We start from the raw sequence: 144,179 nt of genomic DNA on the forward strand, positions 1-144,179 counted from the left end.
ATCAAGCAGTAGCTTTCACTTAATTGCTATTCATGTTACACCAAGATTTTTCATTTTCATCTTTTTTTCTTCAGATAAAGACAGCTTATCTCGCTTTTCCAAATAGACACTTTTAGGCAGGTGGAAGACAGGTAAATGATAGACAAACAGGAATGGAGACAAATGTATGGATGACATACATTTAGATAATAGTTGTTACTATAAGAGGAAAACAATTAGATACATTAACATCTCATTTATTTTCCTTTTATCCCCAATTTTCAATTTTTCTTCTGTTTTACATGTACAAACCTGCTTAAGAATTCACTTTAATTTCAACTCTGCCTTGCAATTTGGCAAACTAATCATTTCTTCACCACACAGAGATGCCGTGCTCTTTTACTATTAGTCAACAAACTTGAAGATAAGGGATTGGGTAGAATTATTTTGGGAGATGACCCACCCATCTGTGGGAAATTTACTATCCTCTAGCACATCAGTCAGACACCTCTTTAGTGAGTCTGCTCACTTTGAGCACTGGAAGGAGATGATCTATCATCTTTAAAATGACTTCCCCCATCCCATAGCATAATTAATGGACCAAATTAAGGAAACTGTTGTGCCATGGACGTTAGAATTCCATTTATTAGATTATTTTTGTCTCTAAACAGCTACATTTCTATATATTTAATAACTAGGTTGTGCTCTCATGAGGCACAAAAGCTTATTCGTAATGTTTTTAGTTGCAAGTGAGAATCTTTGTAAGACCTTTGATTCTCTTTTTCTGAAGACTAGAAGTGGGCCACTCAAAGTGTACTACTCAGCCTGAGTAAAGCTGTTGGACTATGCTACTAAATGAGCTCAATATTAATACAATACTTTTTGAGCAGGGCGAGGCAACTGATGGTGTGTGCACAGGGGGGTATGGATTGAGGGGGAGTTAGGCAGTGAGGGTGAGTACACTCATAAATTTTATCCTCAGTAAACTAATAAGCTAAAATAATTAAAATCTTCCTTAAAATAAACCACTAAACACTCTAGCACTAGTCAGAGCTTAACACCCAGTCTAACTATGAAAGTAAAAGATCAGATGGATGGAATGGAGGAACACCCCTCCTTAGATGAGACCAACCCTCTATCTGAAATGGAAGAAGCTGCGAATTCCTCATGCAGTGAGGTTGTTGCTCCAGGGCCTGGATTTATAGTAGGGAGACAGACATGGAAAAACTGCCATTACAACGGCTTCAGTCATTAGATAGAGACCTGGGAAGATGGAAACTGTGAGACCCACCCAGTGACTTGCATGCTGGATGAGAAGGTAGCAGGTATCATTTAGATGAGCTTCTTGTGAGAGATTGGAAAGAGCTTGCAACCATAGTACATATTGGTTCCAGTGACGTAAGGAGATGTAGAAGAAAGGTCCTGGAGGCTAAATTTAGGCTACTGGAAGAAGGCTTAGGTCTAGCACCTCTGTTTAGCCATCTCTGAAATTCTTCCTATTCCATTCTCAGGTCCAGCCTGGCAGGGGGAACTTCAGAGTCCGAGGATATGTCTACACAGCTAAAAAGTTACTCCTCTTCTTTGCTCCCCTTCAGGTTAAAATAACAGTGAAGACACAGCAGCTCATCTTTAACTTGGGTTAGCAGCTTAAGTTCAAACCCAGGCTCCCCTATAAGCTTTAATGTGCGCTAAAAGCCAAGTTGCCATGTCATCGCTGCTATTTAACCTGAGTTAAGAATGTACTTTTTTGGTGCTATGTAGACATTACATCTTCTCAATCACACCTTGGAGTTAAGAGGAGGGGGTTAAACTTAGACACTAGGGAATATTTTGAGGAAAGAAGCACCCATGTCAAAGAGATGGGCTCCACCTCAATCAAGGGGGAACCAGACTGCTGTCATTTTAACTCGTAACGTTTGGGGGGGGAATGCTTAAATTAGGGGCTGTGAGGAAGGCCAACTAAAATTGAGGAGCACACAAGTTGGACAGAGATCGGCTAGGAATACAAAGGTATTCTGAATCCAGTAAAGAGGAGACACAAAATACAACTAACTGAACTAGAGCAGGGAAAAGGGAAAATCAGAGGAAATTTCAGTTAAATTAAGAAGGTATTGTATTAAGGAGTTAAATCATAATAGGTACATGCTCAAAAATAAAAAATGTAGATGATTATATACAAATGGGGGAAGATTATAAAAGCAAAAATAGGTGAACTAGAGTGCCTGTAAATGGAAGAGGACCTTGATATATAATAGACATTAGTGAAACATGGTAGCATGACATATCCATGGGATACTATAATACCTGGCTATAGCAGGGGTCAGCAACCTTTCAGAAGTGCTGTGCCGAGTCTTCATTTATTCACTCTAATTTAAGGTTTCGTGTGCCAGTAAAATATTTTAACACGTTTAGAAGGTCTCTTTCTATAAATCTATAATATATAACTAAACTATTCTATGTAAAGTAAATAAGGTTTAAAAATGTTTAAGCAGCTTCATTTAAAATTAAATTAAAATGCAGAGCCCCCCAGACCAGTAGCCAGGACCCAGGCAGTGTGAGTGCCACTGAAAATAGGTTGCCTACCTGTGAACTACAGGATAGACAAATTAAATTGAAGGGGTTGCAGGAGTAGAACCATATCTAACAGATTCCAAAGAATCCAGTGAGAGAAACTGAGTAAAGAGGACCACACAGTTGAATCTCAAGGGATACAAATCCCAAGTAGGAAGAATTCAAATATGGCAGTGGGGTTATACTTCTGGCCTCTGAATCAAGTAAAGGATATTGAATGTTGAGATAGATCAAAGAGAGAGGAAAATTTAGCAAATTATGATAAGGGGGGATTTCAACTAGCCACATATTAAGTGGTTAAATGGCACAGAGTTAGAGTAGCAATTTCTTGACATTTTAAGTGTTCGCTTCTTGGGACGGCTAGTTCTAGAGCACACAAGAGGAGGGGCTGTTCTCAGCTTAGTTTTATGTAATATGTAGGAGTTAATTCAAGAAGTAACAGTAGCTGCATCGTAATGACCATGATATTATTAGGTTCAACATCCTAGGAAGTAGAAATGTATTGAAAACTAACTCTGTGACGCTAAACTTTAAAAAGAGAGATTTAAATAAAATGAAGTGAGACAAAAAGACTCTAAAGTCAAGGAAGTAAACGTTTATATATGACATGGATGTTACTTAGTAATAATACTAGTGTCAAAAAGCATGTGTGCTTCTGAACAATAAGGCAACCTGGCTGGCCAGATGTAAACCTGTATGGCTAAATGGCTAAGTCCAAGGGTTATCTGAACCAAACAGAAATCCTTCCAAATTTGGAAATCTAACTCCAATGAGTTAATTAAGAAGCATACATGAACGTAGGCAATATGTAAGAAAGAAATTAGGTAGGCAAAAATGGAATTTGAAGAGCAAATATATAAACAATTTCTTGGGTTTTTTGTTTGGGGTTTTATACTTTAAGTAGATGAGGAATAAGGAAGCTTCAAAGAATCAGTGAGTCTGCTAGATCATCAAAAATTAAAAGTAAGCAGATAAAGAGGATAAAGACATAGCTGAAAAGGGAAATGATTTCTTTGTGTCAGTCTTCCCTACAGAGGATGTTGGGGAAATATTGACTTTGCACCTGCTCTTTTCTGGTAATGAAGATGAGGTGCTATCAGGGACTAGGGTGTCAGAAGAGGTGCTAGAAAAAGTGATAAATTAAAAAGCAATACACCCTCCCTCACCCAGGTGGTACAAATCCAAGAGTTTTGATGGAGCTCAAAAATCAAGTGGCTGAGTTGCTAGCAAAAATATTCAATCTTCCATTACCAGCAGCTATGATAGTAGAGGTGAATGGTATCAAATGTGATATTTATAGTTTTAAAAGGCTTTAGATATGATCCAGGTAATTATGAACAGTAAGCACATTACAACTGTACTGGTAAATTAGTCAACGTTTAAAAAAATAGAATAATAAAACACTCAGAAATCTGATTTCCATAGGGTCTAAACAGCAGATTCTGCACTGGAAAGTCATGTTTCACCAATCTCTTAGAATTCTTTAGAACCAGCGTTATTTAGGTTTTCAAAAAGCCTATAACAAGGTCCCTCAACAAAGGCTACTAAAGAAACTAAGTGATCAGAGGATGAGAGGCAAAATATTTTCAAAAATTGGTGAAGAGACTGGAAAAAAAGAGTAGGAATAAATAGCTTTTCTGCTGCAAAAGATTAATAATGGTGTGTTTCACAGTGCTGTACTAGGACTGATGCTGTTTGATATATTTATTAATGATCTAAAAATGGGGTGAGCATTGAGGCGGCAAATTTTACAGATGACAGAAAATGTAGGTTAGTCAAATCCAGAGATGATTGTGGGGAACTTAAGAGGGACCTGACCAAGCTATATGAATAAGCAAGGCAATAGCAGGTGAAATTCAGTGTTGATAAAGGCAAAGTAAGGAAAAAAATCAACTAATCATAGACCTTAGAAAGTTCTAAATTAACTCTATCAGTTCACAGAAAGGGACATGGTACCACTGTAGATGGCTCAATAAAGACTTCTGCTCAGTGTGCAGTTACAATCAAAAAGACAAAATGTTAGGAACATGTGAGAAATGAACAGGGCCGGCTCTAGCCATTTTGCCGCCCCAAGCACGGTGGCACGCCGCAGGGGGAACTCTACCGCTCACCAGTACAGCAGATCCAGTGGACCTCCTGCAGGTGTGTCTGCGGATGCTCCACCGGAGCCGCTGGACTAGCGGACCCTCCGCAGGGATGCCTGCAGGAGGTCCACCAGAGCCGCCTGCCACCCTCCTGGCAACCGGCAGAGTGCCCCCCGCAGCATGCCGCCCCAAGCTGGGGCTGGAGCCGGCCCTGGGAATGAGAATGCAGAATAATACAGAAAATATTGTCTCATAAATCAATCGTTTACCCTCATATGGATTACTATATGCAGTATTGCTCACTCCATCTCAAAAAGGATATTGCAGAATTAGGGTGGGGATCAGAGAAGAGAGATAAGAAAAAAATCATATAAATAAAGATTAAAAAGAATGGGATTACTTTAAAAAGGTGACAACTATGAGGGGCCGTGAAGAAAATATACAAAAAGGTAAAAAGGCTCAGAGCTTCTGTTCTCTCTGTTTCACAATACAAGAAGCAGGGGACGTTTAAGTTAAAAGGTGGTAAAATGGATAAAAGGAAATACTTTCACACAACACATAATTAGACGGTGGAGCTCATTGAGGCCCAAAACTGCAAGATTCACTGCCCAAAAAATTAATAAATGCAGAGTTTAGGTTGACTAGAACTCACTTGTATCCTTCAGAACATCAAATACACCTGTCCCTGTCCCTGAACCTCAGGAAACCAGGAAATAGAGTTAAGGTTCACGCTAACCCGCAAGACAGTTAACTCTGTCCTCTTCAAGTGATGCTCAAACAAGTCAATAACACACATACTAGCATGCTACATAACACTTCAGGAACAGAGCATGTGAGTACTGTAGGACACAGTGTAACACCTTCCGTTTGCTAAGACAAAACTTTGGTTTAGATCATACATAGCAAATAGGAGCTACTTCCACACAAACCACTACAGACTTGCAAAATGTTACAGCCCCTTCACTCTTGGCTTAAGGACTCTTTCTGAGCCATTGTCTTCAGTTACTGCTCTCCAAGTTTCAAAGGCCACTGTCATGTACGACACCAGACTGCTGACAAGCCCCTAGGCAAGGACAGATATTTATACCTATCTAACATACAATTCATGGAACTCAGGGATGGAATGAGGCATACTTTTGATCCTCAAGGTACACACGCACCTCTGCCCATATCACAGTGACAGCTCTGCAAACCTGCACTGACTAAGCCCTCTGCCATTCAATATCTGTACCTAGTAGGCTGAGTGGCAGTTGGAGTGCATGCAGATACATGTTGGAATGCAAATCTGTGGAACACAACACAAATAATGGCACCATCACTTAGCTGTTCTTCATGTCTACTTATTATTGCATCCCCCTTACTGAACCACTGACAGTGGCTATGTCTCTTTCTGTGCAAAGCTAGCAGAAGTTCAGGCTGCATTCAATCAGTAACCATAAAGTCTAGAACTACAATTTATCTTTAAAAGAAAGCTTAGATTTAGAAGTGAGGTATAGGTAGGTGACCAGAAAAGTGTGAAAAATCAGGACGGGGTGGGAGGTAATAGAAGCCTATACAAGAAAAAGACCCCAAAATTGGGACATCTGGTCACCCTAGGTATAAGCGAGGTGTGGATTCTGTGGCAAAACTTGGGGCAAAATCTTAAAAGAAACCCTTATTATAGATCCTAAAGTTCTTCGTACAAATTTGTAAGCATGAAAACTGTGTAACAGAGGTTTAGATCAAAATATTAACTATCGTGTCTATGAAGTTTTGTGCATGTGAAGAAACAGGCAAGATTTATTTAAAGATGCTGACTTCTTGCTTCTCCCAAAATGGAAATGGGCGGGGTGGGGTGGAGGAGTTAGGAGGTGTGTGTCAACCTCTCTGGAGAGAAAAAAACCCCAGAACCAGACCATATTCATTTAATGCCTAAATAGGCACCTAAATCCATAACTTTAGGCACTGGATTTTTTAAAAATTTTGCTCCTTGTGCTTTACTCTCAGACTTAAAGTAAGTCTCTAGCAGAACCAAAAAGATCCCAGATCTCCTAATACCTAGGCTCATGTCCTAACCACTGGTCCCCCCATTACCTCTCTCACTTCACATACTCTGCTCACTTCATCAAATCATAGGGCTTTTCATCTTCAGATGAGTCAGCTATATAAACTGCATGTTGACAGACATCGTGTGCAGGTCAGTGTAACATATCCATACAAGGGTGCAAAGGAGAGATTGTATCAGGAAAAGCAAACAAAGAAGAGTGCAAGGTAAAATGGGGTCTTGTAGCTTTTTACATCCTCCTATGGGTTTTTTTCTGTTGCAAACCTGCCTTATCCTCCATCTCACTGACTGTGCACCTTACATTCCCCCCTTCTTATGCTCCCACCAACTTAGACTGACTTCGTGACATATACGGTGGTGCAATTTATGTGTCAGTCATGAATTTGGACCAGGGATTATAAGGGCATTTTTAGAAAACAATGGGAATGTCCATATTTCACATCAGACATTAGCATTCTCTAGTTGTATGAACACCTTTCCTCTGATATGATCACTTTAGATTAGTTGGCACGGTTACCACTGATCACAGCTGTATTCAGCACGCTGCTGAACGTGATAATGAATGATGTCTTCTTTCCATCACTTCACACAGGTATGTAATTTATTCCTCCAGTAAACACTATTATAATGTAAAATTTATAATACAGTATCTCTCAGTGCTATAGTCAGCCTGATTTGAGAGAACCAGAATCTGTCTTGTAGCAGAACAAACAAAACCCTGCATTATCAACAATTTTGCTTGCTTGGCAAAATGGTGCAGCTGTCTTTGCTTTGCTTACCGTATGCATATTTCAAGCAGGAACACAACCCACTCTATTATAAGGGCCCTAAATTCCCTCACCTCTTCTGTAAAAATTCCCACCATAATACAGAAATGAAAGGAAACAGACATTGCTAGGTCACATATTAGGCACTTTAAAGCTAAGCGTTAGATTTTTTTGATTAAACATCCATACAGCTCAGATTCTAAGGTCAGCATAATGAATGATCCCAGATATCACCAGTCAATCATGGCTTTGTGTCACTTCATGTTTAAGCTGACAGTACAAAAAGTGTGTGTGTGTGTGTGTGTGTGAGAGAGAGAGAGAGAGAGAGAGAGAGAGGTGGGTTTTTCAAGAGCTTTTAGATGATATTCCAAATAACTTCTAATCATTTAAAAGACTTTTAAAGAACAGGCTCCTTTCCCAATAATTGACAGCCAAGACAATATCAAGGGGGAAGGTGAGATGGAGAGGGGCGGAGGTGTAGATTGCTCTATATAAAAGGCTTTAAATTATGTTGTCAAAAACTATAGAAACACTTTTTCAAAAGCCTTGAAAGATTAGACTCCTCCAGTCCCAGACTCCTGGCTTTTGTTTATATTTTTTTGCACAACGAGCTTAAAAGTTGATGTCATGATATATACAGTAATTGGTTGGCACTTGTTGCAATTCTCAACCAGTTTGGTATGAGAAATGCAGAAATATGGCTGAAAACATTGGCTCCAATTTTACATAGAGCTACTGGAGCGCCTGTTAACCCTTTCAGTACTGAAGCAGGGGATTCTGGCACATGATGACGTATATAACATTGGTGGACATGCAGGTGAATTAACCAGTGATGTTGTGGCTGATCTGGTTAGGTCCTGTGATGGTGTCACTGGTGTAAATATGTGAGCAGAGTTGGCATCGAGGTTTGTTGCATGGATTGATTCCTGAGTTAGAGTTACTATGGTGCAGTGTGTAGTTGCTGGTGAGAATATGCTTAAGGTTGGCGGGCTGTCTGTGGCCACGGACTGGCCTGCCCCCAAGGCCTGTGAAAGTGTGGAATCATTGTCCAGGATGGGTTGTAGATCACTGATGATACGTTGGAGATACCCACATGATACCCGCATGAGGAAATAAAGAAACAAATCAACAGAGCCAGACGTGTACCTAGAAGCCTCCTGCTGCAAGACAAGCCCAAGAAAGAAATCAACAGGACTCCACTGGCCATCACATACAGTCCTCAGCTAAAACTTGTCACATCATCACCGGTTCATTCACCTGCATGTCCACCAATGTAATATACACCATCATGTGCCAGCAATGTCCCTCTGCTATGTACATCAGCCAAACTGGACAATCCCTACGTACAAGGATAAATGGACACAAGTCAGATATTAGGAATGGCAATATACAAAAACCTGTAGGAGAACACTTCAATCTCCCTGGCCCCACAATAGCAGATTTAAAGGTAGCCATCCTGCAGCAAAAAAACTTCAGGGTCAGACTTCAAAGAGAAACTGCTGAGCTTCAGTTCATTTGCAAATTTGAAACCATCAGCTCAGGATTAAACAAAGACTGTGAATGGCTAATCAATTACAAAAGCAGTTTATCCTCCCTTGGTGTTCACACCTTAACTGCTAGAAGAGGGCCTCATCCTCCCTGATTGAACTAACCTTGTTATCTCTAGACTAATTCTTGCCTGCATATTTATATCTGTCTCTGGAAATTTCCACTGCATGCGTCTAACGAAGTGGGTATTCACCCACGAAAGCTTATGCTCCAATACGTCTGTTAGCCTATAAGGTGCCACAGGACTCGGTCACTTTTTACAGATCCAGACAAACACAGCTACCTCTCTGATACTCAGTACTGAAATGATCCATACAAAAATGATGATGCTTGTGATTTGTAGAATAGCCCCTGTTATGTCTCTCTCCTGACCCCCGTGCACTACTGTCCTGTTTTCTCATGTACAGTGTACACATTCTGGAAAATGATCTGCATGCTGAAATGGTTAAATTCTCACAGAGGAGAATAACCCATTGCCATGAAGCCTGCAACCAACAGTGCATTCTGACTTTCTATCCCCGCAAACAATTACATGCTATATGTGCCACAGAAGCAGAACTGCCTGAGCTTTGCCAGATTATTGTTTTATATCCATGACCAAGTTAGTCCTAAAGTATGCCAGGATTCCAGTGGTCCTTCATTATAATTCAGTCAAGCAGTAGTTAAACTGCACTTAGGGTGGTTTATAATGGGATTCAGATCTTTGCTTTCTGGGTCACCAGTTCAAATCCAGGCTAAACCTAGTGACTGAAAGTTATCATCCAATAATTGTTTGATGGTCTGTGTGAATGAGTTGGTGGTCTCAATTTAATTCAACCTCTTCCAAATCAACATAACAAAATGAGCTATACACGCATAAGGTTATCATAAGAAAGTTATACATAAAAGTATGCAGTAAACCACACTCTCATTTCCAAAACTAAACATAAAGCTGCTTACACAGGTGTCTACTAATCCTGAAATTACCTCCAGCCTTTAAAAATAGTTCATGAGGTTATTAGCTTCTCTCTACTTGTCTCTTCAAGTTGGGTTTTCTTCCTGGAGATCTTCCTGTTTTGATCTCCATCTATAGTGGAAAATAAATGTCCCAGCTGTGACTTGATGGTTATCTTTGATACTTCTGCCTTAATCTCAGGGTTCTGTAGATCTTCAATAGGAGACATTATTCTATAACAGCATTCCGGTCCACTGGCATTATTTCTTAATAGATAGATACCTGCGGAGTGAAGCAATAGTTATACATCATTTAACACTAATGTACTTCAGCATAAATTTAAGATATGGGGACATTTTGCTCTTGAAATATTTTCAGGCATTTCTATTCCAATATATCTCCACATCAGACCCAGCCAAATGTATAGCCATAATTCACTAGAGGAACTTCTTGCTGAGGTCATCATACACCGTGAAGCTGGGACAGCTTGAGCCTTTACAAATGGAAGAAGCATCTGAAATTTGAAATATAACCTTGGTACCTGCTTGGTATCTCAAGCGTGGCACTATTTATTATCAGCATTCATTCATAAAATGACTGGTGAACAATAAAGCATTCAGTAAATCTTTCTGTCTGTCTGCCCAGCCATCTGTCCCTTGCTGCCCAATGAGAGAACAAAACTGAAAGCCGCAGTAGCTTGTGTGCTCTCAAGACTTATTTCATACTGTGTTTCTTACTAGAGGAAAACCCACAATCCCTTCCACAGATAGGCCTCTGAGAGAGATTTGTTCATTTATTAATTGTCTTGCTGTATCAGCTTCTGCTGTGCGACTTTCTGTGACAGGTATCATACCCCTTGGTGCTTGATAGCATCTGTCTGTTGGAAAAAGCTGATTAAGAAGGAAATATAAGTGCTTGCTCTTGTTCTAAAGCAGGCCTGCACAGCATGCAGCCCACAGAGCCTCACTGTGCGGCCCATGGGGATATTCTAAATCCCCCGCACATGGCGCTCTGCGGGCAGCCCAGAGCGCTTTGAATCTCAGCTGCAGCAGGCAGAGCCCTTTAAATCTCAGCCGCGGCCGGGAGTCAAAGGGCTCTGGGCTGCCGGCAGCCGGGGGGAGCCCTGAGCCCTTTAAATCCCAGCCGCGGCCGGGAGTCAGAGAGCTCTGGGCTGCCAGCAGCCGCGGGGAGCCCAGAGCCCTTTAAATCCCAGCCGCTGCCAGGAGTCCTATTGGGTTTCTGGGAACTGGGCTGGCGGAAGCCCACCCAATGCTAAAGGATCCCCCCTCCAGCTTAAGGGGAGGATCTACAAGACCTCAGAACCCCACTGATTCCGGGGGACAACTAATAAAAGAACAGGGACAGGAGTGCGGTCAGAGGGTCATAAGAAGGACACCGAGCAGAGAACACCATAAGAAGGCCTGACAGGGACACCGAGCAGAGAACCCCGGACAGCACCCACTGCTTCTCGAAGGCATCAAGGGAGCCAGTGGACACCGCCCAGAGGAACTCCGTCAGCATATGTGAATGGACTAAGGATTGGAAACAAGCCCCACAGTCACAGGATTCCCCATCAGCCAACCTCCTCTCCCTGGTTGTGTAGATGGCCATTTTTGCCAGGGCAAGGAGGAGGTTGACCAGGAGGTCCTGCGACTTTGTGGGGCCACGGATAGGGAGTGCATAAAGAAGGAGGTGAGGGGAAAAGTGCAGCCAGAAATGTAACAGGATATTGGTGAGGAGCTGGTATAGGGGCTGCAACCTGGCGCATTCTAAGTAAACGTGCGCCAGGGTTTCCCTCATGCTGCAGAAGGGGCAAATGTCTGGGACGGGGTAAACCGCGCCAAATACATGCCCGTGCTCACGGACCCATGAAGGAGCCGCCAAATGATATCCCCGGCGGGCCTTGGGACCAGAGTAGAGTAGAGTATAGGCTGGCCCACTGGGGCTCCTCACCCTCCAGAGGTGGCAGGAGGTCCCGCCACTTTGTGTCGGGCGGGACACGAGGGTGAGGAAGTGAAGGATGTGGAGCACAAACTTGTAGAGATGTTTCCTTGGCGCGATTTGGAAGCGGAACGGCTGCAGATCGTGCAGCCGGCTTGCAGAGAAGGGGCAAGAGGGCCGGTCAGGTCCACAGGGCAGAGACCTGATGAAAAGGTCCAGAGGGCTCGACGTGGAGGGTGGGCGTGGCGTGCCCTCTCGCAGGACCCGGTCGAGGTAGGTCTGAGTAGCGGGCAGCAAAGCGGCCTCCACCTCCTGTAGTATGTGCCAGGGATGCAGCAGGGAGTCAGAGGGTTCTGGGTTGCCCGCAAAGATTCCCAGCCACGGTTGGGACTTAAAGGGCTCATGGGTCCCCGCGGCTTCGGGCACTCTAGAGCCCTTTGAATCCTGGCCGCGGCTCCGGTGGCAGGGTCAGCTGGGATTTAAAGGGATCAGGGTTCCCCATGGCTACGGGCAGCCCAGAGCCCTTTGAATCCTGGCCTGTGGCCGCTGATTGCCCCCTCCCCGGACCTCTGCCCCAATTAGCCCCCAGGACCCGCACCCCCTATCTAAGCACTGCTGGTCCTTGTCCCTTGATACCCCTCTCCCAGGACCCCACTCCCTATCTAAATGCCGCTGCTCCTTGTCCCCCGACTGCCTCCTCCTGAGACCCCTGCCCTTAACTGCCCCTTGGGACCCCAGCCCCTATCTAAGCCTCCCTTCTCCTTGTCCAGAACTGCCCCCTCCTGAGACCCCCCCAACTTCCCCCCAGGACCCCACCCCCTACCTGTCCCCTGATAAACCCCTGGGACTCCTATGCCTATCCAACTGCTGCCTGTTCCCTGACTGCCCCCCCAAACCTTCGCCCCATTCAACCCCCCCTGCTCCCTGTCCCTTGACTGCCTCCTGGAACCCCCTACTTCTTCTCCAACCCTCAGCCCCCTTACTGTGCCACTCAGACCAGCGTGTCTGGCTCCATGCAGCTCCAGACACGTTGCTGCCATGCTCCCCTGTGGAGTCCACAGCTCCCCCCCCGCCAGCATGTGCCTTCCAGATTTGAACACCTCAAAATTCAGGAGTGCTCAAGCTCAGTTTGAGCAGCTGTTATTTCATTTCTCCCAAATCAAATATACTGATCCACTGTAACTGGGCTGGGGCAGCAGCGGGGTGGAGGGAGGGCACTGGCGGGGAGGAAAGGGGGAAGTCCAGCACTGGGAAGGCAGGGGGTGTGGGTGGGTGGGGGTAGAACCCAGAACTGGGGCAGCAGGGAGGTATGGGGGGAGCCCAGGGCTGGTACGGGGGGCAGCCAAATTTTTTTTTGCTTGGGGCAGCAAAAAACTAGAGTCGGCCCTGCCGGGTTCCCCCGGCCGCTGGAGCCCTAGGCCCTTTAATTTGCCCCTGAGGTTCCCAGCCACCTCTTCAGCTGGGAGCCCCTGGTTGATTTAAAATAAAGTATCACCTCCCCACCCTCAACCTTCCTTTTTGGCCCACAGCTGTTTTGGTGGGACGGTGCTGGGGAAGGAGGGTTTGTTTCTGCAGGGCTTCGCGGCCCTGGGGCGGGGTGTTTCCGTTGGGCGGGGAGGTTTCGACCCACAATTGTTTTCTTTGGAGTAATGTGCCGCTTTACGAGTTGTGCAGGCCTGTCCTATGGCAATATACCTAATACCAACAACAACAAAAAAAGACTGAATTTCGTGGTTTTGCTTAGCATTCTTGCAAATAGAACTCTTGACATAGAAACATAGGCACTATCAGAAACCCAAGTCTGCCTCTAGACTTTAGCCATGTGAAGGGCAGCAAGAGCTAGGAATGTGCATATCCCTTTAAAGGAGATGGACAGCAAGAGTCCTTATCTAAGAGATCCCTCCCCAACATATATATGTTCTATCAGCAGTTCCTACAGCTGTCAGTGGGTCACCAATGTCCATGTCAGAAGAAATCTCCCCTATAATTCACTGGGATTGAAATGCTGAACCTCTGCACAGGGCACAATTCCACCCTTAGTGAACTTGATTGAAGAATAGATTTCCATGAATTCACATTCCACGCTAGTTTTGCAATGTTTTCAAATGTGAATCCCACTTCCACCAATGTTGTTTGGAGGGATTTTTGGCACGTTACCTAAACAGCACAATTCAAGTTTCCAAGGTTACTCCATATTATGTCAGAGATCACATCAGCCTCCAGCCAGACCCAGGACTGCAATAGGCAGAAAAGGGGCATAACATCATTCACATGGATTTATAAATTAACAGAACCCTCAGTTTTAAAACCTCCCTTACAGTAACTAACACAGTTACATCTTTATAATCCCAGGTATCAAGCTGTCTGGAGTGACTCAAGAGCATGTGTCATGAGCAACCTTGGGGCAGACAGTTAAGAAGTAGGGCATAAACCCCAAACTAGTTATGAGTTCTATACTGAAATTTCACCAACCAAGCAACAAATGTGAACTCCTCAAGCACTATAACAGCCGAGTCAGGGAGTCACAGACAGTCCACTTGGGTACTCCAATCTATCTTGCCACCTAGGTAAAGTTGCCTTTGTGATAGATGATCCCTGACACAAGAATCACAATATTCAGGTTACTCCCAGTACCAAAGGACCAGTCACTTACCTCAGGTCAACTGCACCTTAGATCTCTCACCAAAGACAATGCTTGCAACTAATCCTATAATAAATTATCTAAAGATTATTAACTAAGAAAATGAAATGAGTTATTTAAAAGGTTAAAGCTGGTAAATATACACACACGCACACGAGGTACAGTCTTTGGTTCCAAAAGGTGGTAGAAGCTCCCATAATAACCCAAGCTAATCACTGGAAATCTTTTGCATATGCTTAGTAATCCTTGTACCTCAGAGTCCAAGCAGCATAAAATACAGTTTCTTCTTCTCAGGGATTTTTGTTCCCTTTCCCTAGAGTTCAAACTGGGATGAGTCCACATCCGCTGCTCCCCCCCCCCACAAAGAGGAGACTCACATGTTTTTGATGTTCACAATGGCTCATTTTTGTTTCAGTGGGTTTTCTTGTGGACGGGACCTAACACCTTCTGTAGGAAACTAGTATTTCACCCTTGGTAAGCTTCTCTCCTGGCTGTGTGGTGAGTTACCACAGTTACTGAGGTTTATACATTATAACCTTCTAACGTGGGGTACAGATGTAATTTAGTATAAGTGAAATTACTACATGCAGCATCCTACAAACATTTCATAAAGTCTAAACACTAAACATATTCTTATAAACTTACCATCTGTTTTAACAGTGCTAAAACACAAGTGAGTTTCCAGTTAAGTATTGGTCAGTATTCAGTTGAGGCCTAGGGGCACTGGCATGACCTGGCACTTGGTCTGCCAGCATCCCACCAGGCAACACAGAGGCTTTTTGCAGTTGAGGCTACAGGAATAAACATTATGCAATAATTTTCTTAGGTATAGCTTGATCATAAATTATCTGTATATGGATGAAGGAGTGTGGGGGTCTCCTTTTCATGTTGTCCAAACCCAGAAGGTGGTGATTCTGTTTAAACAGTTAACCCTTCTGGCTCCACATTTCAAAAGGAATCTTTCAAGTGATTTAATGTGGCACTATTATTTCTGATGGATGACCTCATTTATTTCAGAACTAATGGGTGAGAGTTAGCTCAAATTTTTCCATCTTCGGTGACAAGAAAATAACTTACAATTGGTATATTTAAGAAATAAATTGAAAACAAAAAAAAATGGAATGATGCACCAAAGGATAAATCATGAACAGGATTTATAGTATAGAGAAATAATGTTCTTGCAAAATATATATATATCTCTCACTTGGTTGCAATGACTAATATAGTCTAAGTGCTGTTCTGAGAGTAGCTACTGCCTTTTTACCTGTGCTAGAGCATCTCCAGTCACAACCTGAACCTATATTCTATTGTAAGTGCTGCAGTGATTAAAACCCCATTGTCCATAAAGTTAAACAGCAGGAGACGCTGTTTCTAAGTAAGTTAAGAGGTTAGCTGTTTGACAATACTTTATAATAGATAATAGGTACAAATTATTATTCCTTTGGTACTTATAGTCTATTGTAAGAGTTACTGTGAAGATGAATTCCTTCAGTAACATTATGCATATGATTATAGTATCACATTAGCAGCACTATGGTTATGATCAAGAAGACACTTCCGTTATAATCCCTTATTTGTGGGGGGGGAGGAAACAGAAAAACAAACAATGATATCCTTTCAGTTCAAAATTACCAAGTCCCCCCCCATCTAAAGGCAACTCTTAGAAGTTTTCATATTGTTCACTGTGCTTATGTTTAAGATGCCTAAGCATGCAAACAATTTTTTTTTTACACCTAAGTATCAGAATTCATTATCTTTGCACTTGGGTAACTCAAAATGGGCTTTTAAAGCTTGATTCCTGGACTTCTGGGAAGTCACAAAGTGACTTTAAAGTTGTCCTACCAAGGTAGCTGAGGATTCCCTTGGCTTGGGGGAAATCACTGGATGAGAAAAAGCTGATGTAGCTGTCTGCCAGGCAGTTCTAATTTGTGACAAGAGTCAGATCAGCCGCCAACCACCCCTGGACTACAGGAAGGAGAAAAGGACGATCAGTTCACCTTTGCTTCTGATCCCCAAGGAGCACTGAGCTCAGCCCAGGAACATCTGAAAATTTAGTCCTCAGACTTACCCAGGAACAAGTTATCCATCAGGACTAACCATAACAGGCACCTGGGGCAAAATGTATCTGGTATGCAGTACACACTGAAGACACATCACAATAAAGTGCTTGCATTTTAAGAATGCCGCTGAATTCTACTGCAACAGAGCTATTGTTAGCTAGTCAAATCAGGCAACTCAGGCAGTTATGTTTCATCCAAAACACGACTCCATTTTGAGGGAACATCTACACTGCTTGCTTCTTTTGGCAATGTGTATGTGATGCTGTACCCCATAATGCTTTATGGGAATATGACAACTGGAATATGTTTTGTGCTGCCTGTGCGATGTAACATGTCTCTGTAAAAGTTATGGTCTACTATATCTATTCATCCTATTTTGTACTTGAGGTTAAGAATATTGGCTGTATACTTGCTTGATTTCTAAGTAAGCTTTGTGAAGCATTTGGTCAGCTTCTTTAGGAAGGAATTTGCAAGGTTAAGTACCTGATCAGGAACACTTGGGGAACAATGCATCTTGGAATGCTCCAATCCACATAAGAAGTCTTCCTGGAGACATACAAGCTACCATGTGGACAATGACTTCTACCTGTAAAGACTGTGAGTCATGCATGGACATGTGGACTTGCCCAGGTGACTCCAGAACTCCATCTTGGAGCTGGACTTTGCATAGGAGTGAGGAGGGGGGTCTCCATCCACAAGAAACCCCTGGGGGACCCCTCCATTTTGTTTTCAGCTGGCTAAAGAAAGAGCATGTCCACCCCCCAGGATACTTGGAAGAAACTGGAACAAAGTGGTGTAAGTGATTGCTGGACTCAGGCTAAAAGGAAATTAGTCTGTAAAAGGGAGCATTCTGGAACTGGTGAGGATCTTATCTGTATTCAGTTTGATTAGACATAGATTTGAGCATTTTATTTTATTTTGCTTGGTGACTAACTTTGTTCTGTCTGTTACTGCTTGGAACCATTTAAATCCTACTTTCTGTATTTAATAAAATCACTTTTTACTTATTAATTAACTCAGTGTGTATTAATACTGGGGGAGCAAACGGACTGTGCATAGCTCTCTATCAGTATTATAGAGGGCAAACAATTTATGAGCTTACCCTGTATAAGCTGTATACAGGGTAAAATGGATTTATTTGAGTTTAGACCCCATTGGGAGTTGGGCATCTGAGTGTTAAAGACAGGAACACTCTTGTTAGCTGCTTTCAGGTAAACCTGCAACTTTGGGGCAAGTAATTCAGACCCTGGGTCTTTGTTGGAGCAGATGGGTGTGTCTGGCTCAGCAAGACAAGGTGCTTGGATCCCGAGCTGGCAGGGAAAGCAGGGGGCAGAAGTAGTCTTGGCATATCAGGTGGCAGCTCCCAGAGGGTTTCTGCGATCCAACCCATCACACATAGCCGTCCCCACCCCTTGGGTATAACAGCAGCATAGCCAGGGAGGCATGGCTTAGGGCAGTGGTCCCCAACCTTTTTGGCTGGCGGGTGCCAGCTGAAGGACCACTGTGGTGGTGGAGCACCCACCCAAATGCTGCCGAATTTTGGTGGCGATGCCTCTTGATGACTTTGCTTGCGGTTGACAAGCGACATCATCGCGAGGCATCCCTACTGAAATTCGGGAGCAACGTCTCTCAATGAGGTCACTTGTTGATGACAAGCGATGTCATCGAGAGGCATCCCTGCCGAAATTCGGGAGCTATGCCTCTTGATGACATCACTTGTTGGCGACAAGCGTTGTCATCGAGAGGCTTCCCCGCCAAAATGCTGCTGTGGCATTTCGGGCGAGTGCTGTCCTGGAGGCCAGGAGGCGGGTGCATTAAGATGCCCCCGTGGATGCCATGGAGCCCACAGGAACCGCATTGGGGACCCCTGGATCGGCGGGCAGCGATGGATCCAGCGGGGGTCTATTTATCGCATCTAGTCTAGACACAATAAATCGATTCCCGAGCACTCTTCACGTAGCTGAAGTTGTATAACTTAGATTGATCCACCCCCAGCAGACTAGGCTTTAGGCAAGTAAAGACACACCTGAAGTGTGCAGATATGTACATGAGTACATACCCCATGTGCTCTCTACTCACCCAAGCAGTGCCTCCCTGCCTACACTGCAGTTTTTAGCACTATAGTGTCCTACTACTGGAGCCTTTCCTCTTCACAGGGTAAGACTCCCCAGCAAGGAAATGCTGTGGCAGGGAGGCAGCAGGGAAAGGCTTCAGCTTTTCCTGCTGCAGACCCTCTGCCAGAGCCTCTTTCTGATGTTGTAGCTATTCTTAGAAGTATGGATGCAGCCTGCTTTTCACTGCAGTATATAAGCTGTGCGCAGCCTACACGAAAGGTGACCAGGTGTCTCAGTTTTATAGGGACAATCCCAATATTTGGGACTGTCTTATATAGTCACCTATTATCCCCTACTCCCGTCCCAGTTTTTCACTCTTGCTATCTGGTCACCCTACCACCATGCTACTGCCAGTAGTGCATAGTACAGACATGGCCTCAGTGTCCCTGAAATTCTGCTTTTTTATGAAATTTCACAGCAATGCTTTTTTGCATCAAATCACATGAGAGCATGAAAAGCCAATTATGTGCAAAATGTCATGCTTATGAGAGTTTGATAAGAAACAGAGAAGGACAGTAAACATCTTGAATGTCTTGTTGATGGAGATAGACTGGGAGAAAGAGGGAACATTATTTACCAATATTAATAATATAATTTATTTATACACACTTACACAGTCATGGAGAAAAAGGGAGGAGACAAGGGGAATGAGACAGAGTGGAGGAAAGGAATGGAAACAGATCGAACTTAGCCTCACACCGGAGTACTCAAATCCATGCTCCACAAAGAAAATAAGTATGCTGGGATAGATGTCAGCAGACTTGGATAATTTCTGACTTAGAGACTGATCAAAAGCCCATTGGATTCAACAATAAGCCTTTCCTTGACTTCAGTGGGCTTTGGCTCAGGCCTTTGATCCTCAGTTAAGATTTTTCCCATTAGTGAGTAGCCAAAATGCTACTAAATGTGATCTATACAGGATGTACATAGACGGTATTTTCACATGAAAGTTTAGCAAAACTATTGGGTCAGAGTAGCAGCAGATCTAGGACAGTGAATCAGAGGTTTCAGAAAATAAAACAAAAATTTCATTGGGAAATTATAGGGATGATATATAAAATTAAACATCTTCCACTGTTTGCTGTATTCTTGTAGCGATGTTGATCCCAGGATATTGGACCAACTTCTGTTGGCCCAATAAAGATATTACCTCACTCACCTTCTTTCTCTAATATAAAATTAAAACAAGAAGAATATGAAGATGGAATGCAATCAAGCAAGGATTATTGTCTAATGTATGGGTTACTACCAATGTTGTTCAGCCACATAACATTTTGAGAGGATAAAATGAGTGGTTTGGGTTTTGTATTCATAGTCTACAACTGTGTTTCCTAAACTTGTTCTGCCGCTTGTGTGGAGAAATCCCTTGGCGGCCAGGCCGGTTTGTTTACCTGCCGCGTCCACAGATTTGGCTGATCGCAGATCCCACTGGGCATGGTTTGCTGCTCCAGGCCAATGGGAGCTGCTGGAAGCAGTGGCCAGAACGTCCCTCAGCCCACGCCATTTCCAGCAGCTCCCATTGGCCTGGAGCAGCAAACTGCTGCCACTGGGAGCCGTGATCGGCCGAACCTGTGGATGCAGCAGGTAAACAAAGCAGCCCAGCCCACCAGGGGCTTTCCCTGCATAAGCGGCGGAACAAGTTTGGGAACCACTGGTTTACAGGAAAATGAAGCATTTTTGCTTACCATGTTTTGCCTTCTCAGCTGTGATTCTCAGTCTGAATAGTAAGTCTCCTTTTATTTTTTAAATAATTATTTGCTCTGCTTATAGGAATAAAACAAACTAGATAAGCCCTAGTTCTTTTCATCCAGCAATCTCAACGTTCTTTACAAATGGAGGTAAGTGAGTATCATCAGCCCCACTTTACATAGTGGCACTTAAGGCACAGAGAAAGGAAGTGATTTGCCCAGCGTCATCCAGCAGACTAATGGCAGAATGGGGCCTAGAATTCAGCTCTCCCAAGTCCTAGTCTAGTATGCTATCCACTAAGTCATACAAGAATACCTAATATCCTTAAGCAGAATTATAATAAAAATATATCCATCTTCTCAGAAGCCTACAAAGTAACACCTTTCTTCACTAAATCTCCTCTATCGTAGTCCACACATGATTTCTGTAATAAACACCCACAGGGTGGCCATGGTACATGACCTTGATTCACGTACACTGAATGGTATGTTTTTAGAAATACAGCATTTACTCTTATATAGTCACCTATTATCCCCTACTCCCATCCCAGTTTTTCACCCTTGCTATCTGGTCACCCTACCACCATGCCACTGCCAGTAGTGCATAGTACAGACATGGCTGTAAAAGTAATAAAAATGTGTTTTATCTACATGTCTTTAGAACAGGCCTGCACAACTCGTAAAGCGGCGAGGGCCACATTACTCCAAAGAAAACAGCTGAGGGTCGAAACCTCCCAGCCTGGCGGAAACACCCCGCCCCAGGGCCGCCCAGCCCTACGGAAACAAACCCTCTTTCCCCAGAGCCACCCCACCAAAACAGCTGTGGGCCAAAAAGGAAGGTTGGGGGTGGGGAGGTGATACTTTATTTTAAATCAACCAGGGACTCCCAGCTGAAGAGGTGGCTGGGAACCCTCAGGAGCAAATTAAAGGGCTGGGGGCTCCAGCAGCTGGGGGAAGCCAACAGGGCTGACTCGAGGTTTTTTGCTGCCCCAAGCAAAAAAAAAATTTGGCTGCCCCCCGTCCCAGCCCTGGGTTCCCCCCTGCACCCCCCTGCTGCCCCAGTCCTGGGCTCTCCCCCCACCCACCCACCCACCCCCTCTGCCGCCCCAGCTTCCCCCTTTCCTCCCCACCAGTGCCCTCCCCCCACCCCGCTGCTGCCCCAGCCCAGTTACAGTGGATCAGTATATTTGATTTGGGAGAAATGAAGTAACAGCTGCCAAAACTGAGCTTGAGCACTCCTGAATTTTGAGGTGTTCAAATCTGGAAGACAGGTGCTGGGGGTGGGGGAGCTGTGGACTCTGTGGAGAAGCATGGCAGCAACGTGTCTGGAGCTGCACGGAGCCAGACACGCTGGTCTGAGTGGCATGGTAAGGGGACTGGGGAGAAGGGGTAGGGGGTTCCAGGGGGCAGTCAAGGGACAGGGAGCGCGGGGGTTGAATGGGGCGAAGGTTCGGGGGGGGGGCAGTCAGGGGACAGGCAGCAGTTGGATAGGCTTGGGAGTCCCAGGGATTTATCAGGGGACAGGTAAGGGGTGAAATCCTGGGGGGGGAAGTTGGGGGGGGTCTCAGGAGGGGGCAGTTGTGGACAAGGAGAAGGGAGGCTTAGATAGGGGCTGGGGTCCCAAGGGGCAGTTAGGGGCAGGGGTCTCAGGAGGGGGCAATTGGGGGACAAGGAGCAGCAGCATTTAGATAGGGGGTGGGTGTCCTGGGGGGCAGTTAGGAGCAGGGGTCCCAGGAGAGAGGTATCAGGGGATAAGGACCAGTGATGCTTAGATGGGGGTGTGGGTCCTGGGGGCCAGTTGGGGCAGGGGTCAGGGAAGGGGGCAATCAGCGGCCGCAGGCCGGGATTCAAAGGGCTCTGGGCTGCCCACAGCCGCGGGGAGCCCTGATCCTTTTAAATCCTAGCTGCGGCTGGGAATCTCTGTGGGCAGCCCAGAGCCCTTTGATTCCCGGCCACAGCTGAGATTTAAAGGGCTCTGGGCTTCCTGCGGCTGCCGGTTCAAAGGGCTCTGGGCTGCCCACAGAGCGCCATGTGCAGGGGATTTAGAATGTTGTGCAGGTCTGCCATAGTATATGAGGCAATCATTCTAGTCAATAAGGCATATAGACACAGCCACTGTATTTTGGACTCTTTGGGTAAAATTTTGAAAAGTGTCTATGTAACATAAGTAATTTAATGACTAAAAATATAGGTAATTCTTTAAAAAAAAATCAAAAAAGAAAAGAAAAGACCCTTTAAGATTAGCTTGGCTGCCAAGTGGAGCTGGCTGAATATTATTTTTCCAATATACTATTCAATTAATGTTTCTATTCATTTAATTTATTATATGGGTATTTTTTTGGTAATATTTATCCAGCTCTGTAGATGGTCAAATTTTAGTGAACAATTTAATCAATGGGTTATGACAATATTAATTGAGGGCCAGATTCTGTTACCCTTACTTGTGTTGAATAGCACTTTATTTCACAAAAAACTCAACGGAAGTCAATGAGGCCACTTGTGGAGTAGGGCATTACTCAATGTGAGCAAAGATATCAATTTGGCCTTGAATAATTTATACCTCTAGTATCAAATAGTGCTGGTGGGCAAACTCTCGTGTTACATTTAGTAGAACGAGTGGCTTTAATGGGTTTTCCAGGCAACTGTTGCAATATAACCCATTTGCAGCCGTACAGGCTTGTGAATGCTTTCCCTCAATTCTGAAGTTCATTTCTTTTTACATTTAATGGTCAGGAAGTCTCTTCAAGAAAGGAAAGCCATGGCAGTCATTTGCATGGCTGTCATGAGGGAGTGACATCCTGCAGAAGATCAGTTTACATTGCCATGTAGTCTGTCTGTCTGAATAGATGTTTTTATCTTAGTTAAGCACCGCGCTGTGCATCCTCTCCGGTATTGCTTCTCCTGATGTATGCAGGGAAGCTGCTAGTAGAATAGAGGGCACAAAGAAATGCACAAATCCAAGATATCCTTTACAGGATAAAACACTGATGCTGAGTCATCTGTTTTCTTGCCACCATTAAACCCTAACATTGTCGTCCAAACAGACAAGGGTTCAGTTGAGAATGAGCCTGAAGCCTGTTCCATTTGGCTCACACCAGTTGAGGACCTACTGCTCAGTGCAGATCACCCCTGGACTACATGGAATTGCCTTAACTGACTCTGCACTGGAGTCGGCTGGTCTAGAGAGGCAATGATCAAGTGGGGCTACATCACTGGCCCCAATACCTGAGACTGCGTCAGAGAGCCTCAAAATATGAAGCCTCTCCTATAATGCCAGCTGTGAGTGTGAGTGTGAATGCTCTTCCAGTGACATGGTGGAATGCAATGATTGGGCAATTTCATGTGCACGGATGTGGTGGGACAAAAAAGAGCACTATACAAACTGTAAACATTATCTTATTACAACTTGTGAAATACACAATGGTAAGCAGATACAATGCCATCCTAACGTATTTGTGTGCAGTGTTGTAGCCATGTTAGTCCTAGGATATAAGAGACAAGATGGGTGAGGCAATATCTTTTATTGGACCAACTTCTGTTGGTGAGAGAGAGACAAGTTTTCAAGCTTACACAGAGCAACCTGAAGAAGTCTGTCATCAACATGTCATCAGCCTAGGCAACAATGTTAAGGTGTGTAAGCTTTGTGGCTTGGTGCATTTTTTTCAAAATAACATCGACTCAAGCAGTTTTATGTTTCTTTAAAGGAGGAGAGGTGAGACATTTTGAATATGGAAAATCAAAATGTTCATTTTTAAATCTTCAGAGTGTTAGGTACCATTTTCATAGGTGCTAGAATTAGGAGTGCTGGGGGTGCTGCCACACGCCCTGGCTTTAAATAGTTTCCATTATATACAAGGTTTACAGTTTGGTTCAATGGCTTTCAGCACCCCTACTATAAAAATAGTTCCAGCACCCTTGCCATTTTCCTTCCTTTCTTTTCTTGTAGCCAGAGCTTCAGAGGTTTATTGAATTTATGAAGATCAAACATTTCCAAATATAATCATTGAAAAAACATTTTATTTTTGGGTTCTTGATTGTTCCTTTTGATCTTGAGAAAATTTTATTTTTATATTCATATGGCTGTTTTTCTTTCTGACAGTTATAAAAAAGGATTTTTTTTTATAGATTAATTAAAATAAATTAGTTTTTCTAGTACAGTTTTATTCCAGATCATCAGCATTATAATTATCGAAAGTTTATCTAGAGAGATTTTACTGATTTGAAAAGTTACATTCGGAACATTCATTTTAACTCTTTACAGTTGTCTAAACATTTATAATTTATTGTTCAACATTTATCTAAAGCAGGCAAATGTATAAAGTATTTAAAAGTGTGAATGTTAATGTTTTTATACCAGTCACTTAAAAACCAAAGTTACTCTGAAATGTAATTTGAATTAGTTTGCTGTGGTTTCTTTGTGGTTTAAATTGATTTACTTGGTTTCATTAAACAGATTCTGCTCTTCATTTCTTAGAGGTTTCCTGTTCTTACTACCACATCCTTACAGGTATTTCTATTGAGGTGGAGGATTTACTTTTGGTTGTATACAAAAGAGAAATGCAGAGACATTATGGAATAGCTAAACAGATTACTGGTGATTTAGCTTTAGATATCACCAAATCATACATAGGACTTTCCAGCGTGGGATCATATCATTGTTCTGTTTAGTGTGCAATAACTGATGCAGAAGAGGGCCTTTTAGTGCTCTTAGCCAATTTTAAAATGCTACTTCTTCCTGATACCCCTATAGTGATCAGCTTATGCCTCGAAGCATGAAAGGTATTATCTGTTACTTTCTAACTCTTAAAGGTGATTGATAATCATGGAATGGTTAAGATTATTCTAACTCAGTGGTGTGCAACCTTTACATCCTGAGGGCCAAATGCCTTACTTTAGAAAGGCTAAGGGGAGACAACCAATTCCTGGGGCAGATTCTCTAGTGTGTTTTGCTCCTTTTGTGCTGCTCAGGTGTGCAAAGGGAGTGCTACTTGCAAATCCCCTGTTGGGGATTCTCCCAGCATAGGTGAGTCCCCAGTAGGTACAGTGATAGAGGCTTCGGGCAGGGTGTGGCATTACATCTCCTATTCTTCATAGTAATATTATTATGAAATGAGTATGGTGGCATAATTATAATGTATTTTGTGCAAGATAAGGCATGTGAGGTATCATTGGAAAGGTTATGATTTACTGAATATAATTATCTTACTTGTATGCATGCATCATTTTTGTATCTGAAGTTACAATATTGTCTATGCATCTATTACAAATGTGTTTACCCTAGCAGAATGCCCACTAGACAGAATGTATTCAGTCTAGATGGCTGGCTGAGAAGGGCCATTAGGGAAAACAATAGGACTTTGAAGATGCTAATCTCCCACCAGAGAGTCTTCCTGGGAAGCCTTCCTGAGGATGTTACAAACAGCTTTTGTCTCGTGTCTGCTATGCCCCTACAGAGGCATGTGACCAAGTCACCTGGTACTGGACTCCACCATAATACTAGTATTTTTCTACTGACTGGGCATGGGAATCAAACTGGAAGACAAAGGGTTCCTGACATATGCTAAAGCTACTTAAGGCAGGGGAGTGACATAATCATGGTTCATTTTTCACTGACTCTCTGCCCAAGATGACTACGGTAAACACCTAAGAAACAAAGAAATGACTGGGGGAGATGGGCTGAACCCAGGCTAGAGAGTTTTCTAGCTTGTGACAGGAGTAGCTGGAGTTTTAAGCTGCAAGCAAATCCCTCAAAAATCTCTGCAAACTGCCTAAAACAACATTTAGGGTGAGAATTTGCTACTAATAACCAATTTCTTTAGTGTGTTAAATGTAGATTGCATTTTGTTTTATTTGCTAGGTAATCTGTTTGCTATCCTTTATAATCACTTAAAATCTGTCTTTTGTAGTTAATAAACTTGTTTTGTTTTGTCTAAAACCTGGGTGCAGAAATCATAATTTGGGGCAGAAAGCTGTGTACCGCTATATTCCTTTCCACATTGAGGGATGGGGCAAATTTTATGAGTTTACATTGTACAGTTCTCTGTGCAGTGCAAGACAGTATAATTTTGGGTTTACCTTCCAGAGGGGGGTGTGCACTTGAGTAACTGGGTAGTTCCTTAGCTGATCCTTCCCATGCAGAGCTGATCTCAGCATCTGTGTGTATAGCTGCAGTTGGGTGTATTCCTACCTGTATGTATACTCGTAAACTACAGTCAGAAGCCTGGGAAAGGGCTTGGCAGGCTTGCCTCAGCAATACAGTGTAAAGGGAGCCCAGGCTGGTGGGTCAGGTGGACTCAGTGGTATCCCAGGTCCAAGTCGCACCCCGGGGGTAACCCATCACAGAGGGAACCAGCTATGTTGACACAGGAGAGGAGGTGTGGCCAGAGCATGCAGCACTGGTTATCCCTTGGTGACCACTATTAGCTTGCACAAGTTAGAATAGCCTCTACATTGGGACAGAGAATCTAATTATTGTTACTCCTGGGAGTGGGATAGGTGAGAATGTGGAGAGTTCCTTTCTTCCTCCAGTGCACCCATGACAGAGACAGACATATCTTGGCTGCAGATGAGGGTGAGCAAGTGCTAGGGGTTATGTAGGTGATTCTGCTTATTTTAAAGGTGTAGCTAGAGTCATTGCTACCTTGGAGGCACTAGGGTGCAATTACATCACAGATGTTCCTCCATTTCCACAGGCTCATATTTGACCTTCAGTTTCTACAGGTGAAAACTGCTTCCAGTTATATCCAGATAATTTCACTGAAATCAATCTAGTTGGGTGGATGTTCCTGAAAGTGAAATTTGGTTCAAGTCTTCTGCTATGAAAAGAGGGAATTATATTATTCTTCACAGAAGCCAACACATGCTGCTGATTCTAAGAAAAACTTTTTATTCAGGTATGCTAAGACACTAAAATTAAAATGAACTGTTTGAGGAGCAGAATAAAGGAGAGAAACAAGATAATTGTGCAAATATGAATCATTCTATTAGTTCCACGTGAGTGGAGAGATTCAGTTTCTGCTCCCTAAGCTGCACTGTAAATGCAACAAGGAGAATGACTTTAGTCTATTGCTAAGGTGACGTGTAATATGTAATGGCAGATATTGAAGTAATCCATATTTCAAACATTCATATGGTATATGTTAGTTTAGGAGAAATCAACCCTTGCCAAAGGTTATGGACTTGCAGTAATAAATACATAGTTTTTCCTGTTTCAGGAACAAGTGAGCCAAGCTTCTGCACACAGCCTGGGTGACCTTAATAATTTTGACTTTGAGGGATCAAATTTTCTGGCCAACTATGTAGTCATTTTCTTAGATTCTTTCCACTACAGTAATTCAAAAGTCTCTCTGTATCCCCTTAGTCATACTGACTGTGAAACTGTGAGGTAAAGTCTGTGGATTTTGGGCCTCTGGACCTGATTCTCCACTTTGTTGTTTTATTATTAATCCACTGTCACTCTATTGACTTCAGTGGACTAAAGAATCAGACCCATTATTTTCACCCCAATGGATAAATTCTGCTGTCACTCACATTTCATTGGGATCAGAGCTGGTCAAAAAAATTTCAGTGGAATAGTTGTCCATCAATATATGCAGTTTCATTGAAATTGAAACATTTGTGAGAACATGTCAATTGTGATAAAGTTTGAAAAAAGCTGAAATAAATCAATCTGACTTTCTCATTTCATTCAGGTAGTGTTGAAACATTTCATTTTGGCTACCATTTTGATTCATTTTGTTTTGACTTTTTTATATTGTAAAATATTTTTCATATCAAATAGTCTTTATATGTTCACAGTATATGGCGCATGCTATATTTAATGTTTTACTGTAACATACAAGTAATACCAAAATGAATCAACATTACCAAAATGACACATTTATACCTTACCAAAATGAAATGTTCCAACATTGATGAAATGAAATGATTCAATATTAACAAGGAAATGTTTTGATGGTCCCAAATCACAGAATTTTTGATTGGTGGAAATATTAAAAATGTTGTCTTTGCTCCAATTCTCCCTGAAATGTCAGAATTTGCAGCAGAATGGAAATTCTGCTAACTAATTAGCTCTAATAAGGAATCATTTATATGAAGTCAGTGGAGTTACACCTAATTTATATGGGTGTAACTGAGAACAAAATTTGGTCCAATAGCCTTACGAAATCTGTGATACAGAATACTATTAAAATAGAAATAAGCCACTAGCTTTTGGTTGCTGAGGCCCATCACCACCACATAATAGGTCAGTCACGACCTCTCAAGGTGCAGCTTTCACTTAAGACAAGTCACCACCTGTCTATTGAGAGCTCTCAAAAGGGTGGATAAGCACCCTCTAAGGCACTGAAAGTTAGGCAAACAACTTTTGTTTGAGACAAATACAGTATCTAACATGATGTCTTTATAAAACAGCTGCTGGCTGATATATACCAACCAACCCCAAGAGGCCTGTTTGCCCAAATCTTTAGGGGAAAGACTTACCCTGCTATTTATCACTTTTAGCATAGTCACTGGCTCAAGACAACAAAATGGCACCACAAAACAAATTTGTTTCTTACAGCAATGCTTGACTGTCTAATGGAAACCTCTGGAATAAGCAGCCTTCAGTTTCTGCAAGGTGTTGATGCCATGTAGAGGAGCTATTGCTGTATCAGAAATCATGCCTATCCCTATTATCCCAGGGAGGCAATTTTGCTATAAAGAAATGATTTTGTTATTTTAAAGCCTTGGCAAACAAACCCATGATAAAGATTCATTTGGAGACATGGTAAGACTCCTGGGTGGGAAATTGTGCTGCTAGTTTACTTTCTTTTGTTTTATAGAAAGGGCCAGGATTTGGCATGAGCAAAAAATCTATAAAGTCATTTGTCAAGCTCAGCTAGCATCAGCATGATGCTCTTGAAAAGAGACCGCTTCACCTCTTACATACTCAAATGGGAAAGAGAGGCTGCTGCTTAAATCTTAAACACTGGGAAAGGCACAATGTGCACAGAGTTGGAGCTTTTGATAGAGAATTTGGAAGCATTTAGAAACAGTAATACAGTGTATGCAAATTATTTGAGCTTTCTAACACTAAGCTACCTCTCCTCTAGAGGTGCTCTACAATGGCTTATTAATTGTTCTCAAGCTTTATTGAAAGAGGTCCCAGGCACTGCCATATAGATGGTCAGTAGATGGCAGCCGGTCACATATACTGATTAGCAGTTCCTTTGGACATGGAACTGTGCCAAGAAAAAAAAAGCTATGTTCTAAAATGCTGTAACAAGCATGAAACAAGTGATGAAATTTTATGTATTTGGTCATGTAAATTGGTGCAACCAGTTATATTATCAGCCTTGCAAATCCTGTGCACCTGAATTTTTTTTTAATTTTTATTATTTTTTTTAGATTCCTACCAGGCAGTTTTAGCCATACATTTTCCCAGCTCTGTAAAGGTCAGCTCCTTCTACTGAAATCATGAGCATCTAGGGATCTACACTTTCCAGGCAATGCTTCAGAAACCAGTGCTAAGGAATGTTTCTTTGTGCAGCATCCAGAATTCTTTCCATGGCCACCTTAAACTTCATGACAAGAGAGAAAGATACTAGAAGAGGGTAGTTAATTAAAAGAAGAAAGCCTCTTCAAGTTGGAAAGATGAATTTATAAAAATTAAGAAACGCAACTTGTGGTAGGGCAGTCACAGCCAAGCCCAACTACATAAATCTGAAAAGCAGTTGGGCTGGAGCATTTAAGGACAACTAAATGAGATGCAGAACTAACAGTGTGCTGCTGAACATAGGTATATTACCTACAGCTTAGGAGAACAAAGTTCCTCTCTTGGATGACACGTATTCTCTTAGCTTTGTGAGGTTAGAGTTCTAACCTGTTTTTGGAAGTCTGTCATGACTTGGAAAGGATATATATCTTCCTAGCCAGAGAAAGGTGTATTCCTGTTTCTTCACACTCTTCTTCCTGATGTACTTTATTTCCTGATCAAAATGTTTTACCAGTTTAGTCCCCTATTGTGGAAAGTTGTGCTTGGAGCCTTTGGACAACAGTAGAATATGTTTGTTAGCCAGTCATGTTTAATTTTTAACACAACATAAATATTTCTTCTAGTGTTCAAGTTAGTATCTTGATTTCTGTCCCTGCTTCATGGTTTGCAGGAGTTTTTGGCTTGCATTTGGTAAAAAAGGTTCTCCCCATTTCCAAACATGTTTGTTGTTGGGAGGGTGACTGCCAGGTGGCTCTCAAATTCTGATGCGCTTCTGACTGATTTTGGTGCCTCCTTATACAATGGCTATGTGCTGTGCACTTAGACTATCCTGGCTACTGGACTAATTGTCATAATATAAGATCTAGAACACAATATTTACATTGCCTAAGATTGATATAGGAAGTTAAATTTGTATCTGGGGGCAAGACCCTGTCTGTCATAGTTAAGCATCCCTAAAAATGGTGATCTGCACTAGAAAAGGAAATGGAGGGAACAGCTTCTTTTACTGAATGAATTTACACTACAAAAGGAAAAACAAAAATGGTGCAGAAATACACTGACAATAGACAGGTTTTATTTATTTGTGAATGCTTCATTTGTATCATAGCAGTTTCCTCCACCCTATGTTAGGCTTATAGCACTAGTTCCTGGTTTGTGTGGTGTTTTTAATATATATAATGTGTGAAAAATCTTGCTCTGCTAGCACTTGGAACTGAGGAGCCACAAATCCATAGTTAGCAGCTCTTCCAGTTCATGAACTAAAAAGTAATACTACTCACAGTAGTAATGCTTGTGCCCTCTCTCCAGGATGGCAACAGGAGACCATTCTATTACCAGGAAGAGGAATTAATAGTAATTCAGAAAGGGGGTATTAGTCTAATAGTCAGAGCAGGACTTTGGGCGCCAGGTTGTTCTAGAGTTGGCTCTGCTACTGACTTCCTGTGTGACCTAGAGCAAGTAACTTAGGTCAACATACTCAAAAATATTCATTAATCCTGGGTATCTATTTTTGGTGCCCAGCTTGAGACACCTAGTGCCTGAATCTCAAACATGCAGAGCAACTGTAACTCCTGTTGACTTAAAGTAGAGTTGCAAGTCCTCAGCACCTCTGCAAATCAGCCCTGGGTGTGTCAAGCTGCGTATCCAAAAACAGATAAATCGGAAATATTGTTGGTTTAACCTTTCTGTGCTTCAGTCTCCTTATCTTATGGTGTGGTTATAATAGTACCTCATTAGATCAGAGAGTGATCATTTGGCTTCATTAATGGACAATAAAATGCTTTAAATTCACAGGTCTATGTAAATGCACAGTATCATTTCTAATAAATACAATGCAGTGGGGCGGACTGCCCCACTCCCTGGGAGGATGGGCTGCGGCAGGCCAGGGAGCCTGCGCAGCCTGGGAGCCAATCAGAAAAGGGCTTATGGGGAGCCAATCAGGGTCCAGATTGGAGGGAACCAATCAGGGCCAGGCTCACCCATATATAAAGGCTGCCCAGAGCAGGAGTGGTCAGTCTGTCCCAGCCCTTTGACAGGGGAAGGTCAGTCTCCAAGGGGGAAGACTAGCACTGTGGACAGCGCAGTGCTGGGCAGGCTTATGGAGGCTAGAAGGCTCTAGCCCATAGCTGCCAGGTAGCAGGCCCTGAAGGGAAGGGCCTACTGAGTGCAAGGGGCTGTAGGGGAAGCGGCCCAGGGAAACAGACAGAGGAGGGGAAAGAAAGAGGACAGCGAGGCTGATGCCAGAGGGTCCCTGGTCTGGGACCCAGAGTAGAGGGTGGGCCTGGGTCCCCTGCTTCCTCCTTGCAGTACACACAGCCATTAGCTGTAGGGAGTGGCCATTATAGACTACGCCTGATCCCTGACAAGAGGGATTAGACTTTGAGGTGTGTGGTTGCATGTGGTGGTTGGAATGTCAGACTGCTGATCATCGATCCTCATAAGGGGGTCCAGATGAGGGACACTGCTGGAGGGCAGTGGCCTTGAAGAGGATTCTGCCGAGCAGGGAGCAACGCGGGTCCAGCAACAGCAGCAGAGGGCAGAACAATGGATGGGACACCACCAGGAGGGGGCGCTCCACTGGAATGAGCTAATTCCCAAAATCACCAGCAGGAGGCGCTGCGGGTGGTGAGTCCCAACCTGTTTACATATGCCTACATTAAAGTTCTTACTAGAAGAGTAAGAAGAAAGAGAAAACATGCAGTGAAGAAATTTCTGGTAAGGGGTGTAGATTTTGAGGGATCCTTAATGCAGACCTCTGCCTAAAACATGAATCTACTACACAGCCTAAGTCATACCTTTGTCCTTACTTTACTTCCCTGTGGTATTTCAATGTGACTGTTTTATAATCAAGAAATTCCCATGGAGGATGAGGTGGGAGAGGTGTGGTGGTGGTGGTAATCTTTTGGAATGCCATGTGTGATTACAGTGTGAAATGATTGTTCTTCTAAATCAGGTGTTTTTGGACTTTTGTACTGGTGATCCCTTTCACATACCAAGCCTGTGAGTGTGACACCCCCCCCCATACGTTAAAAACTCTTTTTAATATGTATTTATCACCATTATAAATGCTGGAGGCAAAACGGGATTTGGGGTGGAGGCTGACAGCTCATGACCCCCCATGTTATAATCTCGTGACTCCCTGAGGGGTCCTGACCCCCAGTTTGAGAACCCCTGTTCTAAGTGATGTTGCAACAACATCTAACAACTGTGAATCACTGCCAAACCTTGAAACATGCTACGACTGTCTCTTTGCTGAATGGTTAATGTGGATCTGCTTTGAAGTGCATTAAATACTAATGATTATACCAGCTATATCACAACCTCTTGAATGTTTCATATGAAGTTAAGATGTGTTTGAATGATGGTAGATAATAGTATCACACTTTAACATTTCCTTGTCTCTCTCTTTTTATATGATGACGGTAAAGGTCAAGGTTCAGAGTATATTTTGTGTGAGTGCATTTATCTAAGGAGTCTAAGTTTTTATATTCTCATTTTACTTATAGAGCTTGATCTCGTTTTATAGTTACTGAAGAGAGCCATGACTTCAGAGTGTTATAAAGCTAAATGATTTAAAGAGTTTGAAAATGGAATCAATATATTGGAGCACACTTTCAGCAGCAGCATTTCATCTGAAGTTCTTAAAGCATTTTTCAAACATTAATTAAACAGAGCATCATATCCCTCTTGTGAGGGAAGCAATTACTAATATACTCATTTTACTGATGGGTAAACTGAGTCACCTTGTTACTCCACTACCTCAGTGAGAAAGGGACTTGCTTGTGCTTAACTGGGTATCGGCTTCCTGCCACCATCAGTCTGTTAGTCAACCAAACAATCTTCTCTGGGCTTTGCCAGCCCTTACTTTGCAGGTTAACAATAGGTGCACCCTAGCTTCTGTCATTACACACCCACAAACAATCAGGTAAACTGTTCCAAAAGGAACAGTGCCCATATCAGCTTGTTTGGTTCAACTGAATGCCAGTTTCAATAAAACATTATAGCTCTGAGGTATATTTATAGTGAAAACAATCACAAGTTTATTATCAAAGGCTAAGATCTAAGAGGACAATGGAAACAGAACCTACACACACCACCTTAAATATCATCTGTACATGTTTCTCACGATTATGAGGATCAGTATGATTTTAGTTTTTATTAGATACCTCACTTGATTCTTTTGGAAAAGTACTCTGAAAGCCATATGGTGGGTGTAGTGAGTTTGTCAGGCCTATCAGGAATTATTGTTTAAGAACAATGATTGTTGGCATTGAGAGACTCTTGGTCATAGATGCATCTGATCTCTTAGATGCACATTTACTCGCCCTCCTCTCTTCATTTGACCTGCACCCCTCATTCGACTTGCCTATTCACCAAAAGGTCATTCACTTGACTTGGTCTTCATCAAGGATTATTCTCTCTCTGATCTCTCCATTGCTGAGTTTCCATTTTTGGACCTTCCCCTGGTCTCCTTCAGCATTGCCCCTCAGCCCACTCCTTCACAATCTACTAGGCTTTCCAAGACTTCCAGTCCATCAGCGTTGCTGACTTGTCTGCTCTCATCCCTCAGTTTCCTGCCATCTTTTCCCTTTCTTCCACGGATCTAGTTGACTTTCCTCCATACTTCAATCTCCTCCACTCTTGACTGTTTTGCCTCTGTCCCATCATAAGGACCACCCTGTCAATCCCCAGCCCTGGGTCAAACCCTACATCTACTTCCTCCACTCCTGCTCTTATGCTGCAGAGCAGGTCTGGTGGAAATCTTGTGACCAGGCTGACTTCCTCTATTACAAATTCATTATCTTCTTCTCTTCTGCCATCTTCATAGCTAAGCAACTCTACTTCTCCAGTTTAATTGATTGCCATGCCTGCAATCCTTTTATCTTTGGCTCACTCCTCATTCCCTCCCTTCCTTCCTTCTGCCTCTCTCTCTCTCTCTCTCTCTGTCCACACAGAATCACACCAACTTCTTCCAAGATACAATTGACAAATATGATAAGGCCTCCCTCTTCCTTCTCCACTGTCACAAATGCAGAAGTTTCTCATGTGCTCTCCTCCTTTAATCCTTCCACTTGACTCAGTGACCAATCCTATCCCATTTCCTGATCTCCCTCATATCCACTCTCATCCTTTCCTTTCCCTTTTTCTCCTTATCCTCTTACTATTCTGGCTCTTTCCCATCATTATACAAGCATGCTCTCCCCCCTGAACTGTAAGCCCACTTGCCTCTCCAACTACTACCCCTTCTCTCTTTCATTCCCTAAGCTCATTGAATGTGCTATTTATAGTCACTGTCCGGGGTTCCTCTCCTCCTATTACATTCCAGACGCTCTCTAACCCGACATGTCCATTGCACTCCACTGAAACCATGCTTTCCAAAGTCTGTAATGAACTCTTCCTAGCCTAAATCTCAGACCCAATACTCCCCTCTCATCTTCTTTGACCAGTCAGCCATCTTGGACAGTCAACCATGCTTTGCTTCTTGAAATCTTCTCTTTCCTTGGTTTCTCTGACTCTGTCCACTGGTTCTTCTCCAACATCTCTAATGGCTCCTTTAGCATGTTCTTCAGAGGATCATCTATAAGGGTTCCTCAGTGCTTTGTCTTTGGTCCCCTTCTCTCTCCTATACCTTATCTCAAATGCAAATTCAACTATCATCTCTGTGCCGATGACTGACTTACAGTTCTTTCTTTCTACTCTAGATCTGTTTCTTGCTGTCCAAACCAAAATCCCAGACTCTCTCTGACATCACCTCTTAATTTTCTTCCCAAATTCTCCTACCACCTCCTTTCTCAATCACTGTGGACAATGTCACTATCCTGCTTGTCACTCAAACCTGTAAGCAGGGTGTTTTTGATTCAGACCTTTCTAGGTCCTCATAGTCAGACTGTCTAAATTTTAGAGATTCCTTCTGCATAATATCTCTAAAACATGGCCTTTCCTGTCCACTCACACTGCTAAATCTCTCATCCAGGATCTCATAGCTCACATTCAGAATGCAGCTGTAAAGGTAATCTTCCTAGCCCATCACTTTGCCCACATCACCCTTCTGTTTGCATCTCTTCACTGGCTCCATCTTCTCATCGGACATAAGTTACTTGTCTTCACTTTTAAGGTTCTTTGTGGCCTACTACTACCCTACCTACCATCACCCATTTGCTATTGAGATATCAACTCCTACCTCTCCCATGACGCCAACCTGCATCTCCCATTTAAACTTTCAAACTTTTGGGCTTTCTTCTATGCTGCCCTTTGTGCTTGAGAAGCTTCCCCATAAACATCTGCAAAACTAACTCATCATTCTTCTTAAACCTCTTCTTTTCTGTAACAATTATGAAACACCTGACAACTGTTAGGCTGCTAGTGCGCTGAGACCACTGCCTATTCTGCTGATCAGTTTTTTTTCCTCATACTCCTCTATCCCTCTGTATCCATCTTTTGTGTCTTGTCTTTAGATTGCAAGCTATTTCAGGCAGGGAACATCTATTTTTTTTTTAATCCATGTTTACCCAGCAATTAGCTCAGTGGGATCCTGGCCCATGACTAGTGCTGCCAGGGGTGATGGTAATACAAAAAATTGGTGGTGATAATAGAGGAGCATAGTAAGTAGCCTTGGAGAAGATAGATATTCTCTGCATGATGAACTGTGAGAAAAGAAGGCATTAAAATGGACAAAAACAGATGATTCCTAATACCAAGAAGAGGGGTGAACCTGAATCATTTCTTGGGTTATTCAAATACTGAGTTGCCAAAACTTACATGTGTGAAGCCAATGGAACTACTCACAATGTGTAAAATTAAGCATACTCTTAAATTTTTACAGGATTGGGACCTAACACAGGATCAACCTTGTTGGCCACTGGATGTCACTGCTAAGCCACAGAAATGAGAATTAAGGAAGAAATATTCAAAAGCTCCAAAGGGATTTAAAAGCACAAATCTTATTGTCTTGAGTTCCTATGTCCCTTGGGTACTTCTGAAAATCTCCACCCAAAATGACTTAGGAGCCTACGCCCATTTTCAAAAATGCTTACGCAACTTAGGATCCTAAATTTCATTGGGATCTATCTCATTGGGACATAGGCTCCTAAGTGACCTAGCTGCTGTTGAAAAGTTCACTCACTGGCTCATGAAGGAACTCATAAAATTTTGTTTTTCTCATTTCACAAACGTTTCCTAAAGAAGGGATCACAAAGTTGGAGCCCTGAAATGAGATGTCTTTGGACTATTGTCTGTCTTTGCTACAGGAGGCTCTTGAAAACAAATTCAGGTTGAAACTATATGTCATTGGATCCCTTCTGAAGAACTCTGAATCTTATCAAAAGTCATGTCAACCATAAACTGGGCAGCTATTTTGGCAGTTTGAATCTCTTTTCTCTATGGGGGCAGTGAATGGCCTTTCACTTGTCTATTCCCTAGACAGTGTGAATGGAAATGAAGACTCATCATAGAGTCTGCGGTAGGAGTCATTTTCCCAAACTCTCTTGGAGATGGTTTTTCTTTCATATTTAAGTTTGGATATGAAATTTTAGCACTGTACAGTGGTGAACTACACAACCTGGAGCCTTCATTTTAACTGGTGGCCCATCTCTCTCTCTCTTTACTTAGTCTGCATCCTATGTTCACTACATAAATCTTAGCAGATTATCAAGTTAGGTTAGCCTAACTCTACATTAAGCACTAACTTTTGTCAATAGGTGAAAAGCTTAATTGTGATCTCATAGACAGAAGGTTAGTGTCAAACTAGGAGCTCTCTTACATGAGCGGAGCCCTCTTTGGCTAGTGTCCAAACTAGATATTATTAACCATTGTTTGTATGATGGTAGCACCTGGCATCCCCAGTCTTGGGTCAGGACCCCATTGTGTTAGGTGCTGTACAAACATAAAACAAAGACAGTCCTTGCCCCAAAGAGCTTAACCTGGCTTCTTCCACTTTATTTCTGTTCACCTGAACAAAATGTGTGAGCCATAACTACAGTCCTCTAAAACTTTTATCACCTGAAATTTAATGGTCAGTTGTGTTGCTGTGTCTTCCTTTGACTACATCTGCTGTATTCTGTACAACTCTGCTTCATTGTCTTGAATGTCTTTCCTTATCCGTATCTCCTTAGGCATCTTTGAACCATTTCTATCAGGATCCTCCTTTGATATCTCCTGCATGGCTTATAGAACTCTATAGGAATTTACAAGTGGCAGGTGGCCTTTGGGCTTCTGCATCTCCCATCTGAGATTTTGTGTGACCTTTTCATTCCTTTGTGGCTTATAATCTTTTTCTGTTGTACTTTGTGTATGAACATGGGTTGGGACCCTGCTCTGCTGGGATAGGTGGTTCATTATGATGATGGGTACTGTTTCTATACATCTGTACAAGAAGCTAGGTAGGATGAGAAGTGATTATTTTAGGCTGAAGCTCTACAGTTTCAAACAGGACTATGTTAATGCAAACATGGCACATTTTAGAGTGTGCCAGCAGGGTTTGCATAGGGTAACTGGAATGCAACATGTTTGAGCTGTGGGATTGCAAGGGGTAGTTTTAAACTGTAAAGAAAACATTACGCAGAAATGACAGAACACAAATGATAAAATGGTAACTTCCAACACAATCTCCTCTACATGTCTCTCTATGGAGAGCTTTTAGCAGAGATTAGACACCTGAGTGAACACCTCAGGGTTGGGGAGAAGGGGAAGGTTCTTTCCTCTTGGTAAGTCAAGATCGAAGTACATTGTTTCCCAAAATTATTGTGAATCCATTTTTTAGTATACCTTTGGATAACTAAGAATGTTTATAGATGGGGGGGGGGGACTTTGTTTCAGGGCAAGTGGCCCTGTTGGTTATTAATAACCAGCTTATACTGGGCAAAGTAAGCAATCATAACTACATCCTAAAAAATCAAAAGAAAATATTCAAATCAGTGACTTTGAAGAAGCCATTTTAAGGAACTGAGAAAGGCCAATGACCCAATATTGAGAATCTTAAATCCAATTAAATCCCACTATTTCTCTATTTACTAATGTTTAGCTCTTCTCTCCTCCCCAGGAATAGATGGCATACCACTTAGTAATTAACAGGAGAAACGGTTAGACTTTTAGGTTTATAACAGCTTTTCAATATTCCAACAAAATCATAAGAGTTTAGAACTAATCCCTCAGCAGTGCTTTAGTTAACTTTCTCTCACCAATCCATGTTGAAATCTTGGCGGTTTCCTTCTGTTGGTTTCCTCTAAATCTATTTTTCTTATCAATTTGTAGCAGCTTGCTTTTAGAAATGAACAGGAAGAGTTGTGGAGTGCTTGCTGTTTAAGCAGAGTAGCAGGGTGTGGGGTGTTAATTTCTGTGGCTTTTATATGCTTCTTATTTTCTTATCTGATATATTCTTTCAATTTGAGTTTGATAGGAAGTGAAATTCTGTTGTCCAAACACCTGTTTTTTGTACGAGTTGTTTTTAGTTCTCAAAATAGTCTTCCAAAATTAATTAACTTATAGAAAGTCTTTAGCTTAAGTTGGTTGATCCTCTGTAGACTTTTCGGAAAGATTTTTCTTGTCTTCCTCAGTAGATTGAGAATTGTTTCAGGACTGCCAGTAATTCTCCATGAATAGAAATATTGTATTCTTAAATGGCTTTTTACATTATTAATTTAGCATCTCATGATCTTACTATATTTGTACATAAAACATCTTGTTTAGACAACATCAGGCAATTATTACATGGAGGCTTGCATTTAGATACAAAATATTTGCAAATATATATTAAAAGATGCTTATACCTTTGTAAGCAGTTGAGGAAATAACAAAAATTTTCATGTTAAGTGGAAATTTGAGTTGGAAATAACCAGTATCTTCTGTAAAACATTTCCCACCATAAATGTTCTCCAAGTATAAAGAATGAAGACTTTACTGTGTTTACAAAATATATCAATTTAAATAGGGATATTTTTAGAATTCTCTTCCTTTGAAAAGGGGTGGAGGCTGGTACAGGCCCACTTTACCTCTAGATGTATTGCTCTGATAAGACAACCCTGCATTCCTTTCACAATAAGGTTTCTTCTTAAAAGTGTTTGTGATTTGTCTGTTTGATATTTGCTTGTCCTTCGGAGACTGAAGCAAAAGCCTTCACAATTCTTCCTGTCCATTTCTAAAATTGCTTTGATTAACTTTAACATTTGTAACATAATTAGCTGAATGCATATTTTTCTATTTCCAAGCATCATCACCATAGCATTTTTGTAGCTGTATCTTAATAGTCACTAGGGCACGCTTTGCTGACATTGTGTAGACAAGTCCTTACTGGATGTGAAGCTAATCCTGTTGTCCTTATTTTAATAAAGGTCCTTCTTTAGTGTTGGAAGAAAAGTAATTTTCTATGTTTTTTCCCCTCACCACTGTCAAATAATCCAAGAAAGACAATGAACCCCTTTAGCCAATCACAGAGAGCCACATGCCAATAAATGAAGACGCAAGACCAATAAACTTAATTGAAGAGGATTCTTACAGGTTTATGTTTTAAAAGAAACTTTTGTTTGGAAAAATCAGTTGGGGGAAAAACTCCTTGTTAAAAACAAGTCAGCAGAGCTATGCAAGATGTCTGCATACAAAGTCATTGAAATTTTGCTGTAAAACTTGAGAAAAATTGCCCTGAAATTTCAGTGTAAAATGTTGCCAATTTCTTTTTCATTTCAATCATTTCCTAACATGCTTTTTGAAGTCTGCAATTACAACCCGTCCCCTCCTCAAAAAAGAACAAGAGATAAAAGCTTGTTTGAGGTGGAGGTAGGGGAAATAGGAAAGCAGATGGTTTCTTCTGAAGAATTGATGCCTACTGAGATGAAGGTGACTGATTTGTATTTCTTGAGCTCTCCCTTGATTCTTTTATTTTAAGCTAGGCACCACAATAGACATTTTCTAATGCTCAAACACTTGCTGTTTTAAAGGATATGTAATGCATTTCATAGTCAATATCTCCTAATTTATTTCCCTTCACAAACCCCTTGAATACTGCCTAGTTTTGGTGATTATACTCAAATTTTTCAAGTTGCTCCATAACTTACATCTATGAAACTTTAGGCCACATTCGTTGCAAATATAAATGTGTGCAGCTTTATTGAAGGTGGTGCTTGCTTTTACATCAGTGCCTTAAGAATTATAGCCATAGTGGGAGTCTCCAAGAATATACATTCTAAACTAACTTTAGTGGTGGTAGCCTTTGACAGATGGATGAATGGTTTTTTTATTGCTCAGTATGTGCTAGTGCTTTATTTATTATTAATGGCATGGCAGACATCTTCAGCTCAGAAGTTGCATAAAAAATAGCCCTACCATAAGAAGCCAAAACGGCAAGATAATAGTTTTGCCAAATTTAATATCTTCCTAGCAATACCACACGGGCAAAAAAATGAACGTTAGCTAGAACCTCATTGCTCTTTTAAACATAGTGTCAGGAAAACACAATTTTTTTTGTCAAGCAAGCAGATTGATTCTGAAGGTTCCAGAAATCTGTTTTTTCTAATAGACATGTAGTAATTGAACAAGGCACAGACACAATTTCAAATATTGTGATATCAGCAAGACAATTTTAGAAAAATACTATTTATCAGCACCATTATTTAATAGAATCAGATGATTCTGTATATTTCCTTAAACTATGAAAATTGTATAGGACCAACACTACCAAAATGTCATTCATTATGCTGTTTGTTTTGAGAAACTTAAAAAATATGCTCTCTATTTTATGATATATACATAGCATATTTGGCATTAGTAACTATGTGACAAAATACAATTAACACTCTCCTATGGCCACTTACCTTTATTCTGTCCAGAAATCCATTTCTCATGGAACTTGTTCTAACATTCTAAATATCTGATCAGTTTCAAACAGTTGCCATTAAAAGAAACAAAAAAAACCACAGAACACTCCCCACAAAACCACAACAGCAAAAAACATATGTGGAATTTCACCCCAAATTACCTTTTGTCCATGGTACCAGAAAGGCAATGTTTAGTGACAGGCTTATGCTCCACATCGCCTGACACCTGGGGGCTAGACATGGGAAGTGTGTGTCTGTGGAAATGGGAGATTACCATCTTTCCAAAGTAGTAATTGCTTTGTAACATTCCTGTATGTTCAGTTATCAACTAATGTACTTATAGGTGCACTATACGATTTGACCTTGTTCTATTCAACTTTTCTTGAACATTCAAAAGTGAAGTCACTACTATTCTTCTGTTCACAGGCTGAATCATGATGACAGGAAACAACATGCCATTAGTCACTCAGGAATGGTCTAAAAATATCAGTAAATGGACACAGGGCCAGATCCAAAAAGATAGATGTCTCAGTCCACCATTTGGACACTGTCATTCTTGAAACCACTAATCAGATGCTTGACCCCTTAGATCCCTAAGGGGTCTTCAAGGCATCTAAGGTTCAGCATTCACAAAGCTCACTTTAGCTGTAGCCCCAGTGGCTCCAAAGCAGGATTCACCAACTAGGTGTTACCCTGCCTACCTCAGGAGGACCCCTTGCTGTAGGTGTGCTGACAGCGTGCTTAAGATTTGATATCTTTCACAAAGGGGAGCTGATGCCCAGGTTGGGAATGTGTTTCTCTTAGTGGTTATGGCACTCACCTGAGATGTAGGTTCAAGTCCAAATCAGGAAGAGCAGGTACTCAAATGATGTATTTATTCAGATCAACTAAATGATCGACAGTAGCTAACACCTTTAGCCCATTAAACAAGCTCTAGGGCTTGGCATACAAAGACCTCAGCCTATGGCAAACACACCATCAGAATCAGAGGGGTAGCTGTGTTAGTCTGGATCTGTAAAAGCAGCAGAGTCCTGTGGCACCTTATAGACTAACAGACGTATTGGAGCATGAGCTTTCTTGGGTGAATACCCACTTCGTCGGATGCATGTGCACGAAAGCTCATGCTCCAATACATCTGTTAGTCTATAAGGTGCCACAGGACTCTTTGCTGCTTTTACACCATCAGAAGTCTTTTCAACCTTTTATTAAAGATACAGAAAAGAAGGAACAGCAATTAAAGCATTTGAAATATAAAGTATTATGCCAGGCTTTCATTTTAACAATGTCTTTTGTTCCTTTTCCCTTCAGGGGAGAGTTCTAGATGGAAAAAACTCTCGTCTGACCATCTTGTAGAAGATATTAAAGAGGGTAATAACTGTCCATTTGGATAAAAGCAAAGTTAGTTGAGATTAACAGCAGCAGCCTCAGCTTAAGTCCAAAACTGTTTTATCTCAGGTGATGTTTGTTTGGGATTCAGCTGGAGTGTGTGGAGGGATCCAGATGACATTGCAATCTCATCTCTGGCCTGGTCAGGACATCTCTCAGGATCAAGTGGGAAAGGCCCAGGTCCCACAAAAGGGTGAGTGTGGAAGCCAGGATGGTGACGCTCAGGCCAGTAGCCTCCATCTATTTTTTTTTTCATTTCTCTCCCCCCACAAAGGATCCAAAAAAATGAATGCAAGGGTGGAATAGCCCATCCCCTGACTTTGTCCACCAACTAGGCCTAATATCCAACACACCAATTTTGGTTTATTTCTTGTTTTACAACTTCTGTTTACCAAGCAGGATCTTAATACAGTCCTTGAATTATATCAGATCTTCTTTTTGTTTAGCCTCATTTAGTCTGTCTACCTTTCATACTTTCTGCCCATCAGCATTTGTTATTACAGGCTATTGTGACATTTTATGAACTTCTACAGTTGAGCTCACAATTAGTCAATTTGTAGGCCCAGTTATTACAACATAATCCCTCTTTTTATGAGTTAGTTCTGCCTAGGATCAGACACATGTTCATTAAAACCGGAATTACAAAGAACCTTATTTTGGTTTAAGCATAAGGTGGGAGGCGGAAGTAGTTAGTTATAATGTAAGGTTGCAAATTTTTATCTCCATATTGGGATTTACAAATCTAAGTATTGCAAAAAATTACAGTTAAACTGATCAGATGATAACAAAGCTTAAGAATTCACAGTTCACTTCATTTGTAGCTGAACTTAGCTGCAGCTGTGATATGTTTGTAAGAACAAACCAGCTTGTATTGCTGCTTTGGCTGTATGCTCGGAATGGGTAACAATGGCAAAACCTCTTTCTTTCTGTGGCTGCTTACACAGTTAAAGCTGTACATTTACACAAGCCATGAAATTTTTGGCATAAGCGTTTAAGCTTGTTTACTTGGAGAAAAACTTTAGCGGTGATGACATTCATTCTTAAGCATGTTGCCTCCTTTAAAAACAAATTTGTACACCCAATTATTCCAACAGGTCTCTCACATCCCAGTGTAGTGTCCTAACCACCAGGCTAGTAGGTATCCTGGTCCATGTGTGTGTTTCTCTTTTTCTTTCTTTTCTGGCTACTAACACAGTTGGCCTGGTTAAGTGCCTAACTCCATGGCACTTAGGTTTTGGACTCTCAGTTTAGGGCTGAGAATTTCAAGTGCAGAGGGGCCCAGAGCAATGGGATTTAGGTACCTAAATACCTTTGAGAATTTGGCCTAAACACACTCCTTTCCTCTGCATTTTACCGCTGGTTTCTGAGGATCCCTTCCCTGGGCACCTAACTCTCCCCATACAAGGCATGGGGAGCCTGAATGCCTAGCTTGGGTCTGAGGGTTCCACTAAGCCGCAGGTCACCTAAGAGTTGGGCATTGCAATGCATAAGTACCTTTGGGGATTGGATCTTGCCTTCACTCAGAGAATAAAATAAAAAGTTATATTCTTTTTAGCATTTGGGTTGTCTACCATCTCATGTGTCTGTAGGTCTCTGACAGTTAGCACATCGCCTCTTCAAAATTATGTTAAAAGGAAGATATTGCAGCATATTCCCAAGTCAACTCTGTAAATGTGCTTTGAGAAACAAGGTGCATGTTCACATTAACTTACGAACTCTGCCCTCTCGTTACATTCCCAGACAAAAACTACTGTAAGACTGAGTTAAAGTTAAAAGTACATATCAGTGTATTAGAGTAAAATACATTCTGGAGTGTTTTAATTAACCACAAAACAAGCATTATAAATCCAGGAAATTCAAATGTAAAGGAATCCAAACACGTTAAGTATGGAAATGTGAAGGTAGGTCACCTAAACAATCTTAGCGGCCTCGTAGCAACACAATGCAATAATTACAATTATGATGAATATTAGCGTTTGTATTCCCAAAAGTGATATTTAAAGATATGAAGTTTTTTCATTTTTTCCTCTCGGTGTCAGTACCAGAACAACAACTTCCATTTGTAGAAGTGGGATCAAAAGGTAAGAGCTCTATCAAGAAATCTTTGGAGACAATATCAAGTAAACCAAAGTCTAAAAATGGGCCTCCAGAGCCCATCCTGGTAGCACATGTAGCCAAGCTAAGAGGCTGCTTCTGAACTGCCTGTTTGGACTATCTCTCAGGGACCTCAGAGCCCTAGTTTTCCAAATGTTGGAAATGCAGCAGGAATTGATTCCAAGAGCTGCATGTGCAAGTTAACTCATAAATGATCATGAAACTAAGGGCCTGATTCTGAGCACTCTTCTACCAGTTTTACTCTAGTGCACCTCCAATGATGTCTGTAGATTTGCTCCTGATTCTCACCAACATGACATCAGGGTTTGGCCTCAAGGGTTTTCAAGTCACCTTGAAGGGGAAAAGTAACTGGCAATTAAATCTGATGTTGCAGGGAGATAAGAGCACAAATGGTGCTTTCTGAAGCACTCTGGTCAACAAACCGCTCACTGAGTGGTAATTAAATTATTTATTTCCTTACCATATACAATGCCCATTTTTGCCAGCTAAGTGAAATAACCTGAGATTCTTGGTTTGCCTTGATGAGGTATAGGATGGTAACATAAACATCTGTTTTCCCATTTCATTCTCTATAAAATCTTGATTGACAGCTCAGAAAGATATTATTCTGTTATCGTGAAAGGCGTCAGGTGGCCCTTGACAAGGACTTTTTATCTGACATTTCTGGTCTTCTGTTTATATTTGATCAGTTCCAGTTTTCTAAGGTCTTACCAACTGTGCTATTTATTTATTTGCTACTAGATAGCAGTTACTGCCTGATAAAACAGACCAAAAAACATGATGTACATTGCTTAAGGTGTATTGCCACCTCGCTATCAGCAGGGCCTTGTCACATCATATACTGTTCCCAGCTGCTTGTCTTGTATTCCCGTCCTGTCCTCTGGTTACTAAAACATGCTTTTCTGAAGAATTGGCACAGGATAGTCTCAGGCTCAAAGTGAAGGAAAAAGCAGCAGCTGAACAAGTTATTGGACAAAGGTTTGCCAGCTCAAATCCTGCATTGAGAGAACCAAAATCTCTACTCTTTTTCTTTTCTTACTACTCACATACAAGACAGTATTTTCTTCTTCTGCTCCTTAACTTAATCTATTTTGGACCTATTCTGTTTTTTTAAAAAAAGAGGTTGATGGTATTGGTTCTTCCAAGGAAAGAAACATATTCACTATTACTATGTACTGCCTTCCCTTTTCACTGATGTGATATAATAAGCCAAATCCTGCAGTCCTCAACAAACACTTATTTCTGCCTTACTTTACTCACATGAGAAATCTTTGTCAATCAGATTACTCGTAGAAGTAAAGTTAGGCACATAGGTAAGTGTTCTGTAGGACTGTAACCTTGGTCTGTCCTCAGGTAGTGTCACTCCTGAAGACAATGGGAGGGTTGTTGAAAGAGAATCACAGGCTTTGGTCCCCTGACAATACTTGCGTAGTGCCCAATCCTGAGGCTCCTTCTTAGCTGTGACTCAAATTCGCATATAAATCAGTGAGTAATGACTGAGGAATGAAAACTGAATATGGACCCCTGAATTTGGCCCTCAGTTTGTCACTGAAAGATCTCAAAACAGTTTACAAATATCAGATTCCGCAACACCTCTGTGAAGAAGGTAGGTATAACTATTCCCATTTGACAAACAGGTGAGCCAGGGATTAAGACAATTAAAATAATCTTTCAAGCTCATACAGACAGTGAGTTTGGGTGGGATCCATGAAGCAGTTTAAGGGCCAAAACTCCAGAGTTAAGTACTCCAGTCCTCATGCACAGCACTGCTGCAATCCACAAAACCCACACTGAGCTGGTGCCTAATCCTGAAGGAGCCTAAACTCACTTGGTGCCTAACATTCCACTTTAAAAATTCCCTAGGCTGCTATGTTGTAGATCAGGGGTTGGCAACCTCTGGCATAGAGCTCGCCAGGGTAAGCACCCTGGCAGGCTGGGCCAGTTTGTTTACCTGCTGCACTGGCAGGTTTGGCCGACCACAGCTCCCAGTGGTTGAGGTTTGCTGCCCCAGGCCAATGGGGGTGGTGGGAAGCCACGTCCAGCACATTCCTCACCCACGCCGCTTCCTGCCACCCCCATTGGCCTGGGACAGTGAACCGCAGCCAGTGGGAGCTGCGGTCCACTGAACTTGCCAACGCAGCAGGTAAACAAACTGGCCCGGCCTGCCAGGGTGCTTACCCTGGCAAGCCGCTTGCCAGAGATTGCCAACCCCTGTTCTAGACACTGGGGTACGTGAACTGCTGCCCCACTCTAGTCATCAGGATGCATCAGCTTAAGCCATAGAGTGATTCATGAACTGAGGGAATATAGGCAGAGGAACTCCTCTCTTACATTGGGGCCCAATCCAGTAGGCATATTCAGAGGCTGCATCTACCAGCCCATGCAGTCTTGGGGACAGAATGTGGAACATTGATAGGTGCAGGGCTCCAAACCTCATACATGAAAACATTTGTGTGAAACATAGGGGGCACATGAGCCACAGAAAGAGAGAAGTGAGATTTATTGGAGAGCACAGCAGTTAAATAGTGCTAGGTATAGGTGGTAGGAGAGTTGGTCAAGGGTGGGCATTGAGTTAGCACAGGAGAAGGGTGTCATAACCTATTCCCAGATTTGGACCTTAGCATCCAAAACATGGGGGTTAGCATATGACATGGTGTGCAGCGTTGTGGAATAGATAGAAGCCAGTAGGAATATTATATTTTTCTTTTCTCTGCTAGGGGCTTTTAACAGAGAGGGTTTGGTTTTAAAAGGAACCAGAGAATTTTTTTCTTTGCTCTCTGGCAGTTGTGGCTTGCATATTAAGCAAGGAACCATTAAGGAACTATTAAGGGTCTTCTGCCTGTACTCTCTCAGCTATGAGGATTTTTTTCTGCCTCCTGCTTTTCTAATCTTCTGTTTCCCAGTTGTAAGTACAAAAGATAAAATAGTGATTTATAGAGTTTTTATTTTGTATTTACATGTGTGTACTTGCTGGACTGTGTTAAATTGTATTCTTTGTGGATAAGGCTGTTTATTCATATTTCTCTTAAGCAACTGACCCTGTATTTGTCACCCTAATACAGAGAGACCATTTGTATGTACTTTTCTTTCTTTTTTATATGAAGCTTTCTTTTAAGACCTGTTGGAGTTTTTCTTTGGTGGGAAAGTCCAGGGAATTGAGTCTGTAGCTCACCAGGGAATTGGTGGGAGGAAGAAGTCAGGGGGAAATCTGTGTGTGTGTTAGATTTACTAGCCTGACTTTGCATTCCTCTTGGTGAAGAGGGAAGTACTTGTGTTTCCAGGACTGGAAACAGGGAGGGTGGTGTCCCTCTGTTTAGATTCACGGAGCTTGCTTCTGTGTATCTCTCCAGGAACCCAGGGAGGGAACACCTGGAAGGGAGAAGGGAAGGGAAATGGTTTATTCCCCTTTGTTGTGAGACTCAAGGAATTTGGGTCTTGGGGTCCCCAGGGAAGGTTTTTGGGGGGACCAGAGTGCCCCAAAACACTCTAATTTTTTGGGTGGTGGCAGCTTTACCAGGTCCAAGCTGGTAACTAAGCTTGGAGGTTTTCATGCTAACCCCCATATTTTGGACGCTAAGGTCCAAATCTGGGAATAGGTTATGACATGGTGGCAAGGTGGTAGGAGAGTTGGTCAAGGGTGGGCATTGAGTTAGCACAGGAGAAGGGTAGCTAGTGGGGCGTCTGGAGGGGCACAGATTAGAGATCAGGGAGAACTTTGAGTATCTAGATGGGGCAAGGAAGGGGAATCACAGATAGCCAGGGCAGGGAAGTGGGAAGGGTATTCTGGGAAGTCAGATGAATGGTTGGGACAGGGGGAGGGTCTCCTTTGGGTAGGAGAGAGTAGTGGGAGGGGTAGCAGCTCCGAAACCACACATAGGAGTGAGGCAGTATCTGCTGCTATCAACACTACCCTGCCTACACTAGCATCCAGATTTTTTCAGGGGTTACCACACAGCCTCCTGACATCAGCCAGTCTATGTCCTCCTGGATCAGTTCCTGGAGGCCATTATCAGCTACGTGCACAACTACATCGATTTCCCCACTGACCCCGCCCCCCCGAGGGAAAATACACTGGTGATCCAATGGACTGCAGCCTTCCCATTCATCCTGGGAGTGCTCGACAGTACCTGCACAGCCAACAATGGGTCATGCCTTGGTCTCCTGCCTACATAAAGTGACACACATTATGCAATGAATTTGATGGCAGTGTACAGTGCCAGCTGTTGTGGTGAAGAACCTGGGGTCATGCCACAATGCATATGCATGGTTGCCTGTGAGAGGTGTTTGCCGATGGAGAGTTTTCCCCATGGCTGGCTGTTAGGTAAGAGAGAAGCAAAGCTCCCCTCCTTCATGCCCATCACCACACTCTCTTGCCCCTGTCCAACACAAGTGCCACCCAGGCTACTACAGCCCACTCAAAACCCATCCTGGCCAATAATACCATGGGGACAGGCATCGAAACTCCTGCTGCATGTGTTCTCCCCACAGGAGACAAAGGATATTCCCTTAGAACATGGATCCTCACTGCCATCCTGAATCCATTAATCCAGTCATAGGGGAAGTACAACCTTGCCCAGGCCTCTACCTGGTAGGTGATACAGAAAGCCTTCGACATCTTCAAGATGTGGTGGAGGTGTTTCCATGCCTCTGGCAGCATACTACAGTGCCAACTGAGAAAGGTGGTTTCAACCCCAGAAGATCTCATCCTCCAGGATTATGCAAGGGTGCCAGCAGCCCACTAGGAAAAAATCAAATCCACTGTAAACAGTTTTCTTGCTAAAACACACAAAGCTCCAGGAGCATACAGTAGCTCCAAACCCACAAGGAAGATCCGCTCAACACATGTTCACACAAAACCATCACTGATAACATTTGCAGAAGACCCAACATTTGGGGAGCAGTAAATCATTAAGAGAACAGGTCATTGATACAGCATGATCTTGATTGCGTGGTAAGCTGGGCGCAAGCAAACGTGTGTTTTAATACAGCCAAATGGAAATATATACATGAAGGAACAAAGAGAATGTAGGCTGTATTTATAGGACAGGGGAGTCTCTCCTGGGAAGCAGTGACTCTGAAAAATTTTAAAGTATTCCAACAATTAATTGCCTTCACTGTTAAAAATGTATGTCTTATTTCCAGTCTGAATGTTTCTAGCTTCAACTACCAGCCATTGGATCATGTTACACTTTTCAATGCTAGACTGAAGAACCCATTATTAAATGTGTTCCCCATGTAGGTACTTACAGACTGATCAGTTAAGCTAAACAGATTGAGCTCCTTGAGTCTATTGCTATAAGGCATGTTTTCTAATCCTTTAATCTTCTCTGAACCCTCTCCAATTTATCAACATGCTTCTTAAATTATGGACTCCAGATCTGGACACAGTATTCCGGCAGCAGTCTCACCAGTGCTAAATACAGAGATAAAATAAACTCTATGCTCCTATTTCAGATTCTCCTGTTTACACATCCCAGGATCACCACAGCCCTTTTGGACACAGTGTTGCATTGGAAACTCATGTTCAGCTGATTATTCACCCTGACCCCCAAATCTTCTAAGGCACTGCTTCCTGCCTGATTACACTGGTCTACAATTTTTGAGACGTCGTCTGCTTCAGAGATAAAATGTGGTATTTATTATGTATTTTGATGTGCTGAATTCAAATATGACACTTAAAACAACTGGCTACTGTTTCTAAGATTTAAGTTTTTACATTTTATGTCTTTGTATATTGTGTAGATAGTAGAGTTTTAATCATAAATTGTAAACCTAGGTCTTTTCATGTGTTTATGGTTGCTTTACATGATGATATTTCACCTGTCCTGTTTATGTAACACTTTAAAAATCAGCAAAAGGGTTATATCAATAAAATTTATTATGAAAGAAAAGGCAAAAAACTGTTATGTACATAGTTTAGTCCTATTCAGTGTCTACTTGGCGCTTCTTGGCTTGTCTCTTGTATTCATTAAATGGAGCATCTCTTATCACTGTCTGCCAGCATTGATGGGCTCCATTTGCCCTGATAGCCTGCCAGGAGATTCCACTGCTGTAGTCTGGAGCCCAGCAGCTTTGCCTTACTCTTGGGTAGTTCCAAATTCCTGACAAGGTCATTCAGTTCACCTTGTGTTATGAGGTGTGGTTCAGAGGAGGAGGATGGGAGAAAATGTGGGTCTTGTGACATTGATGGTTCAGGACCAGAAGTTTCATCCTCTTCTTCTTCCTCGTCTGACTCAGGTGAGAATGATTCTGGTGCATCAGGAACCGGCAGTCCTTCTCCGTGGGATACTCGGCGTATAGCTGATGGAATGTTTTGGATAATGCACAGTCCACTTTTTCTTTGACACGCCTTTCCCAACTGGAGGCACCATGCAGAAGTAACAATTGCTGGTATGATGTGTTGGCTGTCTCCAAATCATTGGCACTGCAAAAGGCATAGATTTCCTTTTCCTGTTCAACCACTGGCAAAGATTTGTTGCACAAGTGTTGCAGCATATGTGTGGGGCCCACCTCTTGTCCTGATCTTCAATTTTACAGCCAAAAGAAAGGTGATAGGGTTTCTTAACCATCGTGGTTATACTGCGCTTTTGGGATGCAAAAGTCACTTCACCACAAACATAGCAGAAGTTATCTGCACTGTTCACACAAGTACGAGGCATCTCTGCTCACTTTGGCTAAACAGAAATGTGTGCCTTTGTAAAATCAAACACTGACAAATGAGAGCATGACACTGTGTGATTTCTAGAGCTGATATAGGGCAACTTGTTCAGCAGAGTGATGTAAGCTTCGTTATGATTGCATCATCCATGACTTCTAGGAATAACATGATGCAATTCATCTCATGTATGACGCATACCAGCTTCAGATTGTAGCATTCATTGTCTTGCCTAAAAAGCAAGTACTGTCCAAACCCAGTCATAGATTTATTCATAGATCCAGTCAAAGATGTATTTTAGTCATTTCTGGTTTAAATTGAGATCCCTTCCCTTTATAACTCACTTATCCTCTGCCATTCCCAAGTCAAGGGTCGCATATACTGACCCAATAGCATATCTTGAAAACTAGAGCCAATCAACAACTTTAAGCATAATTTTCATTCTCAGTGACCCAGAATTAGTAAAGTTAGACTACATTTATTTCAGAAGCATTTTGGCTGTAGAGCAGTGTTATTTGCTCACAGAAAATCCCTGAGTGGGTCATGAACTCTTTTATATTTTTTTGAATTTATTTCACAATATTTTTTCAGATATTTTGTTCTACTGATCGTGAATATTTGAAATTGAACTTGGTTGTGATTGGTCAGATAAGTCACATGGGATTGTTCTGCGCTATCATTGGAGGAGGATTCAATTATTTCTTGTACATGTGCAAATTTCAAATGGGGTTGCCACAGAAATTTGGGGTCACAACTTTAAAATTTTTTTTCCATAAACAATTAGCAAAATCTGTAAACATTTCAAAGAAAGCAAACACAAAAGGGATGCTAACGTAACCGAAGGTAGTTAATGAAAAAATTTCAATGAATAATAAACATAGCATTTTGGTTGTTTCATGGCCAAGAATTTAAAAAACAAATAGGAGCTCCTAAAGTTAGAATCATACGTAAGTGACCTAATTTTCAAAAGTGCTGAGTACCCATTGGGAACTACTGGGTTCTCTGACTTATTGAAAAACCAGGCCAATTATTGAAGTGCCTTATTATGGATTTAGGAGCCTAACATTTGCCTGCTGTTTTTTTAAATTTAGCCTACACGTTCAATGAACTGCACAGGCAACTAGTTAATCCTCACAACCACTTTCCTCACAGGAGCACTAGCTGCTGGTTTTCTCATTCAGCCATGGCAGGGGCCAAAATAATTGGTGGGACTGCAGGTTGTAATTTCTCTGTCTCCCTTCCCTGCAGGTGGGTGACATTTCCAAACTGGGACATTGCGGTTGGGGCTAGTCACAGGGAAGTGTGTTGGTGATGGATAAAGGAATTTGGTGGGGAAGTGGGGGGGGGGGAAAGAAAGGAACACCCTCATTCATCCCCTACTCTCCCTGCAAGTATGAAAAATTGCAATACTTTACAATAAAAGAGCAGCATGGGAGAAAAATGGTATTTATCACTCTGACACTGCTTCACAGTTCTCTTCTCAACCCGACCTCTCCCTTTCCATGTAGTTCTTACCTATCATCTCCCTCTAATTCTCCCCCCAACCCCACTGAGTTGACTCCATTCTTTTCAATGCTGTCAACACACTTAAGTCTTTCTAGTTCAGAAGCTCCCTAAATCCCCTAGCTCCTGCTAATCCAATCCTGACCAGCTCAGAAAAACTCCTTCCCCATCCCCTAAAAATGCTCTTTCACCAGTTAACTCAATTTCCTTTGCACTTAATTCTGCCAGGCAAATCCCCATCCCAGTTCAAAAATCCCCCAGGATCTCTTAGCTACTCAACCCAAACCACACTTAGTCAGAAACCTGCTCCACCAACACCTACCAACTTCGGCTGAGACTGCTCTTTTCCTACCAAACTTTCCACAGCTCAAAACCATTCTGCTCACCATAGAACTCTCCCACCTGACCGCCCAGACTCAAAATGCTATGCCCCTCTCCACTACCCATGCACCCAGCCTGTCTGGCTCTGAAAATCAATCCCCCAGATGCAGAACTTTTTTCTCCTCCTACCTGACACCTGGCTCAGCAAGCGGAAATTGAATTGAGCAAATGGAATAGAAAGTGCAGCCACAGTAGAGGGCATCCCCAAACTTAAACTAGTATTAGTTAATCTTTTGTGCTACTTGTGAGCTCTGGAAAACCAGGAGCAGAGATTGTGATACAGATATATGAAAATATGTGATCTGAAATAGCCCCACAAATGACTGTGTTCCTGCTTTGAGCCTTGTCCTTCTGAGGCCTGCAGTCCATACACTGCAGAAGAGGTGATGGAGGCTGCAGGGAGTATGTGTAGACAGTCCTATACTCTGCCTCTGTGGTGCTAGCTAGCCCCGCTGCTTGCACTGTGCTTCCTCCCTGTGCGGTTTGCTGTCTATCAGCTGCAAGTCCAGGAGTCCATATTGTCAGTCATGTGTCCTGCAGCCACCTAGGTCTGGGGAAGTTCTAACCCACCATGAGTCCCTTGGTGGCAGTAGATGATCCTGCGGTACATCAGCCACAGTACACAGTTGTGGGACTAGAGCTGAATGAAAAGTTCATACTCTAAAATGATGGGGGTCTAAATTAGCTGTAATCACTCAAGAAAGAGATCTTGGAATCATTGTGGATAGTTCTCTGAAAACATCCACTTAATGTGTAGCGGCAGTCAAAACAGCTAACAGACTGTTGAGAATCATCAAGAAAGGGATAGATAATAAGATGGAGAATATCGTCTTGCCCTTATATAAATCCATGGTACATCCACATCTTGAATACTCCATGCAAATGTGGTCGCCCCATCTCAAAAAAGATATATTGGACTTGGAAAAGGTTTAGAAAAGGGCAACAAAAATGATTGGGGTATGGAACAGCTTCCATCTGAGGGGAGATTAATAAGACTGGGATTTTTTATCTTGGAAAAGAGACGATTAAGGGGTGATATGATAGAGGTTTATAAAATTATGAGTAGTGTGGAGAAAGTAAATAAGGAAGTGTTATTTACTCCTTCTTATAACGCAAGAAATAGGGGCCACCAAATTAATAGGCAGCAGGTTTAAAACAAACAAAAGGAAGTATTTCGTCACACAACTCATAGTTAACTTGTGGAACTTCTTTCCAGAGGATGTTGTGAATATCAAGATTATAACAGGGTTAAAAAAAGACCTAGATACGTTCATGGAGGATAGGTCCATCAATGACTATAAGCTAATATGGGCAGGGATGGTGTCCCTCGCCTCTGTTTACCAGAAGTTAGGAATGGGTGACAGGAGATGGATCACTTGATAATTACCTGTTCTATTCATTTCTTCTGAAGCACCTGGCATTGGCCACTGTCAGAAGACAGGCTACTGGGCTAGATGGCTGTTCTTATGTTCTTAAAAAAAATCAAATAATTTCATCTCTTCTATTTGTTCTGAGATTATTTCTTTCTGCAGTGGGTCAGTAACCCCTGCTCATCTAAAGAGGGGGACTCGTCAGAAGCTAATTTTCTTAAAGATCATCCTATGTGAAGTGCAGGTTTTATCAGTTTTGGCATATGACTGCAACCACCCAACTTTTCCCCACCTTCCTCACATACCTGTTGCAGTCACCAGCCAGAGGTGGTTGATGCCTCATTGAACAAAAAAATTTACATTTGTCCCACGTGTGCTGGAACAGGGATCAGCAACCTTTGTCATGCGGCCCACCAGGGTAAACCCCTGGAGGGCTGGGCTGGTTTGTTTATCTGCCGCGTCCACAGGTTCGGCCGATTGCAGCTCCTGCTGGCTGCAGTTTGCCTCTCCAGGCCAATGGGGGTGGCAGGAAGTGGCAGCCAGCACATCCCTCAGCCCACACCGCTTCCCATAGCCCCCATTGGCCTGGGACGGCAAACTGTGGCCAGTGGGAGCTGTGATCGGTCGAACCTGCGGATACAACAGGTTAACGAACTGGCCCGGCCTGCCAGGGGGCTTACCCTGGCTGGCTGTGTGCCAAAGGTTACCGATTACTGTGCTAGAATGTGTCTTTGTTAATTAAATAACAACCAGAATGCTTCTTCATTTCTTCTTTCATTTGCAAGTAGGGTTGAGTTCCTTAAAGAATACAATTACATTACTTTCTCTGACTCTTAATCTTTCTCTGAGAGGATCAACCAGAACCTTAGAAAGTGTTATAGAGAGCATCAGATATCATGAATTTAAGATGTACTTCAGTGAAGCTTGGGGTGAAGAAACTACAGCTGTGTGTCAGGAGTTATTTGACAAGACAGAGAGCCTTACCAGGAGGGAGGTCCTGAGTTCACAGACAAACCCCCACCCCACCAAGAATAACAGGAATAATCATAAAAATGAAAATGCAAGAAACATGGAAGTTAGTGCTGTGTGGCAGGGCTTTAGTAAAATTTCAAACACAGGGGCTCTATCACTACATCTTCCCACAGAGTAACATTTATAGTTATTACTTTCTTGCAGCTGGAAGCAAGCCTTTATAGACATTTTGAGAATACATCCAATATAGGAAATGGCCTGTTGTTTTTGCTTTCTTCCAGCTACATTATTGATATTTTAGGAAAGTAATTGAACTTCGCAGCACTAGCTTGTTTTCTCCATGAACTACTATCCCCTGTTGATAAGTGTGTTTTCAGGGCATATGCTAAAGTAACTGTAAATCCTATACCTAAATGGCACTTGTATTTTATCAGCCTTTGTAGAAGGAAAAATGGTCTCCTAGCTGTAAAATATCTGGCTGCAGTTTAAATTGTACCATGTCTTGTCACACATACACACTGGTATTTCATTATTATTATTATTTTTTTTAAGCAAGAGACTTTCGGAAACACGGAGTAATGTCTCTTCTCATCATCTTCCTTACTAGAAGCGTTGCTACTACTATTTTTTGATTTTTTTGGTCATTGAATCCTTGTTTCATCCCACACTGTTATGTATTACTAATAGCAATGTTAAATAGTGAAATTAAAAAGAAATTTGTAGCAAATATAGGTGAGCAAATATTGCAAAATAAATCCACAGCGGGCAGTATGGTCTGGAGGAAAGAGTCCAGGATCTGGATGGCTTTAATCCTATCTTAATGTGTGGTTTGGGCAAATCACTTATTTTGAATGCTGTTTTAATCTTGGCCTTCCCGATATCCTCTGGCAAAGAGTTCCACAGGTTTTCCAGTGGTTTAAAATGATAGGGTTTTTCCCCATTTTTTGTTTCATAATTATTTGCAGCTGAAGGTTTTAAAAAGGTTTTTAGTTATTTTCCTGTTTCAAAATAACATTTTATTAGCTTTCTATTTCTAATTATACCTGATGGGTGAGTCACATGTTGAGGACGCTCCCACATTTTATTTGAATTCTGCTTCACATGTACCTAATTTGGCCGCAGTGGCAGGCTTGCATGTTAACTGAAAATAATTCTGCTCAGAATAGGTCTCAGGGACAGATATGGTGTAACTTACTGGAATTTCAAATACCTCTAGGTTATTTGCTCCATCATGAGGTCATTCGTTTAAATGAAGCTAAATTGGTGTATATATGGGAATCTGAGGAGAGAGCGTTGTGCAGAGAGTATGGTAAATGGGTGGAATCAGTGTTCAATTGAGGTAGTGGAATCAACTACTAGCAGGCCAAAATTGGATAACTATATGGAATTCAATTTATTATATGACGTCATAGTTTACTTTACTGTTGGTCTAGCATATGTGGGCACAATCCCTGAGATAATGATACAAGCACAAGTTCAGTATGCAAAAGAAGTGTATCTGTTTACTACCAGAGGATGCTTGCCCTCCCTTCTGCCTTTACTGCCTTATTACAGCTTTCCTATTTCCCACTGGCAGGGAGAACAGCCACACCTCTGAACTGCTCAGAAAGACTTCCTCTGATAAGGGACTCTTCTCAGGTGGGAGGAGCCCCACCTGTTAGGGTCTATCTGTGTTTGAGCCAAGAAACTCACCCAGCCAACATGGTTATTCTGTTACAGTATGTTGCAAGTAGGCGCATCTGATCACATTTTTGACGGGTCTGAAGGGTATATTTTTGCTGATCATGCTTAAAACATTTTGTCATCAAAATCCTTCATGTAATGAGTCACTTTAAATATTTAGTGTACTGTAGGTAATAAGAGAGTCTGTAGAATGCCATGAGTTAGACCTGCTGAAGATGGCATAATTGGTTTTAATTATGTTGAGCTCAGTTGTGCCTCATAAGCACAGCCTCACATGGTGTGGATCTACTGCAGGTGCTCTCAGAGGACTGGCAGTTTAGGGAGCTCCTTGGAATTTCTTAAGGGACAGATTGTGACAGGACCTTACGGAAGGGATAACATGCAAAGAGTATCTTTCTCCCTTGCACCACCCATAGGGTGTGTCACAGTTTCAGTTCCTATGCTCAGATGAGTGCAAAGTCTGTCCTCAGCATACACCCATAGCTACAAAGGTGGAGAGAGGTTCTAGACCAGTGGTGGGCAACCTGCAGCCCGTGGGCCACATAATCAGGATAATCTGATTGCGGGCTGTGAGACATTTTGCTGATTTTGACCGTCGCTGGCACAGCCTCCTGCAGCCCCCAGTGGCCACAGTTTGCTTTTCCTGGCCAATGGGAGCTGTGGGATGCGGCGGGCCGCAGGGATGTGCTGGCCACCGCCTGCTCACACAATCAAAATTAATCTCTTTAGGGATAGCAAAAGTCCAACAAAATCGTTTGCCTGCCCTCACTATGGTCTTCAGCCCTGTCTCTAGGCCATTTAATTTTAGCCCTTTGCTCAGGCTTCCAAACAAATCTTGTCCCCTTCTTGGGGCTTGGGCCATTTTGTTAGTGGCGGAACCAAGGCCTGCCCACTCTGGTTCCAACTCAGGGACCCTATTCACAGCAGCCACATACCGCTCATTTCAATTTGTTGTTGTTGCTGCTTCCCTGGGTCTCTTCCCACCTGGCCCCTTTATCTTTATCCTTTACTGTAGGGTTAAAGTTCTCAAGTTCTTCTCTCTCAGCAATCCCAACTATGTAAGGTCAGCCAACAATAACTTCTGGCTAATTGTCAAGCACCATTGGCCAGACCGATGGTCACAGCCAGGAACTGACCTCCTAAGGCCCTGCAGCTCCTTTTATCTGAGCCTGCTGAGCTATGACTGGCTGCTTCTGTGCTGCATCTTTAAGAAGGCCTGGAGGACTCACCTTTATGACTCCTTTTCTTGGTGGGGTGTAGTAAGACCACAAGGTCTCCAGCAGGGGGCCACAAAGGCCCGATGCACCCCGTCTCAGGTTTATTAACAAGAGTGCCATATGTAAGACCCAGGAGTAACTGTCCTGCTCTGTTTGGCACTGGTGAAGCCTCAGCTGGAGTACTGTGTCCAGTTCTGGGTGCCACACTTTAGAGAAGTTGTGGAGAAACTAGAGAGCATCCAGAAGAGAGCAACAAAAATGATAAAAAGTTTAGAAAACGTGACCTATAAGGAGAGCTTAAAAAACCTCAGTCTTGAGAAAAGAAGACTTTAGGGGGACCTGATAACAGTATTCTGATATGTTAAGGGCTGCTGTAAAGAGGACTGGGATCAATTGTTCTCTGTGTCCACTGAAGGCAGTATAAGAAGAAATAGGCTTAACCTGCAGCAAGGGGGACTGAGGTTAGATATTAAGAAACACTTTTCTAACTATAAGGACAGTTAAGCACTGGAATAGGCTTCCAAAGGAGGTTATGGAATCCCTGTCACTGAAGGTTTTTAGGAACAGGTTAGATAAACACTTGTCAGGGATGGTCTAAGTTTACTTTGTCCTGCCACAGTGCAAGGGGTTTGATGACCTCTTGAGGTCCCTTCCAGCCCTACATTTCTATAGTTCTAAGAAAAAATAAGATATTATTGCAAAAATAAGGAAAGGAATGTGTATACTGAATTCTAAATCATGCTAAAAAAAGGAGAGAAGAAATATTTTGTATTTACAGCCATATGTGATATATGCTGAATTTTAAAAATAAGGAACTTTATGTTGTTCCTTACATTTCCTATTTGCTTTTAGTTATGCCAAATTATTCTCTCTCTAATGGTGCTTTCTGGCTTACTTACAAGAAACTTCACCTATATTAATTTGTGTGCCTATTAACTTCATCCCATCAAGTTGGGTGAACCCCCTCGCCCCTGAAGATGTGCTGTAGATCAATTTTCATGAAAGACAAAGATGAATATTGCATTTTTGACAATGGAGTGGTGAGATTATACAGTGAAACTGCTTTAAACAGTCACCTAGGTATCCAGCAAAAAAATCATTTGCTTTGTACAGGTTATTCTTTCACTGAAAGGTCAAAAAATTATAATGGAGACCTAGTGGGTACTTTAAATGGCTAGTTACTATAACTGGCCTTTGGGGTTGGTACTAGAAAGAGTCTTTAGTGTAGGTTTCATTGAATTTGTCATCCTGTTCTATTTTCTGAAAAAATTCTGCTGTGGCTTTCTTGGTAGGGTTACCACACTGTCTGTTATCTTTGCTCCTTTTAGAAGACAAAGCAGCCTATTGAATAAGAAAAAATAGATAAAAACAGTGTTCCTGGGGCACAGTGCATGCTGTTGTTGAGTTAAAAGTTGCAGTATCTTAAATTAGCTGTATAATCTCCTTTAGATCAGGGTTTTCAGCAAGTTCCACCAGGTGGCACAAGAGAGCAGGAAATTGTGCTAAAGCAGATGTTTTCATTAGAGTTGACTCTTATTGGCTGCATTATGCCAGAAAGCTACCTTGTAGGCTGCAGTCTACTGATATCAGCTAGTGCAGCCCTTATTTTATTATAAAGAGATTAATGAGGTCCAAGAAGTGAATCTCTCAAGCTGATTTAGGTTCTGTATGAGCTGAAGGTAACTCAGAGTTGCTCAGCACTTTATCGCTTTGAACGCCTAACTCTTCAATATTCTGTTATAACCAGTTCTAATTCTGTCACTAAAACAGAAAAGATAACAGAAGAGATTTGAGATCAGCACTGTCAGGTAAGATGCTGCCTTGCAGAACAGTAGTTATGTCTTATTGTTATTGCTTTTGAGGGAGACATCTTTACATTTTATTTTAACTGAAAATTTGCACCACATCCACAAATGCAGTGCTATGTTAATCCGTATCAATATTGCCCTCTGGTTACTTTGGGGACTTCATAAAAGCAATTCCCAGAAGCCGGTAGCAGCACAGGGAAACAAACTGTTTGACACCTCAACCAGAGAACAGAGAATTAGAGAAGGAGTTACTGATCCCGGAGCAGAACTGGTCAGAAATTCTCCAGGGGAGCATTATTCTCTCTGAGAATGCTGACTTGTTGAAATCTAGAAGTTTCACAAGAATGGTTTGATTTTGACTAAATTGTGACAGAAACAAAAACAGGTTTCAAAACCTGCCTGATTTTTGGCCAGCTCATCTTCCTGGCTCCTAAGCAGTCTCCCTGGTGGGCTGATGGGAGTGAGTATGGGAGCCCTGTATCGCAAGCTTCTAAGCCCCCTAGCTCTTTGGGTCCTACACAGTTCATTTCATGGGTTGCTGCAGAGCAGATTCCAGGCCTTGGCTCCCAAGTTCTGAGGCTCACAGCGCTGCCAGGACTTGCAAGCTCCCAATCAGCCTTCCTGGCGGGATCATGGGGAGGTGGGAACCATGCTTCTGGACTTGTGGCTCATCAGCAGCCTGGGCTTCCAGGGTCTATGGCTCCAGCAAGCACAACAAGTGGGTTGCCCCAGTGCTGCATGTCCTTTCCCTTTCATGAAAAACTTGGACATTTTTTGTATTTGTTCCAAATCAAAGCAAAACCAAATGTCAAAATATTGAAATCATCTGAGAAAGGGAATTACATTTCTCTGCACAGGAGCCTGATTGATGTACTATGGTGACCAGTTGCAGGCCCTGGATAGCTTGCTCACAGCTGGGATCCACAGACATATGCTCTGAGCATGATTGTGTATGGGGGAAAGACATTGGCTGCAGGGACCAGCATCTAGCAGCAGAAGATGACACAAGTCCTCAGATTGGTCCCTATAGAGCAGAGGACTGTACTCCATTTTGCCTCTCAATCTGGCAAGAAGCACCCAGCTTCACATAGCTCCTTCCTTCAGGTATTCCAGAGACAGCTCAGTTAAAGAAGATATTGGGTAGAGAGCAGGGCCGGTGCAACCATTTAGGCAACTTAGGCGGTCGCCTAGGGCGCTAGGATTTGGGGGGCGCCATTTTCTTTGGCAGTGACCACAACAGCCGGATCTTTGGCCGCCCTGGTCGCTGCCGGCATTTAGGCGGAGAGAGCTGGGGCAGGGAGGGCCACCTGCAGCAAATAAGGGAGGGGCACGCAGGGGAACTCCCTGCCCCAGCTCACCCCTGGCCAGGGCCGGCTCTAGCAATTTCGCTGCCCCAAGCATGGCGGCATGCTGCGGGCAGCGCTCTGCCGCTTGCCAGTCCTGCGGTTCCGGATGCTCCACCGGAACCTCGGGACCAGCGGACCCTCCGCAGGCATGCCTGCGGGAGGTCCACTGGAGCCGCCTGCCGCCCTCTCGGCAACTGGCAGAGCGTCCCCCACGGCGTGCCGCCCCAAGCACGTGTTTGGCACGCTGTGGCCTGAGCCGGCCCTGCCCCTGCCCCTGCCCCGCCTCCTCCCCGAGCACACCATGGCTGCTTCACTTCTCTCGCCTCCCAGGCTTGTGGCGCCTAAGTGGAGAGGGGGAGCTGCCGCAGTTGGGGGTGTGTGCGCGCCTCAGGGCGGGGGCACGAGGGGGAGGGGAGGGTGCAAGGTGGAAGTTTCGCCTAGGGCAAGAAACATCCTTGCACTGGCCCTGGTAGAGAGTGAAGCCCACCCCCTACCTGAGCAATTATCACTCATGAGCTTGATCCGGAAGGGAGAAACAGGGCCACTAGACTCCATATCAAGAGGGAGAGGATTATTTGCCATGAGGCTTCCCTTCCTTTGGAAGTCAAGGAAAGGCTTATAGGGTTATAGCAGCCCAGGGGTCTCTTCTGCCAGCCTCACTGTGGGGCCCATTAACAGTAACTACTGTTTTCATTCCATGGCTCCAGGCCAAGGACAGGATGGGCCAAGGGGGTATAGGTAGGTAAAGGCTCAGCTGGAGTTGAAATGGTGTTAGTACCACGCCGCACATAAGCAATGATCATGCCTGCAATGCCTATTTGGCTATTTGATTGTGCAAACCTCCCTTCATTCAGTCAGCCTGAATGACACATGACAACTGCAGATCATTTTGGGCTACTCCCACTTGCATGTATAGTCTGTGTGGAATACTGAGTGCATTTAATTCTTAGAGAGGATGTCTTTATTTGAAAGAGTGTCTGACTGTTGTGTGTTTAACTTGTTCATTCATTTAGCTGTTCCCCTTGATTTCCCCCGCTTTTTCTTTTTACCACAATTTCTATCTTTACCCCTTCTTTTAATGCAACCCTAACCCTTTCCCCTTAAAGTGTTTTATTCCTTCTTTAAAACTGGTTAGTCCCTGGTTCCTTTTAATTCATATAGCTCTCAAGGTCAGAGGGGCTATATATTACTGTACTCACTTCTCCACTAGGTGGAAGCACAATGCACTGAAAATCCAGTTTAGCTCCGGCGACCACAAAGAACCCAGGGTCTATTATTTTGTAAAGTAAGGATGCTGAGGGCAGGGCTACGCTTAAAATGCTGCAGCAGTGGAGCTGCACTGATGCAGCTGTGCCACTGAGGCTCTTCAGTGAAGACGCTGCTATGCCGATAGGCCATAGCTATGTTGACAGGAGAAGCCCTTTCTACACCAGGGGTTAGGTTGGTATAACTGCATTGTTCGGGGTGTGGATTTTTCACACCCCTGAGTGACCTAGTTATACCAATGCAAGTTTATAGTGTAGAGTTGGCCAGAGTCACTAAGCAGGGAGGGACAACGGGACTGTACAAGACTAGGGGATCAGAGGTGCTCCAAGGTGGAGATGCATTATGTTATGAGTTGTCTTTTGGAATTAAAGTCTTGCTGAATACTTGAGCCATTGCAGTACTGCTCATCTCGCTTATGACCATTTTAAGCCTTTTCAGTGCTTGAATTGGTGACAAACACCATGTTGTCAAGTATCAGAGGGGTAGCCGTGTTAGTCTGGATCCGTAAAAGCAGCAAAGAATCCTGTGGCACCTTATAGACTAACAGACGTTTTGGAGCATGAGCTTTCGTGGGTGAATACCCACTTCCTCAGATGCATGTAATGGAAATATCCAGGGGCAGGTATATATATATGTGTGTGCTAGCAAGCAAGCTAGAGGTCAGTTCAATCAGGGAGGATGAGGCCCTGTTCTAGCAGTTGAGGTGTGAAAACCAAGAGAGGAGAAACTGGTTCTGTAATTGGCAAGCCATTCACAGTCTTTGTTCAATCCTGAGCTGATGGTGTCAAATTTGCAGATGAACTGAAGCTCAGCAGTTTCTCTTTGAAGTCTGGTCCTGAAGTTTTTTTGCTGCAGGATGGCCACCTTAAGGTCTGCTATAGTGTGGCCAGGGAGGTTGAAGTGCTCTCTTACAGGTTTTTGTATATTGCCATTCCTAATGTCTGATTTGTGTCCATTTATCCTTTTCCGTAGAGACTGTCCAGTTTGGCCGATGTACATAGCAGAGAGGCATTGCTGGCATATGATGGCGTATATTACATTGGTGGATGTGCAGGTGAATGAACCAGTGATGGTGTGGCTGATCTGGTTAGGTCCTGTGATGGTGTCGCTGGTGTAGATATGTGGGCAGAGTTGGCATCGAGGTTTGTTGCATGGATTGGTTCCTCAGCAAGAGTTATTATGGTGTGGTGTGCAGTTGCTGGTGAGAATATGTTTCAGGTTGGCAGGTTGTCTGTGGGCAAGGATTGGCCTGCCACTCAAGGCCTGTGAAAGTGTGGGATCATTGTCCAGGATGGGTTGTAGATCCTTGATGATGCGTTGGAGGGGTTTTAGCTGGGGGCTGTATGTGATGGCCAGTGGAGTCCTGTTGGTTTCTCTCTTGGGTTTGTCTTGCAGTAGCAGGCTTCTGGGTACACGTCTGGCTCGGTTGATCTGTTTCTTTATTTCCTCGTGCGGGTATTGTAGTTTTGAGAATGCTTGGTGGAGATTTTGTAGGTGTTGGTCTCTGTCTGAGGGGTTAGAGCAGATGCGGTTGTACCTCAGTGCTTTTTCTCTACGGAAAAGGATAAATGGACACAAATCAGACATTAGGAATGGCAATATACAAAAACCTGTAGGAGAGCACTTCAACCTCCCTGGCCACACTATAGCAGACCTTAAGGTGGCCATCCTGCAGTAAAAAAACTTCAGGACCAGACTTCAAAGAGAAACTGCTGAGCTTCAGTTCATCTGCAAATTTGACACCATCAGCTCAGGATTGAACAAAGACTGTGAATGGCTTGCCAATTACAGAACCAGTTTCTCCTCTCTTGGTTTTCACACCTCAACTGCTAAAACACCATGTTATTCCCCCTTCCCTGGTATTTTCATTTTTTCCCAGCCTGCACTGGTAAGAACTGTGTATAGGGCATATCCAACCTTAACCCCCATCCACCAATTCAAGCACTGAGATTTATCTATATTATTCATACATACTGGCCTGGTTCAGTGGGTTCATTCAAAGGGTAAGGTACAATCCTGCATCATGAGTAAGTGTGCACAATCAGGCTCCTAATGGTAGTATTTTAATTCTACAAGAGATACTGAGATGGTTCAGCTGTGAGCTATGCTGGTGTTTGCAAGGGGTGGGACCCTCGGGAAGAGAGCTTTTTCAGAGGGAGGTTGAACTCTTAAGGGAGGGAGGGGGGAGGAAAGGGAAGCTGAATAAAGTCAGCACAGACCCAAAAGTGGGCAGTACAGGCCAGGAAAGGGTTGAAGCTAGGGCAGGTTCAGGATTTGTCTTGAAGGAGGACTGTGATTACAAATAGGGATAAATCTCTTCTCTATGTGTGTAGGATCTCTCACTGGTTCAAGGAGGTGCAGTTTGCTGTTGGATTAATAGAATTAGCTGCTGCTGCTTTCCCCTGTTTCATTTAATTTAACTCCTTGAATGACATGTCCTTGTGCACTCTCAGTGCTATGAACATTCAAATGAATGGAGCAGCATGATAGATGATTTAAACTGGGTGGCCATATTAGTGCTGCCTTGATGACTATGCCTCATCCAGTCATAAGCACAACAGAGGTTAAGTTGCTTTAGGCTGTACTTTGTGTGGCTCAACTTTGAATTCTGAATTTGTGCTGCTGAGTTGTTTTTATTCCCATTGCTGCTGGAGAGATGTACAAAGATAAAAGGATTCCAGATTACACAGAGAGGATAAAGACTGTTGCTTGGTGGATTGTGAAAAATATACAAGTAAAGCAGGTTTCATAACCCAAAAATCCTGTGAAGTCCCCCTAGGGGACAAGTGGATTGTTTCTATTATTTACTAAGTGACCCAGTTTACAACATAGTTTTTAATCTAACATTGCAACTTTCTTTTGGATAGGGGGATGGAAGGGACAGACCAATTAGCTAAAATAGTGCCTTATAGGAGACTATCATGAGGGATAGTGTTTTGTTTTATACTTTTAAAATAAATTAAATGTATTTATTATAGAATTAGGGAATCAATTGTCCCTTTAAAATGGTTCCCTTATTAGCATCAATGGGAATTACCCATAAGTAAGGAAAGAGCCCTATATTTTTGCTTCTTTCCGTTCCTTTTGAGCATCACTGTAAGCACTTTATACTAACAATTTGTGTAAATGCAAATTGCCCAAGAAACATTTTTAAAATGGACCACAGCAATTCAGCAAATGACAGAATAACAAAATAAGGTAAAACACAACCAGCTTCATTGGTTTATACATGTAATAGCTGGTTTGGAATAGGGAAACACCCTTTCTCTTATCATTTGATATATTAATTCTTGGAAGTAAACTATCCAGCTCCGGATGGGGTGAACACACTCCAGTTAAAACAAGAAAGGTAGCACATGGCATTAGATTGTTGGTAACACCGTGATAACATGGGTCTATATGTACAAAAAAATCTTTTTCTTTCAAAGAGCTATTCAACATTGTTTGTGACTCTCTTCTGCTCATTCCATACCAATAAGGACCAAAATATGTAGGTTAGCATTTGCTAAAATCTAAGCTCATTCCATGTAAACATATTTTATGCAGCTGGGTGAGAACAGGAACTAAACTATTTTGAAGACATAATTAGGATATTTTAAGATGCTGTCCTTATTAAGATATCACAATACTTCTAATGGTAGGAGTAAATTTACAGTGTTTTTCCATTGACACATCCATTATTGCTATGCACATTAATTTATTTAAGTTCTAAGCTGTTGCAGTGCTTGAATCCCTGTTTGTCTAATTGTCCCAAACTTCATCTGAGGTGCATATCCAAAGAAACTGCTTCTCATGCTTCCCTATCCATATGGCTATGGTTTTACAGTCATTCCAAAGTGTGTACAGGCTCTGCTATCAACATCCTAAGGCTATGGCAGTCTGCATAAAACTTCTCCCTAGTGGATTATATTAAAGATCACATGACCCACTGACTTATTTACAAAAGCTTGAAGTATGAAAACTCCTGATCAATCCAATTTCCAGATCTCTCTTACTGCTTGTAGAATCTGTTTCTTAATATCCGCACTAGGACAGGTTCTGTACACCAAATTGTCTAAACTCCTAAAAGTCATTGATGTAACAATCTGAATGAACTAATTTTAGCAAGGCCTATATGAGGGCATTAAGGAAAAGCTAGTCATAATGGACTACAGTTGGATTGTCTTCAGGTGTTAATTTGAAAAAATTGTTTAAGTACACATTGCATTCTGAACGTTTACAAAATGCTTTTTTAGACTGCTGAGATAGTCCAGGACAAATATACCCAATTTCTTTCCTCATGAATCCACTGTATATCTTTGGGTAGTACCAGAATGCACAGGGGTAATATGGTCCACACAGTGCTCTAGAAAATGTGGATTAAATAAGTAATTTATTTGCATACCTTAGAGCCAGAGAAATTAACACATGTTGGACCACATACTGTCTCATCAGGTTATGGCATTCAAAATTGGAAATTTTATAATGAAAATAGAGAGAGAAAGAGAGATGCAAATAAGTGGCAGGCTAATAATACCATGCCCTGTTTAGGAATACATTCTAGTAATAGATGTCTGTACAGAATAGATATATTTTGCCAGTTCTGATGGGAGCTTTGCTTTACTGAGGATCAAAGAATTTGCCTCTCAGTTATTAAATACAAAAAGTCATAATCAGGGTAACTACAGAGCAAGGCAGGGAGCCAGTATCAGTCTCCTGGATGACATATGCAGTTGTTGGCATTGCTAGAATCCCTTTCAAGGGGACACCAGGAGGTACGCTGGGATTCATCTAAAAGTAACATGACAAAATGTTTACATTTTTTAACACTTATTAACGCTTATTAATTTTAAACCACTGAGGAATTCAAGGATTATATACTGATGCCATTACAAAAAGTATTACATTTTCATTTGTGACACTCACTGGTAAACCCCAAACTTAATTCTTATGAAGTTGGAATATGTATAATTTAGTTCTCTTGAAATGTGTATTCTCTGGTAGAATTTTCCCAAGCAAGATGTACTCCTTAATGTGTTTATTTCAAGAATAAAGTTAATCCATCCAAGAGTGTTTCCTCATAATGCTTATGTTGGGAAGACATTTACTCGTACTGTCTCCAAAAATCTTGGAGAAGATATTTTGATGCATGGAACTGTGTGTACTAAGTTCTTCCTTCTTAGTTTGGTTATTCCAAACTAAATTCACTCCCTACTAGCTTTATTCCTGGGATAATTGCCCCCCCCCAGCCATCTCTCACACACTCATCCAGCAATTTCTTACTTTTCAAGCAGCTTACTTCTTCTCTTCCTGCTGTAACAATCAAAATATTAAGCACAAAGCTTTGCTGCTGACAACTACTTCTTAAGAAAGTGAGTGCATTGGGCAAAAAGCAAACACAAACAAATTTTTCATCTCTTGGTAAAAAAGCAAATAATCAAATGTCACAAGCATCACCTTACATTTTGGGTATGCATGGGTGTTTATGCACAGCAGCTCTGTCTGAATGCCCCCAAGAGAGTTTCTCTGGATCAAAGGAGGAGTCACATTGATGAAAAAAGGGTGGGGTCATAAGCTGAAACAGAGCAGTTGGAGGAGCCGCCTTTGCAGGACTAAAGTGTTACTTGTATGTCTGTTTTTGGGAGTGGAGCAATTTGCTGATTTTTAATTTTGTTTAGTAGTTTTCCTACTCCAGTCACAGATAAAGGTAGTGCATATGAACATATTAAAATCAGGTCAAACCAATCTTGGTTTTCCTAGTGCTGCTGCAAGATGTGTAGGTGGTGGCAACCGAGTGGATGTGAATAATTGATTTTACAGCTTGTTCCCCAGAGTCAGTCATTTCCATCAGTCAGCAGTCTAGTGAGTGTTTTGCTGCTTCAAACTGGGTCCAGCTCAGAGCATGTGACATCTGTGCTTAGAATTGACTGTAGTACTCTGTGCCTGCTAATTACAAACATTCATACAAAGTCTTTAAATCCATCACATCTTGTGCAATTCAGCTTTGTTTTATGGCTTATGTCTAACTGGATTAGTGTGCTGAAACTTTTGACACATTTTGCTTCCACACAAAGCCTTTTAAAATCCTTTCCCTTCTAGATGAAAGATGCTATATATAAAAAAATTATTACAGCTGTCACAATCATTTCAATCCAAAAAAATCTCTCTTAGTTACATATGTGACAAACCAGAGATTCTGGGACCTGTGTGGAATATGAATAATCCCTGGGTGTTAGGATTGTTAAATAGGTTGCCTGGGTAAATAAATAAGTCTTTGCACTTTATATATAATATACAAAGCCCGTTATGCATAATTAATAAAATCTGAAAATGCCCTTATGAGTAACAGTAATGCCCTTATGAGTAACAGTAACAGCCTCTCTTGGCCTGCAGTGGTGAACCGCGGCCAGTGGGAGCTGCGATCAGCTGAACCTGTGGACGGTGCAGGTAAACAAACCGGCCCGGCCCACCAGGGGCTTTTTCTACACAAGCGGTGACCCCGGTTTGAGAAACACTGATTTAGATCAATTGGGTCTGCTGGATAAAGTTGATTAAAATCTTGTTGTTGTTGTGCTCAAAAGGGTAAAATAGCATTACAGAGTTTGTCATTGTTTAGGATTACTACATTTTTTTAAAAAAAAAGTAATTAAAAACAATTTTCAGCCAAGTAAAGTTTGAAATGAGATGAGGATTTGGAGGTCGCATTGCCCTAGATCTCTTCTCTACAAATATTATCTTTTGGTGGCTTTGATTTGCAGTTTCTTATGGGAAAATCTCATAAAATGTAATAATAACAATTTTAAAAAACCCTAGAGAATGTTTGTTAACAATCATATAGGCTTACCTAGAATTTAACTGCAAAGCTATAATCTATGATGATTTCTATTAAATTCTAGCATTTTAAGACTAATTTCTATAGAACCTAGTTACATTTCTTTAGACCCCTATTGGTTTAATCCTTATTGAATTCTATAGGCTTTTTCATCAGGATACAAATCATTTACTAGTTATTTTTTTGCTATGGTTCAGGAAGTCTATTTTTCATAAAATGGAGCAGCCCTGTCATTTAATCTTTAGGCTTGTAGGTATACATCCTGACCATAAACTAATGGATACATAAACAACTTGAGAGCTTTTTTTTTTTTTTTTTTTTTTTACAGGGGAATTATAGTTGCCATAACTGATTAGAATATCTGACCGTCTACTCCATTATCCTATAACTGGCCTTGAGCAGTATCTGACACTTCAGACAGAGGCCAGAAAAACCCATAATGCTCTTGCTGAATTGTGCAACACTAGGGGAACTGGAGAAGGGGGAAAATTCCTTCCTGGCTCCTGAATACTAGGTTTTACCCTGAAGCATGAGGTTTGATTTCCTTTGTTTCTCTGTCTTACCTTGCAGGGCTGCAAATGTTGTTAATGCTAATAAACATAAGCAGCTGGATTTTTCAAGTTGCTCAGTAATCTCTTCCTTAGAGATTTCTCTCTCTTTTAATGCTTCACTATGGTTTCCTATAAAGAATGCCCTTTTCCCCCCATCATCTTCATAGTAAAGACTCAAGCAAAGAATTTATTTAACTTCTCTTCAATAACATCATCAGCCTTGTTTGTTCTCTGCATTTTTTCTTTGCCTTTCTAATTTTCAGTTTGTCTTCTCTGACATGACAGAATAGAAAACAAGCTTGATCAAAATCCTAGATCTAAACATCCCTGAACTTTGGGAAAGTTCAAATTCAGATCTGAATATCAAGGCTCAGGCCCATCTATCAACTGAACAATATTTTGGGTAGTATTTCCATATCTTAAAAATATGTGTCATTGACATCAATGAACATTCCGCCCTTCAGCCAAGTGGATCTTTTTTCTGCCCTTTAACTTTTTCATTCCCCCCCCGCCCCGCCCCACTTCTGTGTTAACCAGCTGTCTCTCTGACAGCTGTGTGTGCCTGAATGTTTGTGTCCTGCAAAAGAGTTGACTGGAACCAGGGCTAGTGCTCAAAATTCAGGCTTTTTTGACATTTGAACAGTAGCATCATTTATTCAACCAGAGTGAGGTGAGTGAATCTATTAAAGTGGAGGAATATTCATACAGAGTGTGAGAAGAATCAAACAAATTAGAGATGTAAGAGGCCTATTGAAGCAACTACAACATTGCCCTGCTAATTTATGGTTGTTACATGATTGTATATACTTAAATGTTTCTGCCAGTGCATCATTAAATGGTTCAAGTCAGTGGACTTCCCTAGGGAGGCTTCCACCCTTTAATAGATATAATTGTTAGTATCTGTTTTCCTGATAGTCAGCCTAAATTTTCCTTTATGATATTTGAAGCCCTTTGCTCCTAGCTCTTTCTCCTTGACCCCCCCCTAAACAATTTATCTCCCTTCTTGGTATTTGCAACCTTTAAATACTTGTAGAAGCCCAAGTAGGGAGGCTGTCCTTGGGATGTGGTAAAACAATGTATCTCCCCTGATTACCCTAGTCACAGCCATTTCCCAGCCAGCACCATCGCCTTCTGGAGCTGGGCTGAATGGATGGGTTCCTCCCCTCAGAAGGGAGTTGTGAGCACCTTGCACGCCTGCACTTCAAGACAACTTCCACCATAAGAGATGCTGGCTGATTCAAGCCTACAGACCTGAAGGTTGATGGTGTCCCTGTAAGCAGATTAAAACATACTGATGATAAATATTTTCATGCTGTGATTTGTGGACTATTTGCTCAGAAATGCTGTTCAAATTGCATAATTACAAGTGAAGAATGTTACTGCTTATTTCCATGCAGCGATGATTTGGCATGCGCTTTGATCTTCTGAATTGCTGATCAGAGTATATAATGTTCCTTTCATTTATTAGTTAAATCCATCTTGTGACTAGACTTGACATAGTGTAGTTCTCAGTGCATTCCTGACATAGCTGCATATCAGTTCTACACAATATTAGATTTTAATCTTATGCAGTCTTTTCATCTAATTCCCTGCACTATAGATTTGAATTAATCAGGGCAGATTTTTCTTGTTCAAAACATTAAAAAAAAATAAGAATGCTTTAGTACCTCAGTATGTTCAGCCCCGGAGACTAAAGTCCTCTGTTCATCTAAAAACCAGGTACATCACTGCTCGGTAACTTAAGCAGTGGCAATGCAAGTTTCTCACACCACACAACCAATGTGCCTCAACCCTGTTCAGGAGAGACTGTTTCCAGGGGTGAAAGCTAGTTCATTTTTCATAGCCACTAAATCCTTGACCTCTCTCGCTATTTTTAACTTGAGCAGGTGGAGCAGGAAGTACGAATATTTTGAATAGATTTGTTTTTCATCTGAGTGGGTGAAATACAGCACTACATGGACACATTATGTTCTGATGGCCTGCCTCATTTGAAGAAACATTAATACCAAGAGCTGTCACAGAACTTTAAGTGGCTTCTTTATTTCTCTCTCTCGTTTTTGTAGTCCCTGCAGGGACTACATTGAAGAAAAATCAGTGGATCAGCAGAATGCTGCTGCTATTGCAGAGCCTTGTCTGGATCTGTGTGTCAGTATAAATAAGAACAGTATTTCACTGAACCTCATCTCTCATTATTTTGGGCCATTTTCTCAGCAGGTTATCACACAATACCAAGGACAAGTTGGGTTCATGATTACTTGAATGAAACTGAGAATAAAAGAACATATTCTTCTTTGTGAAAAGAAAACCTGCCCAAACTGAGGGAAATCACCACAAATATATTTTGCATCTGCTCATCTAAACAGACTTTTTCATTGTTGTATGATATGCTTTCCAGTCCTCTGTTTTTGCTCTCATCCACTCTTTTTAAATAAACCATCATTACAAGCACATCACTACTAGATTGTGTTGGCCCTTTTCATTGCAAACATCTTATAAATATTCAGTAACTACACTATTGAGATATTGCAGACCTTCCATTTCAATGAGAATCTTTTAGCTCTGTCCCCAGATCTGATGCACTGTAACATCACAGAAAGACAACAAGCAACTATAGACCTATTACACTGGATCTTTAAAAAAAAAGAAGAAGCCGTTATTGACGTTCATCCACATTCTAGGACAGCTTGGGGGAATGGCAGGAAAGTTCTGAGTGACAGACAAGTTACTCTCCAAAATCACATAATTGGAATTCTCAAATAGTGGAACAATCGTCTGAGTTGAACAATCGGAACCCTTTGGTGATAGGTCAAGCAGAGGCTCCTTTTTTCAGTTGAAGGCATCACAAGGACAAAGAAAAGCTCAGTTAGAAGCATGCTTCAAAGATGTAAGCAGTTGAACCTGGAGCAAAATGCTCAGCAAACACATACCTTCATGCTAGTGACCCACTTCCTCACCAGCTAAGCACTGCAACGTAGACATGGCCTTAACGGTTAGTTTTATGCACATAGTTTATTCACAAGATAATTTAGAACAGTGTACAATGGGTGTATGAGTAGGGCTGGGCAGGTGTGGTAACTGGGGCCATATCTCTATTAATGGCTAGTGCTGAGAACAATACTTTCATTTCATTCTTGAAAATGCTGCTCCTTAACACAGTATTTTAATTAGTGCGGATTACAATTTTTATCTTGATTTTTTTGACAAAAAATTCCTTCCTCCCAAATGATTTTTTTTCAGAATTTTTTTCTTTTGAAACTTTTTTCTACAAAAAAGTTGACAAATATTCAATTATTTAAACTTTTTTCATGACAGATATGTAACATTTTCTTGCCAGCTCTTGTTTTAATATAGTCACAGTGCCAAACGTTGCTGGCTTCTGAAAAGCCCTCCTACATATAATGTGAGAATTTTGAGAATACACCAAAACAGAGTGCCGGGTTTTATGTCTGACTTTTGTTCATCTCAAGTTAGTTACTGACAGTTACATTCTTTCTCTAATTATTTCATTTCCATTTAGTGTACATTAATTCTCTGTCAGCCGCTCATATTAAGTCTGTGAAAGCAGGGAGGTCAGCCTAATTAGTGGAGTTAATATATTTATTTCTAGTGCATATACCCAATTCATTAAAATACATGCTTAGTTGTTATTCAAATGGTGAAATAATCATGTCATTAAAATGAAACTTTCTCTTAAACAACAAAGAGCTCACATAAATGACCTGAAAGATCCAAACATTTATAAAAAATAATAATCCAGGAATAAACAAACAAGAACATTCTTCCTTGGTTGCAAATTAAAATAGCCTGTCCAACAAATAGCTTGCATTGTAGCTTGGGTGAACACAATTTAAATTTTTTTGCCGAAGTGAAAGGACAGGCTATTTAATATGCAGGACTTTTCAATTCCCAGACAAAACAGAGGAGGTGGCTGTTTGTCAGAAGTGGAGGCCTTGCCTTCACTGATTAGAAAGGTGCATATTTACCTTGAGTTAACTAACATGCATGAGCTACCACAACGTAAAAGCACGTGAAGACCAGACACTTGATTTTTACTGCCAGGAAAACAGCCCCTCCAGGGACTGACCCCGTGGCTAATTTACCTTCTAGTAAAACTGATGTGGCAGGTCCTTACTGTGTTTTTACTTTGGGGTAGCTGATACATGATACTTACCCCAAATAAAAAATGCACGTTTTTTAGCACAAGGTTGAGAAACTGTTTCTTTCCCAACTTCAATAAACAATTAGCCTCTCTCCTACCAGAGCAGGAGTTGTACTACCAAAGATGAGCCCTTAAGGAGGAGGGAGATGGGCGATGCTCATTCAGCCACAGAAAGCCCCTGGGTTAGCAAGTCTTCACCCCTACCACGGTTGAATTGAAATGCTAGTGTGAGATTGAAACACCTGATTATAATACCAGCAGCCAGGGCACCCTGTTTACAGTGGCACTCTGACCATTGATACCACTGGCCTAGAAAGGGCCTGAGTATCACTTTGATATCTTATCCAGCTACCAAAAAGGAGAAAACCCCTGAGACTGCTGCTAGAGCTGGTTTGGAATTATTTTTTCTGATGAAAATTTAGATGAAAACAAAATTTTTTTTTCATTGCAAAAAAAGGGAACAGGTAAAGGAAACTGACTTGGATGTAAGTGAGAATTTTAGAGGGAAGGGAGAGATAAAGGTCATGTGCAAGGCAGGATTGTTCACAAGAAGGGTGTGGGCTTTTTGGCCAAAAAACTAAAAAATGATGATCTTTTGGTTTTTAGCAACCAAAAACAGTTTGCTTTCTGCCAACCAAAAACTGCCAACCAAAAATTTGGTTTCCTGAAAACATGAACATTTTCAGTGAAAATGATTTTTTTCCAGAAATGTCCATTTTGTTAAACTGTTTTTCACTGAAAAAATGTTCCCTTGGAAAGTTTGAACCATCTCTAATTGCTGCTAGACTCAGGTCTCCTGTGCAGCAGCACATTGTGCTATTGGGGAACCACTCTGCTAGCTGCTTGAAGCCTATTTTCTGTCATCTGTTCTTATTTCCTTTGTTAACATATGGGCTTTCTATCTTATCTCTGGTATTTTTTTGATTATTCTTATCATGTATTATTATTCTCTTTTTAAATAACTACACCTCCAGTCTAATCACTCCCTAGCAGAACATTTATTAATTCTATTATTTGAATGAGGCCTGCAACATTGCCCGTATACATGGTTCTCCAGTGGATCCAGTTTAATCCAGTACAAGAGGGACAGAGACTTACAAGATGCTGAACACATCCTGTAAGGTGCTGAGTACTTTAATTTTCAATGAAGTCAGCGGGAATTGGGGGTGCTTAGTACCTCATTGGCTTGGGTCCAGGCTGTACATGATTTTGAATATTCCATTAATACGTTCTGAAATGGACTTATGCTGCCCAGGTCTAATTCTGAGGTGATACAACTTATGCACCCCTTGTCTAGAGCTATGTCTAAAGGCAAAAATCTATCCCTAAGGTTATGTCTATACTGCAATGTAAGCCTAGAGTTACTGGGAGTTAAGTCAGCTGACTCTGGGTGACAGAGACCAGGGCTTGAGCAGCTACACTGATTATTAACCTTACATTAAGAATTTTCTAACCCAGGCCTCTGTTCTCTATAATGTGGCACAAAGACCCGTGTCAAACCAGCCATATCAAAGACTACTTAGTGCCCTCCTGAAGTGGCTGCTGACCTTTGACCATGGTGCACTGTGGGAAAACTGGACTGTCGACCCTGTTAGAGGAAGTTTGAATAGCTCAGCAACACATCCTGCCAAGCAGTCATTTTGGTTTGTGCACACTGGAGCCAGCAACATGGAGGAAGTGCCTTTTGAAGAACTGCTCTTGCTTCCGCTTTCACTCTGGTGTCAGGAAATGGCAGAGCTTCTGTGAGATGCTGGTGGACATTTTGCTGCTGTTTTCTGACCCACCAAAAGCACCTGACAAATGGGCCAGGAAAAGGAGGATACAGACATGGCAGACTCGAACTGGCAGATGCTGCTCATGACACTTGGCATAGTGGCTGGTGCCCCGTAAGTAGACCAGTGCACCTGGAGCAGGGCCACAAGCACAGACTGGTGGTATCACATCATCATGCAGACCTGGGGTAACCAGTGGTGGATCCAGAACTTTTGCATGAAGGAAGCTGTATTTCTGGAACTTTGTGAGCAGCTTGCCCTGACCCTTCAGCATAAAGACACAACCATGAGCTTTGAGAGAATGGTGTTTCCAAAGTGTGCTGGGGCCATTGATGGGACTTATGTGCCATAGTTTGCCCTTCTTAGGGAACACATGAGTACATAGATTGCAAAGAGTACTAAACCATTGTTATCTAGGCCCATGTGGACAACAGAGGTTAATTTATGAATGTTGCCATGGGATGCACTGGGAAGCTTGATGATGCCATGTTTCTTCACCAATCAGGAGTCTACATTCATGGACAACCTGGGGCACTGTTCCCACCAAAAGACATTGTTATAAATGGCATTCCTGTCCCCACTGTTGTTCTGTGGAATCATGCATGACCCCAATTTTAGAGGCCCTGGCAAAAGATGGTTTAATTACACTCTCAGCAGGTGTAGAATAGCAGATTGGCAGATTGAAATAGCTTTTGGCAGATTGAAATCCCATTGGAGTTATCTGCAGACTTGTTTGGATTCCAGTGTCATCAATTCTGACTGCATTACTGTGGCTTGCTGTGCTCTTCACAATCTTTGTAAAGCCAAAGGTGAACTATTACCCCCGAATGACTTAGGAGAGCAAGAGGTTGCTGAGCTGATACATTCAGTCAGAACTACTACAACTGGAGCTGGCATCACGCAGGCAACAGAAGTCAGGGATGCTTCGTGCTCCTATATTCTGGCCTTCCATGGCCCAGTGGAAGAGGAGAAACAGTACCTTTGTGAATGTGCTTGTGGGAAGAGTGGAGACGGGATTCATTGCTTTGGGATAGGCATTAAGTGCTGGGGGGCGACTTGATTGTCATGCAATGTTCTTATAAGTGACATGACCACTTATGAAATGGTGTGTGTATGTGAGATAATTCACAGTATTGATTCATATAAGGAAGTGATTGGATTATGTACCTAACTGTATAGAAGAATTGAGTTTGCTTGCTAATTCCTAATTGTCCTTGATCACGTGTTTACCTTTATTATTTTAAATACATGTTGTATGATTGTGATACAGTAATAGCAATAAACTTTCTTAATGACATAAAAAGCTTTATTTACAAGCATGTGTTGGAAAAATACAACATTCACTCATTGCCAGGCAGGCCAGCTGCCATTATCACAGCAAAGCACCATTTACAACAGAACCTTAAAGGAAGAAAAAAAAGGTATATGAACAAGTGCAAACAGTGAAACCATGTACAAGCCAGAAACCCCCTATCTTTCCCCCCCATTCTTCCTTCTCTTCTTTCCCTATGTGCTGCATACTTGGCATGGAGGAGAGGAATAGAAGCATCCATGGGGGGGGGCGGGGATGTGTGTTAATATGGAGGACTGCATGGGGCTAAGTTGCCCCGCCAAGCTGCTCATGTGGTCCGATTACATGGGCTATGGAAGCCATGAAGTTTTCCAAGCTGTTTCTGAACTGCATCACAGGATACTGCGCAGGGGACCCAGGCTGTGATGTGAGTGATGCACCAGGAGATGGTACTCTTGTGGTCATTAGTGAGATCAACTGCTCAACAGTTCTCTCTGCTGAGCTCTATCCTCCCCCATTAGTGGCTGTTCCTGTCCAGGAACAGCAAAGCATGTTCCTGCTCCTGCACTGAAACCCAGTCCTCAAGCTGTGCAGCCAGCCTTAGCCTTTCCTTTTGTCTCTCACCATGTCTTTTCTCTAGCCATAAATCATTCTGGTTTTGGTACTGGACCCGTTTGTTGGCCCTGTCCAGAACTTCAACTGTAAGTTCTTCGTGAAAACTCTTTCTCTTGGAACAGTCCATGAAGATACATTGGGCCAGACTTGTACTGTGCACAGGACAAGCTGTGGAGGTGCTGCAGCTCATAGAGCACGAGGGGCCTGGAAAACGATAAGACACAGAGGGTTATTGGCTCCAGTAGCTCAGTGCAGGAGCACAGAAAAAAAATCCTTGTGTAGTTTCAAGGACATAAAATGTTACTTTTCCAAACTGAAATACAAAATATTGTGAGAGGGATGCTCCAAACCACAGAAGCTCCCTGGACACAGCCTGGTTACTTGCAGAGAAAGAAGTGCTGATTCGAAGCTGTTTTTTTTTTCTAAAACTGCAGAACTGCTTGGGTTGTGGTGAGGGTCTGTTAGTGGCCTTGGTACAAAGGCTTTTCTATCATTTCAGGCCTTCCACATTTTGGAGGACATAACCATTTTTGTGCTGCCTGACTGGCAAAAGGAGCTGTTGCCACTGGTAAACCTGCAGGGTATGTCCCTGAAGTATTCCAGTGTATAATGACTGAGAAGCACATCTGTGAGTGGAGTGGCCTGGTCAGCTACCGTGGTGGGCCTGGAAAATATGCCCTAGCCTGAAATGTGACCACCTAACTGGCGTTCCTGCTTCAGGAAAAGTTTGTAGTCATCAGCACCTGGGATTGGGTCAGAATTCATGAGGGAATCAATAGGGTGCTGTGTTAGCTTCTACGTGGCTTAGCCAGTTATGACTGCTTGCAAGCACACAGAACTCCCTTGCCATCCCCCTATCCCCGTTCTCCCCACCCCTCGCACGTCTGGATGCATTTTCAAACTCCAGATGAATTTGGGACAAATTATTTTGTCGTCTACGGACTGCATGGACTACCTTTACCTGAAATGGACTAGGTTTGTGAATGGGAACACATTTCCACCCCCGTCTCCATCCTCCCAAACAGTTCACTGCATCCAGGCAGCTCATTACACTGTTGAGTGGCGTACTTACAGGGATGGCAATGTAAGGCTATCATTTTTAAGAAACAGGAATGGCCCTAACAAAAATCTGTGCCTTTCCAATTAAAAAATCACATTCAAGGGGGTGTTACTGTTTGTATTTCTTGGTTCCCATTTTGAACTCCATGTGGTTGGGGGGGGGGGAGTGGGGAGCCAAGCTGCTGGGATACAATTCACTATTAGTAGATACACACTCCTAGCCCTAATAGCTTTTGAATTGGTCCATAGAAAAGAAATCCCTCCTATCCCATTCCTATATTAATAAACACAATGGAGCCAGAAAACTTACCAGGCTCAGGTGGCTTCTGTCCCAAATGAGTTGTCTGCAGGCTCCGCAGTGGGCTGTTCCTTGGTGGGGCATCAAATAGCACCTCTGAGTATGGCCCCAGGATGTGCTGCTCCTGCAGCAGAGCCTTCTGTGGGACCAGTTTCAGAAACAGAGTCATTATGCTGGCCTCACTCAATGCCTGTTGCTGACTCCCATGTTTCCTCATGCTGGATTCTGGGGCCAGGAAGATAACATCCCAGCTGACCAGGTCACCTGGTACCACTGTTGGCTCAGTGCTTAGCATCCAGTCAAATTCCACATAAAATGGTCATGATGTCAATAAGCTGCCCAAGGTGTGGTTCTGGTCCCCAGTTTTCCTGTATTCAGTCATGAGCTGCTTAGTCTTCTCCCTGTCCTAGTCCCTGACCAGTATATTTGCAATGCTGCCAGCTTCACTATTTGCTGGTATGTCACCGTATGTGTGATCATTCCTGATACTCTTACTAAAGTCCACTGTTTTGCTGGCCTCACACCAGAGATTCATCAAAATCTGGCTGTGTTCCTGTGACCATGAAGCATCATGCTTTCCCAAAAGACTTATTCTAATCGATCTCCACTGCAAACCCAAAATGCTCTCTGATGTGTGTTTGCAGCTCAGAGGTCAGGAGACAATTGAAGGGTTAACATTGACTCGCTGAGGTGCTGCTATACACCAAAGGGGTTGCTTCCATTTTCATTGGAGTCAATTGGTGATTCTTGGGATAGCGAGGACAAAGTAAGTTGGGATACTTTTGGTGGACTTCCAGGATGTGAGTTGGGAGAGGTAGGGGTGGACCAGATCTACATTGCAAAGCAATAGAACTTGAATCCTGGGTCCTGGTTTTACTTCGGCTTGACCCTCCAGCTCCACAGGGTCCTAGGATCATAAGTCTGAGTCTGAGAGATTTGTGTGTAGATGGAAAGGGGGTTTGGGCTCAAGCCCTAGGCTTACATTACCACAGGGGTTGGCAACCTTCGGCATGTGGCCCATCAGGGTAATCCGCTGGTAGGCCGCAAGACATTCTGTTTACATTGACCGTCCACAGGCATGGCTTCCCACAGCTCCCAGTGGGTGCAGTTCGATGTTCATGGCCAATGGGAACTGGGGGCAGTGGTGACCAGCATGTCCCTGCGACCCGCAGCTTCTGTCATTCCCTTTGGCCGGGAAGGGTGAATCACGGCCACTGGGAGCTGTGGGGGAGCAGGGCCGTGCCTCTGGATGGTCAACGTAAACAAAAGTCTCACGACCTGCCAGTGGATTACCCTGATGGGCCGTGTGCTGAGGGTTGCCTACCCCTGCATTACGATGTAGACATATACCCTAAGAGCCTTGCCCAAAGACTACAGAGAGTTAGTGTCAGAGCCATGCATATAATGGATGCATTCGGGTCCCTGAGCCTTGTGCTAAAAATATTTAACCCAAACCTCTCTGCCAGTTGTTTTCAAAAACTATTTAAATAATGTCCAGTTCAGACTGATATTAAAACCATGCTAGCCGCAACCTTTTTAAACGTTTTAAAAAACAGTTCTGTAGCGCTGTATTTTTCTATAGCATAGATATTTCATATGTGTTATTTTTCAGATTCAAAAGTCTTTACATTGCTGATATTTGCGTATACCTTTAAAATATCTGTTTGTAAAATTAATTCTATATTTTATGGTTTTCTTTTCAAAATAAATGCTTCAGAGCACTTTTTAAAATAAATTTAGTGCTTGTGAATGATGCTGGACTGACAGCCCTGGAAACTGAAGTCCTCCATTTATCTGTAAAAATGGTACAGGAAGGAAAGCCTTTCCACCTAATCAGTTTATCTCTATAACTTTCTGTATGGTAGTTCAATCTTCATCTAGGCTTTGGCTTCTCTCTGATTTGAAACTACAAAAAGGACACCCAAATTAATGATCATAGAATCATGGAAATATAGGGCTGGAAAGGATCTCAAGAAGTTGTCAAATCCAGCCCCCTGTGCAGTGACAAGACTAAGTAAAGGTAGACTATTCCTGACAGGTGTTTGTCCAACCTGTTTTTAAAAACCTACAATGATAGGAATTCCACAGAATTCCTTGGAAGCTCATTCCAGAGCATAACTACCCCTTATAGTTAGAAAGTTTTCCTAATATCTAACCTAAATCTCCCTTGCTGCAGATTAGACCCATTACTTCTTGTCCTATCGTCAGTGGACATGGATTACAATTGATCCCCCTCTTTAACATATTTGAAGACTATCAGGTCCTTCCTCAATCTTCAACATACCCCATTTTTTTTAACCATTCCTCATAGGCCACATTTTCTGAACCTTTTATCATTTTTGTTGTTCTCCTTTAGACTCTCTCCATTTTGACCACATCTTTCTTAAAGTGTGGCACCTAAAACTGGATAGTAGCTGGATACGTCCAGCTGAGGCATCACCACTGCAGAGTAGAGCAGGGCAATTCCTCCTGTGTCTCACAAATGACACTCCTATTAATACACCCCAGAATGGAATTAGCCTTTTTCTCAACTGCATCACATTATTGTCTCAGTATTCAATTTGTGATTCACTATAACCCCTAGATCTCTTGCAGCAATATTACTTCCTATCCAGTTATTCCCCATTTTGTATTTCTGCATCTTTTTTTTTCTTCTTAAGTGTAGTACTTTGCACTTGTCTTTATTGAAATGTATCCTAGAATACTCAAGGAGTTAATAGAGGAGGTATCTGAGCCTCTAGCTATTATCTTTGGGAAATCATGGGAGACGGGGGAGATTCCAGAAGACTGGAAGGGGGCAAATATAGTGCCCATCTATAAAAAGGGAAATAAAAACAATCCAGGAAACTACAGACCAGTTAGTTTAACTTCTGTGCCAGGGAAGATAATGGAGCAGGTAATTAAAGAAATCATCTGCAAACACTTGGAAGGTGGTAAGGTGATAGGGAATAGCCAGCATGGATTTGTAAAGAACAAATCATGTCAAACTAATCTGATAGCATTCTTTGATAGGATAACGAGCCTTGTGGATAAGGGAGAAGTAGTAGATGTGATATACCTAGACTTTAGCAAGGCATTTGATACGGTCTCGCATGATATTCTTATAGACAAACTAGGAAAGTACAAATTAGGTGGGGCTACTATAAGGTGGGTGCGTAACTGGCTGGATAACCGTACTCAGAGAGTAGTTATTAATGGCTCCCAATCCTGCTGGAAAGGTATAACAAGTGGGGTTCCGCAGGGGTCTGTTTTGGGACCGGCTCTGTTCAATATCTTCATCAACGATTTAGATGTTGGCGTAGAAAGTACGCTTATTAAGTTTGCGGACGATACCAAACTGGGAGGGATTGCAACTGCTTTGGAGGACAGGGTCAAAATTCAAAATGATCTGGACAAATTGGAGAAATGGTCTGAGGTAAACAGGATGAAGTGCAATAAAGATAAATGCAAAGTGCTCCACTTAGGAAGGAACAATCAGTTTCACACATACAGAATGGGAGGAGACTGTCTAGGAAGGAGTATGGCAGAAAGAGATCTAGGGGTCATAGGGGACCACAAGCTTAATATGAGTCAACAGTGTGATATTGTTGCAAAAAAAGCAAATGTGATTCTGGGATGCATTAACAGGTGTGTTGTAAACAAGACACGAGAAGTCATTTTTCCGCTTTACTCTGCGCTGGTTAGGCCTCAACTGGAGTATTGTGTCCAGTTCTGGGCACCGCATTTCAAGAAAGATGTGGAGAAACTGGAGAGGGTCCAGAGAAGAGCAACGAGAATGATTAAAGGTCTTGAGAACATGACCTATGAAGGAAGGCTGAAGGAATTGGGTTTGTTTAGTTTGGAAAAGAGAAGACTGAGAGGGGACATGATAGCAGTTTTCAGGTATCTAAAAGAGTGTCATCAGGAGGAGGGAGAAAACTTGTTCACCTTAGCCTCCAATGATAGAACAAGAAGCAATGGGCTTAAACTGCAGCAAGGGAGATTTAGGTTGGACATTAGGAAAAAGTTCCTAACTGTCAGGGTAGTTAAACACTGGAATAGATTGCCTAGGGAAGTTGTGGAATCTCCATCTCTGGAGATATTTAAGAGTAGGTTAGATAAATGTCTATTAGGGATGGTCTAGACAGTATTTGGTCCTGCCATGAGGGCAGGGGACTGGACTCGATGACCTCTCGAGGTCCCTTCCAGTCCTAGAGTCTATGAGTCTATGAATTTCAGACCAGATCTCCAATTTGTCAAGGTCCTTTTGAATTCTAATCCTGTGCTCCAAAGAGGTAGCATCGCGTCCCATCCAGGTGTCCTCTGGAAATTTTATAAGCACACTCCCCACTCTATTATTCAAGACATTAAATGATGACATTGAGTAATACCAGACCCAGTACAGATTCCTGTAGGACCCCACTAAATACATCCCCGCTGTTTGACAGTGCGCCATTGATAACTACTCTTTGACTATGATCTTTCAACCAGTTGTGTGCCCACCTTTTAGTACTTTCATGTAGACCATATTTCCCTAGGATGGTTCTGAGAATGTCATATGGGATTGTGTCAAAAGAACATAAGAATGGCCATACTGGGTCAAACCAAAGGTCCATCCAGCCCAGTGTTCTGTCTATCGACAGTGGCCAATGCCAGGTGCCCCAGAGGGAGTGAACCTAACAGGTAATCATAGAATATCAGGGTTGGAAGGGACCTCAGGAGGTCATATAGTCCAACTCCCATCATCTAGTCCAATCCCCAGAGAGAGTAATCTCTCAAGTGATCTCTCAACTGCCATCCATCTCCACCCTCTGACAAACAGAGGCTAGGGACACCATTCCTTACCCATCTTGGCTAATAGCCTTTAATGGACTTAACCTGTTCTCTTTTGAACCCTGTTATAGTCCTAGCCTTCACAACCTTCTCAGGCAAGGAGTCCCACAGGTTGACTGTGCGCTATGTGAAGAAGAACTTCCTTTTATTTGTTTTAAACCTGCTGCCCATTAATTTAATTTGGTAGCCCCTAGTTCTTATATTATGGGAACAAGTAAATAACTTATCCTTATTCATTTTCTCCTTACTAAAGCCTTACTAAAATCAAGATCTATCATGTCTATTGCATCCCTTCAGTAACCCTGTCAAAGAAGGAAATTAGGTTGGTTTTGCACTATTTGTTCTTGACAAATCCATGCTGGCTGTTACTTATTATTCTATTATCCTCTAGATGCTCAGTAATTAAAAACTGAATAGTGAGTAAATGGATAACATGATGGCTATGGTCTCACAAAGTAACGTGGTCACAAGCAAACTGTCGTGGTGCTGGCTATGGCACTGTGACACGATACGAGTTATTTATCACTGATTAATAGGAAAGGTAACAGTGTTCAGACTGGTAGACCACTAGTGCCAACTACATACTAATGACAATTGCATCCCATTAATCCTGAGTTACTTAGGAATGCACTGCATACTCGCTGATACTGGACATGGGTGAGGAAAGAATCTGGGTCCTATGGATTATCATCATAAATAAGTTTCTTCAGTTTCTGTACTTGGCATTGTTGGATGGTCCAGTGGGGTAAGACTATAGAACTTAGAGAACTTGAGAGATTCAGTTTCAACTCTGCTGCCCCAGAGCTTCTAGTGTGATCTTAAGCACATCACTTAGCCTCTCTGTGCCTCAGTTTCCCATCTGAAAAGCAGGGATAATAGCTATTCTGTACTGCACAGGGATGATATGAGGATCAATACATTAAAGATTGGGATTGGGGGTGCTCAGTTATTATGGTGATGGAGGGCCATAAAAGTACCTTAGCTAGATTCAGCTTGCTGCAACACATTCACATAAATACAGTTCTTACATTTGTATATCTAATGTTTTCCATTTGTGAGAGTTCCTTTTCTTTCTCCTGTAGACAGCAGTTCAACTGAAAAGAGAATAGCTGCATTTTTCTTGTGAATGGTGTAGTTTGTATTTCACTCTTGTAAATTGTTGATATTTCAATTATTAGCCTAAAGTAGTCTGGGCCAAGTGCAACTGAAATTCAGATTCCTTCCTTCTCTTTTTCTAAAGAAATAACCATTTATGTTCATTTTTCACACATAGTAAAGTTGAATCTGTGCTGAAAAGTTCAAATATGGATCTGAATTTTCCCAAACTTGGAAAGTGTTAAACCCTGGAGTATTTGTTTGAATCCATCATTATTATAGTAAATACTGAAAGTTCTCTGTAAAATACTACCATTAATAATGAACCACTATAAAAATAAATGAAAATAGCAGTATATGTGGAAATTTACTGCATCCAAGTTTGATATTAAATTTTCTACTAAACTAAATACTAAGGCAGGAAGATGAGTAATTTAAAGTTTCATAAGAAACTAGGACCAAACTAGGTGGTGACTTTTTAAAATTTAAAACCCTGTAGATAAAAGCTGAGTGGACTATTACTCATGATACAGTTTTGAATTTAAATATGATAGGCAGGGATATGTAGTTAAGGTTGCCTGACACTTCCCATTAGAAGAACCTGTTTTCAGAAGCTTACAATTTTGCTAAATTTTAGCTGTTCAGGCTGAAATTTTGCAAGCCTGGTGTCTGCCTCGAACTGATATTTTTTTGAAATTTCAGCAAAAACGGTTCAAATGAGGGGGAAACAATTGTTTTGTCCACATTAGAAAAATTCTTTAAACTGCCTTGTGGAGAAGCTCTAGTGCCCCTATGTTTTGGAATAGAGACTTGAAAATCAGCAGGGGGGTGGCCCTTGCATTAGGTATGTGCCTTTTGCTGTTTCTCTGGAAAAAATATCCCACCAAATTTGACCAGGTTATAAGCCTCTGAAAAATCTCTGTTCTTACATGCTAAGTAAAGCCTTTTGGGAGTTAAATTCTCTGAATATTCCATTTTACTGAGCAGAACTATTCCTACATTTGCTGCTTCTGTTCATTGTGGGTTTATGCAGTGCTGGGCACTGGACATGAGAGCAGCAAGTCTCTCTCTGTGCTCCTCATGCTTCTCCTGCTGCCAGCAAAGCAGCACCGAGGACTCTGAATTGAGTACAGGGGACCTGGCTGGGGAGGGGAGGCTGGGGGCAGAGGGAGTAGATTGGGAGGAGCAGCTTGGTATGTGAAGGCTGGGAGCGGGGGTTGGAGAGTGGCATTGGGTGGTCCAAGAGATTGGGAGTGGTCCTGCTTCTCCATGTGGGCACCAATGATACTACCAAGAATGACCTTGAGTGGATCACTGCAGACTACGTGGCTCTGGGAAGAAGCATAAAGGAGCTTCAGGTGCAAGTGGTGTTCACGTCCATCCTCCCTGTGAAAGGAAAAGGCCCAGGTAGAGACCGTCGAATCGTGGAAGTCAACGAATGGCTATGCAGGTGGTGTCGGAGAAAAGGCTTTGGATTCTTCGACCATGGGATGGTGTTCCAAGAAGGAGGAGTGCTTGGCAGAGATGGACACCATCTAACGAAGAGAGGGAAGAGCATCTTTGCAAGCAGGCTGGCTAACCTAGTGAGGAGGGCTTTAAACTAGGTTCACCGGGGGAAGGAGACCAAAGCCCTGAGATAAGTGGGGAGATGGGACACTGGGAGGAAGCATGAGCAGGAGAGTGCAAGAGGGGAGGACTCCTCCCTCATACTGAGAGAGCAGGACAATCAGCGAGTTATCATAAGTGCCTATACACAAATGCAGGAAGCCTGTGAAACAAGCAGGGAGAACTGGAAGTCCTGGCACAGTCAAGGAATTATAAAGTGATTGGAATAACAGAGACGTCGTGGGATAATTTACATGACTGGAGTACTGTCATGGATGGATATAAACTGTTTAGGAAGGACAGGCAGGGCAGAAAAGGTAGGAGAGTTGCATGGTATGTAAGAGAGCAGTATGACTGCTCAGAGCTCTGGTATGAAACTGCAGAAAAACCTGAGGGTCTCTGGATTAAGTTTAGAAGTGTGAGCAACAAGGGTGATGTCACGGTGGGAGTATACAATAGCCCACCAGACCACGGGGATGAGGTAGATGAGGCTTTCTTCCAGCAACTAACAGAAGTTACTAGATCACAGGCCCCGGTTCTCATGGAGGACTTCAGTTACCCCGATATCTGCTGGGAGAGCAATACAGCAGTACACAGACAATCCAGGAAGTTTTTGGAAAGTGTAGGGGACAATTTCCTGGTGCAAGTGATGGAGGAACCAACTAGAAGCAGAGCTCTTCTTGACCTGCTGCTCACAAACAGGGAAGAATTAGTAGAGGAAGCAAAGGCAGATGGGAACTTGGGAGGCAGTGACCATGAGATGGTCAAGTTCAGGATTCTGACACAAGGAAGAAAGGAGAGCAGCAGAATACGGACCCTGGACTTCAGAAAAGCAGACTTTGACTCCCTCAGGGAACTGATGGGCAGGATCCCCTGGGAGATGAGGGGGAAAGGAGTCCAGGAGAGCTGGCTGTATTTTAAAGAATCCTTATTGAGGTTGCAGGAACAAACCGTCCTGATGTGTAGAAAGAATAGTAAACATGGCAGGCAACCTGCTTGGCTTAACAGTGAAATCCTTGCTGATCTTAAGCACACAAAAGAAGCTTACAAGAAGTGGAAGCTTGGACAAATGACCAGGGAGGAGTATAAAAATATTGCTCAGGCATGCAGGAGTGAAATCAGGAAGGCCAAATCACACTTGGAGTTGCAGCTAGTAAGAGATGTTAAGAGTAACAAGAAGGGTTTCTTCAGGTATGTTAGCAACAAGAAGAAAGTCAAGGAAAATGTGGGCCCCTTACTGAATGAGGGAGGCAACCTAGTGACAGAGGATGTTAAAAAAGCTAATGTACTCAATGCTTTTTTTGCCTCTGTCTTCATGAACAAGGTCAGCTCCCAGACTGCTGTGCTGGACAGAACAGCATGGGGAGGAGGGACCAGCCCTTTCTCCAGCCCTCCGTGGAGAAAAGTGGTTCGGGACTATTTCGAAAAAACTGGACGAGCACAGGTCTATGGGGCCAGATGCGCTGCAGCCAAGGGTGCTAAAGAAGTTGATGGATGTGATTGCAGAGCCATTGGCCATTATCTCTGAAAACTCTTGGCGATTGGGGGAGGTGGTGGATAACTGGAAAAAGGCTAATGTAGTGCCCATTTTTTAAAAAGGGAAGAAGGAGGATCTGGGGCACTGCAGGCCAGTCAGCCTCACGTCAGTCCCTGGAAAAATCATGGAGCAGGCCCTCAAGGAATCCATTCTGAAGCACTAGCCTGACTAACCTAATTGCCTTCTGTGATGAGATAACTGGCTCTGTGGATGAAGGGAAAGCAGTGGACATGTTATTCCTTGACTTTAGCAAAGCTTTTGATACGGTGTCCCACAGTATTATTGCCAGCAATTTAAAGAAGTATGGGCTGGATGAATTGACTATAAGGTGGATAGAAAGCTGGCTAGATCGTTGGGCTCCACGAGTAGTAATCAATGGCTTCATATCTAGTTGGCAGCCGGTATCAAGCAGAGTGTCCCAAGTGCCTGAAGCTGGTTTTGTTCAATATCTTCATTAATGATCTGGAGGATGGCGTGGACTGCACCCTCAGCAAGTTTGCAGATGCCATTAAACTGGGAGGAGTGGTAGATACACTGGAGGGTAGGGATAGGACACAGAGGGACCTAGACAAATTAGAGGATAGGGCCAAAGAAATCTGATGAGGTTCAACAAGGACAAGTGCAGAGTCCTGCACTTAGGACGGACGAATCCCATATACTGCTAGAGACTAGGGACCGAATGGCTAGGCAGCAGTTCTGCAGAAAAGGACCTAAGGGTTACAGTGGACAAGAAGCTGGATATGAGTTGACATTGTGCCCATGTTGCCAAGAAGGCTAACGGCATTTGGGGCTGTATAAGTAGGAACATTGCCAGCAGATTGAGGGACGTGATCTTTCCCCTCTATTCGGCATTGGTGAGGCCTCATCTGGAGTACTGTGTCCAGTTTTGGGCCCCACACTACAAGAAGGATGTGGAAAAATTGGAAAGAGTCCAGCGTAGGGCAACAAAAATGATTAGGGGGCTGGAGCACATGACTTATGAGGAGAGACTGAGGGAACTGAGATAGTTTAGTCTGCAGAAGAGAAAAATGAGGAGGGATTTGATAGCTGCTTTCAACTACCTTAAAAGGGGGTTCCAAAGAGGATGAATGTAGACTGTTCTCAGTGGTAGCAGATGACAGACAAGGAGTAATGGTCTCAAGTTGTAGTGGGGGAGGTTTAGGTTGGATATTAGGAAAAACTTTTTCACTAGGCGGATGGTGAAGCATTGGAATGGGTTACCTAGGCAGGTGGTGGAATCTCCCTCCTTAGAAGTTTTTAAGGTCAGGCTTGCCAAAGCCCTGGCTGGGATGATTTAGTTGGGGACTGGTCCTGCTTTGAGCAGGAGATTAGACTAGATGACCTCCTGAGGTCCCTTCCAACCCTGATATTCTATGATTAGGTAGGGGAAGAATTGGGGGAGGGCTAGCTCAGTGGTTTGAGCATAGGCCTACTAAACCCAGGGTTGTGAATTCAGTCCTTGAGGGGGCCACTTAGAGATCTAGGGTAAAAATCAGTACTTAGTTCTGCTGGTGAAGGCAGGAGGTTGGACTTGATGACCTTTCAAGGTCCCTTCCAGTTCTAGGAGCTAGGTATATCACCATTTTTTTTAAACTGGAGCAAAGAGCTGGAGTGGGGAGAAGAGAAAGGACTGGGACATGGATAGGCTGGAAGGAATGGGGCAGAGAGGGTCAGACTTTTGGGGGGAAGAGGGGCAGAATAGTCTGTGCCCACTAGAGCACACTGTCTTCCATAACCTAGAAGGGAATGCTGGGTTCCTGAGTCTCACCATTCCTCTGTTGTCAGCAATTATCTGTGAAACCTACTGACAAAGTACGTGTCTCCTCCCCATCTAGTGCTGATACACGGAGAGAATGACAAACTCTTTCTGCTCTCAGCTATTCCATTAGTTCACAGTGTTGTTCTCCTTCACTGCCACCACCTCACTCTGCTGAGGGGCACTGAACACCCACAGCAGAACCTTCTGCCCTGACACCACAACCCTAATCCCAGCCTGGCATGGAGGGGTAGCCCAAGGGGTGAGAGTGAGCCCACGTTCACTCATGTCCTTTGCCTACTCCTGGCATGGAGGGGTGGCTGGGCCAAATGTGAGTGCATGGCATTGTGACCCATGCATAGGTCACAATGATTGGAGTGGGGAGCCAGGCCCAGTCCTGTGGGACATGATACTGTGGGGAGAGTGTGGAGCAGGCTTGTTCTCCAGTCACCCTCCCCCTATACCCTGTGGGGCCTGCCCTCTGCACCAGGCTTGTGACCATCTAGAACTTTCCCATGAACAGAGGTTCCAGCTCTGTTGTTGCCCCTCATGGGTGTCAACATGATGGAATTTGTTTTTTTTCAGTTTTCTTTATTAAAAATGTACAGACAAAAAACCACATTAAAGGAATGTTAAGGTTCTAAAATGAAGCACTCAAGTTAGGAAATGCACAACCATCAGTCGGCCCTCTTGGGCATATGTATTATGTTACAGTGTGATCATGTAATTAAAGGCCATTTTTCCCATGGAATCTCTGCCTCATTCAGAGTACAGACCTATTTGGTCTTGCCCTGTGAGGGAAATCAGGGTGGTGTAGTGAAGAAAGCTGTTGTATGTAGGACCCCTACTTCATTTACTGGAGAATTTGGAAGGTGAAGTGAATGAATCAGGAGACTGCAGGGACAGAAAATATGGTCTTATGATTCAGCCGGTGAATACTGTCCTGATGAACTGGATTCTAACCCTTTCCCTGCCACGTAGTTCTAATATGGTGCTAGGCAAATCACTTAAACCAGATTGGGCACCCAAAGTTAGTGGGCCATTTTAACTACTAATCTGCTGGTAGCTCAGTTCCACATCAGGAAAATGGGGCAAAAAATGCTACCTCACTTCATAAGGTTTTTATGAAATATAAATTCATTAATGTTTGTGAAGCACGTATACTCAATAGAAGTGGCTTCATTCAGCACAGAAACAGTAGATCTGCCGTTCTTCATTCCATGATTGATCCTGGGAATGTAGAAGAGAGAATCACTGCCTGAGACTGACCCAGAAAATAGGTAGTGACATATGTAACCTTTCACCTTTGGCCACTGGTTTCAATACAGCCAAGGCCAGCAGGGACTAAAAGTTATTACCATCTGACAGCTGCTCAATGGCCTATGTAAAATGAGTTGATAATTGCTCTCAGTTCTCCTTCTAGCAGACAGGTGTCCACATCATAATTAGCTGTAATTGGCAACGTTGTTGGCAGTATCAGCAGAAAGGTTAAGGAATGAATGAGCATAGAAGGTAAGCTACTGCATCGGTCCTAGAAACTGTGTGCCACCAGTATAAGGTTGAAGCATATTTGTGGAGAGGTTTCTTGCACTGCTGCATTTTGTGTTGTAGCTGTTCTGTGGAGAGAATGCTTTAGTCTCCAAGATTCTCAGCCTAGATTGCTTCTTTTTCGAGCATTCAAATTCATTTAAACATTCTTAAAAAAGAACACCTCCTCAAAATGGAAGTGATGTCAACTACAGATGGGGGTGGGGGGAGGGGGCTGCTTTAGAGAAAATGGGAACTTTTTGAAATCTTGGGCCTGAATAATTCTGACCCTTTGTTAAAGCTTGGATTTGATCAAATTAGAAAAATAAGTTTTGATTTGGGAAGGGCAGCTGGTATGGAAAAAGAGCTTAAAAAATGCAAAGTGTACCAATGAGAAAGAGGGGCTCATCCGTGTTCCAAGAGGCAACAAATCCCTCTCCCTCATCACCCACACAACTACTTGAAGTTTCTTACGTAGGCCAATATCAGATCTGTTGTGTTTGTACGGCACCTACAATCATGGGCCTTGTCCATGACTAGGACTCTTAGGTTCTACTGCAGTTCAAACAATCAAATTAAAATAGCAAGCACTGAAGCAACTACAATATTTGTTAATAGTAGGGTCCAAGAATAAATCACATAAAGGGAACTGACTTGGATGGAAGTGAGAATTGTAGAGGGAAGGAAGAGATAAGGGCCATGTGCAAGGCAGGAGAGCTGACATGAAGGGTGGGGGGAGGTAATTAGGTGTGGGTTTTAGCCTTGTGCACTACTATTTTGGATGAGGGTGGGTGGATTTATTGATTCTGATGTATCATTGCATTCTCAATGACATCAGCATGGAGTCCAATGCATATTACTGGATAATGGACATGATCAATACAGTCTCATCGCACAGCTGGCAATATTGAACATCTTGTCTATTTTAGCATGCAGCATTTATTCTCTCCTTTGTTGCTTATACTATCTTTATGTTTTCTGATAACAGTGATAATGGGTTTTAAAGTTATTTGTAGGATACATAATCACCATGAGTAAAAAGAGGACCAAATCAAAATACTGGATCTGGACATCCTAAAACTTTGGCTCTTTTTCCAGACTTCATGACTTAGATTCACCTCTAATCAACAGTAAGAAAAACAATCACTGGTGACTAAAGACACTAATAATAACAAGGAAAGGTTGGAAAAATGTTTTATACACCATGCTGGAACTTAATGTCTATAATATATACAAGTTTATTTCCTTAGGGAAACTGAATTATTCTTATATTTTTTGTTTCTTTTCTTGAAGTTAAAACAACAACTAAAAAGAAAAATGTAGGTGTTTCACTGATAGCTTTTCTTGAGAATAATTCCCTTGTTCTCCCTGCTAAAGTGCCAACTGGTATTATCCTGTTAGGATAATTGTAGTATTTTATCATGTTGGCAGATCCTTTGTAATCATTTTTGTTCCCATTAAGCAACAATAGATGTGCAATGAAACCTTGGCTCAAGACACCTGTTGGCAGTTTCACAGCTGCTGCTGAATTGGAATGCAGTGCTACTCATCATTCCAGACAATATGTCACCCACAGCATTTTTGGCATTTTAAATGCTGCTTGTAAATGCCATGACCAATTTGTGGGGACTGGACTCTGACAGCATTGCCCCATCCTGATGTGAAGGTGCTGCCTTCACCTGTTGCCATCGCAAGCATCAGATGATTTATATAACTGTGGCAAGACAAAAGTCAGTGTCAAAGGATCAGTTTCAAAGGCATCCAATTTCCTATCTCTAAGCAGGAGACAGGAATTAGGGCTAATGCTTTTTATACTTAAGGAGATTTTTTTTTAAACTCCAATTTATAACTGGTTTTAATACCAGATATTGTCAATATTTTAATATCTCTGGTGACATACTCGTTAAGTCGCATATCTATCTCTATGTCAATGGTATTGAACAGAGTTTTTGGTTTTTTTTTTTTAAAGGAAAAAAATCCTTAACTAACTCCCCACTATATGGGGTTTGCATACGCTGTTCCTACTGCTTCTCTTTTATAGATTGAAGTTTTACCTCTGTGGAACTGAAAGCAAATTGAATCACCACAGGTTCACACGTATCACATCATTTGTGAATTTATACTGTGCATAAGACTATTTTATTACTAACAGCCCAGAGTGACACTTTTCAGTAGGAGAATACTGATTAAAATGACATGAATTTATTTCACGTGAAACACTGGGGCAGCTCCCTGAACTTAGAGCAAGACAACGGCATATAAGAAATAAACTCTAAATATATTTACATCCTAAATTGTGTTGCTAAAACTACATTGTAATAATTATCACCTACATAAGATGAAATTGTAACAATATTTAAACACATTTTACCTTTTACATTTGCCCTGGCCCTCCCACTGATTATGAACACAGTAGGCTAACAGGTTACATTTCCTTGCATGGTTAAATCATATGAATGCCTCCTAATTGGACATATGTTTTCTGTCCTAGAGCTTTAAAGTCTTCTCATGAAAAAAAAGAAAAGAGAAATTCCCATTCAATAAACTCTGTTAAGGTCAAAATATGGCACCTGCAGCTCTGAGTGTCAAGACCTCAGGTTTCTTATGCCCTGTGCTTGGGTAACTGTTGCCACCCACAAGTTTTTCACTCGGAAGTTTTATATCGGGATACTCCTCATTTGACTGTCTTATTCCAAGGACCCTGTTCCCAGGAATAGAGTGCTTGCTCATTGATAGATATGGTAGGTGCTGCTTGAAAGCCACTGCAGGAAAACCCAGTCATCACAGATCCCCTCCAAACTTGGGTAACCAGCTTTTACTTTATTTGTTTCAAGCAAATCATGAATGAACTCATTTACTGTACATTTAGAGGTGCCCTCTTTACTCTATTCAGCACAGGTAAGTCTTATTACAGATCCCAGTTCAGACTTCCTTCTCAGGAAGCTCCTCCAGCCCTGAACTTAGGCCTCAGTGCCATCTTCATAGAAGTCTGATCTCCTATAGTCCCCAGTGGACAAGTCTGTGGTACCCTGAAAGTCAGGTTCTAGAAAAACCCACTTCCAGTCCCTTAGCCTCAACTCTCCTCTTCTCCAGATCTCACCCCACTGCTGCACTGGAACAAACCTTCTATGGTGGCTCTTTGCAAACAACTGGACCTTTACAGAGTCCTCAGATGTTAAATCGCTGTCTCACGTCCAGCCACAGGTTTCACTTTCCACAGCCCTATACATAAAATAACATTAACTTACCACATTACCTAACATTCTCCCCAGGGTGAAAAAAATGTAAAAGAATGTAGCTGCTTAAGTTAAAATAAAATTAATCATCCACAATCAAATCAAAGTTAAGGAGGAATTACATAAAAACCTTAAATATAGGAATATGTCTATATGTACAGTAAAGGTCAATCAAACAGTCTTAACTCTGCCACTATATCACTGCCACCTTTTTACAGGAAGCACACATGGTATACAACACTTGGTATGTAAGCTAGATATGTGTCAATCCAAATCTCATAAAATCACTCCTTGATATTTAAAAATCCTGTAGAGCTTCTTGGATAGGCTCCAAATACTATTTCACTGTTGCTAAGAGATTTAAGAAAATCCGCTGCCTCTAGCTGAGGACATCTAAAATCCTGCATAATTTTGGAGTTTGCCTTTATACTTTGTCAAAATCGGAACATGTGGCTATAGCTTAGTGCACCACAGTTTAAATCTAGGCCTAACTCGTGCTGAGGTATACTTACTTGTGTGGTTTGATGGATACTGAGGTCCCTCTAGTATCACACTGGACAGTGGCTCTATATGTTTATACTTCATACTCTGTTGAGAATCCGTTTTGTCTGAGAATTTCCTTAGGGATTTTAGAAATGCCTAATCGTCATCAAAGTGCCACAGTGTTCTTAAAGGGTTATATTAACGTTGTGTGATAAATCTGAGTCATTTAAGAGCACAATGAAATCATGGATTAAAACAGAGAAATGTTATTGTGAAACTGTGTTGCCTGAAGATGCCAACATCCTAGGTTGCAAATGCCCCAGTGGGTCTGATATGGACATTAGGAAGCTCACTGCCTGGAGAGCAAGCTACAAGCCATGGCACACTGGACATGGGCCTTAGAAGTCCAATAGCTGCAGCAGTAGACATCTCAGTTCACGCATGAGTCCAACCTGAACTTTAGGAAGCTCATAGCTTGTGGCTGCAGAAACATTAAGGCCTTGGCTACACTGCGCTTTACAGCGCTGCAACTTTCTCTCTCAGGGGTGTGAAAAAACACACCCCTGAGCGCAGCAAGTTACAGCGCTGCAAAGCGCCAGTGTAAACAGTGCCCCAGCGCTGGGAGCATGGCTTCCAGCGCTGTAAGCTAATCCCCACAGAGAGGTGGAGTACGTGTAGCGCTGGGAGAGCTCTCTCCCAGTGCTGGCGCTGCGACCACACTCGCACTTCAAAGCAATGCTGCAGGAGCGCTCCCACGGCAGCGCTTTGGAGTTTCAAGTGTAGCCAAGCCCTAAGAGTACATCTGTACTGCAGCTGGGAGCAGCTAGACATGTGCTAGAATGTTAAAAATAGCAGTGAAGGTGGGGGTAGCACAGGCAGTGGTTTGGGCTAGTCACCCAAGTATGTACCCAAGGAATCCAGGTGGGTTTGTGCTCAGGAAGTTAGTTCGAGTTGCTGCCCATGCTACCCCTCGCTACACTGCTTTTTTTTAGGGCTTGTCTACATATAAATGTTACAGTGGCATTGCTGTGCCCCTGTGGTGCTTCAGTATAGACTCTATCTACACCAATGGGAGAGAATCTCCTGCCGGCGTAGGTAATCCACTTCCCTGAGAGGCAGTAGCTAGATCGATGGATGAATTCTTCCATTGACCTAGCACTGTCTACACAGGGACTTAGGTTGGCATAACTGCATTGCTCACATTCACACCCCTAAGTGACATAGTTATGCCAACCTAATTTTCTAGTGTAGACCAGGCCATAGTGAGCTAATCCAAGTAGAACTAGTGTGTGTCTGTCTACCCTCTGGAATGCATGCTCCCAGCTGCAGTGTAGACATACCCTAAGGTACACATGCACAGTTGCTTTGAAGTGAGCGTTATTGCAATCCCAAAGAGAGACAGCTATTGTTTTTACTGTTACATTGTGCTAGTGCCTAAAGAGCAGAATCAGGTATGATCCCTGATTAGGATAGGTACTGTACAGAGATGTAGAATGGTGTCAGCCTTTCCCCTGAAGAGCAGGCATCCTAATGCCTGCCTGGAACCATGCAGGCTTCATGGGCGGTGTTCGCTGGCTCCCTTGATGCCCTCGAGGAGCAGTGGGTTCTCTGCTCGGTGTCCCCATCAGATTCCCTCACTCCCAATCCTGTTTTTTCATTAGTTGTCCCATGGAATTAGTTGATGTCACAGACCTGTGGATCCTCCTCTTAGGCTGGGGGGAGGTCCTTTAGAAGTGGGCGGGCAAAGTCCGCCCACCTCCTGGATACCAATAGGACCATGCAGGCTTCATGAATTTGACATAAATCTTTTCTAATGTCTTCAAAAATCATACCAATGGATTTCTATATGTAGTCAAAGGCACTTGTCCTTGCTGAGGCCAATAGTTTAAAGACAAACGGAAGTTTCTAATCCAACCCCTATTTGAGATATTATAAAGCAAGTTAAAAATTAGGGAACTGTTCAAAAAGTAGAAAAACACTTAAATACTTACCTCTTCTAAATTCTTTGTTTGATGTCCCTCAAACATTCCAGAAAACATCCACCTAGCACAAGGAAGTGCTTGTGAAATTTCAGGTGGTTTGGTTTAATTTTGTCAAATTTAGAAAAGGTGTCGGAATAGGGTTTAAGTGATTTTAAATCAGAATGAGGAAGAGCCTAGAACCTCTCCTAATAATTCAGGAGCTGATCCTTGAAGGTCCTGAGTGAGCTGATGAATTGAACAGGAGTTGAAAGCCCACAGCACGACATAGGATTGTCTATGAGTGACTCCCACTGAAATCAATGGGAGTCACCTGTAGCGTAGGAGAGGAGAGGAAGTGGGGGAGAATCAGAATTAGGCCCCTGGAATTTTGAGTCTGGGTCCTTTCAGCAGAGAAGTTTTCTCTCTCCTTACTAAAGACATTTTTTTTAAAAAAAGCTGTTAAATATTTTTCCTCTTTATTTTATTCCCCTCAAGGCATTGGTCTTTTTAGTGCTCATGGTTGTTGCTATTAATCTGCACTTATATCTGGGATGTGGTTGATTTCTTAAAAAAAAAGATCGATGAAAACTGTAAGAAAAATTCACTTTCTCTTTCCTTTAGGGCTCAGTATTGCAAAGTGCCCTTGATTACCATCAAAATTAGTGAGAGTTGAGGGTGCTCAAGGTCAAGCCCTTAAGTCTTCCACAGAACCTGCTGTTATTGAGAAGCTTGTTTTTAGCGGGTGCTTGTTTTCCTACAGTAGTTATCCTATTTAGGGATGAACAATGCTGTAGATACGCAATAAACCCCTAATGTACCATTGACCTCTGTGGCTAGTGCAGCTGGTTTCATGACCAAACTCAATAATGGCTTCACTAAAGATTTGATTGGCCAAGGCCTTGACTTAATTGGCTTGCAGCCAACTTTGCCAATGTACATTTTACAGAAAGTTTAATTTTATTGCCTTGAAAACTGAATTATGTGTTTAATTTTTTGTCTAGACGGTTATAGTACAAGCTGACAGATCACTTTAGCTTGTAGCAATTGGATCATGTTCCATTATACATCTTACTACAATGATTCCCAAAGTGGGTCCCTGGACCCCAGGGGTTTGTTAGGGGTGTGATGCTGGCATCACATGACAGCTCATGCCAAGCCCCTGGGCCTCAACTGAACATTGACCAATAAATAGCTGGAAACCCATCTGGCTCACCTGTGTGTTAGTATTGTTAAAATAGACATTAAGTTTATAAGAATATGTTTAGTGTTTAGACTTTATAAAATGCTTATAGGACGCTGCATGTAGTAATCCTATTTTTAACACCTGGACCCCATGTTATAAGGTTATATTGAGTGTTTGCATTGTAAACTTCTGTGACTGTGTAACTCATCAAACAAGCATTAACGCTTGTAAAATGCTGGCTTCCTACAGAAGGGAGTTAGGTCCTGCCTACCAAGAAGATTCACTGAAGCTAAATGAGCCTTTGTGAAAAATAAAAAAACAAACACTTTGTTAATTGCATTCCTCCCCTCCTTCTCCTCTTGTGAAGAAGAGATCTGCATGTGAACTCATGCCATCAACTTGGACTCTGGGAGGAAAGGAATAAAAATCTCTGACAAAAAGAAACTGGATCTTTACAGTGCTTGGACTTTGATGGGCAAGGATCACTAAGCATAAGCAAAAGATCCCCAGTGCTTGTCCTGGATTAGCCCTCAAGGATGTATAGAGAGTGCTTATTATAGAAACTTTTGCCACCTTTTGGAACCTAAGGCTGTAACTGATTTGTGTGTTTGTATGTTTACCTGCTTTAAGCCTGTAAATAACTATCTTGTTACTTTTTCTTAGTTAATAAATCTTTAGTTAGTTTATTATAGGATTGGCTACAAGTGTGATGTTGCACCCCATAATACTAGATATGCCATGTAACATATTTCTGCAAAGGTTATGATCTACTGAATATATTCATCCTATTTGTATGCGTGTATCATTTTTATATCTGAAGTTATGAGGGTTGTCTCTATGTTTGTATTTAAAGTGTTTGCTGTAGGAAGCACATAAGGCAGATTTGGTTAATATAGTGTGAAGGGGTTATTCAAGTAATTGGGAATACTCAGCTAACAATGGATTTTAAGAGACACCAATCCACGTCTGAGGTTTCCTGGGAATGTTCAAAATAACATGTAAACAATGGTGTCGGTCTGCAAAAAGCTGTATCATCCATAGACACATGACTTGTTCAGGTGCCTAGAGACCCCATCTTGTGGCTGTAATGTTGCACAAGAGACAGGATATAAAAGGCCCCCAAGGCCCCTCCATTTGGTCTTCAGCTGGCTCAAGAGAGAGCCTCTCCACCCCAAAGAAATGCTTGAAAGAAACTGGAACAATGGACAGTAACTATGGGGGTACGAGTGATTTCTGGACCCAGACTAGGAAGGAGTCTAGTCTGTCAAAGAAGCTTATTGGAACATCTCTGAGGGTGAGATTTACATTGACTTTCCTACTGTATTAGGCTTAGACTTGCGTGTTTTTGTTTTATTTTGCTTGGTAACTTACTTCATGCTGTCTGTTGTTACTTGGAACCACGTAAATCCTACTTTTTGTACTTAATAAAATCACTTTTTACTTATTAATTAACCCAGAGCAAGTATTAATATCTGGGGGAGCAAAGAGCTATGCATATCTCTCTGTCAGTGTTATAGAGGGCGAACAATTTATGAGTTGACCCAGTATAAGCTTTATACAGAGTAAAATGGATTTATTTGGGATTTGGATCCCATTGGGATCTGGGTATCTGAGTGTTGGAGACAGGAGCACTTCTTAAGCTGTTTTCAGTTAAGTCTGCAGCTTCTAGGGGAAGTGGTTCAGACCTGGGTCTGTGTTTTGTAGCAGGCTTAGTGTGTCTGGCACAACCAGGAAAGGTACTGAAGTCCCAAGCTGCCAAAGAAAACGGGCTTAGAGGTAGTCTCAGCACATCAGGTGGCAGTCCCCAGGGCGTTTCTGTGACCCAACCCACTTCCTGTGCTGGCCGCTACTTCCCGCTACCCCTATTGGCCTGGAGTGGCGAACTGCGGCCAGTGGGAGCCACGATCGGCCAAACCTGCGGACGCTGCAGGTAAACAAACCGGCCCGGCCCACCAGGGGCTTACCCTGGTGAGCCGCGTGCCAAAGGTTGCTGATCCCTGGTATAGAATCTCAGTACAGAACTCTCAATCAATTTGGGGTGTGTCCTGCTTTTTAACAGCGCACTCTGAGGTTGGTACTCACGCCTTTGAGCCACTCCAGACAGTTTGACAGTGGGTTATACGGGCGTCTGTCTCTTGAGCTGGGGTCAGCACATGCTGGAACAGCATTCTGACACTTTTGTTGCATGGAGGATGCTATTTTGTTTTCAAATGGCATCCTCTGTACAGTGTGACCTTGCATGTACTGTGCATGAGATGTCATGCTCATGGAGGTGTTCTGGTAAGGGCTCTGGAACATGTGGTAAGATGCCAAAGGAGTACTTGAGGGGAAAAAAAGTTTGGAACCCATCAACTTAGTATATTATGAGTACTAGTGTTTTATATAATGAAAAACAGTCTTTCATGGACACACACTATTTCTGTTAGCATGGCCTCCCTCTATGGTGTTAAAAAGATGTGGTTGGGTAGGTGACATACATGGGCTAAGCTTTTTCACACAGTTAGCTAAAGTAACAACTATTTATAGATGAGAGGTGACATTTTCAAAAGCCTTTAAAATCCCATTTTGAAAAGTCAAAAAATTTGGGAGGTGCTTAGGAGTAGACTTTTACGGGCTAGACTCACAAAGTGGGTCTTAAGCTCAGTGTTGCAGTACCTAAAATACCCTGCTGCCCAGTGGAGTCCTCAGCCCTGAGCCATATTCCCTATACAATGAATGAGTGAGGCCCCGTGTAAAACACTGTTTCACAGACTGCATGGAAATCATGAAATTAGCTTAATACTTTGATTTTTCCAACAGTGGGCACACGGAAGCCAGGGCAGGGCTCCCTCATATACCTGCTCATGCTCCAAGCAGTGGATCCAGTCTCAGCTCTGGCAGTGTCTTCTCTGAACCTGCTGGGAGCCACTGTGGGGGAGGCCGGAATTCCTAATTGCTGTGCTTTGTCAGTGCTTCCCCATCCAACAGGCTGGCTGGACAGGAAGCAGCAGCAGTGGCCTGTACTGGACCTGGGCCAGATGGCTGGAGCCATGTGATGAGACATATCACCTCAGCCCCCCAGAATGGGACTGGCCTTCCACCTATTCACCCCCACAGGGATAGGACCCATCTTATAACCCCCCATCAGCACCCATGGCTGCAGCAGGGAGGTAGAAGCTGGGTTGCCTGCTTCTGCCTCCTTGCTGTTTGGAAAAATCACAGCATTCGGCCTAAGACCCTCCCATCAAAGGTGCCTAACTTTGGACTGCAGGGAGATGCTCATCTCCTCTTGGGTTTCACAGCCATGAACCTTCACCTGAAGTTAGGTGCTTAAGCCAGGTCAGCCCTTTCTCATAAAAAAAGATGTTCCTTTATATCCAATAGCTCAGTGGTTAGAGCACTCACCTGGGATGTGGGTAGAAAAATGGAGGGACGAGTTACCATCTTGTCGTTCTCTTTCAAGCTCTCCTGTTGATGCTCTTCCCCTGTGTATAAATAATTAAATATTCACTGGGCCAGAGAGCGAGCAAGAGTGACTCTATGGCCTAGTGGTTAGGGCTCTCACCGGGTATGGAGAAGACTCAAGTTCAATTCCTTCATCCAATGAATATTTATTTATTTATTTTATTTATCTATATGCAGTGGAACAATTTCAACAGGAAACACTGAGAGAGACCTGCCCACAATATACCATAGCCCAGTGGTAGGGCAGCCTCTCAATAGGTAGGAGATGTGGGTTTAAATCCATGCTCAAAAATTGAGCCTGGGTGTCCCACTTCCTGGGTGACTGCTCTAATTACTGGGCTACGGGTTATAAGGGGGCAAACTTCCATATCCTTCTTCAGTAGCTTGTGCAGGACTTGTTCTGTGAGATGCCCTCTGAAGATGTTTACTGGATCAGGCCCCACAGGTGAGAGAGGCTGGGGAACACCTAGTTTAAGAATCCTGCTGGGATTTAGGTGTGAAATAGATTCTGAGTATCAGGACTTGGGTGGCTATGTGCATGCCCACTGGCAGATTTTTATATGCCTAGCAGACCTTGCTGGTGGAAACATAGGCACCTAGGGAATTTAGACGCCAACAGCGTTAGAAGGGGTTTCAAGGATATCAGTTTTGGACATAGGCACCTAAATCCCTCTATGGATTTAGTCCTGCATGTCCAAGATGACCACCCAGCTTTCATTCAAATCCCTTCCAGACACACATTTCTGTGGATTTGTACACTAAGCACGCTCTTGCTGCTTAACAAATAATAAATAAAATATAATATTTATTAATAGATGATTGCTAGCTGGTGAGGAGAGGCTTCAGGAGAAAACTGTATTTACATGAATATACCTACTCTGCTTAGATATCCAGCAGATAGAGTAGTGTTGCTCAAACTAACCAACTTTGGCTGGTGTTGGGTTGCAACTCACTTTCATATAAAGCATCAGTGGATAAGTGGGCTCCATGGGTGGTGTACCCGAGCTCACTTATCCACTGACACTTTAAAAACTCTTGGACCCCAATCTGGGTCTATGCTGGTTATGTGTTATGTATGTATCTCTTCATCCTTGCAACTGATACCTGTAATCCTTCATAACTCAAGCCTGACCCCAGATATACAGTACCTTCCCTCTTAACGTGTGTATATTTAATTTTAAACAATAACTTTAATAAAATTTTTAAACTTGAATACAGGGGTAGTGGAATGCTGTTATCAATATTGTTGTCAGAACTGTGCTTAATCTGTCCCAAATGAGAGGGTCACCCTCAGCTGAAAGGACCTCATTAAGCCAGGTTTTGTTCTTTAAGAAATCAAGTCCCTAATGATGAATCCATGTTGATCAATTTAATTTGTGGCAGAGTCCTGTGGCACCTTATAGACTAACAGATGTATTGGAGCATGAGCTTTCGTGGGTGCTTCGTTGGATGCATGTCCAATGTATTCACCCACGAAAGCTCATGCTCCAATACGTCTGTTAGTCTATAAGGTGCCATAGGACTCTTTGCTGCTTTTACAGATCCAGACTAACATGGCTACCCCTCTGATAATTTAATTTGTGGTTAGACATAAATTGTCACCTATCTGAGAAATCTGGGTATCTGGTTACAATGCAATGAGCCTATTTTTCAACAAAAGAGGTTTTGGATGCATTTTTCAGTTGCATTGTATGAGAGTCATGATATCAAAAGGAGATTTTATTACAGATCTCTTAACTTGATGCTAAGCTATGTAAATGGATAGGTAATACTGAAACACACAGAGCACAGAGTAATATGTATACATATAGATAGCTGCAGTGTAAAGTAGATAGACAGACTAACAAGGAAGATTGTAGCCAGGCCAAGAGAAAATATAACATTTTTTGATATTATTTGTTGTTGAATACTGAGAATGTGGGAGATGCTGTACAATGCAAAGATATTTTTCACATTCCCTGCTCTATAAATTTTACAATCTAGAAGAGACATAGAAAGACAAGACATATGGGAGATGCAGAAGAAGGAGTTATCTTTTTGTGTGTGTATTTTTTACGCTTTAAATCTATTTTAAATGTCTTCTGTGTGTGGTCCTCACAGAAGAAATGGATCTTTAGTAGGAACTAGAAAGAGGAAAGGAAACTTGAAAGAGAAAGTCATGATGCACTGGGGTTGGAAGACCACCCCAGGCATTGGGAGCAATGTGGAAGAAGTGGGGAAGATTAGAATGGTAAAAGAAAACAAAGGGACACAGCAGCTGTATAATTGGTGGCGCACAATGGGAGTGATGTTCCCTATATATACAGGATACAGTAACAACAAAAAAGTTGAGGGGTTTGAGTGTTAAATTTCTCTGTTCTACTTCTGCGGTCACTATCAGAGAATTAAAATAAAATAAAAATAATCATAGCTGATGAATAGGGCTATGATTTTGCCATGGAAGCCACAGAAATTTGTGAATATGAATAAAGTCAGTGAAATCTTGGAAATGGTTGTAAAAATGAATTTGATTAGGCCTCCAGACCAAGGGGTGTTGTGACCTGGCACAGAAGGTTGCAGTGCCGCTCAGGTTTGGTCCCTCCATAGATGGAGATGGAGGGGCCAAACTTGAGTGGCACTGTGACCCCATGTGTCAAGTTGCAATGTCCAGAGTGAGGATGGGGAACTGGGCCCAACCCCATGGGACAGGAGCCACTATAGCCAGGTGAGTATGTGGTGGGCTTACTCTCCAGTTCCCCCACTCCCCTGATGTCAGCTTTCAACAAAAGCCTCATTATTTGGTGATCTTTCTGTGATATAGTTTTCCCCTGCATCTCTGCTATGAAATGTATGACAACTTTCTGTGCCAGAATCATAGTCTTACTGATGAATGAGTCGGTGTAATATAAAATAACATATAGACAACTTACCGATAATTTAAAAAGAAATTTTTTATTCACATCTGCTGCCATGTCCAATAGTGAGTTTTTGCTGAATGTTTCTGATTGTGAACAGAAGTAGATTGCACGGGTGAATTGCCTGTTTGGGACTTTTGGCAGGTTGAAGGTTCTTTTGGTTTTTCTAAACTATTTGAATTATTTGCGGACAGCATGTTACAGTATGTTAAATTCAAGCTTTGATATCTGAAAATAGCTCTTTTAGTGAGGAGCTTGTCTTCCTGGGTTCTCACAAACTGAATATTTATCATAGCTGAGCAATAAATAGTGAGATAATAGTGTTTTATAGGCAATGAAATGACAAGGTCAGTTTTAATTAAGCTGAAATCAAGCCCAGTCTGTATCGCACACTTCTGATTAGGTTACTTCAAATTAACATAAGTTTTTGGAAATTCCACTGAAGTCAGTGGTGTTAAACACCAGCTGTGCTGGCAGATAAGCGTGGGATATAAGAAGTAGATAGTATTCACATTGAAATTAGCACTTGGCACAATATAATTCTCTGATTGCAAACTATGTGAAGTTGCCGGTGCTAATTGGTTGATTCTATTTGAAGCAGATGTTGTTAGCTTTCCCACTAATGATCTGGAGAGAAATTTTTTTGAAAGACATGCCATGTTAGGTTCTCTGCAGTATAATAAGCTAATTACAACTTTAAGTACTTGCAGTAATTAGCACAATGTGTATAAAGTGGTCCTGATCTTTTCACCCTGCTGCATTATTGTTAGGGCATCTTGAAAAACAAAAAAGAAAGCTTTCTGGATTTAGTTTCCCCAGTTTAGCTTTTTGGTTTCCCAGATTTCTGTACTAAAGAGATAATGAACTAGACTTTTATCCTTCTTTTCTACTCTTGCTGCTCCCCCTGTTCCCCCCCCCAACACACTAAAAATTGATTCTTCTTAGCCATATCCCTTTAGGTACTCTTTAATGTCCTTAAAATCTTGTAATCTAATTAAAATTAGCAAATAGCAATGAAACATTTGTTTGTTTGATTGTTTACCCACATATTACATATCAAAGGCATATTCCTATTTAGTTAAAACAACAACAAAACCCTCTCTTTTTCGGAAACAATAGCATCTTCATTGTTTTCTACTGATAGTTGCTACAAATTAGCAATTGATCACTTTTCAAATTAGACCTGAAAGATGGCCATATAAACAAAAAGAAAGAAAAAAAGAAAAGAAAAGGAAATTAATTACATGAAAGCAACTAATCAGAAACTATATTTGCAATATCTTTAGATAATTGGATCTCTGTGTTAGTGATATAGACCACAGAATATGATATATACTATGAAAATGACTGTGCTAGAAAACCAATGTTAAAAGCAGTTTCAGCTAGCCTAATCCACCCTCCCCCACCCCCCAGGATGGATAGGTCAGAATTTGTTTAAATGCCTTTTCAGAACTCTTCTGAAGACTCAGGGTATGTCTACATCTACAATTTTGCAGCGCTGGTTGTTACAGCTGTATTAGTACAGCTGTATAGGGCCAGCACTGCAGAGTGGCCACACTTACAGCAACCGGTGCTGCAAGTGGTGTTAGATGTGGCCACGCTGCAGCGCTGTTGCACACCGCGGGGAAGAAGACCTGCTTGGAGGGGGGGTTGGGGAACGCCAGAGCACACCGCGGGGCTGGATACCTGCTTGGAGGGGGGGTCGGGGAATGCCAGAGCACACTGCGGGGCTGGATACCTGCTTGGAGGGGGGGTCGGAGAACGCCAGAGCAAACCACGGGGAAGGAGACCTGCTTGGAGGAGGGGTCGGGGAACGCCAGAGCAAACCGCGGGGAAGGAGACCTGCTTGGAGGGGGGGTCGGGGAACGCCAGAGCACACCGCGGGGAAGGAGACCTGCTTGGAGGGCAGTGGAGTTTGCTTAATTACCAGAGAGCCTTCCTCAGGTATGCTGGGATACCTGCTTATTCCACGGAGGTCAACAAAAACGCTGGTGAGTGTCTACACCTGATGACCAGCGCTGGTGATCCAGCGCTGGATCCTCTACACCTGAGGCACGACCGGGTGTACGGCCAGCGCTGCAAACAGGGAGTTGCAGCGCTGGTAATGCCCTGCAGGTGTGTACACATCCTAAATTGCAGCGCTGTAACCCCCTCACCAGCACTGCAACTTTGTAGTGTAGACAAGGCCTCAGTGCTCTGTTCAAGAGCTGTTCTTCTTGCATAGTTAGGCCCTAATCTTGCAATTGCTCACACATATGAATAACTTTACACTCAAGTAGCTACTTTATGTGAGCACTCCCAGTTGGGAACTCCCATTGGAGCTACTCCCACCATCACTTAGTTTCCTTCAACATCACACATCAGCCCTCTTCCTCATATCCTGCCACTTGCCCTTTCCATGACTTTTTGTCCATCAACATTGATGATGTCTCGTCTGCTGTCAGTCCTCTCTTCCCTGCCCTCTTTTCCCTCCCCTCCATTGATTGATTCTTTCAATTTTTCACTGTCCTCCACCCCTTGACTTTTTTCCTCTCTCTCCCATTACATAGTCTTCCCTGCCAACTCCTAGCCTTGGATCACCCTCCATATCTACTTCCTCTGCTCCCGTTCTTGTGCTATGGAGCTCCTCTGGTGGAAGTCTTGTGATTAGGCTGACTTCCTCCATTCCAGATTTGTTCAACCCAGCTAAACAACTCTACTCCTCCAACGTAATTGAATTCCATGCCCACAATCCCAGACACCTTTTAGCTACCTTTGACTCACTCCCAAAATGCTCTCCTCCTCCTGCCTCTACTTTTCTCTCGGCACAGATCTTGACAATTTCTTCTATGCGAAACTGACAAAATATAGCACGATCTTCTCTCTCCCCTTGGATTGCCTTCTCTTTCCCCCTCCCCACTCCCCAAAGTCCATTCTCCTCCTGCTCACTGATCATAGATGCAGAGGTTCTCCTCTGCTGTTCTCCTCTTTCCGTACTCACCCCATGTTTCATAGACTTTAGGACTGGAAGAGACCTCAAGAGGTCATCGAGTCCAGTTCCCTGCCCTCATGGCAGGACCAAATACTGTCTAGACCATCCCTGATAGACATTTATCTAACCTACTCTTAAATATCTCCAGAGATGGAGATTCCACAACCTCCCTAAGCAATTTATTCCAGTGTTTAACTACCCTGACAGTTAGGAGCTTTTTCCTAATGTCCAACCTAGATCTCCCTTGCTGCAGTTTAAGCCCATTGCTTCTTGTTCTATCGTTAGAGGCTAAGGTGAACAAGTTTTCTCCCTCCTCCTGATGACACCCTTTTAGATACCTGAAAACTGCTATCATGTCCCCTCTGTCTTCTCTTTTCCAAACTAAATAAACCCAATTCTTTCAGCCTTCCTTCATAGGTCATGTTCTCAAGACCTTTAATCATTCTTGTTGCTCTTCTCTGGACCCTTTCCAATTTCTCCACATCTTTCTTGAAATACGGTGCCCAGAACTGGACACACTACTCCAGTTGAGGCCTAACCAGAGTACAGCGGAAGAGTGACTTCTCGTGTCTTGTTTACAACACACCTGTTAATGCATCCCAGAATCACATTTGCTTTTTTTGCAACAGTATCACACTGACTCATATTTAGCTTGTGGTCTACTATGACCCCTAGATCTTTCTGCCATACTCCTTCCTAGACAGTCTCTTCCCATTCTGTATGTGTGAAACTGATTGTTTCTTCCTAAGTGGAGCACTTTGCATTTATCTTTATTGAACTTCATCCTGTTTACCTCAGACCATTTCTCCAATTTGTCCAGATCATTTTGAATTTTGACCCTGTCCTCCAAAGTAGTTGTAATCCCTCCCAGTTTGGTATCGTCCGTAAACTTAATAAGCGTGCTTTCTATGACAACATCTAAGTCATTGATGAAGATATTGAACAGAGCCGGTCCCAAAACAGACGCCTGCGAAACCCCACTTGTTATACCTTTCCAGTAGGATTGGGAGCCATTAATAACTACTTTCTGAGTACAGTTATCCAGCCAGTTATGCACCCAGCTTATAGTAGCCCCATCGAAATTGTACTTTCCTAGTTTTTCTATAAGAATATCATGCGAGACCGTATCAAATGCCTTACTAAAGTCTAGGTATACCACATCCACCGCTTCTCCCTTATCCACAAGACTCGTTATCCTATCAAAGAAAGCTGTCAGATTGGTTTGACACAATTTGTTCTTTACAAATCCATGCTGGCTATTCCCTATCACCTTACCACCTTCCAAGTGTGTGCAGATGATTTCTTAAATTACTTCCTCCATTATCTTCCCTGGCACAGAAGTTAAACTAACTGGTCTGTAGTTTCCTGGGTTGTTTTTATTTCCCTTTTTATAGATGGGCACTATATTTGCCCTTTTCCAGTCTTCTGGAATCTCTCCCGTCTCCCATGACTTTCCAAAGATAATAGCTAGAGGCTCAGATACCTCCTCTATTAACTCCTTGAGTATTCTAGGATGCATTTCATCAGGCCCTGGTGACTTTCATCAGGCCCTGGTGACTTGATTTTTAACTTGCTCTTTTTTAATTTTATCTTCTAAACCTACCCCTTCCCATAAGCATTCACTATGTTAGACATTCCTTCAGACATCTCAGTGAAGACCGAAACAAAGACGTCATTAAGCATCTCTGCCATTTCCAAGTTTCCTGTTACTGTTTCTCCCTCCTCACTGAGCAGTGGGCCTATCTTGTCCTTGGTCTACCTCTTGCTTCTAATGTATTGATAAAAAGTCTTCTTGTTTCCCTTTATTCCCATATGTCATCTCCTGATCTCCCTTGTGCCCACTTTCATCCCCTTCTTTAAAGTTCTTAACCTCTCACTCTCCTCTGGCTCTCTTTCTTCACAATACAAACATGCTTTAGTCTCTCTCTTTCTCCCATCTTAACGCTGCCCCCACAACCATGACCCCATTTGCCTCTCCAACTACCTCCCCACCTCCTTTCTCCATTTCATCTCTAACCTCATTGAACATACTATTTACAATAGCTGTATGGTGTTCCTCTTTAATCTGGCTTCTGTCCCTTACATTCCACTGAATCCACTCTTGCTAAAGTCTTCCAGTTCATTTTCTTCGGCAGAATACATTTCTAGGAATTCAGGTGCCTGTAAGAGAGGAAACTGGGTCGGGAGAATGCCTGTCTTATCAACTTAAGAAGAATTGAAATAGGGCACTTTTATTCCAAAATAAGAGTGTTCACATGCAAGCTTGTACCAAAACAACAAAATGTTTGAATTAAAACCAATTTAGTTGTATTAGGTTAAGTCTGGATGTAGACAAGGCCTTAGCCAAGCAGAAGACAGACTTTAAGAAAGCTTCCAATTCTGTTTCTTCAATAAAATAACTACAAGAGTTCAGCTGCTTCCAAGAGAATCAGCTGGATATGGGAGTGTATGGAGCCAGGGCATAAATGGAGCTGGGAAGGGAAAAAGAGAGAAGTAGCTGTTTTACATTTTCTTCTACCTCTTCTCCTCCTTATGGTGGCCTTTTGTCAACTGTTTGTGGTCCTCACATTTACTTAAACTCACTTCCTAGTATAAAAAAAGAAATGGAAGCTATTAAATATTCCAGTTTGGTTTTATAATACAAAGAGCAATAAGCTGCTCTTTGGAGAAAAGTGATCAAGAGTCTGGGAACCTGGAAAAAAAAGTGTAAAAAAAGGTATTTAACAATTAGTATTTTTAAAAAGAAAAAAAGATATTTTTCCCCTGTTTTCTATTACCCCTCAAATATGAACTATTTTTAGATTTATATTCTATATATAAATAGTTCATATTTGAGGGGTAATACAAAACAAGAAAAAATAATATGTAGTTTTTTTAATGAAATATCAAACTATATATCCATATTTGAAAATAGTAAGCCAACCTTTGGTGCATATTCATAAGCTACTGGTCAGATAAATTCACTGGCCTTTAGCCTCATCACATTCAAGGAAGGCACCAAGGCGCAGACCCCAAAAGATATTTAGGCACCTAGCTGCATGGATTTCAGTGGGAATTAGGTACCTAAATATCTTTGAGCATCTGGGCCCAACAGCTGTGTAATGCATACTCTCTTGTAGTATATAATCATACTTGCTTTTAACGCTTTACTTCTGCTGTCCAGTCTGTTGTGAGAGACATAACCCAAATGAGAATTCTGTCTAGGCCTTAAACTTGAATTGCCTTATATCAAATGGAATTTATATTGATAAGATGCAAAGCAGCTTTTTGCTTGAAGATGAACGTTATTAGGAGTGAGCCATGACCTGTCACATAGTAAAGGCCACCTCAACTAATGCCCTAATTTTCTTGTCTAATGAAAGATGTGACAAATAGTCATGAGCTAGTTACATTTATTCTGAGAATACTGAGAGGATGTGTGCACGTGTATGAGTGAACCAAGCTTGCAGACTAGGCCATTAGGTGTTTTTATGAAACTACTTAGGCCTATTCTAGACACTGATGCCATATGGCACCCCATTTTCCTTACCCTAGAAGGGAAGAGGGGGCAGCTTCCTCAAAAGCAAGTCTCATATTTCTCCTGTTTTACATATTTTGGGAGTCCATATTGCTTGTAGTTTGATAATTTACAGAAAACTGTCATCCTGAGCAGGACTTTCCAGAGTGACCTTGGGCCGAAGCCTGACCAGTTGGATAGGATTGGCTCACATTAACTGTATATAGAATTCATGAACCATCTGACTGGAGTAAGTAGAATTCGCCCTCTGTAAGGGTCAAGACAAGGAGGAAGGCCTGTGTGCTTTTTCAGATCACTGAAAATATCTGAATGGAGTGCCGCTCTTACTTCCCTAGGCAGGCCACCTAAGTGAAGAGGAGGCAAAGACTTTGGTCATTGGAACAACGAGGAGTCTGGTGGCACCTTAAAGACTAACATAAATAAATCTGTTAGTCTTTAAGGTGCCACCAGACTCCTCGTTTTTGTGGATACAGACTAACACGGCTTCTCCGTTGATATTTGGTCATTGGCTATGTCAGCCTGACTGGACTACTGCTGTCTTAACACACCCACACTGGTGACAAGTGCTCCAGCCAGCTATTCAGTCTCTGACTCCTGTAACTGCAGTGCAGTCACAGTCCTGCACCACATGAGTCAAAAATCACAAAACCAAGAAGCACAAGAACCTTTTCCCCATTTTCTCTATTTTCTAATTTTATGTTTGAAAGGAGAAAAGTCTCCTACTTCTATTAGGGTGTGAATGTGTGGAGAGAATGAATGAGTGTGTATGTATGTGTGTACACACATCTGTAAAATGAATTCACATTGGGAAGATCCCCGACAGTCATTTCCAACTTAGTCCTAATTCTGTCCTTGAGTCCTTAAAACGTCTCCCTTGGTTAGTAAAAGTGTCAGAGAAGTTGCTAAAATATTCTTTCTGATTTAGGATTGATAAGAACTATTAAATTCATGATTTGATTACCTCCTGTATTAATTTGGTGGTGTTACCAATCGATTTAACCCAGTATCATTGTTAATCCTTTTTGAAATTCAATTTTAATTCTAACCTTGATTTGATAATTGCATTGTTCTATCTGTAGTTATATTAGTAACTACAAATGTTGTAGCCACATCGGTCCCAGGATATTAGAGAGACAAGGTGGGTGAGGTAATATCTTTTATTGGACCAGCTTCTGTTATGTTATGTTATAAAAGACATTGCCTCACCCACCTCATTGTTCTAACTACAAATAGGTAGTTTAGTAATTTTAGTCTTAGTAATATGTTTGAATTTTAATAATTGCTTGTTTATTCTTTCTAATAAACTCACAAAAAGTATACAGAGCTGTATTTTTTCTTTCAAATGGAAACATTGGCCTGAATCCTGAGGATTTAGATAAACTAGGCTCTTACCCGAGATCCTGTTTGGTTTTCACTAAATTAAACCTTTGTCTCTTGCACTATTCTTGGACTATCACACTAGCTGGAGTTTTTACTTCAAATTGTGGAGTGCATTTACTCCATTACATATCTGATATAATCATAAGAACCTAAGAACAGCCATGCTGGGTCAGACCAAAGGTCCATCTAGCCTAGTATCCTGTCTCCTGACAGTTGCCAATGCCAGGTGTTTGAAATCATGTTTGAAAAATTGCTTGCTGCTTCTAATGGAAAAATCCTGAGCCAGAGTAAGAAATGGAGACCGTGACTGTTCTGTTTGGAGTATTTATGGGGACTTGAGAAATCTGGATTCAGTTCCTGGCTCTGCCACAGGCTGTTTGTGTGACTTTGGACAATTGCTTAATTTCTTTGTGTCTTGGTTTCCATCTGTGAGATTTTCGGCGGTATTTCAGCGGCGACACCTCTGGATGATGCTACTCTGGATGACGGCATTTTGGCGGCGATGCCTATTGATGTTGCCACCTGTCGGCAGAATTTCGGCGGATGCTCATCTGCCGCCACGGTCCTCTGTGGTTCGTCGTCTGGCACCCGCCAGACGAAAAAGGTTGGGAACCACTGTTCTAGAGAAACCCCACACAATTCCCTCAGTGAGATATGGAGTGACAATACAGTACACCAAAGAAACTCAAGTTAGAAACATTACCATAGCAGAGTGCCCTCATTGGCTGAATATAAACTAAGGTCAAAGCACTGTTGCCTAGCAACTAATGAGAGCTGATTAATCCCTTTGTGGGCGTCACATACACCACAGTGAAGTATGTGATTCTGTGCTAGGTTACACTACTTGGGTAGTGACAGGAAAAGCAAGTAACAATTACTGGTGAAAGACATCGGTAATGCATAGCAATAGCATCATTAGATGTATAAATAATCACAGTGAACAATGACTTTCCATTTCTAACATTAACTGGAGACTGTAATGTTTTTAAACCATGCGTTTTATTATCTGTAAAACTCATTTAGATGACTTTTGAAGGAAAAGAAAATGATCCTGGAAGACACTGGTTATTCTGGAAGAATGGGATCTTTGCTATCTGGGGCTTGCCTGCGAAGGCAGAATTCCTATTGGCATCAATGAAAGTTTATCCTCCGTCTGGAGTGACTGATCAGGCTAAAAAAAAAGGGAGCGGGGCAGGGAGGAAGAATCCTCTTAGTTTTAGGGACCTCTGAGGAGTATTAAAAAAAAAGCATTTTATAATGCCTTTCTTTGCTGCCTTGTCGAAATATTCCAGAACAACAGTATCTCATCCTGTCAATGTCTAATGAACTGTGTAATTCCATGTGATTTATGATTCCTAGTACTCTACCAGGAATGATCAATAATCAATTGTATATCATTTTTCTTTCCTTCCAAATGTACACAGCAGGGGGGGAGGAACCCTTATTAGATTTGATGGGAAAAAAACTTCTCTTCCCATATTTTAACACAGAATGAACTGAGTTGGTTGGATTATTAGAATTTAATAGTTTATTAAAAGAAAGCAAATGTTTTTCCATAGGACCTCATGCAAAATTATATATCTATGTATGAGAGAAAGCAATTGCAGAATGAATATTATTAAGTATGGAGATAAAACTGTAAGGAATCTTTTGACAATTAAATTTAGAAAATAAGAAGGCCCCAAACAAACTCCCTGGGACTCCAAAAACAGCAATAAACAGGGAAGTCTGGCAAACACCCAGCATCAGTGCGGTGTTGCCCTGCTTCTCATCTCTCCACTCCCTCTAACGCCCTGCATGAGACTTTCTGCTTTTAGGCATTAATTTTACATTTTTTTCATGACTCGGGAGGATAATTAAATGCAAAATTGACTGCCCTGAAATGTCATATTGTTTTTGAGGGAAGAAGTGAATAGAGAGAGGGACCAAGCCTAATATTGTATGAACTAAAAATGGGCCAATATGAACTTCAGCATGTCTTGTGCTTCTTGTTACTCAGCGCAGTTTCCCTTCTAGCTCTTGTTTATTTTAACAAGCAAGAAAATTGTGCAGGGGAAATTTCCTTCTGATTAGGGATTAGGCACGTTTTGTGCCACTTCCCATGTCATATTTGCTTATCAAAGCAGTCTGTTTTATATGGCCCCAAGATCAAGTGGATCAAATGATTGCCACTTACCAGTGTGTACTTTAGAGTTTAGAATGTCTATTTAAAAAAAATGGTTCCCAGATGAATGATGTTGAATGAGGAATAACTAGTGATGGCCATTGAGCAGTCCCTTTGCAGGATCAAGGATCTATAGTAATTACATAACACTAAAAAAAAGTCTGTGTGTTTCTCTACCAGACTTTTCTCTTTGATGTGTACTTAAGTTGTAATTGACCTGCTTGGCTTAGGAGAAACAGCTAAAGAATAATAAAGGGCTGTACAAGGAGGATTCAAGAAACAGAGAATCCTACACAGTGTTAAAACACCATTTACCTATTCTGTCCAGTGGAAAATATCCAAGGACTCTGTTCTCCCTTCTGTTATTGAAGAAGGAGCAAACAGAGCAGAAGAGTCGCTGAACCAGCACAAAGATGGTACTGGAAGCAAGTTCCCCACTTTTCTAAACTGCCTGGAAACCCTTGGTGCTAACTACATGAAATTAGAATATTGTGGAGTTTCTGGGGTGGTGGTTTCTGTCAAGTTTGGAGGTAACAGAGAGGAATAGGAAACAGATGCTGTTGGTTCCACGATGACTTACTTGGTACCTGGCAGAAACAAAACCTATGGAACAGTTAATGTTGCTGTGAACAACTGCACCCACACATCCATGAGGTAAGGGAGGAATTGGTCAGGCATGAGAAGGTGGACAGTTGGAAACATGGTTCCTAAAGAAGCCATGCTGTGGGGTAAAAGGGCAGGCATGACATCTCTGCAGAGTGTTAAGCATATCACCATGAGATTGGAGTTTCCTTTTTTTTTTCAGATCCTGGGGACCCAGTCTACTATTCAGCCTCCATCAAGCACCTTCCAAATTCCCAATGTATCTAATCTCTCTATCTAATTTATATCTGTATTTGGGGGAGGTGAGCCCCAACTCTGAGTTTTAATTTGGGAGGGAGGATATGAAATGACCCTGAATTCCCATGTCAACTCTAGGCAGCACCATGAAGAATTCTAAACTTAAATTAATGTGAACTATTTACCACTGAACTCTACAGCTATTGAAGTCTGGTTTAAAGGAAAAATTCTGCAAATGAAACGGTTTCAGAGTTAGAATGTTAAAATAATGTGTAGTGTTCTTTTATACTTTTAAAATAATATAGTCACTGCTTTACTTCACTCATAGTTGTTGGGTCATGACGCAGCCCCAGTCCAGGAACTGGATCAGAACTGGACAGATTCCTCTGCCTCTGTGTATCTGGTTGCAGGATTGGCACCACATGTAGTGCCCTCCTACATTCATACCAATGGAACTGGGAGACCTAAGAAACTTTGGCAACTGCAGCTTCACCTCATAGAAGGTTGACTATAAAGATACAATAGGTAAAGTACATTGAAACAAGAGGGATTGCTCCCACTCCACTAGCCTAAGAGGAAAGGGAGCTATAGGGGGAACATGTTTACCCAAGTCAGGGAGCAAATGGGGGGAACTCCCCTCTGCTTTTAGCAGAAAAGAGGGAACTATGATCTTCACCAGTCCCACTTACTTTAACTCCTGTAAATATGGAAGGAAGGGGGAGGGAGAAGGCACTTCACATTGTCAAGAGTTTCTGGGGTACCTCAGATTCTCAGTCTCTTATGCGCAGCATGTCATACACTGAGTATAATATAAAATTCCATTTAAACTTGTGTGAGATTTGCATGTCAAATGTCTTTTTTAAGATGGTGCGTTTGTTAAAGGGGTCTCAGACAGGAGGGGAAGAGGAGAAGAAAGGACTTTTGCCACCTTTTTTTTTTTTTTGTATTGGTGTAGAAACAAACCCTGAGAGGATCTTAAAAAAATTATTTCTTTTTTTCCCCAGTAGAAGTTTAGACTTTGTTTATCTTGGATGACTCTGTAATGACTAAGTGACTCTATAGTGACCCATCACAAGGGTCAAGAGACTGAAAGCTGGTCCTCTGCAAAGAGAAGGGAATTTTAGTCAGACAGTTTAAAATTTTCTTGTTTTTGTTAAAACCGACTTAACTTAACCATTGACAACAGCTGGTTGGATATTTTCTACCAGAATGATTTTCATAAGGAAAATGCAATTTCTATAAAATCAAAATTTTCTGATTTTGCCCCCTAAAGATCTGATTTTTCATTGGAAAATATTTTATTTTGGGTAATTTCAACCAAAATCAGAATAATTCATTTTGTTAAACTGTACCCAAAATAAAATATTTTCCAATGAAAAATCGGATCTTTAGAGGGCATGCTTAAGAAATTGCATTTTCCTTATGAAAATCATTCTGGTAGAAAATATCCGACCAGCTGTAGTACTTTAGGAAAGATGTGGACAAACTAATTGCTATTCATGAGTTCCGGCCCTTGGATTCACTTTCTGTGATTGTTTATAGCACAAGTAGGGGAAGAAGGGAGCTTGAGAGGTCATCAAGTCCAGCCCCTGTGCTGAGGCTGAACCAAGTAAAGCTAGAACATTCCTGACAGGTGTTTGTCTAACCTATTTTTAAAAACCTCCAGTGACAGGGATTCACAGCCTCCTTTGGAAACCTATACCAGAGTTCAACTACTTGGATAGTTAGGACTTTTTTCCTAATAGCTAACCTAAATCTCTCTTGCTTCAGATTAAGCCCACTACTTTTTTATCCTACCTTCAGTCTTCTTTTCTCAAAACCAAACATGCCATATGCCCAGTTTTAAAAAAACTTTTCCTTATAGATCAGGTTTTCTAAATCTTTCATCATTTCTGTTGCTCTCCTCTGGAATCTCTCCAGTTTGTCCACATCTTTCCTAAAGTGTGGCACCCAGAAATAGACACACTAGTCCATCTGAGGCCTCACAAGTGCTGAGTAGAGAAGGAAATTATTTCTTGGATCTTTCATATGATACTCTGGTTAATGCACCCCAAAATGATATTAGCCCTTTTTGCAATTGTGTCATATTGTTGAGTCTCATTCTACTTAGAGTATCCTTTCTAATCCCTAGTTCCTTTTCAGCAGTACTACCACCTAGCCAGTTATTCCCCATTTTGTAGTTGTGAATTTGATTTTTTCCTTCCTGAGTGCAAAGTACTACACTTAACTTTATTGAATATCATTTTGTTGAATTCAGATGAAGTCTCCAATGTGTCAAGTTTGTTTTGAATTCTAATCCTCTCCTCCAAAGTGCTTTCAGCCTCTCCCATTTGGTGTCCTCTGCAAATTTTATAAGCATACCACTCCATCATCCAAGTCATTAATGAAAATACTGAATAGTACTGGATCCAGGACTGACCCCTGTGGGACACTAGATATGTCCTCTCAGTTTGACAGTGAACCATTGATAACTATTCTTTGAGTATGGTCTCTCAACCAGTTGTGCAGCCACCTTATAGTTCTTCCATCTAGATGACATTTCCCTAATTTGCTTATGAGAATGTCATGGACCTGTACCAAACACCTTACTAAAAGCAAGATATATCACATCTACTGTTTTCCCCCCACCTTGTACGATAGGTCAGTAGCCCTATCAAAGAAGGAAATTAGGTTGGTTTGGCATGAATGTTATATTATTTAACATTAATTGTCTACTTTTCACTGAAGCACCATTGTACTTTCTCCCGTGCCACTCCTTATGCTTGGAAAGAACTCCCTATCAAAATTCAAAGGTCCCCCCTCGCCCCAAGTCTCTTAAATTTCCCCTTAAAACCTACTGCTACTGTGATTCCTACATAGCACTACTGTGTCTGACATTAGCTAGGCTGGTGGCAACCTGCAACTCCTCAGACTGAATAAATAATAATAATAATAACTAATTGTCTTGTGACTGGCAGATCACCCTCCCTTACTGTAAGTGAAATCAAGGCTACTGTAGTCATGTTCCCACATTCTGAAATATAGTTTCTAGTACAGGGATTGGCAACCTTTGGCATGTGGCCTGCTAGAGTAAGCCCCTTGGTGGGCTGGGCCAGTTTGTTTACCTACCGTGTCCGCAGATTCAGCTGATTGTGGCTCCCACTGGTTGTGGTTTGCTGCTTCAAGCCCATGGGGGTGGCGGGAAGCGGCAGCTAGCACATCTCTTGGCCCGCGCCGCTTACCCTGGAGAGCCGTATGCCAAAGGTTGCTGATCCCTGTTCTAGAACTATGCCTCTTGTATGCAATGGTGTTGTTGCTGTGTTGGTCCCAGGATGTTAGAAAGACATGTTGGTTGGACTAACTTCTGTTGATGAGAGAGAGCTCTAAGAGCTTTGTGTAAGTTCAAAAGCTTCTCTCTAACCAACAGAAGTTGGTCCAATAAAAGATATTACCACACCTACTATGCATCTTATAGACAGGTTAGTTTCCATGTCTAATTCAAACATATTTTTCAGAGAAAAAATTCTTTAATGTGGTTACATAGTTGACACAATTTAAAAGAAGTTTTTATAGCTACATACACAGTGTACTGCATTGCCCCGGAGACATTCCTTTCAGACTCCTGAGCAGGACGTTCCTTTGCAAAACATTTTGATCATTTTGAAATGACCTTTTTTCAATGGAATTTTTTTCTTCACAGAGAATTTCTAAACATTCATATTTCATTCCAACTTAAAATGAAGCCAAATTTCAAAATCTTAAAATCATTTACAAAATTTAATTTCCACCCTCCACCCAGCTTTACTTCCATGTTTCTATACCTTATTATCATTTACTTGATATAAGATGAGCCTCAATAATCAGGATTGTAACATGCAGTACTGTATTTGTTGGGAGAAATGCAAACACAATTGCATTGTCTGTTCTTCTTGAAACAGGACTCTAAGGTTTAGAACATATTGAATGTTCTTACTGGTCCAGTTTCAGGCTTTGTAATAATCTTTGTCTGCAGTTTGCAGAGGGTTCTTCTAATTGGAAACTGTAAAAAATAGTTCTGAGCATGTTTATTTATGAGTGGAAGAACTACCATTGAAAAGACAGAAAGATGGCTCTTGTCAGAGCTCTTTTAACTGGAATTCTGATGAGGAGTATTGACTGCATAACGTTCATGGGGTGGATTTGGCAAGGTCCAGGTTCTCTCCTGGAAAAAGAAGAGGCTGAACTGTGCCACACTGTATGTTTATTTTGCAGAAGAGGACAAATATTCATTATGGACTAGTTAGAGTTCACCAAAGTCAGTTTCACTTGTGATACAATTTAGGGGTTGATCTAGCTGTTTAAAGTGCATAAATCTAGCATTTCCTAGTAGAAACCTATTTCAAAAGAGTTTGAAAAGGGGAAATATGATAGATATGGCAATTTTTTGCAATATACTAGAAAAATCTTATTGAATTAAGTTTAAATATCTTTGGAGTCCATTGTATTAAATGCAAAGGTTATTTATTACTGTGGACCTGGATGATCAAAGGACTATATTAAACAATATGGCAGATAAGAATGGTCTTTTGGGATGATCTATGTGAAGTGGATTGCTTGAAAATATCTAGGGGGAGGTGAATGCAAATGTCCCACTCCCAGTTATGAAAAAAACCCTTTGAAGCTGTGCTTTGGTGATCACCTGTTACATGAGGTCAAGATCAAAGCCCAATATGTATAAAGGCAAGCCTGAACTATTCATGAGTGTTCTTGTTCTTGTTCTGAATCTGTGACAGTTGTGAACTTGTAACCATGGGGCAAATCGAGTTGTGGGTTTTGAAAGACTGACACCTACCAGAGCCTGAGAGGAGTGAGGGGATGACCTCTGGTAAGCTTTTAAACATGTGTTTAGGATTTGTTTTTTAATGTTTTTCTCTGTAATGCTTTCACCTTTATTAATAAATGTGCTTGCTTATAAAGCCCTGTATGGTATCTTATAACTCCTGGCAATTACAGCTGTTCATAGCCTTCAGAGGGAAAGCAAAGCTTAAATGCTGGCCTCTTTAGGCAGTCTGGCTTGCTGGGGATATCACAGTGTAGGCAGGGAACCATGCAGTCTGAAAAAAACCTGGTCAGCAGGGAGAGAGACACATGTCACTTAGTAGTGATGACAGGTGAAGAGCTGGGAGCCTAGAGTGGGTGCCCTAGGACCATTCCTACTTAAAACTCTCCCCTGCTGTGATGCCTACAAAAACCTGAGAGTGGTTAGGTAGCTGTGGCCACTGCTTTTCATGCAGACCAGTTTTGTCTAAGTTATTTTGTATGCCCTTTGTCTCTTTGCTGAGTCTATCTTTTGTCTCTTATTTTATACTTCATCTGTGGAATCTTTTTGTTTTATGTTTGTACAGCACCTAGCACAGTAGACACCTGGTCTATGAATGGGGCCACTAGGCACTGACACAATACAAATATCAAATAATAATGTTCACTGCTATAGTGTTCATAATACTATTTTTAACACATTCTTCCTATTTTTACTGAATATTAATTACTGATTTTTCTTTTATTTTTTTTAACTCTCCAATCTATGTTTCTTTGTGCAATATTTGAGTTCTATACCTTCCAGAAAAGAAAAGAAAAGAAATATGAAATCATTTAAGAGAATCCAATTCTTGACACTTTGGTCTTTCTATTACGGTACCAGTTAATCACATGTTCACAAAAATACTAACATATGGGTCAGAGAGACAGCATTAAAATTCACTGCATTTAAGGGAAAATAAATTAAAAAGGTCTGCTGGAGAGGCTCTACAGCAGTTCTTGCTCTGCAGTCTGTCAAAGAATGTATAAACCAGTGACCTCTTTTGTACACAATTACATTGTATCTCCTCTATCTAAAGCCAGATAATTACAAGGTTACATAGTCCCTTGGCAGACTGAAGGAAAGGTTACCCTAATTTTCTTCCAAAGGCTTAAGAGTTATGCTGTGTGCTGGAAAGGTACATAGCTGTTTAATAATATATGAATGAATAGGAAGATGGTATGTATCACCACTGCTGCTTAGTTACAGATAAAATGACAACCCATAATCTATGTGTTTCTCAGCATGGCTGTGTGTGTGTGTGTGTGTGTGTGTGTGTGTGTCCTAGACATCAAGAATGGAGTTGTGCGTGTATGTAAATTGGGGGTAGGAGGCATTAATAGCTATTTCCTTGACCCTTTGGACACCCATTGCTGGCCTTGTGAAGTTCTGGATAATAGGGGAGTTATGTGTATTATTTTTTTATAAATATCATATGTCCCTCAGGGTATCTGTTTGATACAAACCTGCCTGAGTTCCATGAGTTAAATCAAAGAACGCTGCTAAGGGAGAAATCAACAGGAAATGAAACAATGACACAGATAAGAGTCTTGGGGGAAACAATGAAAAACTATTTATTTGGGAAAATCCCCTCTCTGTCTCCATCTGGGTTAGAATGGTTCCCAGCTGAGACTAAAATCAAAGGGAATGCTAACCCTCAGAAATCCTGGCCTTGTGAAGGAGGATGAGGGGAGTTGGTTGACAGCAGATAGGAGCTGGCACACAGTGAACATCAAAACATTCTGGCCAAGATAAAGCCAGATTGAGGATATTCCCCAATAAATAGTATTGTTGTTGTTTCCTCCAAGATTCTGTCCAGGGTGTCAGTGAAAATCTGACAGGCTGTCAAATGCACAGGGAGGAGAAAGGTAGAAACTGGAGCAGGGGTAATCTATTTGTCCCTCTTGGGGATGGAGTTAGCTGGACTGAGGGGAATTTACAAAGACGTAAGTAATACCCAGGGCTGGCCTTACCATGAGGTGAACTGAGGCGGCTGCCTCAGATGCCAGACTATGGGGGGCAGAGGGCACCACTAGGACCCAGAGTGTAGAAAATTGTGTCTGCTGCTGGTGCATATGTATTCTCTCTGCTCTAGATGCACTGAGATGGTGAAGTGCTGTGCTGGAGCATGGAGGGCACAAGAAATATAACAGCCAGGCAGGAGAAAAGGTGAGAGGGAATAACAGAAAGCAGCAGGAGCTGCAGGGAGAGAGAGGAGGAGGAACCTCTTATGTACCTCTCTAGCACCCCCAGGAGCCTGGACTGATTAACACCAGCTTCTCAGGGAGCTTTCTGTTTCCTGCTGCTTCCCTGAACTCACTTGAGGAGAACAGGCAGTCAACTGAAATAGTAGGAGCCAGTTAGGCCCTTAAGATGCTGATATCTTCCCTCACTCAGGCCCTGCTACCAGCCTGCTTATTAGTCCCCTTCAACTGAGTGTTGAGAGCAACTATAGCTGGCACAGAACAGCAGTCATGAGTGAAAGAAGAAAACATCCCACTGGGGCAGCACTCAGAAAAAGAAAGCAAGCAAAGGAAGCTTTTCTATCTAAGCAGGAAGGAGCTCTCCTGAGATACATAGACACAAATGTTCATGGTGAGCATTCTGGCCCCAGTGAGGATGTGAGTGGTGAGGAGATGGCTGATCTTCCAGTTAGTCAGAGTGCAGGTGACCTAGTAGCTACTGCAGCATCCCTATCTCCATCTCAAATGCACATTTCTGAAGAAAAGTGTAGATCAGAGAAGAGTGTGGTGGAGGCAAAGGAAACAGCTGCTGCTGAGTTTAGTTCCTTAAGTCTAGATGATCCAGGACTGTGGACCCACTTGAGCTGCATGGGATACATCAAGTGAAAAACTTCATGTACCCCAAAGACAATGAAAATAGAAGTTTCCATCCAACACATTACTGGTATGAAATCCCCAGTGGTGATAAAGTGGAGAGGCCATGGCTTATGTACTCAAAACCCCAGAATGCTGCATACTGTTTTTGTTGCAAACTCTTCCAGTCTAATGTTCCAGCCACATTTGATTCTACAGGAACAAAGGACTGGAAAAATCTGGCTAAAAATCTAGCATGCCATGAGAAGGCAGCAAATCAGCAGAGAGCATTCCACAGGTGGACAGAGCTTGAGAGCTAAGGTTAAAGGCCACCATAGATGATCAGCCTCAAGAGGAGATTGCATCAAAGTCTCTTTACTCACAAAATGTTCTGAAAAGGCTCATTGCCATTGTGAGAATGCTTGCTACCCAAAACCTAGCATTGCGTGACACTTCAGATCAGCTGTATGTGCCAAACAATGGAAACTTCCTTAAAATTGTGGAGCTGGTGGCTGAGTTTGATGCTGTAGTCCAGGAGCATCTAAGAGTCACCACCCAAGAATGTACACACACCACTACCTTGGAAAAACCATTCAAATTGAGATCATACAGTTACTGTCAACAAAAATCAAACAGAAGATTGTGGCAGATGTGAAGTCAGCAAGATAGTACTCTGTTATTCTGGACTGCACACCTGACATCAGCCATACAGAACAAATGACTTTAATGGTGCATTTTGTAACAACAACAGAACATAATGAAAATGTCCCTGCAATGGTGACTGTCAGAAAGCATTTTCTAGAATTTATTGACATTGATGATATTACAGGAGCTGGTATGACAAATGTGCTTCTTAAAAAGCTGGAAGATATGGGAATTTTGATAGCTGACATGAGAGGTCAGGGCTATGATAATGGTGCCAACATGAGAGGAAAGAACAGAGGAGTGCAGACATGGATCCGAGAGTTAAACCCTCAGCTTTTTTTGTCCCATGCAGTTCTCATTCATTGAACTTGGTGGTCGGTGATGCAGCATCAGCTTCTAGTGAGGCTGCTGAATTTTTTAATGTAATTCAAAGCATCTATGTATTTTTCTCTGCATGAACTCATGGATGGCAAATTTGGAAGCAACATCTGAGAACATCCTCTCTGAAACTGAAACCACTGAGTGCCACACAAAGGGAAAGTCAAGTGGAGGCGATAAAGCCTATCAAACACCAAATTGGGAAGACAGATAATGCCATAGTTGCCATTATGGAGGATAATGCTATGACAGTAACTGTTTGTGGGAGAACATTGGCAGAGGGAAATGGAATCACCAGAAACATACATAACTTCAAATTTCTGTGTGGCTTAGTGCTGTGGCATGATATACTGTTTGAAATAAATGTTGTAAGCAAGAGACTCTATGGTGTTGACCTTGATATATCTGGAGCAATGGAACAATTGGACAAAGCAAAGTCATACCTACAGTCTTACTGGTCAGATGAGGGATTTCAGAGCATTCCAAAGAGCGCACAGAAGTTGGCAGAGGAACTTCACACTGAAACTATTTTCCCACTCATTCAAGAATACAAGAGTCACTGAAGAAGAAGAAGATATTTTGATTACGAGGCATGGAATAATCCCATAAGAGACCCCAAACAATAATTCAAAGTTGAATTCTTTAACCAGGTGCTAGCTTGTTCAGTACAGTCAGTTGAAGAACGTTTCAGGCAGCTCAAGGAATACAGCAATATATTTGGGATGTTGTATGATATTCCAAAACTCCTCACTATACCTGAAGAAGACCTACACCAGCAATGCAGGGCACTAGAGACAGTGCTGACACATGATGACATGCACGTTAGTGATGCGAGTGCTTTAGGTGAAGAACTGAAAGCCCTTTCAAGATACATTTCAGCAGGATCAACTCCAAAGGCTGTTCTGGAATATATGTGCACAAATAAGATGACCACCCTCTTTCCAAATGTTTTTATTGCTCTGCGCCTACTTCTAACACTTCCTGTAACAGTTGCCAGTGGAGAATGCAGCTTCTGCAAGCTGAAGTTAATAAAAACACATCTACGCTCCACAATGACACAGGAGAGGCTGGTCGGCCTTGCAACCATCTCAACAGAGCATGAGCTGGCTCAGATTGTGGACCTTCAGCAGGAAGCAGTTCAAATCTTTTTAACCAAGAAGGCACAGAAGCACCACTTTGCTTATTCAAACAGATAAAAATGCCAGTGTTTACTATGCAGACCAGAAAAGTTAACATTTGCTGTTCAGGCATTTGAAAGTTAAATGACAGAGTCCTGTGGCACATTATAGACTAACAGATATATTGGAGCATAAGCTTTCGTGAGTGAATACCCACTTAGTCAGATGCATGTGGTGGAAATTTCCAGAGGCAGGTATAAATATGCATGCCAAATGTTGCCGATCCATGCCACAGAGCCTTTATCTGTGTCCCTCTACCCAGCTCTGATGCTGCAGAGCCTTTGCCTGTATCACCATGCCCTAATCCTACCTCCTTATCAGGTCCAAATATACCTGCAGAGCACACCCCTAGTCCCATACCTTATAACTTATGGTCATGTTCTGTTTTGGGCAGTCTTGAGTCTGGGGTCTTAGTACCATCTCTTTTGTATCTCATGGGAGGGTTAAGGAATGAGGTTGTGTACTGGCCAAGGCCAGGCTTTTTCTTTGGCATTTAGTGTGTCTTTGCCTCCCTCGCATCCCTCCTTGCCCCTCCTGACTGTTTGCTTGACATTAGCTTGAGAGAGGAGCCAGGCAGTCTTCCAGTGTATGCTCATATATTAAACTCCCACCATAGCCAGTAACACTTTAGTTCTATCTCTTATCTCTTTTCATCCCCATCTGCTTGTGGGCAGATGTAACACACAGTGTCTTTGTTCTTTGTTCAGACATATTAATATGGATAGAAAAGTATCAAAAAGTCAAACTCAAAATTCTATCCGAGGCTAACAGGCAGCCTATATACTAACACAAGGGCGAGGTATCAAGGACCACACTGGAACTCCGAATTCCTGGTCTGCTCCTGGGGCAACACTACTGTACACTGCTTTCACTCAGCTTGTGGCAAAGCCAAAATTTAGCCCTAAAACTGAGGCGATAATCAGAATTCTATGCTGCTTTCTATCTTTTCTGATCCCAAAACCTCATGATAATTTTTAATACTTGAATCTCTAATTATTATTAGGGTATTATCTGCCATTTAAAAAGGATTACTTTGGCAAACATTCAAACAAAGAAAAACAAAAATATTCAACACATTCACTTGTAGTCCATTAGTAGATGCTTTTCTACACATGACCCTTATCCTCAAAAGAAAGTTACTAATGTGCTGCATTAAGCTTAAGTGACCAGTAGGTGTCAAAGTTGTTCTGCAAAAAGTGTACATAGACCATCATTTATCTTGCAGTCAAAATGTTATTTCTGAATGGAGGCAATTTTATATGCAGTGTAGTTATAGCCGTGTTGGTCCCAGGATATCAGAGACAAGGTGGATGAGGTGATATCTTTTATTGGACCAACTTCTGTTGGTGAGAGAGGGACAAGCTTTCAGGCTTACACAGATCTCTTCCTCCTTCTGGGAAACGCACTCCTGAATTCCGTGAAATTCATTTAGTTGATTTCTTAACTATGTGGCATCTATAGGCTGTGGCCACAGATCTATGCCTTTCATGTTGCTTTTGAATTGTGTACAGAGATCAGGATGACTTTGTTTACATTGTTCAGGTAAATGACTTAGTGTCATGATTAATGAGAAAGAGAGTGCATAATTGCAATCAAATGGATTCAGTGCTTATTTCAGTGATTAATGAGATCAACAAATTGTATGTAGGTCATCTCCACTTCAGACACACACTTTGTCTGGGAGGACTTTGCACCAAGAAACACAAAGGAGAAAAAAAACAATCAAGGGAGGTAAAACCCTGCTAAATGGAATACTCTGCCACAAACTCCCACACATTATAACTGTCAATTGTGACACTGCTCTAGCTGTTATTTTCATTTACTGTTTAAGTATATTAAACATCAAAGGAACCTTGGTAAATGTCATCACTACAATGACAAATCCAAACAAAATTATTAAGGAAGGTCAATTAGATTGTGATGTAAAGCAGAAAATAATGATGAGTCAAAGCAGAAAGTCAAAGTGAGTTACAGAGGACTGAAGACATGGCAAAATAAAGGATTACAGCCTTACATGTCATGTTGCAGTATCTAGATTGAGTGCAAATACTGTGCTTTTATACATTAAACCAAGGTATATTATTTGTTCAGTCACTAGAGGCCAAATTTTCAGTCTTTGTTATGTGCTTATTCAAACCTCTTGTTTGGCTAAGCACAGAAATTGGGTAGTTAAATACACAGTTGCCTGATTTGTGTGTACACAAATGCCCATTAGAGTGCACAAATGGGAGGTTTGATTGTGCAAATAAAAACTAGAATATTGTTATGAGCTTGATTAAACCTTATTATGGGTTGAGTTAAAACCACATTGAAATTAATGTGTGAATGTGCCCTTCACTTAAGATAGCTGTGGGATAGTTAAGAGGCTATACCTAACACAAAGCCTAATAAAGCCTGCCCAGGAGTTTGGATTGTGGGGGCAGAAGGGCTTTACAAGAAGTATCATAGTGATTCCATGCATCTCTCGTAGTAGGGCTTCAATTTAAAAAAAAATATTGTATTGGCTCCGATCTTGGAAACATGCATATGTGTAACTTCACTGAACTTCAGTGGGACTACTCATGTGAAGAAAGTAACTGTTTGCAGGATCAGGGTCATAGGGAGTACAATGAAAGAAACAGGCTATTTTATCTATTGAATCTAAATAACAATTTGAAGAGTTGAGATGCTTTGCCAAAATGACCTCAAACCTCCTTGGTTGAGCGACTGGGTCATAAATCTTCGGAGCACAGGCTCTCTCATGGGTTTTCTGGTACTTTCTTTTTTCTTTCAAGTTGGAAGTATGGGGAAAATACCTTTTCTTGTGCTATTCCCACTTCCATTTGAAACTAGAAAAGGAAAAGTCTCATTCAACTTAAAAGTTAACCAACATTTATTGAACCTCAAGATTTCACTGGAGGTTTGACTTAGTTCTTATTTTATCTGACCTAACTCTGCATCCCTGCTACCAAGTGGCCATTTTCCGCTGTAAGGATGTAGGATTTGAAAGTGCTCAGCATCTGGAGGAGTCAGAGATAGGTGCTTCATCGAGAGCACTTTGAGATTGCAAGGGGAGGGTGAGGGACAGAGCAGAGTCCTTGGTGGTGTTTTAAATATTATTGTTCTGTTGCAGCTAAGTGTGTGTCCTATATATTTTTATATATTGTAGGTGGGTGCTTTCTTTGGCTAGCATCTTTATCTAGATTGGCTTTCCATATTCTCTTGAAGCCAGTATTATATGTATTCATCAAAGCAGTCTTTAAATTAAATTATGTCTTTCCTTTTCAGTTCATCATTGGTATTTCACATCTATCTAAACCAGAAGGAACAAAGTCATGATAGAACCTTACTTTTCCTATTTCCAGACAACCTTAGAACTTTTCCCAAAGGACCTAACTGTATTTTTAGCATTAAGTTCAGACTGGAAAAGGCCCCACTGTTCCTAAAATATGCGGCACACAAAGATTATTCCTATCACCCCCCCCCCAATCTATTTAGCTTGCAGTTCATGTCTGGACTTTTCTTGTCTCTTTTTTCCTATCTCCACATGAAAGATCATCCAGGACAAAAGGAGAATAAGAGTTGTACCAAGTGAAGGTGACTCTTGATTACTTGAAATTTCAGGTGAATGATTTATCTCTCACAACACAGCCTCTGAGGGCATTAAAAAACAAAAGCAATGGCTTTGCAGTTTAACCTTTAACTATTGTGATGCTGCTTTGAACATTTCATAAAAGTTATTTCTCCTGAAGCACAGAGAGAAGGGGCTCAATTGGGATAGGAGCATAGATCTGAACAACATCAAGATGAATTTGGCGCTGGAAAAATACTGCCAAAAGAAAGCATATAATTGAAACCATTTCACTAATTCTAAAAATATACTCTGTGCATTACATGAACCACAACATTGTGTTCATATAGCATCTTTCATCTTATTACCTTGTAACACCAAACAAAAAAATTAAGTAAGACTTAAAACATTTTAGCATATCCATTTTTACAAATTGGTAATCTAATGCACAAAGTTAACATGTACATTTTCAAAAATCAGCATGGGGCAAATCCCCTGGCTGGCCATCTAGGGAGAGAAGCGTGAGCTAGCCAGCCTGGAGATTTTCAGAGCGGAAGGTTTTGGATTTTTCTTTTAGTGCCTCGGTTCCATGGAAAGACCAGTTAGGATGAAAAGGCATTGAAGGGGCTGGCAGTTCCTAAAATATGTAATACTAGAGGCTCAGCATCAATTTATTCCCAGGCAGAGGAAAGATAAGAAGAGCCACAGGAGGCCAAAAGGGATACACAGAGGAAATGGAAGGAGGGGCAAGTCATCAAGGAACTATACATAGGAATAACATGAGCGCGTAGAGACAAAATCAGGAAAGTCAAGGCAAAGAATGAATTACAGATGGCCAGGAATGCTAGAGACAACAAGAAGAGGGTCTACAAATATGTCAGACAAAAATGAAAGATCACAGATGGCATGAGTTCACTGCTCAATGGAGAAGGTGAGCTGATAACAGAAGATAAGAAGGTAGAACTGCTACCTTGCTTCAGTGTTCTCACAAAAAATAATATGTGACTGGATGACTGGCAATGTTACTATAGACAATAAAAGAGGAAGGGATGCAGATAAGGATAAATAAAGAAAATGTGCGTGATCTTCTGACCAATTTGAATGAATTCAAGTCAGCGGGGGCTGATGCTATTCACCCCAGAGTGCTGAAGGAATTAGCTGACCACTGACAATAATATTTGCAAACTCCTTGATGACAGGGGAGGTAATGGAAGACTGGAGAAGGACTAACATACTGCCCATCTTTAAAAAGGGGTAGGTGGAGGAGCCGGGGAACTATAGCTCAATCAGCCTGGCCTTGATACGTGGAAAGCTACTAGAGCAATGTATAAAACATTCAATTTGTAAATACCTGGAGGATGAAGGGATAATCACTAGCAGCCAGCATGGATTTACTAAGAACAAATCATGCCAAACTAGCTTGATTTCCTTCTTTGACAGAGTAACTGGTTTGATGGATAGAGGGAATGCAGTGGATATAATACATCTGGCTTTCAGCAAAACTTTTTACGTAGTCTCACATAACACTCTGATGAATGAGCTGGAGAAATGCGGGCTTGGCAGAATTACCATCAAGCGGATACATAATTGGTGAAACAGCCACAAACAAAGAGTACTATAAATGGAATGTCGTCAGACTGGGGGGAGGTTTCACGTGGGGTACACCATTGTTTAACATCTTTATTAATGACCTGGATGTAGGAATAGAAAGCATACTGATCAAATTTGCAGGTTACATCAAGTTGGGGGCAGGGTTGTTAACACTCTGGGAGATAGAGCTAATATTCAAAGGGATCTTGGTTAATTGGAGAACGGGGCTATAGACAAGAAAATGTAATTCAACAAAGACAAATGTAAGGTGCTACAAGTAGTGAATTAAAACCAAATGCAAAATACAGAATGGGGGATAACTGGCTAGGCAGCAGCACTGCTGAGAAGGATCTGGGAGTTGTGGTGAATTGCAACCTCAACATGAATCATTAATGAGATGCTCTTGCAAAAAAAGCAAATGCAAGTTTAGGTTGCATTAAGAGGCATAGCATGTAAATCATGGAAGGTGATAGCACCACACCACTTGGTACTGGTTAGGCCTCAGCTGGATTACTGTGTCCAGTTTTGGTCACCAATGTACAGAAACGATGAAGAGAAGCTGGAAATGATGCAGCAACAAAGAAGATCAAAGGAATGGAATGCAAGCTATATGAGCAAAGGTTGAAAGAACTGGGTATGCTTAGTTTGAAAAAGAGGAGATTAAAAGGGGATATGATAGTGGTCTTCAAATACTTGAAAGGCTGCCATAAAAAAGATAGAGGAAAGTTGTTCTCTCTTGCCACAGAGGGCAAGACAAGAAGCAATGGATTCAAACTACAGCGTAGCAGATTTGGGGAAAAACTTCCTATAAGAACTGTAGGACAATGGAACTGACTGCCTAGGGAGCTTGTGGAAGCTCCTTCACTGGAGGTTTTCAAAAGGAGGCTGGATAGGCATGTGTCTTGGCTGGTTTAGACCCAATAAATCCTGGATCTTGGCAGGAGGTTAGATTAGATGACCTTGTGGTGCCTTCTAACCCTACGGTTCTATGCTTCTAAAGCATATGGTACTCAGGCCCATAATCTATGTCACCTGATTTCCATCCCTGTTGGCCCTAGAGGGAGTGATGGTGGTGAGAACATGTAACATTACCCAGCACTCTCCAGACTAGCCTTAATCTCTGATCCCAGAGGCTCTTGCCCCAGACTGACAGTGATATTATGTGCAGGAAAAGGCTTGAATACAGTGCATTGTCACTGTATTCTCTATCTTTATTGGTGAACCTTGGATGCTTAAAGGTATTTTTTCTGGCTGCCAAAGCTGGCTTTTGCATGGAACCATGAGGATGCCTTCCTGGCATAGGCCACAGGCAAAGCAGAGCTTCTCTGGGAAATGCCTTTCTCCCATTGATTTCCTAACACAGTTTCCCAACCCCCACAAAGTGAGTCTGTTCAATTGTTATTTAGATAACATGAGCATTTTTTTCTTCACATGGCAAACCCTGTACCAATTTATCAGGAATCCACTGCTCTGGATCGTGTAAGGTTAGTTAGGGTCCACAGGCTGTTGCCTGGCCTGGGGATATGGAGAAGAGGTATGTAGAGTTGCCCAGCGGAAAAAACTTTACTTTGGCCTTAATCTTGGACCAGTCCAAACTGATGTGGACCTTCCACTTTTGTAACAAGGATAGGAAAAGATGCACTAATGTCATTATTTAAGGTCAGGGCACAGCACAGTACCATCCCCAAAATGTAGAAGGAATTTATTTCCATCTAGGACTTATACTTGTGAGGTCCATGTGTTGTGCCAGCAGGGCTGCAGTATGACTTTTGGAGAACTGGAAGCAAGACAATTAGGGAATGTGGGAACAGTACTGAGAGAAAAGCATGGCTGCAAGTAACCATAGGGTTTTGAAGATCCCTGGGCTAGGTGCCCAGAAACCTGAGCGTGCAGAAACCTTGCATAAGCAAAAATGTGACCAGCTCTTCAGACAGTGCCGGCAGCCTAACAACTTTTAAAGTTCCCCATTTTCTAAGCACCCAAAAATGTCTGTTCTCAATCTCTGCTGGCTCCCTGTAAGCTGATAGTCTAACTCACTGGCCCATACACTAAAGAACATGCTTCAGACACAGGATTCCAGTCCCCTTCAGGGCTTCTGTTTTATTTCTTTGAAATAAAATGGTAAAACACAAATTCAGCACCTCAGTCATGCCCTTTTTTTCTGACCCCAGGTCTTCTGCAGGAGCCATCTGTCAAGGAGTTAAGTGGAGGCTTTCTGCTCCCTTCTTCTTTCAAGCCTTCTCCCTGAAGGATTACATTGTGCAAGCCTTGTATCTGGGAGTTACATCTGAGCTGCATTCTTTCTCCTGACTGAGGGACTCCTACAGGAGCCTTTCTTCTCCTTGCAGTTCTCACTAGTAGCTGAACTACTTGCTGGCTCCTAGATTCACAAGGGGGACACAGGTAACTAACTGTTGCTTTACACACACCTGGCATTCACAAAAATACAGTCAGCTGATGCCTAACGTGGAGGGCACGTGCAAAGCTACCTGAGCTCTGACCTGGCTGAGCAGGTCGGCTCGTAGCTCATGGCTAAGCCCTGATGGGATTCACAACCTGGGTGTTCCCTTCCCTATCTCACCTGTGGGATCCAGTCCAGTAAGTATTCTACCCCTCAGAAAAGATAGCCACAGTGGTGTTGCTAATGCCCCCCATCTATTGGGCACTCACCTGGGCAGCAAGAGACTCCAGTTCAAATCCCTGCTGCAAAGCAGGCAGAGGGAGAATTTGAACTAAGGTCTCCGCTGGGCTACTAGATATGGCTGGGGGAGACAGGTGTGATGGTGGCAGCTCCTCCTCCTCTCTTTTCATGAGAGAGGCATAACCTGGCTCAGGTGCCTAACTCCTGGAGAGAGTTCACAACTGTGAATCTGGAGTGGAGGCAAGCACTTCCCTCTGGTCCAGAGGCAGGTGCCTAACTCCCTTGGAGAGGTGGACCTTAGGTCACACTCATCTCCTCAGCACTTCCTGATGACTAGTTTAGGCAGCTCCCCACTCAGCATTCTGGCTTGTCTGATTCCCATTCTTAGGCACCTACCTCTCCTCAGGCATCATTTAGGAAGCCTGGTCACCTAATTTGGGGTTGTGAATTCCACGGGGCTAGCCTTCTAAAAGTAGCAGTGTAGTTGCAGTAGCATAGGCAATGGTAGCACGGGCCAGCTGTCCCTAAAAACAAACCCACATGAACCCAGTGGGGTCAAATTTGGTGCTGCTAGTGTGTGCTGCTGCTGCCCCTACTGCCGTGGCTATGCTACTGTTTTTAGCATGCTATTCAGCTGAGAGCTAGCGTAAGTATGTGTATACCAGCTGGGAATCACACTCCTAGCTTATAGCGTGGACATAGCCTAAGGGTGAGGTGTTACAATGCCAAAGTCCCCGTTTTGAATCGAGCCCCAGATCTTCAAATTCGATTCCTCACTTAAGAGCCTCAGCTGGGCAGCAGTTGGTTAGTTACAGGAAGGGAGAAGGGAGGGGCTAAAGCCAATTCCCTTAAGGCTTGTCTTCATTGCAACAGTTAGCTTGAGTTAGTACACTTGAGTTACTGCACTGGAGCTAGCCTCCAGTGAAAGCAACCACACTTCAAATCACTGAAGTCACAGATATACAGACTGATTGGATTAGCAGAGTAATTGGATGAACAGCTAATGAGTTGTTGGAACTCAAGCTGTTGCACCCCCACTCCCTTACTAGCTGGAGCATCAGCATCACCTGAGTTTCAACCCACTTTTCCTGAGGGTCCATTTAGCTTGAGCTTCACAACACCACTTAACTCTAGCAAGGGATTTTTGTGTGTGGACATAAGTCGAGTTAGGGTTAACATGCAAGTTATAACATGAGGTAACTGTGCTGTGAAGAAACATTCTCAAAGTGCCGTCACATCCTGTGACACCCCCTAAAGGAGTCAATTTGAAAATTCACGTGCATGTGGCTTCTTCAAGATTAGGGAGAGAGACCACAACAATGTCAGGACTACAGGCCATGAATCTGGACTCCTAATCCCTTACTCTATCCATTAGCTCACACTGCTTTGGCAGATGATACCATGGAGTCACTACGGCATCTCTATAATTGGAAAAAGTTCCCATTGAAGTAAAGAAGTCTAAGTGTTTGAGGGAGATACAGACATTTTAGACAAAATAAATGGACTGAAGGACAAGATTGCTCAGCAGAATGACCGAGTTGTGATTAATTTTAAGGGATTCCTCTTTTTGGATGCTATACTACTATTTCTTTGTCATTTACTGCACTTACTCCTTATCTTTAAAAGGCATCAGTATGACTATTTTATACCTGATCATGTTAATTTACTTTAAGAACAGTACAATCACATTTTATTACTTGCACAATTCCCTAAGCAATTGCATTTTTCTTTGTCAGACTTCTTTTCCAAGTAAAACTGCCTGAGCAATGATTAATGGGTACATTAGCATCATTCACAAGCTCATTTTGTACTTTACAACATCAAATGTTGTTTGACTAACAAAACTTCTCTGATGTTGTTGTTGGATGTGGGAGGAAGAGAGAAGATTAGTGAATCTTCATAATAAAAATGCTGCACACATTTTTGCCTGTCAGTTTTATAAATGTTGATTAAACCTGTAGACACAGATCTATTTCTGACTGTGATTTCACTAGTGTGCCACAACTTCCCACTCCGTCTAATGAATAAGCACAGAGGGAATAATCACCCTCTTGGGTTCAAATCTTATTTAACAAAACAAAAAAAAGTTGGTGACAGTGATTTGTTTATGTAATTCCTGGGGGAGGGAAGAAGAAGAAGATAGTTTTTACCATTTATTTATATAGTTGTTTCCTATGTCATAATAGGCCTGATTTGTTTTTAACTCTTATTTTTATAGGTGCAGTTTTGTGCCTACAGTTAATATGGCTTGCAAACACTGGCATTTAATATAATAGCATTTTTGGTTGCTGTTTACTCTGGACACGAAATTGCAGTTGCAAAAATGAAGGTCCCTTTAAAAATTTGGTCTAGCATGGTTTGCAAATGGTAAGGCAAAAAATATAAAAAAAAAGGTGAAAAGCAAATAAATGTGTGATCTGGGAAGATAATTTAGAATGTATTTCTCTGGTCTTCCTCCCTTCAAATATATCCTTGGTTGTTGTACACTTCTTTCTAACCAACAAACACGAACAAACCTGTACATCAAAAAGATGCATATTAGTAATCCGGGTTATATGCGCCAAAGGCTCTACTGCATTTTTCTTGATTCATTTAGTTATGACAGGGTAAGTTATAAAGGAAGGTAACAAATTGTTCATTAAAGTTTAATGCTTATTTATTAAAGATTAGTAAGGGCAAGAATCTCAGCTGGTATAAATTACCGCTAACTTCAGTGGAGTTCTGATAATTTACACCAGCTTAGGATCTGGCCCAGGATACTTAAGATAGAGCTTGTTAACAAGATACGGGTAATTAGATGAAAACTACTTATGATCTGCTATTGCAATGTGCAACCTGTTACATACTGTTATGGCCTTGAACCCCCACATCCCCACCACCTGCTAAGGTTCACTCAATTGACCTATCTGTAAAAGTTGGAAATTAAATATCCAAACTAGTACAATTAACTATTTTTGGTGTACAGAGCAAACCAGGAACAACTCTTATGTTTCACTTTTGTTAAATAGAGACTCTTGGACCTAGAAAATATAGCTTCAGTTTTGTATTTCAATTCCTGTCATGGATTAGTGGCCTAATCTTCAGAAGCAATGAGCATGCAAGTTTTGCAAAGTTTTGGCAAAATATTATTTGCCTATTGTTAAAACACAACAACTCTTTCACTTCCTTTTTTCCCAATAACTGTGCTGTATCAAAAATGGCTGAACTTTGAAATATTAAATTTTGCTTAAATATCGTTTGTGTTGAGACCCAGACATGAACATTTTCAGTCCCAAAGCAAGTGAAAATGGGGAATTATAATAGAAATATTGGTCATACTTAATATGAAGTTTTTTCTTATAAATGGTTAATAAAAGATTAATACATGTTTAAGAGATGTTTTAATGTTTAACTAAATGTTATGGCATCCAACAAATCAATAGGTGTTTATAACCATGGTTTGTAACCTACTGATGTTTTTAAAAACAGCTATAACATAGATCCATGTCTGTAATGTTCTTATAGCACTCAGTAATGTAGTATTGATTTATTTATAACAATTGATACTTTTACAATGTATGTATAACTAATTGATTAACTCTTAGTAATAATAGTAATACAAATTAATGATACAATTAATAAATTACTAACAGATGTTATAAGCATGTTAGAGACATGAGTCTGTTCTACAGATGTTTATAAGCAAATCAGTATGAGGTGTTAGATATGTTTATAAACCATGGTTTTAGGTACCTGTTGGATGCTACAACAGTGGGTTAAACATTTGTTAAAACATCTCTTAATCATTTATTGTTTATTGACCAAATGGAACCTCAGTATAAAGTGTGACTGAAATCTATCTATTTCTATCTAAAAAACAAGTCCACAGCAAAGGACACCCATCCATACATGAACAATCAAAAGCTGCAGCACTTCACAGTCTTAGCTACAGCACTCATTACAATGCTATAATAAAAGTTTCATAGTTTTAGTAAAGCCTGACAACAGTTGCTTATGGTCTTAATATCCTTGAGCCTCAGTGAAGGGGCAGCAGAGTCATAACAGAACTTTGGCTTTTAGCTGTAAATTAAGGAGGGGGAAAAGTGTGTATCCTGACTACAAATTGGATTTAAATTAATACTGTTTAAAGCAGTATGCTTGTTGGGCTGGATTCTGACTGGTTTATTTACATAATATTTTAACAGTCTATTCAAATATAAACCTATTTAACCCCCACATTTCCTCGCACCGCGTCTCTCACAGAAAATATACCATTTGTTTCCTATTACTGTCTTTTATTTTGCTTCCTAAGCTGAACAAGTACAAACACTTAACAATTAATTACTCCTGCCTACAGTATACATATCATAACCTAAGGCCTCTGCACACAATATAATTACTAACAAGGACATTATTATGGCTATTGGGTAGGGTCTTATCTACACTAGGAGACAAAGTGGCTTTTTCAAACAATCCAGCTAGCTTTACTTGTCGAAAATCTCACTTAACAACAATGTAGCCATGATTTAACACATTTAGCTCAGTTTTAATAGTTGAGGCTACAGCATAGGCTAGGACCAAACATTATTTATGGTTCCAAAACTTACAAAGGGACTAAACAATTGCTCTGCTGGAGTATTTACAAGAGATCCTGATAGGTTATTAATTAGAGCTGGGTAGATTTTCTCTATTGTGGGACATTCTGCTATTTCAAAATGTTTTCCATTCTGAAATGGAAACAAACAACCCCCCCCCCCGAATTTGAAATTTTCTATGAAATGAAATCTCTTTACCTAAAACTATTTGATAAAGCTGAAATGTTTTCTTCTGATTTTGACTTGTTTCATCACATATTTTAAAATTTGAACTAAAAAGTCATTTTGAAATGGAAAATTGAAATGAGATATTCTGAAGAGGTCAAAATGGAATGTTGGTCAAACTAGGAAATCAAGTCTAACAATTGTGCTATCCATATAATTTGGGTTTAATTGTATTAGTGTGCTATGTTTAGTATTCATCTGTTTTGGGAGAATACCTACTTTTGTTTTCTTAATTGCTGAAGGGCCAGTTTATCTTAGGATCTTTATCTGAGGATAAAGAGCATTTTCTTTGGTTATCGTTAATTAAAAAAAAGTGCACATGTGTAAAAAAGCCCTCCAGCAATTTTTGAACCTCTTTATGATGCTGGTCACATATCTTAAAGGCTAAACAATCTTCTCCCACATCTAAAGCTGCACAGTCTTTAAATGTGAATGATCATATATTTGTACAAAATACATCTCACACACCCAGTTCTCTGGATAAAAACAAAGGAAATAATTAATTGCAAATTACATGGTGATGGCAATTCATGTAGAGAATTGGGCTGAAATCTTTCACTCTTCACAGATCTCCATCCCACAGTGCCCTCTTCTGAGATATAGTGGGACTCATGGGAAAGTTTTAAAAATGATTGGAAGACTCAGAAGTTTTCAAAAGCTTTTCTCTAAGATCCTGTTGCTTTTCAGTGATCTCTGTCACAGGGATTACTCACTGCTTACTAGGGCCCCTCTCCAGTTATACATAGCCACAGTGACTGCTTTGAGCCCAGGCCCTGTGCAACCTGAGGGCATCATTGCTCTCATCATGCTGCTTAAACCTTCTGACTGTCTCTCATTTACTTGGACACGGTCTCGTATCTTGGCCTTCTGACTTTTTTCTATGGTGTCTGTCTAATTCTTACTAGTTTTCCTACCTTAAGCCCTGGTTTGCCTCTCCATTTACTGTTCTGTAGCTAGAGGAGCAGCTACTCCTCTGAAACCATAATGCTGCTTTTGCTGGGTTCTCTCACAGCTCTGACACCAGCTCACTCCAAGAATACTCCAGCCACATGTAGTGAGGGGACAATAATACAATCTGTTCCAGAGCAATCTCAGCCTTCCTCTACCTGGATCTCATTGGTCCAATCTAGAGACCAGGATAAAAATGCCTGAGAAGAGTTTATAATTGTACGTAAGGAGAGTCTAGAGCAGAGGTTTTCAAACTGGGGGTCGGGACCCCTCAAGGAGTTGTGAGGTTATTACATGGGGGGTCACAAGCTGTCAGCCTCCACCCCAAACCCTGCTTTGCCTCCTGCATTCATAACAGTGTTAAATATAATTTAAAGTCTTTTTAATTTATAAGGGGGGGTCACACTCAGAGGTTTGCTATGTGAAAGGGGTCACCAGTACAAAAGTTTGAGAACCACTGGTCTAGAGTAGTTTCTTCACCAAAGACACCAGAGAGGGATAGCAGGTCATCAATCCCATCCTTCCCCCCAAAGAAAGGGGATATGTGGAGGGAATTATGTGAGAACAAAAAGCCACATAGCCCGGTGAAGTATCTTCTTGGTTCAGAAAGTTTATATAAGTCTGAACCTTCTGACGTGCCCTCATCACTATATTTATATACATGTGTATCTTTTTCTATGCTGAGGCTGATTTATAGCACTGTTTTGCATATAATCTTACTATGTTTAGCCTGGGGTTTGCATGACGTCATGTTTCCCTTGTGGTCATAGTGTTCAGGTCATGACACTTAGTAATGCGTTGGGCACACTGGTGGGAAACAGACTGGCTTATCTGCTGCCACAACATAACAAAAACACCCTCAAACTCACTTCCTAAACTCCAGCTTAGCAAATGTCTGGTTTAAAGTGACGGTGCTTCAGTACCCTTTCCTTTTCAGTGTTTGTCACATCCTCATGCACTGTACACAGATAAGCTTGCTGTAGTGGCAGTCAGGACACAAGAGGATTACACCGGAGGAAGAGCCTGTTGACTGCCTCTGTCCTTACAGGGACTCTGATCACCTGTATAACCAGTGAATGGTAGAATGTTGGCCCCTGGTTTGCCAACAGTCCTCCAGTCATGCTGAGTCAGGGCTGCTATGAAGTAACTGGTTGCTTTCATGTGGGTTGCTACATGATTCATTTAAATGGAAAGCCTTGACTACTGCCACCTTGCCATCTCAGACTGACCTTGCACCCTTGCTTGACCATGGGTTGGGGTATCTCAACAGGGCATGACTTAGTAAAGATCCTGATGTTACTTATAAATGTGAAACCAATGTGCATTCCTCTCTCCATGCTCACAGGAATCCCCATCTGACCTGGTGTATCTGCCCAGGTGTCTGTTTATATTATATATAATTTAGGCAAGATGTCAATGGTCATCAGTTTTGGTCAGCTAGAGTATGGGAGGCTGTGGACCAGTACAGTTGGCTGATACTCAGAAAACATGGGTTCTAGTCCCATGTGTGTTACTGAACTGCTGCATGCTTGGGCAAGTCACTTCACCTCTATTTCTATCCCCTTCCATGCTTTGTCTTTCTTCTCTACTTAAACTGTAAGCTCCAGGCGTGGCCCCTACAAGGGTACTTATTGAGTCTGTATGTATTTTACGGAGCTCTTAATTGAGGAAGTCACACTTCTTATATGTCATTTTTCCCTCTTAATGAGGTTATCTTTATATGTAGGTAAGTTTATTATACATTAAAATGAATGAACTCGTATCCTACAATTAGTTCTTTGCAGCTTGAGCCAGCACCAGTTGAAGCCTACGGGTATCCATCCATTGGCAGTGAAGTCTGGCTCAAGCCCATAGTCATTGTTCTCCATATTAGTCGTTGTCAGGTCATTACTCTGTTTATGCTGGTGACACATTGCTGATTGAGCTATTTTAGCCTTTACTCTTAAAAGTATTCCTTGTTGTTTTCCCACATCTCATGAATATATTCACTCTAGTTTACAAATTTACATAAAGACTATTGTTTAGAGAGAAAAAGTGTCAAAATAGCTTCAGATACCTTCCATTATATTCTTTGTTGCTCTGCTGTGTTTCCATCTCCATCTATATTTTACTATTAAGAGTTTGCTTTTACTTTTATGATTTGAAGTCTGTCAAAACAATGCATTAAATAATTCTGAATGATCATTATCCAATTCTACATCTGTTTTTTCCTAGAGATGGGTCAAGACTTAAACAGGCAACTTGTGAAGTACACATAGGCATCCCTGAAATATTCATGCATACTCTTGACCCATGTGATATACCAAAAAAACCCTACCATATTTATCACCCGAAGACCTTACTTGAAAATGGTTGCTTGGTATTGCAGTAGGAATTTGCATTCAGGGATATATGACCTTTGTAGCTGCTTCAGAACTGCTAAAGCAGATAGGATTGATTTTCACTCTCCCAAACTTCTCTGTGGACAACTACTGGCAATGGCATTGGTATAGTTTCATTTTGCATGGGGATGAGTGACAAGAATTGAGATGCTAGTGTGGGGGTGCAGACCTCAGCTACTCCACTGCACAATGACATTCATGGTTTGGGAGTGAGATGGGAGTGGGCACCAGATCTGTTGCTATGCATATCCACTAGCCATTCCCCTCATGGAGGGAGCTTTAAGGCACAGGAAGCTGCAATAACCCTAAGGATGGTGTAGTCGTCACTGTGAAGCCTGGGAAGACTCCTTTCCCTATAGAAAGGAGATCTAGAGGGCTATGCACCAGGAAAAGGAATTGGGGCATTTTGAATGGCATCCCACTAAGCAGGAGCCTCTGTCTTGACTCCATGTTTTGAGAAGCTTTCTTCCAGCTGCTTTGAAGGAAGCAGGAACATATCCACAGATCATTATATGGCAAATCCCCATATTTTCAGTAGTGGTTGGTAAGCAGTTGGTAAACAGTGTCCAGGACATGCTACAACCAGCCTCTGTGACCTGTATATGAGTGTACAAACATAATCTTTTGTTGTACTGTGAACAGGAAGAAGACATGCATGATCGTCTAAGGACTGAGAAATGATACTGGTTGTGCCTGCTCCTCCTGCACAAAATGAGCCTCATGGTTATCTTGCTCGAAGTCTTTTTCTAGTTAAAAGTTTTTACTTCTCTATCTGGATTTCAATGCTGATTTTTGCCTGTGGTCTCCTTTCCCTTGAATGGCACTGTGTGACAGATGGCCCTGTATACCATGCTTGGGGTCAATGTCAAGCCCTAGTCAGCGTGAGTGTAGAAGAGAAGTCTGTTATGGCTACATTGTCAAAGTGCTGGAACTGGGTATTAGTTAATTCATTGCCATCTGTCTTTATTTTGCTAACCCACTGGATTGGGTACACTTTAGTGTAATAATTCCTTGCTGAGATCTAAGTGTCTAGAAATTGGTTGATTTTAGTCTGCCATATGGAACAACATTGCTCTGTATATTTATGATGATGTATAGAAATATTAAAAAATACTGGCAAGTTGCCATATTGTATTCTCAAAACTTTCCACTTGATCTGATTTATAAGTGGGTATGCAGTAACAGCCACACCATTCCTGATTACGATGTTAGAGCTGCAGTGTTACTACATGGTAGTTCCTAGTGTTTCAGCAAAGGGTCAAATATCAAGGTTTGGGGAAAAAGAGAGAGAGAGAAACGTTTAAGACATGACTAATATTGCTTACCATGGTGCTGTTAATTCCTGCCTGCTGCATATTCAGACTTCTTCTGTGAGCTCTGCCTTTAACTTAGCACTAAGATAAAGCCAGGGGTGAAAGTAACTTACAGGACTTACTGGTACTGCCGAAGTCCTACGGGGTGTGTGGCCTCATCTGGAAGAGGTGTGGCATGAACCAGAAGGGTTGGGGCCTATCAAGATTTAAAGGCCCGGGGGCACCAGCTGTGGCTGGGAGCCCCAAGGCCTTTAAATCAATCTGGGGCTCCCAGCTGCAAAGACGGCTGGGAGCCCCCGGGGCTCAGGGGTAAATTAAAGGGCCCAGAGCTGCAGGTGGGGTTTAAAGGGCCCGGAGCTTCTGCCACTGCGGGGAGCCCTGAGCCCTTTAAATCTGGTCCCAGCCTGGCCGCTGGAGCCGCGGGCGGGATTTAAAGGGCTCTGAGCTGCCTGTAGCGGTGGGGAGCTCTGAGCCCTTTAAATCTGGCCCCAGCCTGGCCGCCGGAGCCGTGGGCAGGATTCAAAGGGCACGGGGCTGCCCGCTGCTACGGGGAGCCCAGAGTCCTTTAAATCCCTGCCCCGGAAGCTGGTGCGGTCCAGCATGGTGTACTGGCTCTTGCCGGCACGCCATACCGGACCGTACAGGCTTACTTTCACCTCTGGATAAAGCCTTAGTCTCCCATGCAGGTTTATGGATGTTCCCAAGAAGAATATATTCCAGAGATTTACATCTTTCCTTAAAGAAATGCTACACCTCGTGAAAATTTTTGAAACCTACTCCCCCATCTAATCTATGTACTTATCTTACAGCA

This window comes from Gopherus evgoodei, chromosome 1, assembly GCF_007399415.2.
Source record: "Gopherus evgoodei ecotype Sinaloan lineage chromosome 1, rGopEvg1_v1.p, whole genome shotgun sequence".
NCBI lineage: Eukaryota > Metazoa > Chordata > Testudines > Testudinidae > Gopherus > Gopherus evgoodei.